Source organism: Danio rerio, chromosome 16, assembly GCF_049306965.1.
Source record: "Danio rerio strain Tuebingen ecotype United States chromosome 16, GRCz12tu, whole genome shotgun sequence".
Taxonomy (NCBI): domain Eukaryota; kingdom Metazoa; phylum Chordata; class Actinopteri; order Cypriniformes; family Danionidae; genus Danio; species Danio rerio.
Window position 1 is genome coordinate 4,701,159 of NC_133191.1, and position 144,179 is coordinate 4,845,337.

Sequence of the window (144,179 nt, forward strand, 5' to 3'; positions counted from 1 at the left end):
TTTTTCTCTTAAAGGTCTACTCTGATAGCAGAGCTTTTGAACCTTATCTTCCATGTATAAGTGATGCGGGCCGAGTCTTCAGCAGACAGTAGCCTTCTTGCTTCACCGCACAGCTTGCATAACTGTTTCGTGCAACCCAGACTTATTGGAAATACATGCCTTAACCAACATTTTTAAAATGTAAAATGCATTGCTTAGGGTAAGTTTTATTGAACGTTTCAGATGACAAAACCACTAGCGTTCCACTAGTCTGCATATTCTGAATCTGAAATTTTTTACTCAGGGTACGTTTTGTTGTACATTTTCAACACACGTCCATCTTGTACACATCCATAAGAAGGCAGAGCTTGTCTTACAGATCAGCTAGCAAACCACTGAGCTAAACCCTTCCATAAACCCAACCAATAGTGTTTTCAAAAGTACACGTAAGAGAAAAGTGCATAGATTTACCATTGCTTTTTTTTTGTTAGTTAAAGAGCGCTAGGCTAGCGTCAAATAAATGAATAAATAAATGAAAAAAAGTGCGACTGCTAAAAGCTGATTTATACTTCTGCGTCAAACGCCGGCGTATGCTACGCATAGCCCTTCGCCGTGGCCGTCGGCGTTGCTGACGTGCACCTCTCAAAAATTGTAACTACACGTCACAACGACGCGTAGCGCAAGCTCTGTGATTGGTCGGCTTGGTAGCGCTGACGAGTCTGGGCGGGACCGAGAGCCGTACGTGAGCCCAATGGAGCGATTGTTTACAAGTGTGCAGTCCCTTGAAGGAGCTCCGGATGGAAAGTTTTGTTTTGTGTTTACCTCATAGTTAAAGTTGTTGCACGTCCGCCGGTTCCTGCCTCAAAATGAGCGAGTTTGAGCCTATTGTACATCCAGGAAGTGTTCAGGAAAAGCAAAACAACAGAGAAGAAACTCAACACAGAGCAACATTAACACCTCACTGCCCACTAGGGTTTCGGAAGTGTTATTGCAGACCAACAGAGACATAAGTAAAGTATAAATGCACAGCTGCGCGTGTTGCATGCGCCATGGGTTACGCCGGTCACTTGACGCAGAAGTATAAACCAGGCTTAAGAGTGCATGCAGCTAGGGACACCAGCCCTCATGGCCAAAAAAATGGACCGGCCCACTGGGAATTCTCTCGGTCCTCCCGATTAGCTAATCCGGGCCTGTTAGTGCACCAGTGCTGTAAAGTGTTAGGCAACTTTGCCATATGCATATGCTTCAGATGCAGCTTTTGCTCTGTATAGGTGAAAACTGGAGCCGTTTTCTTGTCTCTGGGAGTGCGAGGTGTTCCTGGAGCACCGCCAGAGCTTGTGTTTTCTCCTCCCCAGGACTGAACATCACATCTGCTTCCAAGAAGTACAAGTTGACCCCGTTTCAATGAGTCGAGGGCCGAGAGGTGCGGACACACACTGCAGGGACTCATCCATTACACACAGTCATTCTGCTGGTCTCTGATGATGAAGGTGGGAGAGCAGGCGCATCACTGATGTCTTTGATTTGTGGTGCACAGAGGTGCATTTCACCATGCAAATGAAGAGGTGTACACCAGGGCAAACAATCACCGTTTTTCTAAACCGCCTTTCTACAATACAGCCGCCTGATTAGTAAATGCTGTTGTTTTTGTGGCGCACATGATTCAAGTGAATTAGATTTGTATTTGCTTCTTTTGTTTCACCCGGGGCACATTGGTGGCGCAAAGGGTAGCACGATCAGCTTACAGCAAGAAGGTCACTGGTTTGAGTCCTGGCTGAGTCAGTTGTCATTTCTGTGAGGAGTCTGCACATTCTCAGCGTGTTGGTATGGTACATCTCCAGAAATGTATATAGCAATACGCTTTCAAAATGAGCCCGAGTTTACTTTTTTATATATATTTTCTGCTAGTTTATCAGGAAGTGACACTTTTTTGTTCTCTTGGACTCATAGGAAAATATTTTATATAATATTGGATTGAAGCATAGCTACTGTTCTAGTGGTTTTGGGATATTTTAATGAAAATAAATCTTATATATTGTGCTTTAAGCCAGGGGTGTCCAAACTCATTCCTGGAGGGCCGGTGTCCTGAAGATTTAGCTCCAACTTGCCTCAACACACCTGCATAGATGATTCTAGAAAGCCTAGTAAGAGCTTGATTAGCTAGCCCAGGTGTGTCTGATTGTGGTTGGAACTTAACTTTGCAGGACACCGGCCCTCCAGGACCGAGTGTGGACACCCCTGCTTTAAATCATTCCTTTTTTATAATTAATTACAGGCCACTAGCAAGTAAAGCAAAAGCCAGCGTTTACTCACGCTTGACAAAATTACCATTCTCATATTATCTGAACATCAGCAGCTTTTTAATGTTTACACGAGAGCCATACAAAAAACATCAAGCCCTTCAGAACATCAGCAAAACAATCCTTTAATTACCCCACTGTGTGCATTCATCCCTCGTCTTCAAAACATCTCGGTGATGACAGCGTTTTGGACGACGCAGAGACGGTGACGCAACACTGCTGAGGGTGCAGGAGGCATCTCACAATCTCTGAATGATGGACACAGTTTCATGAGAACACGGCCCACTGGCTGTTGCTCAACCTTCACAACATGTGTTCATTGTTTCAGGCCAAAACCCATTGTGCAAGCAAACCCCTTGAAGATGTCAATCGCAACAGACAGACCAATCAGCAGCCGCATGCAGATCACACCCCTGACAAGCATTCATGATTTGCTGAAATGAGTTTGCTGTGCAGTGGGATGTATGCACAGCTAGCGTTTTTCAGCAATCAAAAAACATCCTGTGAAAGGTTTGCGACTGCTTTATAAGGTTACTTTTACAGCATCGATGTTGTAACATCATTAAAATACATTCAGTTAAATAGAGCATTCATTTAGTTGCTCAAGCATAAAACGAGATGAAAGAAAGTGTAAACACTTGCGGCGTCAGGAGCAGCAGTCAAGCGCTGAAACTCCATTAAAAATACTGGGGTACAATTATTTTTTTAAAGACATGCTAATAATCATTCCTTACATTTATATAACGCTTTTCTGGACACTCAAAACGCTCTACACATATGGGGAATCTCCTCTTCCACCACCAGTGTGCAGCCTCCACCTGGATGATGCGACGGCAGCCATATTGCGCCAGACCGCACACCACACTCCAGCTGATTGGTGGAGAGGAGACATGAAAGTGCTGAAGCCTATTATGATATGGGAATGATTAGGAGGCCATGATGGACACCAGTGGGCAGATTTGGCCAAGATGTCGGGGTTAAACCCCTACTATTTTTTCGAAGGACAACCTGGGATTTTTAATGACCACAGAGAGTCGGGACCTCAGTCTAACATCTCACCTGAAAGACGGCGCTTACTGAACAGTATAGAGCAGTGGTTTTCAAAGTGGGGGGTCAGGACCCCTTGGGAGGTCACGGGACAATTAGGAGGGGTCGCTTGCTGATTTCCAAGAAGCTAATTCATCAAACAATTAGAATGTAATTTCCCTCACGCATACGGTTTCTGTGATACTGGTTTATTTAATGGCTTTTCCCCCAAATCCGCCGTGAAAACTCATTGGCTGCATGATATATGAAAGAAATTGTCCTGAATGCTCTTTAAATCACTTGTTGAAGTCCTTTGCAATCAATACATCCATTGACGAGCACATGCAAACAATTCATGTTAGCCTGATCGCTTGCTAACAAGATGTGAGAACCTCATGGACAGTCAGTCATTTTATACAACCGAAGAGATTTCAAAATAAAAGTCCCAAACCAAATAACAGGAGTTTACAAATAATACTTATTAAGAACTTATTTTCTCAACAACAAAATATTTTAGAAAACATAAACAACTTATATACATAATATACAAAGTAACAGCAAACAGTGACACTCCCACCAAATCGCACAATGTGAGATTTCTCAGGCTGCAATACTGTGAATGATTTACACTTTTCACTTCAAGATGTTCAAGAAGTTCAACATACTATAGAACAAAATAGTAGTTAATAGTAACATAGTTAACATGTTGATAATAAACATTAAAAAACAACAAAAAAAAAACCTGATGCTTTTCAAAAAAAATTTTGCAACCCCATGAGATCATTACTATTATATTATTATTATAGACACAGCAATAGTGTCAGATGCAGCACATTGCTTTTATGGCATCAGGTTACACTTTAACACCTTAACGCATAGTCCACATTTCATAACAGTGCCACACAAAAAACTCACATAGTGACAACAATAACTGGACATAAAGACATAAAACCTAGAGATACAAAACCCTGTTTTCCAAAAAAAATAATAATAATAATATATATATATATATATATATATATATATATATATATATATATATATATATATAATTTTTTTTATTTTATTTATTTATTTATTTTAAGAATAATCTCCCAATCATTATATGAAGAATGAAGTCACATGCAGGTGTGTGTTTTTCACAGACTTCAAAAGAGTGTCAAAATCTTGATGGTTCTGTGGGTCTCGTCTATCAAATCGGAGCTTTATTTAGTATTTTCTATTGGATTCAAATCAGGTGATTGTCTGGGCCATTCTACAGCTTGATTTTCGCTCTCTGAAAGCATTAAGTTTATTTAGTTTCCTTGGCTGTGTTTTGGATGATTGTCTTACTAAAATGTCCACCCTGGTTTCATCTTCATCCTCCTGCTAATGCAGATGTTGGACTGAAGCAGCTGATATTCATTTACACTGAGGAAGGGCAGAGAATTGCTAAAGAACTACTGAGAGATTTCAGCTGCTGTCTGGGCTTTCACTGCCTTTCTACACCTGCCTTTTTTCATGTGTTCAATAATTTTTCCTTGCATCATTTTATTTTATCACACATAACTTCATTTGTAAACTAATTACATTAGTTTGCTTTGCATATATGGATTTCTTTTGATGTTACCTGTAACATACCAACATGTTTACTAAGTATAATGGTAATGTGTTCAATACTTAATTTCTTTGCTGTACATATAAAAACACTTATTACATGTTCTGTTCAAAATAATAAAAAATACAAGTTTTTTTTATAAATTTAACTAAACAAAACCTGTATATCATTCATTTATTCATTTTCTTTTCAGCCTGGTCCCTTTATTAATCCGGGGTCACCACAGCGGAATGAACTGCCAACTTATCCAGCAGGTTTTTACGCAGCGGATGCCCTTCCAGCCGCAACCCATCTCTGGGAAACATCCATCCACAATCATTTACACTCATACACTATGGACAATTTAGCTTACCCAATTCACCTGTACTGCATGTCTTTGGACTTGGAAACCGGAGCACCTGGAGAAAACCCACGTGAACGCAGGGAGAACATGCAAACTCCACACAGAAACGCCAACTGAGCCAGCCGAGGCTTGAACCAGCGACCTTCTTGCTGTGAGGTGACAGCACTACCTACTGCGCCACTGCGTCTGGTAGCCAACCTGTATTTCAGAATAATTTAAAAAACAGCAACCTTCTAACTAGGAACTGCTTCACCATGCAACTGAGCTTGTTTAACCCTCAAGTGAAACACTTGATTTAAAGCCAACCACAAGTGATTCTCATGTAAGTGTGGATTAAGCATCCAGATGTGTCTTGGTGTCGCTGAACAGATAATGTGACCGTATCTGATCCAGTACCGGGGTCTGCACAGGGAAGGGTCAGAGGAGCAGGATTGAGAAACACTAGATCATATTGTTCCTCCGTCACGCTCCACAATGGACAAAACTACATTTATGGTAAAGTCACCAATCTAATTAGCGGAAAAGCAAATTCAATTAGCTTTAAGAGTCAAGTGTAAGCTCGAAAGCGTTGTTATGTCATGCTGACTCAAATAAAACCAAGGCTAAGAGCATATTATACAAATAGAGCACTCTGTGGTCAAATCTGACACACATGTGGACGAGGACGATGCCAGAGTTTGTATTAAAGCAGAACAGCTGTAATGACTCCTGCTCAGCTGGGTGTGAAACATGAAAAAAAAACTGCAGAAAAGACGGATTTAACAACTCTAAGTCGTGTCTTCTGCATATATTGAAACTCACCTGGTTAAAGGGATAGTTCACCCAAGAAAATGAAAATGTGCTCCCTATTTAGGCTACTAACCCTCAAGTGTTCCAAATGTTTATGAGTTTCTTTATTATGTTGAATATATTTCAAAGAAAGCTAAAAACCTTCAGTAGACCATTTTGAAGGATGTAAACAATAATTAAAGCTGCAAGCATCGATGAAAGAGACCTTGCACCCAGGCTCATCATCGCCAGTGGCCTTAGGATGTCAGAGAACAGTGGACAATAATAATTTAAGCTGTTAAATATTAAAAAAACCTGAGAAAATGACCGATTTAAGCCAAACTCCCTTCTGTCAGCAGGTAGCGCTATGACTGTGACTCGATATTGGCAGGTAGATGTCTTCAGGAGAGGAATCTCATCGAACTTGTGAATTTTCAGGCAGACTGGACATTGTGTGGCAGAGTTATAAGTACTTTCGCCCCAGTGGCGTAACAGCTTTGTCAGCCCTTCGACGAAAACTCTAGATCAGGGGTGTCCAAACTTGGCCCTGCAGGGTCAGTGTCCTGCATATTTTAGTTCCAACCCCAATTAAACACACCTGAACCAGCTTATCAAGTTCTTTCTAGGTATACTAGAAACTTTCAAACAGGCGTGTTCAAGAAAGTTGGAGCTAAACTATGCAGGACACCGACCCTCCAGGACCAAGTTTGGACACCCCTGGTCTAGATCTTTACAGTTTAGCACTACAAAGGCCTTCGTATTATACTAACAGAACTTGGATTCGTTTCGAAAAAAATTGTAGGAGGAGTTCGTTACAGTGTAAAACATGTCACTTCCTTTTGACAGGAGGTGGCGCTATAATTTACTACATATTTATTGGCATGTAAATATGTTTAGGTCAGGACTGTTATCAAAAGTGGATTTTAAGGCAGATCAGGCAATTCATGCATGAGTTATAATGCTGTGTTCACACAGGACGCGGAATGCACGTATAAATTGTGATATTTGCGTGTAAATAGCCGTGTGAACATTTGAGTTTACTCGCTTCATTCACACTTAAAATTCACTTCAGAACAGATGTGGATTCGCTTGATGGGCAGGGCTTCTGTCTGCCCGGTGACTAGCTTTGTTGCTAAATGGCTAACATGGATTTTATTGAGAAAATAACAGTGTTTATGTGCTTTATAAAGGCTGAAAAACAGCGTCGATACGTTAAAGTCCACTAGATCCTTTCAGAGGTGCATCCAGCTCTATGAGCTCATAAACTCCTCCAGAAACTTGACCTGGATGATGGAGGCTTTCAGCGGTGCTTCTGACTGAGCCGAGCCCAGTTTGATCAACTGTTGTCGGTTTCGGCTGGAGTATTTCCTCCAGGACACCAACAACAGTCTGTATGTCACAATCACGCCCCCATAACAGCAAGGTCCTGATTGGTTAACACAACGTGAATGTCCGTTTAAGTGAAAACGTGCAAAACGCTCAATTCGCTTAATTCGAGTCATTCACATCACGCCGTTCGCGCATATCGCGCTGCAGGATGTCTATTCGTGCATTTGTATTAGCTTAACATGTAAATCATTCATCCTTCCGCGTCTGGTGCGAACACAGCATTACAACTTCCAGTTTTGTGGTGAAACATCAAAGTTTGTGAGGCCGCCATGGACACGCCCTACGACGAAAACCTTAACATCGCCAAGGCCTTTAGATGACAGAACCCAATTTTGGTGTTGATCTGTTCAAATCCCTAGGAGAGTTCTTTAAAATACAACTCCTGGAAATGCCAAAATCGGCACTTTTTCGACAGAGAAAGTAAAAAATATTGGACTTCCTGTTGGGTTTGAGATTTTGCTTTTTCAGCTGCTGTCTGGGCTTTCACTGCATTTCTACACCTCCCTTTCTTCATGTGTTCAATAATTTTCCCCGTCATCATTTTATTTTATCCCACATACCTTTATTTGTAATCTAATAAGTTTAGTTTGCTTTGCATATATGGATTTCTTTTGATGTTACCAACATCCGGGTAAAATTTCAAGTCAATGGCACCTTTAGAAATATTTTTTGAGAATAATTGTGGCATGTACTTATTATCCTCACTGTACAATTAAAAAACACATTTTTTACATGTTCTGTTCAAAATAATTAAAAAATAAAAATGTTTTATTTATTATTTTGATTGAATAGAATCTTACATTTTAAATTTCTATAGCTTTTGAGAATCCGAAAAGAGTCACATATTGATAATAGTGATTGCTGTTTTAACATTGGGTTATAAGTGAATCGCCTGTTACAGTTATGAAATAGTTTGATAACAAGCATGTTTATGAGCCAACGACATGACCTCATTGAAATGGTCTATAGTAGGAAAAACAACTTCAATACACGTTTCAAACATTCCTCTAAATATCTTCCTTTGTGTTCAACAGAAGAAACTCAAACAAGTAAAGGGTGAGTAAATGATGGCAGAATTTATTTTTTTTGGGTGATCTGTTGCTTTATTGTGCATGTTTAAATCCTTTTTAAAATATAACTATTTAACAAAAACAAAATACCACATAAAAATACTATAGTAATTTATGGTAAATACAAGTGTTTTTGAAGTACTAAGTTCTTTTTTTTTTTGTGGTAATTCTATTGTAGCTATGGTAACTCGACCACTACAGTAATATAAAGAAATGACCTACTACTGTATAGTGTTTTCTATATCAGTAAATTACACTACATCACAGTTTACTGTAGTATAACTAAAACACACACACACACAAAAGATTTTTGCTGCTTGTTTAAACTACTTATTTAAAATTAGCAGATTTTTTTGGGGACAACTTTATTATTTTATTAAGTTTACTTTTTGTTTGTGTTGGGACAACATGAAGGAATTGTCTGTAAGCCAGCTTTTTGACAGTGTATTACAGTTAATTGGTTTGCTATAGTTAATAATACAACATGCTGCAGGATTCTTTAACAAACAGTTGTTAATACTGCAATATATACAGCATAATACACTTTAGTATAGTTCAAAAACACAATGGCATTTAGTATAAATTACTATAATATTTTTCATGTGGGATGAAAAGCATAAACTGACTGGCGTGACATCTAACAAGCTAACGTCTCCCCCTATTGGTCAATAGCATGTATAAAGTGCTAATAAAATTGCATAGACATTGCACTTAATTCTGTACTACTTGTTTAAGGATTTACTGGAACATATGCATATGTGATATAATGTGATATTGTGGTGCAAAAGTCAAAGGGATAATTCACCAAAAATTAAACATCTTATTATCATTTATTCACTTGTTTTAAACCTGTTTCTTTCTTCAGTTGAACCCAAGAGAAGATAATCTGAAGAAAGCTGAAAGCATGTAACCACTGACTTCCATTTGTTTTTCTGACTATGAAAGTCTTTGGTTACAGATTTTCAGCTTTCATCAGAATATTTATTTTGTTGTTGTTGTTGTTCAACAGAAAGAAATTAAAACATATAAAGATTTAGAAACACTTGAGGGAGAGTAAATTTTCATTTTTGGGTGAACTATCCCTTTAAGTCACTTTGGTAACATTTTTAAGGTGTCCTGTTCCTTGTACTTACTATGAATATTAAATAGTAAGAAACAGTACTTAAATAATAGCATTCATGCATAACTTAACCTAACCTGCATTACCATTTGGTAATACAATTAATTAATTAATAGTACTCAGTAGTTAAATGAATAGTTACTCTGTAACATAGACACCTTAAAATATAGTTACAGTCTGAATTATTTTGTTGGTTTGATTGCTTGTGTTATTCTCATTTGAAAGTTGAATGGTTAAATGTCAATGAAATATATATGTAAGCTATGACATTTTTGTAAAATCAATCAATCAAAGAATATACCAACCAATCAATTAACCAATAAATAAATTAACTAACCAAGAAATCAATCAATAAATCTATGAACCAATCAATGAATCAACCAACCAATCATTCAATAAATTAATCAATAAAAAAACCAAACAACCAATAAAACAATCAATCAATTTACCAACCAAATAATCAATAAATCAATCAACTAACAAATCAACCAATCAATTAACCAATCAATCAATTAGTAACCAATCAACGAATTATTTAAGTAATAAATTAACCAATCAATCAATTAGTAACCAATCAACGATTTAACTAATCAATTAACTAATCAATCAACTAACAATTTAACCAATCAATCAATAAATCAACCAACCAATCAACAAACTAATCAATCAAGTAATCAATTAACCAACCAAACAACCAATAAATCAACTAACCAAATAATTACTAATCAATCAACTAACCAATCAAACAATAAATAAATTAAACAGCCAATCAACTAACTAATCAACCAATGAATTAACCAATCAACCAACCAATTATTTAATAATTCAATCAATCAACTAATCAGTAAACCAATCAATTTACAGACCAACCAACTAATCAATCAACTAACAAATCAATTAACCAACCAAACAATCAATAAGTAAATCAACCAACCAAATAACTAATCAATTTACCAACCAATCAATCAATAAATCAACCAACCAATCAATGAACTAACAAATCAAACAATCAATCAATAAATCAACCTACCAATCAATTAACCAACCAAACAATTAATCAGTAAATCAACCAACCAATAAACTAATTAATTTACAAACCAACCAATAAATCTACCAAAAAATCAATTACCAACCAATCAACTAACAAATCAATCAATGTATTAACCAATCAATCAATTAACCAATCAATAAATCAGTTAACCAATCGATTACTAAATCAACCAATCAATCAATAAATCAATGAACTAACCAATCAGCCAATCAATTAACCAACCAACTAATTAATCAATCAACCATTTATTCTCCCTTTCCAACCTTTTATGACGTTCTTCTGTTCAAAACTAATTTATATATATATATATATATATATATATATATTTTTTTTTTTTTCTTAAAACCTGACTTCCATAGTAGGAAAGTCAAATATGCTAGTCAATGGTGACAGGTTTTCAACATTTTTCAAAATATCTTCTTTTTTAGTTAACAAAGGAAAGAAACTCATAAAGGTTTGGAAGAAGTAAAGGGCTTTTTTGGGGCGAACTATCCCTTCACACTCTGTGAATTGCTCGATTATTTAAACCCAAATTGGGTATTGGGTTAAATAAATTCTCTCCTATTAATTTAATAATAATAAAAAATAAAGTTTGTTACACACAAAACTGGGTTGAAATAACCCAGCATTGTTTAGAGTTAAAGCAGTGCAAGTATTAAGATTTTCTCAATAGTACACACTCAAAAAATTAATTTTGCTGCTTGTTCGAATTACTTATTAGAAATGAGCTGAATATTTTATGTTCAATCCACTTCAATTTGTAAAAACAATTCAGTTAACTTAATCATTTGTGCTGGGACATCATGAAGGAATTGCGTGGAACCCAGCATCTTTTACAGTGCATTTATGCATAAACATTTTTTTATTTGGACCTCTTGATTTTGAATAATCTGAAAGTGAAACGTCTCCATGTGACTCTCCCCTCCACGGCCTCATAAATCCTGCTTTGTATTGAGCCCCATGCTCTGTGGTCAGCTGCCTATGGAAATCTACCCGCTCTTCTTGGCACACACTGGAAACCCCTCAACAAAAGGAGCACCCAGGAACACTGGCATAATACATGTGCCTCTGTGCGTGTGGTTATACGTGAGCAATAAAGCACTGATCTGGTGTGAGGTCTGGCAAAACAAATATTTCACACAGGGCACTAATAAATAAACTTTTAAGTGTTTTAAAAAAATATTTTACACAGGATTTTACACATTATTTTCTTATTATATGTTTGTTCTAGAGAAAGGATGATCCTTTACAGTTGAAGTTATTTGCCCTCCTGTGATTTTTCTTTTTATATTTCCCAAATGCAAGGAAATTTTCACAGTAATTCCTATAATATTTTTTCTTCTGGAGAAAGTCTTATTTGTTTTATTTCGACTAGAATGAAAGCAGTTTTTAATTTTTTTAATAATATTTTTAAGCCAATATTATAAGCCCCCTAAGCTAAACTTTTTTCGATTGTCTACAGAACAAACCATCTAATTAACCTAGTCAAGCCTTTAAATGTCACTTTAAGCTGAATACTAGTATCTTGAAAATTATCTAGTCAAATATTATGTAGTGTACAGTTAGGTCCATAAATATTTGGACATCACCATCACAATAGATTTGAAATGAAACGAAGATGTGCGTCAACTACAGACTGTCAGCTTTAATTTGAGGTCAACTCTGTAGGAATTACAACTGTTTGCAAATGTGCTTCCCACTTGTTAAGGGACCAAAAGTAATTTAACAATTAGCTTATATGCTGCATTTATATGCTGTGTGTTATTCCCACATTATTCCAATTACAGTGAGCAGATAAACGGTCCAGAGTTTATCTCAAGTGTGCTATTTGCATTTGGAATATGTTACTGTCAACTCCCAAGATGAGATCCAAAGAGCTGTCACTATCAGTCAAGCAAGCCATCATTAGGCTAAAAAAACAGAACAAACCCATCAGAGAGATAGCAGAAACATCAAACATGGCTAAAACAACCGTGTGGAACATTCTTAAACAGAAAGAGCGCACCAGTGAGCTCAAAAACACCAAAAGACCCGGAAGACCACTGAAAACAGTTGTGGTGGATGACCAAAGAATTCTTTCCCTGGTGAAGAAAACACCCTTCACAACAGTCGGCCAGATCAAGAACACACTCCAGGAGGTGTATGTGTGTCAGAGTCAACAATCAAGAGAAGACTACACCAAAGTGAATACAAAGGGTTCACCACAAGATGTAAACCATTGATGAGCCTCAAAAACAGGAAGGCCAGATTAGAGTTCTAAAAAAGTGTTTACAGTGCTGGAACAACATCCTGTGGACAGATGAGATCAAGATCAACGTATACCAGAGTGATGGGAAGAGAAGAGCATGAAGAAGGAAAGGACTTGCTCATGATCCTAAGCAGTAAAGCATGGGGGTAGTGACATGACGTGGGCATGTATGGCTGTCAATACAGCTGGTATTCTTGTATTTATTAATTATGTAATGCTGAGAAAAGCAGCAGGATGAATTCTGAAGTGTTTCAGGGAAAATTTTCTGCTCATATTGAGCCAAATGCTTCAGAACTCATTGGATGATGCTTCACAGTGCAGATGGAGAATGACCCAAAGCAAACTGCAAAAGCAACCAAAGTTTTTGAAGGGAAAAAAGTGGAATGTTTTGCAATGGCCAAGCCAATCAATTGACCTGAATTCAATTGAGCATGCATTTTACATGCTTTAGACAAAACTGAAGGAAATGCCCCAAGAACAAGCAGGAACTGAAGACAGTTGCTGTAGAGGCCTGGCAGAGCATGACCAGGGATGAAACCCAGCGTCTGGTGATGTCTATGCGTTCCAGACTTTAGTCTGTAATTTACGGCAAAGGACCTGCAACCATGCATTAAAAAGCGAAAGTTTGATTTATGATTATTATTCTGTCCAATTACTTTTGGACCCTTAACAAGTGGGAGGCGCATATGCAAACTGTTGTACTTCCTACAGCGTTTACCTGATTTGGATGTAAATACCCTCAAATTAAAGCTGACAATCTGCAGTTAAAGCACATCTTGTTCGCTTTATTTGTTAATTTTAAGTTCATAGTGTTGGTGTATAGAGATAAAAATGTTAGAATTATGTCAATATTTATGGACCTAACTGTATATTTATGATACACATTATTTTTAAATACATATTTCAAATACAAAATGGTATTTTGTAATTTGTATTTGATAGGTGGTATGATGATGGCAGCCTGATCTCACAAAAAAAACGTAAGTATTTTACGTTTTGTCAGTCGAACGAAATTGTACGAGTTTAAAAAGGAGGTGTGGCGCCTAACCTCACCCCTAAACCCAACCGACATTGGGGGGTGAGCAAATAGTACTAAACTGTACGAATTAGATTGTACGAATTCATACGAATTAGCCACTAAATCAAAAAGTTACGAATTCCCGTGAGATTGTGTTGGATAATGGCTTTATATTTTGTATCAAAACACTTTAGTGTCTTGTATTTTTAAAATACAGTAAAATACTTCATAAGAAGTCTACATGATGACATCATAAAAATGCGGCCTCAGATTGATGCTTTCTCAGTTATTTGCTCGGGTTTAAGATCAGAATCGAAACCTGATAATTATTGAAGATGGTAGATAAAATTCATTAATGAACAATTTTGTGAAGAAATAATAAACACTTCATATATAACCCTTTTAATATATAATACTGTTTGTTAAGAGCTTGAATAATCATTGTACGGAGATTATATAAATTTTACTGGAAACATAATCAACAGATATATTACTCTAACTCATTATCTGCCTATTATAGGCATATTCATGAAAGGTTTGCAAAGAAGATTCATGCTAACTGGTAAAAGTATGTTGTAGTATTTTTTAAATATATTTGTGGCTGATGTATTATGATACACCTAAGCGGAGGTTTTTAGTATTTCATTTTTAAATACATTTCAATGTATTTTGCCTATCACGGCATAGTTATTAAATGATTATGTTAAGGAATGTGCTGAAAAACCCCTCCGCTATTCAGTAATTGGGAAAAGGTGGGGGGGGGGGCTAATAACTATTACTTTTTTTTTTACCCCAAAAAAAATCGAGTTAACATTTTCTTTTAAGTAAAATGTTCTGTAAAACATTTTTTTTTCATTACAGTATTTACCCTTTGCCTTAACATGGAAACCTTTTGCGTGGACTGGATGTAGTGATGCTCATCTCTGCATTCACGTCTTTACAAACTTTTTACAACCAAAACGGTGCACATTCAGCGACGATAATCCTTTTTCTGGGCACATTATTCAGCCGTCAGACCGCTGAATGGCTGAAGCGCTCATGCACTGAAAGGCCTTCTAGGGTGGCTCGATGGGCGGAGCTTCTGAAAGTGGTCATATAGTGGCTTCACTAATGTACAGCCAATCAACGGCCAACCTTTATGTGCTCACCCTGGGCTTTCTCCACAGGTGACCAGAGGGGTGAAATCGCCTTTGCCCTTAACCCACAGACACACACACACACACACACACACACCAAACTGCTCAAATCCTTTAGTTCTTTAAACCATTCTTTGAGTTTTTCATGCTGCACTGCTTATGGAAATAAAGCTTATGATGTCATAGAAAGTAAAGCAACCAGCAATTCCCTTTGACGCTCATGATTTCGATAAAATCAAGAGTCTGTAATTTAAAGATTTGAATCAGAAAACATTGTCTAAGAGGATGCATTTTTGTATCTTTAACTCCCCTATGCGCCTTGCTACACTTTCAGAATGAAAGGTACACCGTGGTACAAATAATGTTCCTTAAAGAAATTTTGTACCTTTGTAAAAGTTGAACCTTATATGATACAGAAAAGTCCTCTTATTATACTGTTCTGTACCTTTTATGGTGCAATTAAAATGAAGGTACACAATTGTTCTCATACAAAGGTACAGAAGTGTTGGACAACTCCTTCTTTAATACAATATCTATGAAAATCATCATGACTGGAAAGGCAAAGTGATTTTATGAATAATTTCCATAATAAAACAATGAATCCTCATTTAAAAGTAGGTGTTTAAAGAAACTTATAAACATTCATTCTTAAGTTCTATAAAACAAATCAACTATTAAAACAAAACTCTAGGTATTGTAAACTAAACATTTAAGGCATTTTTTACAAACATTTGGTAATCATTCTCTGATAAATCCAGTTTCATTATTGATATCCGCACCTTTTGGCATTTGCTTTCCACTAAGCAAATTAGCCGGCAAAAGAGTTTGTGAGGAGTTTCACAAGCCATATATGCAATTAGTTTGTCCAAACTACATACAATTGTACTTACTATTTGCACACATGCGCCAAAGCATTTGCAATATGCTTAAATCATTTAGAAATGCCACTCTGAAGTGAACAATAAGCTAACTGTTCAGAGATCTGCACTCATTGTTTTGAAAAATAAAAATTTAGATCAAGAATTGAGCCTAAGCAATTAAGAATAACTGTAATATTTAATAAATAGTCTTTTTACCATTCTTTAATTTACCCTCCTGTCGTGTAATGAATGGTTATCCAGAATATATTCAACCTTTAGACAGAAAACATCCCCATGCACACCACCACAACTCACTAACTCACACATTTTAGATTGAACATTTCTTTTGCAGGTACGCAACTCTTTTACTCGCACATGTGCCGAACCCCCAGCCTGATCTCACAAGGAAACGTAACTATTTACATTTGTCAGTTTAATGGCTAATTCGTACAATTCAGTCGTACAAAATTATATGAATGAGATCGTACAAATTCATATGGATTGGCCACTAAATCAATAAGTTGCCATCAGAGTGTTTGATCCTCTAATGTGAATCAAGTTCCTGATAAATCAATGTATCATTTCTTAGACAGGTATCTGTTACTTTATGTGAACCCATCTCTGTGTGTGTGTGTGTGTGTGTGTGTGTGTGTGTGTGTGTGTGTGTGTGTGTGTGTGTTTCTTTCTTTCTTTCTTATTTTATTATTTTTGTTTATTTATTTCTCTCTCTCTCTCTCTCTGGAAAGAAACACAGAAAGAAACTTGTTCCCTTTCTTTTCTTGATTGTCTTGTTTCTTATTCCTTTTTCTTTCATTTTTTTTAGCTTAGCAACAATTATTTTATTAAATTAGACAGTTATCATCTCGCTCAAAAGTGACCAAAGTATGACTAGTTCTGTGTCCATGCTCACCGTCTATACCAGGGGTCATGAAACCTGTTCCTGGAGGGCCGGTGTCCTGCAGATTTTAGCTCCAACCCTAATCACACACACACACACACACACACACACACACACACACACACACACACACACACACACACACACACACACACACACACACACACACACACACACACATATATAATATAATATAATAATATATATATACTCGATCCAGTTTATCAATAATTTATAAAGTAATAGTAATTACTTTAATATTAAAGTATTATTAATATTAAAGTAATTTATATTTTAGTTATTTATGTTATTAGTAACATTTGTATTTTTGGTTGGCCTGTGTAAATTGTATATGTGCTCTATAAATAAAACTAAAAAAAAAAAAAATCATAAATAACACTACAGCGACCTCGTATGGTCACCAGGGAAGCTCTTCAGCTTTTGTGGACTTGAAGTATCAACAAAGCTTATATAACAGGTTATTTATTACTCGTCACTACATACCATCCCATTACTTTCAGTCATTTAAATTGAGTGGCAAATTTCTATATAAGTTTTGCACGAATTCATCTCACAGTAGTTAGTTGTCAGCTTGGTCGCTATGGCAACATTTTGTTAACGCTGACAAATCTGACAACCAGGTAACGTTAAATCGCATCTTCATACAAAGTAACGTGTCTTGTTATATCTGTCGTTTTTAGCTAAATTATAACTTCTTTTTTGTTATTTAAACTTACTCAGCAGCATGTCTTCGAAAACTCGGTTTTCTATGATCCACAGTCCTCAGAAAACCAACAGGACAACACCGACATCCAAGTAAACTCGTATTTTTCTCTCATACTGAACGTTTTGCCTTCAAACAAAATGCGTGAATGTTTTTTTTTTTTTTGTTTTTTTTTTTTTTTTTTGTATGTTTAGGTCTTTCCCTCGGTGTAATAAGAAGAATTCCGGCAGTCCTGTTGGAGAGGAACCAAACAAAATGACTGAGACCGAAATAGCACAGTAAGACAGATACAGTTGATTATCTATTGTTTATTTTGATCGTCATTAGCCTCTATCAGTGTAGTAGCTATTCTTCCTGGGGTCCAACGAATTAAAATAATGATAAAAATAATAATAATTAAGCTCAACAGTCAAGACTAGAAGACAAATTTACATTGTATTAAAACATTTGAAAGCTATAACCAAATTTCATACAAAACATAACAAAAGACAATGACGCTAAAACCATTTTAAAAGACAAATTTAAACCATAATAATAAAAAAACTAACACCAAACATATGATACTTAAACATCAAACATATGACTTTACTGATTACTCATTCATTCATTTTCTTTTCAGCTTAGTTCCTTTATTAATCATTGATCGGCACAGCGGAATGAACCGCCAACTTATCCAGTATATGTTTAACGCAGTAGATGCCCTTCCAGCTGCAGCCTATCACTGGGAAACCCCCATACACACTCATTCACACAGACTACAGAGAATTTACCCTACACAATTGCCCTATAGCGCATGTGTTTGGACTGTGGGGGAAATCGGAGCACCCGGAGGAAACCCACGCCAACACGGGGAGAACATGCAAACTCCACACAGAAATGCCAACTGACCCAACCAGGGCTCGAACCAGCGATCTTCTTGCTTTGAGGTGACAGTGCTAACCACTGAGCCATCGTGCTTGGCATATAAATGTAATTTAATCACAGATGTCTGCGATGTGTATATTGTACTATTAATTCTACAATAAATACCGTCTTAATATTCCGTACCCATTTTACCAATAGTTGTGACTCCTCGTTTACATTAGAAGTTAATGTTTTTCAATTTATAAAAGATAAATAGATAGCTATAATGCCTTTTCCCTGTCTGTCTCTGCAGAATAGGGAAGCCTTTGCGTCAGAATATTTGCGTAGAGATGCTTCGAGACGGCTTTCCACACTCATTTAAGGAGCTGTTCGCACTTCTGCAGCGCTGGGATGAAGCGGACGACGATCCGCACAAACTGCAGACTCTACAGCTTCACCTCACTCGGGCTGAGGCGGCAGAGAGAGCTGGTAATTGTTCTACCCTTTTTTTTTTAACCCTTGTGTTCTGATCAAATTGACTAACTTTTCTTTATACTCATGACTCCCGTTATAATTACAAATTTTGAAGAAGCCATGAGACCATTCATTTGTTTTCTTTTTGGCTTAGTCCCTTTATTAATCTGGCGTTGACACACAGAATGAACCGCCGTGGCTCTATAAATTTAGACTTCTCCAATATGTTGTTTACTAATAATGTTTATCAATAATCTCTAATAATGTTAATCATCTCTCTTCCCCTTGAGAATATATATAGTTCAAGTCAAAATTATTCACTCTCCTGTGATTTTTTATTTTGCTTATATTTCCCTTAACAGAGCAAGGAATTTTTCACAGTATTTTCTATCATTTTTTTCTTCTGGAAAACATCTTATTGGTTTTATTTCGGCTAGAATAAAAGCATTTTTTTTCTTTTTAAACCATTTTAAGGTCAATATTATTAGCCCCCTTAAATATTTTATTCTCGATTGTCTACAGAACAAACAACTGTTATACAATAACTTGCCTAATTAACCTAGTTAAGCCTTTAAATTGCACTTTAGGATGAATACTAGTGTCTTATGGGCTATTAAAACTATTATGTTTAGAAAAACTTCTCTCCGTTGAATAAATTGTGGGGAAAAAATATAGAGGTGGGCTAATAATTCTGACTTCAACTGTACTACATTAAATCCTCTGGATCTGTGTTTTGTGCTGTAGGAAAGTATGATGAGGCGTATGAGAACCACATGCTTCTGGCCAGGTTTTTCACAGAGGACAAATGGATGAAGCATCATTTCCTTGAGCTGGCACTCCGTTCAGCTCGCAAGGTCATAATGGACTCTGGCAAAAGAGAAGCTGAGGCCAGGTCACTTGTGGGACAAGCTTATTTAGAGAAAGGTAACGCACACACATACGCAGGTTTTTGATTTTAAAATTAAATGTAGAGTCATAGTGCCAAATGGTCCCCATAAATATAGTAATACCAGTAAATTTTGACCTTAAGGGGGCTTTTTTTGGTGGTTCCCTTAAGGAAAAGTATTTTGACACTGTAAAACTGCAGAATGTGTGCTTTGAGGGAAGTAGTTTTTGGTTGGGGTTAGGGGGTAAGTGATAGGGTAGGGCAGTGTTTCTCAACCACATTCTTGGAGAACCACCAACACTGCATGTTTTGGATGTCTCCTTTGTCTGTCTCACCCATTACAGGTCTTTCAGTCTCTGCTCATGAGCTGATGATCTGAATCAGAGGTATTTGGTTAGGGAGACAACGAAAATGTGAGAGCTGGTGGTCCTCCAGGAACATGGTTGAGAAACACTGGGGTAGGGTATGGTTAGGTTGGGGTAGAAGATAGGGTAGGGTAAGGTAGGGTTGAGCTGAGTTGGAGTTGGGGCTGGGGTAGGGTAGGGGATGGTTGGGTTGAGTTGGGGTAGGGGATAGAGTAGGGTAGGGTTGAGGTAAATTGAAGGGAGTTGAGTTGGGGTAGGGAATAGAGTAGGGTTGGGTTGGGTTGAGTTGGGGTAGGGGATAGCAGGGTTCAACGCTAAGGATTTTTTTCTGCTGGCCCAATCGGACTAATGGTTCAGATTTTTACTTGCCCTGCCAATATTTTCACTGGCCCCTCCAAAAAAAGTTAATAGCTATTTCTTAGCCACAAATATAACAAAAAGTGTCAAAATGTTTGTAAATATAGAATTTAAATATTTTTTAAAAATTATAAATGTGTAATGAGCAAAATTCAAAGTGTTTTGAAACAAAAGATGGCTAAAGACCAGCCAAACTGACGGCAAACTGTACAAAAGATCACTTCATTTTTTTTAGTCGTGGTGTACCCTGGTATATGTCTGCTTCCAAGACGTTAGAAACAAACGTTTTCCTTTAACATCATCATTTGATGTTACCGCCATGTTGCTGTCTCTTCCCTGTACTAATAATGTGCTCACATCATCCAATCAGATAAGAAGAACCGAGAAGGTAGCATTTGAAGGCTTGAAAATACAAACTGTTTCTCAATTCTAAAACTGTATTTGCACGCAATTGACAAATAGTCACAGGCAAATTAAACTTTAGTAACAAGGCAACAGTGGCCCGATCGGGCCAGTAACGATCCTGTCTACTGTCCCGAGCATCTCACACGCTGGCCCCGGGCCATCAGGCAGTCCTTATTGTTGAGCCCTGGATAGAATATAGTTTGTACAGTATAACAATTATTATGTCTATGCGAAGTCCCCATAAAGATTGCTGTAAAAGTGTCTGTGTGTGTCTGCATGTTTTACAGGTGATCTTGAGCTTGCACAAGAGCATTTGGAGGTGTTTTATCAGCTAACCGCAGGCCGAACTTGGCAGGACAGCAACGGCCGGATGCAGCACTCTCGCTCATGTGAAGAGCTCCAGACGGTCTACACGCTGATGGCACAGAGATCTCTGCAGGATCAACAATATGAGCAGGCCATTAAGATGTCTAGAAAGGCCTATACTATTGCTAAAGAGTGTATGCACACACTGTTCACTCTTAAGGCTGATTTATACTTCTGCGTCAAGAGCACGCGTATGCTATGGCGCAACCTACACATAGACTCATAGCCCTCTCCGTGGCCGTCGCGACATTGACGCACACCTCAAAAGAATGTAACTACGCATTGCAACAACGCATAGCGCAAGTTCTGTGATTGGTCGGCTTGGTAGCACTGACGAGTGTGAGCGGGACCTCACTGCTAGCTAGTGTTTAGGAAGTGTTATTACAGAGGAACACAAACAGTGCTCAGAGTTATAAATGCACGGCAACGAGCAAGGCTTGTGCCGTGGGTCACGCCGATCTTTTGACGCAGAAGTATAAACCAGACTTGACAGTGATTTACATTAGCTATAGGTTCACAGTTGGCCATGCACCCTAACTCAACTACACTGTAAAAAAATTCTGTATTCCACTCAATCGATGTGTGTTAGAGCAACATGAAGGAATTAAGTAATCTTATTAGGTTTTACAAATTTAAATGGATTGAACATAAAACAATGAACTCAATTGTGTTGTTTTAGCTCATCTCAAATAAGCAGTTTAAACAAAAAACAAACACAATTGTTTTGAGTGTACATGAAAAAAAGTTGACCTCTCTGTGAACACTTGATCTGTGTAAACTGACCGAAATCTGTTTAACCTAAGGGAAAAGTAAATCCAGTGATATCTACTGTTATATGCTTAAATTATACACTTTGAACACTGACTAACATGCTATGAGTAGGCCCACACGGAATCTGTGCGCGCAGAATTCTGCAGATATGTAGCACATCATTAATTCTGTTTATTTTCTTAAGTAAATGTGTGTAAATCTATATCTAATTAGTTTTTAAAATATTTACAGTAATATTATTGACTAATGTGGAAATGTTCATCTGATTTATGTACAATGCAGTCTGTACAGTAATATTTTCTGTCTTTTAGTAGATATATTATAAGTGAATTTCATTTTAAACATTAAATAAAAGTTAAAAAGGTATTATTTTTTTATTTTACATATTAAGATTTTAGTTATGATACTCCCAAAATAATTCTGCAGAAATCCGCATATTTTTACTAAAATTCTCAGCAGAAATAGCAAGAACGTCCGCAGATTCCTTCTGGCCCTAGCTATGAGTGTCCAGCAGGCAGCGCCCCAAACGAAGATCCTGCAGCATTGATAGAAAACATGCCATCTGTTAATGATTTATAAAACGTAACATTCTGTAGTACATTTAGTTATTAAGGCCATTTAGCAATTTTTCTATGCATGATTTAATTGGACGGGTATCACGGAACAGATTACTCTACTTAGCCAATCACTGTAGACAATTTAAAAAAGTAGTTACTGCAGGTGGGTGAGGCAGTGGCGCAGTAGGTAGTGCTGTTGCCTCACAGCAAGAAGGTCGCTGGTTTGAACTTCAGCTCAGTTGGCGTTTCTGTGTGGAGTTTGCATGTTCTCCCTGCCTTCGCATGGGTTTCCTCCGGGTGCTCCGGTTTCCCCCACAGTCCAAAGACATGCGGTACAGGTGAATTGGGTTGGCTAAATTGTCCGTAGTGTGTGAGTGTGTGTGTGAATATGTGTGTGGATGTTTCCCAGAGATGGGTTGCGGCTGGAAGGGCATCTGCTGCGTAAAAACTTGCTGGATAAGTTGGCGGTTTATTCCGCTGTGGCGACCCCGGATTAATAAAGAGACTAAGCCGACAAGAACATGAATGAATGAGTTACTGCAGGTTAGAGGAAAAAGGCACAGTAAATGCACCGATACAGCATTAAGTATGTACACATTTTTTTAACTACTAACAATTACGTGACGATCACAGTCATTTAAGTACATGTAATTAGTTTCTTTGCACCTCTGGACGTACTACTATCTCATGACCTACACGCGTCACTGCATAAATTCTCTCGCATGGCCTCATGGGATAATAAAGTATCCATTGAAAGCACACTTCAGAATATCATCAGTAGTAATAAGCCATTCGGGTACTTGATTGTTTTTAAAATACTATGAATTCGGATATTCTTACATGGTTCCCATACTGATCGCACACTACATAGTAGGGAAGTATGTGATTTCAGATGCAGTCATAGTTTTAGTATAGTTTCGATTTTCAAAAGCTTGGTTGCTTATGCAAATCAAACTAACACCTCAATACATTTTCTCTTGTAGCGGGAGATCGAGCGCTGGAAGGAGAGGCCGCCTATAGACTGGGTCTAGCCTATCAGAGCACAGGAGACCAGAAGATTGCTATGAAGGTGTGTTCGGACTCACTAATTCTGTTTGTTCATTCCGCTTATCGAAGCTAATGTTGCTTTCGACAGTTTTTAAGCTCATATATGGAGATCGCCTTGACACTTGAAGACACAGACAGTCTGGGAAGAGCACATGAAGCCATGGCCAAATGTCTGGAGAGGTACAGGAGATACAAACAGATACACACATACACACTTTCAGACATTAAATTTAAGAGTCGACATGAAACTGAAGTAAGGGCGAGGCAGTGGCGCAGTAGGTTGTGCTGTCGCCTCACAGCAAGAAGGTTGCTGGTTGGAACCTCGGCTCAGTTGGTGTTTCTGTGTGGAGTTTGCATGTTCTCCCTGCCTTTGCGTGGGTTTCCTCCGGGTGCTCCGGTTTCCCCCACAGTCCAAAGACATGTGGTACAGGTGAATTTGGTTGGGTAAATTGTCCGTAGTGTGTGAATGTGTGTGTGGATGTTTCCCAGAGATGGGTTGCGGCTGGAAGGGCATCTGCTGCGTAAAAACTTGCTGGATAAGTTGGCGGTTCATTCTGCTGTGGCGACCCTGGATTAATAAAGGGACTAAGTTGACAAGAAAATGAATGAATGAATGAACTGAAGTTAAGATTGTCTTTTTTTCTGTCTATCCACTTGAAATGGTCTTGAAATAAGAAAAATATATAGGACAGTGAAAAAATCCTGATGAAATCATGTTCTTTACGAACCCATCGGATTGTCAGAAGATGAGGGTTGCTAACAAAATGTAAGAAGTGTGATGCACTAGTATATACAGTTGAAACCAGCAAGTTTTTTTTTTTTTTTTTTTGAGAAATTGTTATAACTTGAAAGTCAAAAGTTTACATACAATAAGTTTATTCTGCATCTGAAAAAGCTCAAATGATGGTGTAAAAGTTTTGGAAGTTTCTGATTGGCTAATTGACAACATTTGAGTAAATTGGAGGCACAACTGTAGAACAGTATTTAAGGAAAAGCTCAAACACACTGCTTCCTTGTGTGACAACATGGGAAAATCAACAAGCAAGAATCAACAACAAAGCAAGAATACAATTTGCTAAATTACACTGGGAAAAAAACACATTTTTGGAGACATTTCCTGTGGTCTGATGGAGCTAACATTGAACTGTTTGGTCATAATGACCAGTGTTACATTTGGAGGACAAAGGGGAAAGCGCACAAGCCTAGGAACACCATCCCAACTGTGAAGTATGGGAGCATCAGTTGTGGGGCTGTTTTGCTGCAGGAGGGACTGGTCCACTTCACAGCATAGATGGCATCATGAAGAAAGAACATTATGTAGAAATACTGAAGCAGCATCTCAAGACATCAGCCAGGAAATTAAAACTTGGCCACAAAAGGGTCTTCATAACAGACCATGACCGTAAGCATACTGCCAAATTAGTTAAAATGTGCTGTAAGGACAACAGAGGGAATGTTTTGGAATGGCCATCACAAAGCCCTGATCTCAATCCTATAGAAAATTTGTGGGCAGAGTTGAAAAAGCTTGTACGAGCAAGACTGACTCAGTTACACCAATTCTGTCAGGAGGAATGGGCCAAATTTCCTTCAAACTATTGTGAGAAGCTAGAGGAAGGATATCCAAAACATTTGACCAAAGTTATACAGTTTAAAAGCAAAGCTAAAAAATACCAAGGAAATGTGTGTAAACTTTTGACTGTCTAGAAATTAATAAAAAAAAATTCTCAAAAAAAAAAATTCTCACATTATTCTGGCATTTAGCAAATGTAAATCATTTAGGTAATCTTAACGGACCTAAAATAGTAAATGTTTAGTATGGTTTACCATCAGACATTTAAAAAAAAAAACAATGGTTATGTTCATTTTTTAGAGTGTATGTAAACTTCTGATTTAAACTGTACATATAAAAATAAAGCCCTGGTCAGATCACACAAATTTGTCACGATTTCGGCACAATTTCTTTGATGTAGGGGGTCGTGGGGATTTGTAAACGACAAATGAGCATTGTGACACAAGATTTAATTGTTTCTTTTTGTGTAATGTGGCATGGTTCAAGACAACCGATACCATGCCTGCGAAGCCTCATGACACCATCAGAGAAAGTCTAGCATGTTTAATTTTTTTCTCGTTCATCACGACGAGTTCTCGTTCTTCAGACACTGTGCAATAGGAGCATGTCATTTCTCGGTTATCTCAGCAGATACAGCCGGTCAGGTAATCAAAAAAATAGACCTCATATTTACGTATGGGTGGGTCACGGGTGGATAAGATCAATCATTGGTTATGCAAACTGTAACTATGTTTTCTAAAATATTAAAGTGGTTTAACCAATTTTATCTGACAGACTAGCACAAATATGCAGACATCTCCATTCTCATGAAGAGTTTCTGAGTTCTCTCATCCTTCCGACAGAGTTTGTTCTCCCGAATTAATCTGGGAACATGTTCAGTGCTGCGAATACACTGCAATAGCAATTCCTGCTTAATAAATGTGTCCTTAATAGTGAAAACAGCTTAATATCAGCTTCTCTGAAACTGAATATTTCACTTCATTTTATTTAGGCTAGATTATTATTTCATTTAACAAACCAACACAATCTCATGGCAATTCATGTTTCAGCCTATATAGACTTGTTTTGAAGTGCTTCACCTCAAATGTTATTTGTTATTTTTGTTTATAGATCACTGAGACCAATATATATTAGAATTAAGATCAAAATTATAGCAATTTTTCCAAAGACACGTGGTACAGGTGAATTGGGTAAGATAAATTCTGTAAGATAAAGTCTGTAGTGTATGTGTGTGAATGAGTGTGTATGGGTGTTCCCCAGTGATGGGTTGCAGCTTTAAGGGCATCCGCTGCATAAAACACATGCTGGATAAGTTGGCGATTCATTCCACTGTGGCGATCCCTGAATAATACAGGGACTAAGCCGAAATACGAATTGTATTTTTGTTTGTGCCCCTCCACTACTCAACTATACGGGTGGACGATTTGTTTCGCTCTGAGGAAAATAAGGATTAAATGAATGCTTTAGTGTGATTGCATTACAAACCTCAGTTATATATTCGCTATTTTTTTATGTCATTACTTCAAAGATTATGTCTTGGGCCTTTGATTTTTCCTCGGTGCTTATGTGCTTTCATTTTCTCCTTCTCACTCGCAGCAAGTTTAACCGAGGGAGTGTTTAATAAGCAACCCTGACAGGAAAATATACATTTTGATTTCAAAGAAAATATCTTAATATTACAAAGGAATCCTAAGTTTGATCCTATCTATGTCTTTACGAATGCCCTTAAATAATGTAGTTATTAGTTGTCTGCAAGCATCAGTGTTTATTGAGACTGAAATAAGATTTTAAAAAATTAGAAATATCGTTATAGCAACACTTGTGGGAAATAACGTTTATCGTAGACGTCACGGGATGACTGATCGTGAATGAACGTGTAGTCTGGCATACTTGTTACCCACGAGCACCCGGGGGAAACCCATACCAACACGGGGAGAACATGCAAACTCCTCAAAGAAATGCCAACTGACCCAGCCTGCACTCGAACCAGCGACCTTCTTGCTGTGAGGCGACAGTGCTAACCACTAAGCCACCCCTGTATTATATTATATATTTTTTAATCATTAACATTGAAGATACAGATAATAGAAACCTATTTTTCACTGTAAAAGGGCTGACCCCTCAATACATCTTGTTTTGATGCCCTTCAGGGGGATCAAGCATTGTTTAGAGGGGTCAATCCCCCCATACCCCCCTGTAATTCCTACCCTGCTTGCGATCCCCTTGTACAACATTATTAAATAAACCTCTCAGGATGTTTAATACTATAAAATTTGTCCAGGAGGTAGCAGTATAACTGATAAACAGTGCCAAGAGAGCAACCACATCTCTGAATGCTAATCGGCTAGTTTTAATACAATGAATTCGGATATTATGGTTTAAGCTGAGAACACTGATAACGGCAGTGTTTATATTTTTGGTTTGCTAAATGTGTATAGCTATGATGTCTTTTTTCCTCAGTACTTGTGTGTTTGTGTTACAGTGAAGGCAAAATAACCGAGGCAATTGAATTATGGGAGAAGTATGTTGAGACTTGTAAAAGCAGCAAACAGGACCAAAACCTGGAGAGAGCCTATATGAGCCTCGGACACATCCTCAAATCTCAGGTAAGAGAGAAACTCGGTTTGATATTAGAATTTGTTGCAGATTATAATGACTTGGAAGTTGTATATTCTAGTCAAACTCTGAAGACTGATGGAGGATTTGTTGGGAATAGATTGGATTGATGTGGTTTAGCGTCAGTGGATCTCATGTGATTGGCATGTTGATCCCGCCCTTATACCAGTGAACACCAATCAGAGAAGATCAGAGATGTCATTGAAGTGGGAGGGGAAACGATTAAGACCCAATCCCAATTGTATTTTTGTACCCCTACTCCTTCCCCTTGGCTCTTGAAACAGAGTGTGAAGGGGAAGGGCTTCAAATTTTACCCCTGACCGTGCGTTCACACCGAAAGCGGCGATGGTGTTAAAGTAGCCGGAAGTCATTTATTTTTAATAGCGGCGCGGCATGTTTTCGCCGGTGTGGGTGTCAAGCAGTGTTGCCAGATGTAACCGACTGTTTACAGCCAATCTAAAACCTGCTGAAAGCCTTAAAAGCACCGCCAAACAATCTGTAGACTATAATAACCTGCTGAGGAGCAGGGTTGGGGGTGGGGGGGGATGGGGAGAGGGTGTGTCTCGTTGGGAGATTACAACTGTTGTAAGCGTTTGTATGTGGAGAACCGGGGCTATGGCACCTGTTTGGGAGATCAGAACAGGTTTATAAGTGAAGATGGGCTGGCGGGCATGCCGTTACAAAACGCCCAATTTTACACTACCCGCCTATGTCATTTTTACCCGCAAAAATAAATTCAGACCCGCCCAATCTGGCAACACTGGCGTCAAGGAGAGTTGAAATCAAGCTTTATGGTAATGAGCTATGACACGGTTCAGCGGCAACCAATTGGAATGTAGAAGTCCACCGCTTGAGAGGAGTCCAGAGAACACAGCCCTGTGAACTTTGGTTCCGACCAGTTGTTCCCAAGGGTTTGATTACAGTTCATGGACCAGTTTCTTCCTCCATTTCACAAGTGGAAGTAACTTTAGTGCGATTAAAATGGCTGCCTCCTTGTTTTCTCTAGCTTGCAAATTATGTATTTAATTGTGTTTTGTTACTTGGAACTGCTTGTACTGTATCAGGCTAACTCTTTATATTGTCATATCGCGTCTAAAACCACGTTGAAAACGCGACGCATGCAGCTTTGTTTAGATTTAAATGCGTTTGTGAGCTCACGATCCTCTGCCGTTTGTCATCACAATGGCCACCATCAGCTGTTCCTACACATGTGCGGTGGTCAAGTTTCAAATGAGTTCAGCTTTTGCCGCTGTGTACTGAATTTCCATGAAATTACGGGAGGGCCGGGTTTCCAGGTGGCTGCTACGATCCGATCTTATACCAATGTTGGCGATCTGGGGCTTTCACTGACCGTACCAAAGTGCTGAGGACCAGCGAGTGGTATCCCCCACACCATTACACCACCAGCAGCCTGAACTGTTGATACAAGGCAGAACGGATCAATGCTTTTATGTTGTTGTTGGCAAATTCTGACCCGACCCTCCGAATGTCACAGCAGAAATGGAGACTCATCAAACCAGGCAACGTTTCTCCAATCTTCTATTGTCCAGTTTTGGTGAGCCTGTGTGAATTGTAGCCTCAGTTTCCTGTTCTTAGCTGACAGGAGCGGCACCCGGTGTGGTCTTCTGCTGCTGTAGCCCATCCGCCTCAAGGTTGGATGTGTTGTGTGTTCAGAGATGCTCTTCTGCAGACCTCGGTTGTATCGAGTGCTTATTTGAGTTACTGTTGCCTTTCTGTCAGCTGAAGCCAGTCTGGCCATTCTCCTCTGACATTAACAAGGCATTTGCGCCCAAAGAACTGCCGCTCACTGGATATTTGTCTCCCATACTTCACTCTGGATATATGGTTGTGCATGAAAATCCCAGTAGATCAGCAGCTTCTGAAATACTCAGACCAGCTCGGATTGCACTAACCATGCCACGTTCGGTCACTTAAATCGCCTTTGTTCTCCATTCTGATGCTCGAACTGCAGCAGATCATATTGACCACGTCTACATGCCTAAATGCATTGAGCTGCAGCCATGTGATTGGCTGATCAGAAATTTCCTTTAGAGCAGTTGGACAGGTGTACCTAATAAAGTAGCCAGTGGCTGTAGACATGTTTTTTATTGATATGAAGCAAAAGTGTTAATTTGTACACGATTAATGTACATTACTTCGCTACAGCAATGCACATGTAAAATCATGAAACGTATTTTAATTTTACAACATTTGACATCAATATTATGTGTGTGTGTTTGTCCAGAAGCGGTACGGCGAAGCTCGTGTGTATTTTGAGCGCGCGCTTGAGCTTGCCTGTCTTGAGGGTTGTCCGAGGAGAGTGCAGGAAGCTCAGGTGTATGTGGGCATTACTCGTGCGCTCAGCACTTTTCCCGCATATATGAAACTCATACAAGACCAGAACTTAGACGCACTACTCGCCTGGAAGGACAGGCGAGAGGACCGCTTCAGTTCGGCAGCATCAAGTGAGCCAGAGTCAACAGCTCAGTCTAACACTGTCGTTCCATGACTCGCACTCTCTACTGGAAATGAAGAGTGGACTGATGAAATGTCTAAATAAAGTATTGGGTTAATGAGCCCTTTTGGTTTAAAGGGCTCTAATTTTAGTCTTTTAACAAGATGTTAAATAAGTCTGACATTTCGTTCCACTGTATGTCCACGCTTAAACTTAAACTGTATTGTCAACAATATCGTTATCGCAATAAACGCCAAAACATATGGCTCTTACATTCAGTGTTGTGTTCTTATTTATGATTCGTTCCACCGTGGCCCAGCGAGACACGACGTTTCGTTCCACTGTATGTCCACACATGTAGTGAAATGACATGACAGCTCAACTTCATTTAAATAGTCAATAATATCGTTATCGCAATAAATATAAAAAATATCGGTTTTTCATCCATATTCTCCATCTTTAAATCCAGTGGTCTGCAGGCTGTATAACCCCATCTGTTTTAAGCTGCATCTCTGAAGCATTAGCCTGATCTTGCGAGGAAACCTGACTATTTACCGCACAGGTGTCAAACTCAGTTCCAAAAGGGTCGCAGCTCTGCACAGTTTAGTTCCAACCCTAATTAAACACACCTGATCAAACTAATTGAGTCCTTCAGGCTTGTTTGAAACCTACAGGTAAGTGTGTTGAAGCAGGTTTGGAACAAAACTGTGCAGGGCTTCGGCCCTCTAAAAATTGAGTTTGACACCCCTGATTTAACGTTTTGTCAGTTTAGTGCAGTGGTGCTCAACCCTGTTCCTGGAGATCGACCTTCCTGCATAGTTCAGCTCCAACCCTGATCAAACACACCTGAACCAATTAATTAGCACCTGAACAGCACTTGATAATTACAGACAGGTGTGTTTGATATGGGTTGCAACTGAAATCTGCAGGAAGGTCGATCTCCAGGAACAGGGTTGGTCACACCTGGTTTAGTGGCTTATCATAAGATTTCAGTCATAAGAAAATGTATGATTTTTTTTTAAAAATGGCGTGAGAAAAACCCTCTATAATGTTTTTTTTCCACTCAATAAATATATAAAAATACACTGGCTTTTATTGTGTCATGTACAAAAACACAAGTGTACCAAAAGAAAAACACAAGAGTACAAAACAGGTCTTCCCCTCTTCTCAGTGAACACAGTCTATAATAAGAGACCTGATGAACTGCATTTCCATACACAGAGTTCATCTGAAATGCTGGAGAGTCACTCGGTGTGCATATTAATGATATGAAAATATGAAAGCGGTGGGGCTACAGAAAGAGGAATAACAACAAGTCTTACAGTAATGTAGAATTTCACTAGATTTGATGACTAGTACAGGATTGTGAACAACCCATCTTGTTTCAAAGGGACAGTTCACCCAATAAATGAAAATTCGGCCGCGTTCAAAACAGTTTCTTTCTTCTGCTGAACACTTATTTTGAAGAACGCTGTGACTTTTTTGTTCTTATATAAATATATCAATGGCTGACAGTCTTCACAATATCTTATTCTGTTTAACAAGTAAACGTTTTGCATGAGTGTATTGATTTTCTGAGGGGGTGAATGATCTCTTTAAATGACACTAATGTACATGTGAAGGTAAAACCGAATGAAAATAGTGCAGGGATGTCAAACTCAGTTCCTGGAGGGCTGCAGGCCTGCATAGTTTAGTTCCAAACCTAATTAAACACACCTGATCAAACTAATTAAGTTCTTCAGGCTTGTTTGAAACCTCCAGGTAAGTGTGTTGAAGCAGGGTTGGAACTAAACTGTGCAGGGGTGTTGCCCTCCAGGAATTGAGTTTGACATCCCGGCAATAGTGGTTTGACCTATAATTAGGATGTGCTCGTGAATATCTGATCATTGGCAGCACTGTAAACATTTTACATAAACAGTCATCTAAAAAGAGAGAATGTACACTTTAAAAAGAGAAGCCCCTTTAATCTCAGGCTACACATTTTAAAATCCGGGTCATCGTAGTACTTTCATCATGTTCTCAACATCTCCAAACCAGCATAGTATAAAACAAACAGATCAACCAATAATAAAAGTCATTTAGTCTCTTACATTGCTGCAACTTCCCTGTGAAACACAACAGGTCTAAAAGGCATAACGTTCACGCATTTCAATTTAGATTGAAAGACCAGATCAAATTATTACACACTATAATGCAGTGTTTCCCAACCCTGTTCCTGAAGGCACACCAACAGTACACATTTTCAACCTCTTCCTAATCAAACACTCCTGAATCAACTCAGCAGAACATTAGAAGACTCCAAAACCTGAAATGAATGGGTCAGATAAGGGAGACATCTAAATGATGCATTGTTGGAATGCCTTCAGGAACAGGGTTGGGAAACACTGCTTTAGACTCATATATGCATCAAAGGGTTAATGTAACTCCATAGTTGAAAAGAAACTCAACGGTCAAGTAAGATACAGTAAGTCAGAAGTCAGTCGGTTACTTTAGAGCAGTGTTTCCCAACCCTGTTCCTAAAGACACACTAACAATACACATTTTCAACCTCTTCCTAATCAAACACTCGTGAATCAACTCAGCAGAACATTAAAAGACTCCAAAACCTGAAATGAATAAGTCAGATAAGGAAGACATCTAAATTATGTACTGTTGGTGTACCTTCGGGAACAGGGTTGGGAAACACTGCTTTACCCCCATATACGCATCAAAGGGTTAATGTAAATCCAGAGTTAAAAAGAAACTCATCGGTCAAGATACAGAAAGTCAGAAGTATCACTTTAGAGCAGTGTTTCCCAACCCTGTTCCTGAAGGCACACCAACAGAACACATTTTCAACCTCTCCCTAATTGAACACACTTTAATCAACTCAGCAGAACATTAGAAGACTCCAAAACCTGAAGTTAATGGATCAGATAAGGGAGACATCTAAATTATGTTTGTGTGCCTTCAGGAACAGGGTTGGGAAACACTGCTATATTGTACAGTGTGCAATAAACAACATCTTTTTAAAGTTCATTCAGAAATGAATATTCTGTCATCATTTACTCGCCAAATTTAAATGTTTATTTTATCAATCCTTTTTGAGTTTCTTTCTTCTGTCGAACACTAATGACGTACTGAAGAACGCTTGAAAAAAGCAGCCATTGACTTCTATAGCATCTTCAACTACTTTTTTCTAATGTTACTCAGAATATCTGGCTTTCTGTTCAACAAGAAAAAAAATCATAAAAATTCACAACAATTTGAATGAGAATTGAAATTTTTGGGTGAACTTCCCCTTAATTTAAACTGAATTGTGCGACATTGCAAAAAGGCCTTTCTTATTTAGGTTTTTTGACTTTCTAGTCCAAATACCTTAAAAAAAGCCTAAATACAGAAGCATTTTAGACGAGTAAAAATATTGTTTTGATAATCTATCAAAATTAAGATACAATTTCCTTAAAACACATGCTAATGGTAAAAACGAGAACAAGATTATTGTACTGAGCCCTCTGGCACATTATTTAGCTTGTTTTAAGAAAAAAAACTCTTATACTTATATTTCTGAAAACTCATTTTTGACCTTTGATTTAAGATTTTTAGATATCTGGACTAGAAACGAGACAAAAACTTCAGAATATCTTGTTTTGTGTTCAACAGAAGAGGAAAAAAAAAAATCATAAAACCTTTCTTACTTGATAAACTACGAGGAGTTTGTCTCGTTTTTAGTCCAAATACCTATAAAGTCTCTAATCAAGAAGCAGTTAGAAATACTGTCTTGTTTTAAGGAAAATTTATCCTAATTTCGATTTATTAATTCTGAAAACCAGCTAACTTACATGCAAGTGGTGAAAAATGAAAAGATTGTTGTACTGAGCCCACTGGCAGATTATTCAGCTTGTTTTAAGAAAAAAACTCACTTATTTCTGAAAACTCCATTTTTGACCTTCGAGTTGAGAATTTTTAGATATTTGGACTAGAAACGAGAATATCTTGTTTTGTGTTTAACAGAAGAAAAACAAAATTATAAAACCTCTCTTACTTGATAAACTATGAGGAGTTTGTCTCGTTTATAGTCTTGTTTTCAGAAATACTCAATCAAAATCAAGATCGATTTCATTAAAGGAAACTAACTTATGTGCTAACTTACTAACTTAAAAAAACCCAGAAAAGTTTAGAACCATTTAAAAGCGAGACTATTAGGGTGAACCACCCCTTTAATTAAACCGAATTGTTCGACACTGCAAAAATGTTTCTCTTATTTAGGTTTTCACTTGTTTCTTGTCCAAATAAAAAAAAAATTCTTAAATCAAGAAATAAAAATATTGTTTTTTTCAGAAATAATAATAGAAATTAAAATTAATATAAGCTTTCCTTAAAACAAGCTAAATTATGTGCCAAAAAACTATTATTTAGCCTGTTTTAGGAAAAAAAAACTCTATTAATTAGACAAATTATAACATATATAAAATATAACATTACATTTCTGAAAACATTTTCAACTTGCAACCAAAATGCCTGTCAATTTAGGATTTGTGGATATTTGTACTACAAACGAGATAAAAAAACGAATTTAGAAAATCTTTTCGTTAGTAAATTGTGGACAATTCGCCTTGTGTTTCACTGAACTCAGACACTAAACCCCAAAAGTCTGGGATTCTTGCAGCTCCAGATGTGGTTGATGAGGGAGTTAAATGAGCAGAGACGGGGTGGGCTTCTTCCCAGGCCATGCCTCTTTGGCGTACTTCTTCTTGCGGGGTTCGTTGAGGACGTCAGATACGTATGGGCCGGTCATCGGTGTGGGATTGAGCATGAGCGGCGGCGGTGGCAGCGCCTCATGGGTCGGGTCTACATCCGGGGCTGGGTTCGGCATTGGTAACATCATTCCACCCAGGATCGTGGCTCCGCCGGGACCTGCTGTAGACTGAGCTTCATGTCCGGCAGGAGGAAGGTCTCTGTACAGGCCGCCTTGCAATGGGAATGTGTGCATGTGTCGCGTTACCGTTTCCTCAATTCCCAGCGCGTTACTGCCGCCTGCTTTCTTTTTCTGTCGATTAAACAAACTCGCATGTAGTTCACCCTCTGTTTTAGCATACGGCTGAATGATTCAAGATTAGATGTTTTACCTTAATAGGAACGACAGCGGTTGAGACCATGTTTCTGAAGCGGCCAACAGAGGGGTCGACATCCTCTGAAAGAGTTCACAACACAAACGCTGTTCAAGCTCACATGAAATCAAAACTAGCCATGTTGATATTGTTAGCTCACATTGCTAGTTTTGTGGTGAACAATTCATCTGCGCGTGTCATTAAGAAAATAACAATAGTTTGCCTCTTGTAATCTGAAAATGCACTTCCTCTTTGTTTTAGGGTAAATTCTTAGATTAGGCCTGTCTGAGGTACTGGGTGTGGCTAACATACTTAACCACGCCCCTTCAGCTGTCAGTTACGACAACAAACAGAAATGGTGAGCAGGGGTCTGTTTAATTAGCTGGATTTGGTTAATGTTAATTTGACGATTTGATTTCGTTCTTCAAAATTCATCCAAGAGCTGTTGTCATTGCAACGATTCTGGTAGCTCAAACTAGAGGTCTGCATTTACCCGACCAGATTTCTTTCGCCGCGGAAATAATTTTCAGAATAAATCGCGAGAGCGGCTGGTAACTGGTGTATTTTTGGACGGGAGCGGGTGGTCTAGCAATATCGCTTCCGACTCCCAAGCAAGCAAGCACATGTATGTATGAGTATGAATGAGACAGCATGATGCTGCGTTAAGCTTGTTGCTGTCTGTGTGTATGTGTGTGTGTGTGTGTGTGTGAATGAGAGAGTGTGATGTTGCGGTCTGTGTGTGTTACTTGCTTGGTGCTGTGTTATGTGTGTGTGTTTATACAGTGTGTTATAGGCTGCCTGGACTCTGTATAGCTGGGTGGTTTTCGGTTTTGTTCTCCCCCCCTCCCATTAGCGGGAACAGGCGCGGCGGGTAGAAAATGGAGCGGGTCGGGCAGCGGGACTACAAATGCTGAATATAAGAGGGAGCGGACAAAAACCTGTTGGGTGCGGGCTGAAGCGGGATTCAAAATTTAGTCCCACACAGATCTCTAGCTCAAACCTGCCCGGGAGCAGGTTTATTTCTTATATTGGATTAGATCGGGTCATTTCAAGCAAAGGTAATACTGAAAGTATATACAGAATGCTGATATTTTCTTAAAGAAGTAACCTATAGATATTATACACTTGAGGGAAAAAAGTTAAAAAGTTTTTAAAAAGTTTGATGTTTATATACATATCAATTGAAATTTTATATATATATATATATATATATATATATATATATATATATATATATATATATATATATATAAAACTTAGTAATTAGAAGTAGAAAAACAAATTGGTTCTCCCCAACAATCACATTTATTAATATGGAATTTTTTTTTAGATACAAATGCGTACTATTTAAAGGTTCTAATTCAGCTTTAGTACAATTTCTGAAAGATTGAAGACATAAACAATATTCAACTGTTTTTTGTTTGTTTTTATAAAGAAATAATAATTGTTGCAGTCATGCACGCGTTTTGACAGCTAATATGACGGTGATTTGATGCTTTGCAAAAGTTGCAGACGCCTATACTGATATCAAAATGCTTTTTTGATGCAAAATTTATTTAAACTCCCTACACTGATTAAGAAACTAAAGTTGGCCAAGGCTACTATAATAAAGAAAATCTAAAATGTAAAACTAAATAAATTGCTAAATACTCTTGACGCATAAAAGTGTAAAGCCTGCAGCCCACAACAAATGTTTACAGTTAATGCGCATCATATTTAACAAACTTTGATGCAATTGTTTTCACCTGGATAATTGAATATTAATCAGACGATGTCATCACTCTGCTGCACTGTCAGCCAATCATTGCATTGTTGATCATGGTTTTCGAGGATCGATAGACAGATAGCGTGTTCATAAACACACAGATCTCCGATAACTTCAAGCAGACAAATTTAATCTGATTTGCAAACTTGTTTAAACAACCAAATTAACGAGAGATCAGTTATTAAGATTAAAATCCTTAAAATATCTGAGCTATAAACTGTTCTCCCAGTATCGCGGTGTTATTTAATTGTTTGTAACAAACTGAAAAAGTGTAAAAACTGAATCTCTCCAGATCAATCACAGATTTTAATGCAGCGCTACGAAGGATTAATAAACATTTGCAAATCACCATCAGTTATCATTTATGTTGCGTGGGTTTGAATTGAGATCCCGATCTTTTAATGTTTAATTGTGCAGCTTTACACTGAATGCATTAATGCAGGCTAAACAATCAGTCACAGAAAACACTACCCAAGACACTAATACTAACTTGAAGCATTAAGGTCCTGCCACAACTTTTTCCGTCATCATATTTTACAGGGAAGCCAAAATGCTTTCATACACATGATTTGAATGGCGCGGGAGGCGATCTCTCTGCAATCATTATAAATGTTGGATTAACCTACAAAGTACAAAAAAGTTATTAATCCACGGGTCACATTAGTTCCAAACTGTGTTGTGATCTGTACGGACCGCGGATCAACCGTCATCTGTTACACCCCATGAAATAAGCAGCTGCTCCTGAGCAGGTTTGAGCTACTAGACCTGTTGTTATCGACAATAACCAAATCCAGCTAATTGAGTAATCCACATAAGAAGAACAGATAGCATAATGGAACAAAACAAAAAGGTTTACATGGGTCAGTTTAAGGTCAGTTTACCTGGGTTTATGATCTCATCATCTTCATTGAAGGACACTCTGGAGCTCCTCCTCTTCCTCTTGGGCCTCTGGATATCCAGGTTGCCCTCCTCTATGGTGAGGGTGGAGATGCGCTTGTTATGAGCCGTGTTGAACTCAGTGAGGTTCTGCCAAACAGAGAGAGAGATTTGTTTGTTATTTACAGCCACATAAGCAACTTATGGTGTATATTTCATGGCAAGATCAATATAGATAAAAAATATTACATATGAGGCTGAATAGAGCCAGGCAGGTTTATCGGTAGCCCAATGCACTTTTAAATAATAAGACTAAAGGTGAAAACAACCTCCTGGATGTACTTTATCCCGCTTATTACAATCCTACTTGCCACAAAATTTAACAATTTGACAGAAACAATGTTCCAAGCTGTAATAGTTTATTAATTCTTAAACGCGAAGCTGACAAAAACAAAAAAGCTGATGGAGTGAACACTAACCTGCGCATTAAGCCTGGTTTAGGTCGAGTGATCGGCGTGACCCACGGTGCCTGCCTTGTGCATAGTCATGCACTTTTATAGTTCTGCGTGCCGTTTGTGTTGCGCTGCAATAACACTTCCGAAACACTAGCTGGCAGGAGGTGTTTATGTTTGTCGAGTTTCTTGATTTTTTGGACACTACAAGTAGCTAAAACTCGCTCATTCTGAGGCGGGAACCAGCAGACGTGCAACAACTTTAGTTAATGAGGTAAACACAAAACAAAATTCTCAAACTGGACTCGACACTTGTAAACACTCGCTCCATCGTGCTCGTGGCTCTCAGCACTGCCCACACTTGTTACCGCTATCAAGCCGACCAATTACAGAACTTGTGCTACGTGTTGTTGCAACGTGTAGTTACATTTTTTGAGAGGTGCATGTCAGCGTCAGGGCTATGTAACCACGTGAAGGCTGCACCGGACCATACGTGTGCGCTTGACGCAGAAAGAGAGAGAGAGTTTTAATTTTATTGCCATTTCAGCTTCTATGGCTATGTCATGGCAAAAAGAAAATAGATCAAGTTTATCACATTTTATGAATATCAATTTTCTATAATTATAAAAATATTCTAACAATTAAAAGTCATCAACAGCAATAATGTCCCAGGTAAAATACATAAATAACAATAATAATGATAATATATAAGATAAAAATCTAAAACAGTTTTTTAAGGTTTCCTTTTGATAAAAATTTCACAATTTTAGATGGAAAAATTCACATTTTAAAATATTTCCTTTAAAGTCTCTCCAGATAAATATTGTTGTCTGATAACATTAAAATGGGGCATTCCACAAGATTATGCTTTACAGTTTGGTTTCTGTTGCAATAAAGACATTTTGGTGGTCCTTCTCCTTTAAGTAAATGTTCATGCGTGAGTCTCGTGTGTCTTCTATAAACAATCTCATCGTGTCTTGACTTAAAAAATAAATTAGATTTTTTCCCTATTTCAGGCTGAATTTCAAAAAGTTTACTTTCCTGGCACTGATCCCATTCTGTTTGCCATTTGTTAAGAATATAGCCTTTTATTAATGGCTTTGGATCAGAAGGTGGGATTTTTACACTCCTTCAGCTTTCCTCTTGACGCAAAAATATAAATCAGCTTTAATTCAGTCACAAAATGGAGCCAAACTGTCAAAAAGCATGGCATAACAGATGAGCAGGTACATATGAATATGAATGCAAGTACATAGATGTGAATGTATTCACTGGTATTCACTAATTCAGCAGTTTTAATTTAATGGAAAGTAATTGTAAAAAAAAATTTAAACAGCCGTTTAAAACTGGAGGCCCACAGGCCAATTGCTTTTCCCCCCCAGCCTGCAACCGACTTAAAAAATATAACGAGATTGGGCCCAACAAAACAAATATTTTTGAATCACTATCATTGTTGTGCAGTCGCATATAGTCACTTGTGGTTTTGACCCTTTGCCTCTACTGGCCATTTAAAGTACTGTACTATATATCCAGGTTACTTTGGGTTTCTCTCAGCGTGCGGTCAAGAGTAACTCACATGCAGATTACTTCTGGGGATGACTTAAACGTTGAAATACATGTCCGTAAGTGCTCTATTTTTTACTAAAGCTGTGTTCTTGTAAATATTCAAGGGCTATTTGATTATTATCAGTTATATACCACTTGTGTTTTGTTGTGCAAATGCTTCTCCGTATCTCACACGTTATGTTGGTGGTGTAAATATGATAATTTTCCTAATATTTGATTCAGATGGTCTCATTAATGGCTTTTCCTTATATGCATGTTAAGATTTGTATAAAAAAATGTGCATTAGTAAAGTTTTACTGCTGGCTGAATTGAACATGTTAAAGTAAATGTGAATATGTAAATAGATTACCCCTCTTTGTTACAGTTTTACAAATAAGATGCATATTGAGAAGAATAAGTGCCAGTGAAGTAAACAAAGTTACCCAACCTACTTTCTACAGTCTTACGCTATCTGTTAAACTCTTGGTTAAGCAACAATTGATTGGGACATAATAAAAATTATTATTATTATGCCTATTATTAAATTGTAGTATTTTCATACCAATTTAAACTACCGCTTCAATATGTACAACAAGAGACAGAAAGGAGTGTTGACTGCATATACTGGGGAAGAATGTCTGAGTGCATCAATTATATCAGGTTTCCACTTGTGCTTGAATGTTAATTCCTATGGATTGTCAGTCACTGAGAAGGTCCCTTGCCAATTTCAGTTTGAGACCCCTGACTTAAAGCCAACATGCTGCTTAAATGCCAACTTACTTAAAATTACCATTAGCATTTATAATTCATTCACATTCATTAAGAATAAAAAGAAATTGTTCAACCAACTTTGCCGTGGAGCAGAAAAAAAACTGCTGGTCTGTTTATGAGCTGACTTATGAGTGATCCCCTGATGAATCGACTGGTCTTCACGGCTTTAAAATGCTCCAGTGTCCCTGTATCTGTAGTTATACTCAGTAAACAGTGGTGAGTTTGGTGAACTGACCACCTTCATGGCCATTCACAGTCAGTTGAGCATGTGTGAACGATGACAGATCAGCGCTGTTTAAGAACGCACTCAAATGTATGTTGACGTTAATAAAATTTCAGTACCGATTGGTATCTAATTCCAGGATTGTGAGGACATAATCTTAAAGTAAGGGTAAAGAATAATTAGATATAAACTCATATTAAAGCAGACATGCACCTCCAGTTCGGTTTCTTCTTCTGGAAGTCCCAGAAGTCCCTTCAGCTCCTCGTCATCACCGGTTTTAATGTCCCCAACGCCAGCGCCTGGTTGAGCCTGAGGTTTCTCCCGAATGGTGTAAACACGCGTAGAAGCGCCAAACGACATGGTGGAGTCAATGGGAACCTGCTGGGGCTTGTGGGGCTCCAGCCGAATGTGTCCAAGAAATGTGCCATGTGCTACAGGAAGACAACATTGAAGATTGCTTAGAATGCTGTGTGAAAGTATTCCTGAAATCAAAACTTACCATATTAATCTTCTTAGCTCACATTGCTAGTTTGGTGGTGAACAATTCATCTGTGCATTTCATTAAAAAAAAATAATAATAATAGTTTGCCCTTCTAATCTTTAATTAAAAATCTGAAAATGAACTTCCTGTTTGTTTTCAGTTAAACACTCAGATTAGGTCCGTCTAAGGTTTGGGTGTGGCTAACATACTTAACCACGCCCCCTCCAGCTGTCAACAAAAATAAATGGAGAGCAGGAACCCTTTTCACGATCTTTCTGAATAAAATGCCTACTTTACTACATCCAATCAGCTCACTGCTTTCTCTATGAATCTCTACGAACTGGATGGATGGATGGATGGATGGATGGATAGAGATACAGTTGACAATGGATGGATGGATGGATGGATGGATAGATAGATAGATAAATAGATAGATACAGTTGACGATGGATGGATGGATGGATAGATAGATAGATAGATAGATAGATAGATAGATAGATAGATAGATAGATAGATAGATAGATAGATAGATAGATAGATAGATACAGTTGATGATGGATGGATGGATGGATGGATAGATAGATAGATACAGTAGACGATGGATGGATGGATGGATAGATAGATAAATAGATAGATATAGTTGACGATAGATGGATGGATGGATGGATAGATAGAGATACAGTTGACGATGGATGGATGGATGGATGGATGGATGGATGGATAGATAGATAAATAGATAAATAGATAGATACAGTTGACAATGGATGGATGGATGGATAGATAGATATACATTTGCCGATGGATGGATGGATGGATGGATGGATGGATGGATGGATGGATGGATGGATGGATGGATGGATGGATGGATGGATGGATGGATGGATAAATAGATAGATACAGTTGACGATGGATGGATGGATGGATAGATAGAGATACAGTTGACGATGGATGGATGGATGGATGGATGGATGGATAGATGGATAGAGATACAGTTGACAATGGATGGATGGACAGACAGACAGACAGACAGACAGACAGACAGACAGACAGACAGACAGACAGATAGATAGATAGATAGATAGATAGATAGATAGATAGATAGATAGATAGATAGATAGATAGATAGATAGATAGATAGATAGATAGATAGATAGACATTCACTGACAGTGGGACAGGCTCATGCAGTTCAAACTCTGTCCTTTAAAATCGAAAATCGATACCGGAATAAAACACTCTCCTCATAAGTTGGCTTATCAGCGCGCAGCTACATTGAAAACATGTGATTCGATTCATGCATTCTGATTGGTTTGTGGGAAATAGCTGCTTTTGCTGTCAAAGGCAAGTGGCGTTTAGAGGTTTTTGCAAACAAACTGTTATTTCTGAATGTGTTGATGCTGAGATTTAGATCACTTGAAGCATAAATATTTGTTGAACAGAATATTTGTTGTCAAGAATAGACTCTAGAATAGAACCCTGTGACCTTAGGTAGCTGCTAGAGGGGATAGAGCTGAAGCCAGAAGTTAACAAGAATTTATACTATTTATTAAACTATCCATTAATTGTATTTCATTAAAGTCTACCGCTACCCTAACCTCAACCATCACAGTGAAGTAAAACGGTAATTATACAGAGTATTATTTATATTATTTATTAAATTACCGATTAAATTGTATTTTATTAAACACCTACCCCCAGCCCTCACAGAAATGTAAAAATCTTAGTTATTGTTGTACGGAGTCACAAAAACTATGCTATATCGATGTGCATATCTGCAGCTGTATCCCATCTAGAGTTTACAGTGACTTGATTAAGTCTTGCAGCACTTACTGCTGTTAAGATCGATCAGAAAGAGTCTTTTCAGATGCCTGTGGTAGACGAGCGCCGCATGCACACGGGAGCACGACTGATGGTCGATGGTGAAGTCGCAGATGTCCGGGTTCCTCCCGAATAAATAAAACTTCTTCTCATCGATGATCAGTTTCTGCAGAGAGAAACACTTGAGTCAGCTGTTTGCATTCAAACTTATTTTACACGCGGCTTTAACAACACAATGACATTAAATGGGTAGGACTGGAAAGTATGACACACTATTAAAGTATGACTAGAATACTAAAAATTAGTGATCGATTATTTGGGTATCAGTTTACAATATGGTTCCAACAGTTCAATCCTGAGATTTTCTGAAATAATGTGCTGTGTAATAACTGGCTTCCCAGAGCTCTTCTTTAGGTTTAGAGCAGGGGTCACCAATCTCATTCCTGGAGGTCCGGTGCCCTGCAGGGTTTAGCTCTAACTTGCCTCAACACACCTGCCTGGGTGTTTCAAGTATACCTAGTAAGACCTAGATTAGCTTGTTCAGGTGTGTTTGATTAGAATTGGAGCTGTAATGTAATGCAATGTATTTTTTATTTGGTGCCATGTCAGCAACCAAGGCTATCTTCATGGCAGGAATCTTTCAACAATAAATATACAATTTAAAAATCAACAAACAAAATAAAACATAAATTAAATAAGATTTTTTGTTAATACATGATAAAAATTCTAAAATCTTTTCTGGTTCCACTTTGTCAAAAATGTCCTTAAAAGAGTTAATTTCATAAAAAGTCCTTCTGGAATCAGTAAAAGCAGGACAGTCCAGTAAAATATGTTTTACAGTAATAGGAGTTTAGAATTGGAGCTAAAATATGCAGGAACTAGTTCGGTGATCCCTGGTTTAGAGTGTCATATATTTCTTTTGCTGTCCAGGTGATCTCATACAACCTCAATAGCATTTAGGTCTGGACCCTGTGCAGGCCATTTCATGACTGTCTGTGATTCATCAGTTGCTTCTTTTCCCCAAATAAGACTGCACTGCAATTAGAGGATCATTATCATGCTGAAAATGAAAGTTATTACCACTAGAGTTATTTCCAGAAAGCATTTAATGGATTAAGGCCTATCTGCACTTCATTACATTCACAATTCCCTCAATTCAGACAATATTGCTAACATCACTGGTAGAAATGTAGCTCTCCAACATTGTCTTTCACATGTCTTAACATGTTTCACAATAACTTTCCTAATTACCCTAACCTGCCTAGTTACCCTAATTAAGCCTTTAAATGTCACTAAGCTGTATAAAAGTGTCTTGAAGAATATCTAGTCAAATATTATTTACTGTCAGCATAGCAAAGATAAAATAAATCAGTTATTAGAAATGAGTTATTAAAACTATTATGATTAGAAATGTGTTGAAAAAAATCTCTCCGTTAAACAGAAATTGGGGGAAAAAAACAGGGGGGCTAATAATTCAGGGGGGCTAATATTTCTGACTTCAACTGTACATACTGCAGAGAAACAAATTGAGGTAAAGTTGGTTTTTATTCGCACATTTGTTCAGTGACAGCTGATAGTTTACCATGGAACTTTGAATATTCGGACTGAAATGACATGCAAGTAGGCCTTCAAATCAACATGAGCACTATTTAATTGACTGTGAACAATGTTGCACTTTGACAGTCATTGACTGCTAATGTGAATTCACCATTTAGAATTTGCAATTAATACATGTATGAAACTATATGAATAAGGAGAAAGTCTGAATGTGCAAATATAAAACCAACTTTACCTCAATGAAAAACAAAACATTGCAACACAGTGCAGCCCTAGATGGCAGTCCTGATGTGCCCTTGAGTTATAACACCTGAGGAGTTCCTCTTTCTCAGGGCTTAAATCTCAGGGTCTTGTGTTTTTTGTTGCACCGGTTTGGACCTGACAGCCACAGTCATGCAGGCATCAGTGTGAAAAAAACTGAGCTGCTGGCAGACAGGTCAGTATCTGGTGCATCCAAGTCTCCTGCAGGAAAAGCCATCAATAGCCTTAGATAGGTATAAATTCATATATGGGGACAATTTGGTTACTTTAATTAAAGTTATTTCACAATTGACAATCTCAGTGGTGATGATGTCATTGACCCATGAAAATGTCTTGCTTGTCGTGAAACTAAATTTTAGAACAGTGACAAGATAATCAAGTCATAAGTAACAATAACAAAACCATCTTGGTTTTTGTATCAATATGTGGACTTTTTGCAACATGCTATTGCTGTGTTGTTAATCTAACGTAAACACACAATCCTATGAAAAAGATTATAATAGTTTTGGATTTTTCATTAGTTTTTATTTCGTTTAGACTTTTTGCTTCCAAATTGAGTTAGTTTTAATTTGTTTTTAGAGGCAGATTTACTAGTTTTAATTAGTTTCTATATATTGAAATTATTTAGTTAAATTTTTTTGTTTTATTTTAGATTTTACTAGTTTCAGCATTAGTTTTTTGTTTGTTGTTTTTTTTAAAATAAGATATTTGTTAGGTGCAAGATTCAGAATTAATTCACCCAATTAAATCACCACCATGACCTGAAAAGTTTCTTACAAACAAGTTTTGCAACCTAATTAAAGCCCGATTCACTTATTTAAATTCCATTACGACTTTCTGTTAAGAAATAAGCTTTTGTTTGACCAGATCATCTCATTTAAGTCGTCGGTTTACCCGCGCTGCAGTTGTCTAGTTCAGTCCTAGCAGGCTGCCATGTACTGTTTGTGTTCGGTTCACTGACTCACGCATGCAGAGTATTATCGGTTCACCGGTTCTCAAATCAGTTATCTGTGTTTTCTGTTCTAATAATTGAATAACTCAGTATCTATTGGTTTATTTCGAGTCAGAGTGCGGTATTTGGCATGTAAAAATGAAGTATTTTGTGGATAAGTGCTAAACGTTACTGGAGACGCGAATCGCTTCAAATGATTTGGTTAAAATTGGTGAGTTAGTTCAACCGGTTCACTTAGAAGATCCGGTTAAAAAGAAAGATTTGTGGTCACGGTCACTAATAAAGAAATAAAACCCATTATTGGGCACAAATGTGTTAAATTAACAATTTTAAGTGTCTGCTTGGGTCGTATTTAATGTTTTCACTGTGCTGCTGTCATGCCCAGTCACTGTCTGTCGCGGGAGCAACAGCGAGGCTCACTGGAGGAGAACCGCTTGATCTGGCCAATAGCATCAGGATTATAGACTCTCAGGTGCCGCACGAGTCAAACACCTGGGCCTCATGTATCAACTCTGCGTATGCACAAAAAACTTTGCGTACACCAGGTACGCTCAGACACGCTCACGTTTGGATTTACTAACGATGAAATGAACATGGGAATGTGTGCAGCTCCACGCCAGCTTCATCCCTGGCGTACGCACATTTTTTTGTGCGTGCCTGTTTTATTTCCATTGGCGACTCCTAGAGGCAGTTGTGTTAAATTGCACTCTACAAAGTGTCTTCTTAGCTGTATGAGACGGGTTCATCCGCATGTCTAGTATATAAGGTTTCTGTACCATACAGTTGACCATCCAAAACATTAAAGTGCAATTTGCAGCGGTCGCCGGTTTTCCCAATGTAATCGGAGCGATCTACTGCACACACATTTCTATAAAGGCACCATCTGAGGATGAATTTGCATGCGTGAATCAGAAACAATTCCATTCAATAAATGTGCAAATAATATAAGATGCACAGACTTATTAATGATTCCTACTTGTCTTCCTTGTGAGGAAGAGTATATAGGCAAAATGTGATAAGTAGTGGGGGGAAAAAGAATGAGTTCATCAGACGCTGGATTCGAACCGAGTTCATGCTTGAACGTGTCAAAACAGGTTGCCATGCATTTAACGAGCTGCGCCACTCAGGCTGTTAAAGACACTTCAAAATTTTACACGTATAGATCTCAGTATTTCTTTTTTAATCCACTCAGTGCGATGTTCAGACCCAACTGTGTTAACCGCATCAGCTAAACTCTCTCACTCTATTTGTTTCTTTTGTTATTAATTCCGGAGGACAAACTTGCAAATAACACCGTTTTTCTCCGGTCTACCTCCGAAAGCAGCCCCTCCAATCACATTCTGTTCAAAGTTTCTCTTTTCGCTTGCTTTTGCCGTTGCTTTTTCGTTGGGTTTTGCCAAAATAGAGTCATTAGCATATTCATACGGGGGAGGAGGCAGGGAGGGGTTTTGCGCTCGTGCATGTTGCGCTCAGTTTCACGTTCATTCAGATGTACAAACAGAATATGCGTGGGATTCGGCGTAAGCAGTGTTTCATACATCTGAATTTTTTTCTGCGTACGCACATTTACAGCTTTGTGCGTACGCAATGTTTTAGTATGATTTCCACCCAAGTCTTCGTACATGAGGCCCCTGCAGCATGGAGTAAATATATTCCAAAAGGATTACAGTCTGTATGAAATACATTTACAAAGACAAAAACGAAGGAGGTTTTAGTTATTATTTTAGTTACTATTAATTAGTTTTGTATGTACACAATACACTTTCAGTTCTAGTTTTTTTTTTAATAACTCTCGTTTTTTTTCAGTTAACTAAAATAATTTTTCAATTGTAGTTTTTGTTTTTTGTTCATCTTCGTTAACTATAATAACTTTGATAGGCTGATGGCTGTTTATTTGCATGTTGTTGCTTTTTTGTGTAACTATTAGCTACTATTTTTATCTTCTGTGGGTTATGGATAAAAGACAGTCATTCTAATAGTTTAATCAAATTAATTTCGACTTTTGGAAATCACCAAGTGACCCCCTTGTATTATCATGTCACCCCCACTTTGGAAACCACTGATCTAAATGAATTACCTTCCAAATGGATTCAATTTCATATGGTGAAATCGTATTCGTATCGCAATATAAATCACAGAGAGAAAAAAAATATCACAGTGTCAGATTTTTCCAATATCACGCAGTTCTAGTATAGAGGATAAAAATGTAAAGCTTAATACATCTTTATTTTTTATGAAACTGTCTGAATATCCGAACATAAAACCCACTTTGCCTCTATATCCTTGATAAATAAGTCAACAACATTGTTCCCAGTCAATTAAACAGCACTAATGTTGTTTTGAAGTCATACTTGCACGTGATTTAAAAATACCATGGAAAACAATATAGTAAGATAGAGGTAAAGTTGGTTTTATATTGGGATATTCAGACATTCTCCTTAATAATAAAATGTAAGTAAAGTATTCTTTGCTAATTCTGAATAGAAAAATCATATTAGCAGCAAATGACTATCAAAGTACAGCATTGTTCACAGTGAATTAGATAGTGTTAATGTTGTTTAGAAGTCAGACTAGTATGCTAATTCCGATTGAATGTTCAAAGTAACATGATAAACAATATAGAGACTGCTCAATGAACGAATATAAAACCAACTTTACCCCTATTTTTGAAAAGCAATACAAGACAGATATGTTGATTTGCTTACATTTACTGTTTCACCTTATCTATATAAATACATTTATTACCTCAGACTTTTGACCAGTAACGTTAGTACATTGTATAAATATTAATGCAATACCTCAACAAGTTTATCTCCTTTCACCACGTCCAAATGCAGCCCTGCTGGAGGCTTTCCTGCCCTGAAACAAAATCAAGCCATGACCTCACGTCCAAACAACCCAAACATAATGAAATATGATCATGAATAACGCATTCGACATCCGACTGTTCTCCTTTTAAAAGCAAAACCTCTTTAGTGCACAATGAATGATGTTAAACAAGTTTGAGCTCCAGCAGTTTGGCGGCAGAGCTCTGCTAAAGAGCATTCATGCTAACAGCTCGACTGTTGTTCCTACGCTGGATAAGACCCAAACTTCACCCGAGCACTAACATTAGCATGTATTGTAGTGTTTTTACCATGAAGGACAGTCAAAATATGGATTCTTCTCTGCAGTATTTGTTGCCATTGTCACACATTCTTCTTTACAGCTACACACACGCCGAGCACTCTGGGAAAAAATAAGTGAACGGACGAGGGAACGTCTTCCGGTTCATGAATATTAAACGCGACGTCTCTTCAGATACTATTGACACTCACAGTCCTTGGTTCCTCCAGGCTGTTAGGTGGCGGTAATGAGTTTTCAACCGCCATTAAACCTGACTGCTGAAGAAGAAGGAGTCTGAAAAGATCGAGCTGTTTGAATTGCTTGAAATTAAAACGTAAAGTTTTTATTTATATGTCTACAATATACATGTAAATGCTATATCTGGGATCATTTGTTTAATAGTATATAAACGAAACTGCCGAGTAGTAGCAACGATATATTCGCTAAACCGCCATCATGAGTGATTGTTTACATCTCTGAATCAAGGTGAGTAACGATGACATAAAATTATAGAGGTAAAGTTGGTTTATATTCTTACATCCGGACTTTATCTTTAATAATACAGTTTATAAATAATATTTGCTAATTCTAAACAGAGTATGAAATTAAAACATTGTGCTAATTGTGTCAATAACATAAGTTAGTGCTAATGTTGATTTCAGACCCAATAAAATAGCGTGGTAAACAATATAGGGATGTTAAAATTGATGAATGTGCAAATAAAAAGCCAACTTTATCCCAATTTCTTGGAGTATGGGTGGAAATGATGCACACATAAAGAAGCTAACAGACAAATGGCATGGGTTTATTTGAAAGCAAAAATACAACAGAAAATAGTATACTGCACAATATGGAGGACGAAACCTGCAAAAACAATAAATAAATGAACACACAAATAAGTAAACAAATAAATTAATAAACCCACAAGTTCCTGCCTAAAACAATGATTAAATACCCTAAATAAATAGACAAATCCACAAATTCCTGCATAAACAAAAACAATGAATTAACAAATAAATATATGCACAAACATATAAATATATGTAAAAATTCTTGCATAAATAAATATGTAAGTTATTAATAATGCAGGTAGATAAATCAACTTTCAGTTTAGCATTTACTTATTCCCCAAACATTTATTTCATTATTTATCTGCCCGCACTATTCGTTTTTTATATATTCATGCAGGAATTTGTAGATATTTCTTTATTTGCATATTTATTTATTGTTTTATTTATGCAGGAGCTTTGTGGATTTATTCATTCATTTATTTGTGTATTTATTTTTTTATTTATGCAGGAATTTGTGGATTTATTTATTCATTCATTTATTTGTGTATTTATGTATTTATTGTTTTATTTATGTAGGAGTTTGTGAGTTTGTGGATTTATTCATTTCATTTATTTGTGTATTTATTTATTGTTTTATTTATGCAGAAATTTGTGGATTTATTTATTCATTCACTAATTTGTGTATTTATTGATTTATTGTTATTTATGCAGGGATTTGTGTATTTATTTATTTATTTATTAATTTATTTATTTATTTGTGGATTTATTTATTGTTTTATTTATGCAGAAATTTGTGGATTTATTTATTCATTCATTTACTTATTTGCGTATTTATTTTTATTGTTTAATTTTTGCATAAGTTTGTGGATTTATTCTTTCTTTTATTTGTGTATTTTTTATTGTTTTATTTATGCAGAAATTTGTGGATTTATTTATTCATTCATTTACTTCTTTGCATATTTATTTATTGTTTTTTGCAGATTTCGTCCTCCATAGCACAATGCATAAACCAGTAATATGTAATGGCAGTATAGTGTACAATTCGGCATCATCGGTATCAGCCATGCAAACCGAATGGTCCATGTTAGATCAAGCCCACTCACCAGTGTGACACACACTTCATAAATGTTAAGCAAAGCTTTTTTCTAAGGTTTTCTGTTTTGTGTGTGTGCTTCAGATGATGGAGGATTTCTCGGGTCTGGCTCTGCCACCTCTGTTTGGGGGTCACATTCTGGAAGCGGAGCTGGAGACCGGTGGAGTGGAGCTGGGCCCCGGAGGTACCGAGCTCCTGGAGACCGACGGGGCCCCGAGTGGCTCCGGGGATGAGGAGAGGAGAGAGCTGGACAGAAACAAATACCAGACGCTCAGCAAACGCTGCAAAGAGATCCAACAGGTGAACCCACAAAACATTAGAGAGTTCTCTTTAATAACTGTTCACAAAGATTGCATTTACACGCCATGCTTCAAGTCACCTAATTGAGAGTTTTCAGTTTTTTATATAAATATATGTGTGTGTGTGTGTGTGTGTGTGTGTGTGTGTGTGTGTGTGTGTGTGTGTGTGTGTGTGTGTGTGTGTGTGTGTGTGTGTGTGTGTGTGTGTATACAGGGCTTTACATTAATGATCACCGGCTTTGGCTAGTAGTTTTCCAATGTTACTAGCCACTCTGCATTTTCACAAGCCACAGTTTAGTTGTTGGGAAAATATATTTTATATGCATAAATTTAACATTGACATGCTAAAATTACTTGATTTAAATTTTGTGTTATGTCCACATGCGTCCTCATTCATTTCAATTTTTGTGTGTCGAGTATGAGCTTGCTCAATGAGAATGAGCAAAGGAGTATTGTTATATTGCAATTAGTTTTTATTTTACATGATTTTTTTAGAGCTCAAAATTAACGATTTCCCAAATTTATCTCTAACCACACTAAACAAGAATTATTTCTTAGCCACAAATTTTTTTATGTGTCAAAACAAGCAAAATATAGCTGTATACTATACTTTTTATTTAACAAAACATTTCCTAAAAAAGAATGAAAAGCAATTGACTTTTAAAAAATAACTATTGTCATGTATCAAAAATAAGCACGGTAATCTGTCGTGGCTAAAGATCTCTCGGATCACCAGTTGACTGCACATAAATGGAGAGTTCATCTCCCATTAAAGCAATATTGTAAAAAACAATAATTCACGATTCGGGAGCGCGCACGCGTTTTAAGAACTCGCGCATATCACATCAGCTGTTAGCGCGAGTGATGATCATTCTCTCATTCGGTATTCACTTGCTTTCTTCTGCTCGCGTGATCACAATTATTTTACTTCTCGATTCTAAGATCCCATTTTGATCCACATATTGATCATCATCTTTATATTGACGAACCCTGCTTTTAGGAAAACTACAATTTCAAAATTATTTTCAATCAGCCAAAGTGGCTAGTGGGATTGTCTGTCTAACCCGCCAAAGCTGAAATCTACCCGCATTTGGCGGGTTGACGTGTGTGTGTGTGTGTGTGTGTGTGTGTGTGTGTGTGTGTGTGTGTGTGTGTGTGTGTGTGTGTGTGTGTGTGTGTGTGTGTGTGTGTGTGTGTGTGTGTGTGTGTGTGTGTGTGTGTGTGTGTGTGTGTGTGTGTGTGTGTGTGTGTGATCACGCATACACGCATCATTCCACAGTTCCTGAGTTGACAGTGAAAAAACAGAGTGTAGCATATTTGTTCAGTCCATATGTAGTCATTTAACATGAAAGACTTGGCAACATCCAAAAGAGGGAATATACAAAAGAGGGGCATCTTAATACTATATATATATATATAAATATATATATAAATGATGAATAAAATGAAAAAAACTGAAATTAATTAATTATAATAAATAAAAAGAAGTTGTTTGTTTATACTCTTTGTAACATCCAAAGAGTATAATATAGAAATAACGTGTAAGAGAAAATAAAATATATATATATATTTTTTTTTTCTAAAGGCCAGGGAGTTCTATAAAGTATTTAATAAAGGGGATCATTTGTCTAGGAACTTGGGTTTCGAGCCTCGAATCGTGTATTTAATCTTTTCCAATTGAATGTAAGACATCACTTCCTTTATCCAGCCAGCATGCGTTGAGGGGTCTACTCTTTTCCACTTGAGTAATATTAAACGTCTTGGTAGTAATGTAGTGAAGGCAATAACTGATAGTATGTCTTTACTGAGGTCTATATTCTCAGGCACGACACCAAAAATGCCCATCAATGGATCTGGGTCTATTGGAATGCTAAATATCTGTAATCCTCTTCCAAAACTCTTCTAACTTCAGACAAAATCAGAACATATGAGCAGTGGTAGCGGGTGATTGTGAACGTATATTTGTATTTTACTGAACTCTTTGATTAATCTGTTTTCAGGTAAATGAGAAGATTTTGGGACGCCTTCATCAGGTGCAGAGACTGACCCGCCGCATGAGGAAAGAAAGAAGGTGTGTGTGTGTGTCTGTGTGTTTTATTGACAGGAAAAATTAATTCTTTCATTTTCCTTTGGCTTAGTTCCTTAGTTATAAGGGGTCACCACAGTGGAATGAACCACCAACTTATCCAGCATATGTTTTACGCAGTGGATGCCCTTCCAGCTGCAACCTGGTACTAGGAAACATCCATGCACACTCATTCACAGACACACTCTTATACACTACGGCCAATTTAATTCATCAATTCCCCTATAGCGCATGTGTTTGATTTGGCGTTCACTCTTAGTTTTCGCTTAAAGAGAATATTGTATATGTTTATTTATTTTTCCATTATTATTGTTACATCTTTGTTTAAATCATCGAGTAAAAAGCTTAAATTCAGAATCGATTCGTGCATCATCCTTGATCTGACACACATTACATTTGTCTCGCCTAAATGTTACAGCTTTTCTTTTTAAACATGATCAGCTCATACCAGGCCTGTATAATAAATCAGTTTTCCAGTTTTCCGCTTTAGCAGGTCAAAATAATCAAAATAAAGTCATTTTTACGTTGAAATTATGTCAAGTTTTTTATAGTTGGTTTGAATATCAAAAACAAATATTGAGCTGAAACATCGAGTTGAAAATCAAAATCTGCCAGTTGTTGCTTCAGTTGATGTTTTCGGTAATACACATTAGCATTTATCATGTGGCAGCTCAGTGGGTAGCACAATCACCTCACAGCAAGAAAGTCGCTGGTTCGAGCCCTGGCTGGGCCAGTTGGTATTTCTGTGTGGAGTTTGCATGTTCTCCCCCTGTTTGCGTAGATTTCCCCCACAAGACCAAAGACATGCGCTATAGGTGAATTGGGTAAGTTAAATTGTCCCTAGTGTGTGAGTGGGTTTGTGTGGATGTTTCCCAGCGATGGTTTGCGGCATCCGCTGCGTTAAAAAAACATATGCTAGATAAATTGGTCGTTCATTCCGCTGTGGCGACCCCTTATTAATAAAAGGACTAAGCCGACAAGAAAATGAATGAATGAATGAATGTTTCTAAATATTCAAAACGTAAACAACATGTGTTGAAATATGTATCTATCCTCGGAGCACATTTAAACACAGCCCAGTTTGAGCAAAGTGCTTTACATAGAGTGAAGCTAAATAAAAAGACAATCACTGCCAATCTTATCATGTAGAGTGTTGTCAGGACACAGGGTTACAATGAAACCTGCTCACCTAATGTTTACTCTCATTATATTTATTAGCTAATTAATAACCACCTCATGTGGAACTCTGAATCTGCGTCCCATTTCGGAGTTTGCTAATGTCCACCAGAGGTCGCATTTTTGGTCGCAAAAGCACGCTTTAAGAGCCTAATAAATGTATACACGGCCTTCCACCAAGATGACCTGGGGTGCTGAAATATAGTTGGCTATACGTAATGCGCATAACACACATTTTGTGTTGATGTTCATTTAGCATGCTTCTTAAATATCTGCAAACTTGTGGGATTTTTATGCTTTGGAAGCGTCAAAAACAACAACAAAAAAACACATTTACAGTGTGAAGTTAAAGTTAAAGTCAAAATAAAGTTGCAGTTTTTCCTATTTCTCTTGGATTAATTCTTCATATAACACAAGTGTGTGTGTGTGTGTGTGTGTGTTTAAGGTTTCTGATGAAGACACTGGACTCATTTGGAGATGATTACAGGGCAGCTCAGCTCACCATCACATTAGAGGTCAGGAAGACACACATTTTTCATCCACAACTGCTGCTGGGGCTGTGCAGTGGCGTAGCGGATGGGATAAGGGACCGTAACAAATCCCCCCCCCCCCCCCCCCCCCCCAGCCCCCCACCCCAACCACATCCGCCCTAATGAGTGTGATATGTCCCTAACATGTATCTCAAGATATGTCCTGAAATATTATACATTGCATACCAAGAATGTCCTGAGTGTAACTTTTCTATTTGTACCTAGAGTAAAAGAGATGTAATATTTCTCCATCGTTACCTTCCTTTTTTGATGAAGTGTATAAGACATTAACAAACAAAATAATATTCTCAGGCAAAGATGCATTCATTCATTTTCTTTTCGGCTTAGTCTCTTTATTAATCTGGGATCGCCACAGCGGAATGAACTGCCAACTCATCCAGCACATGTTTTACGCAGCGTATGCCCTTTCAGCTGCAACACATTACTGGGAAACACCCATACACACTCATTCTCACACACACACACACACACACACACACACACACTACGGCCAATTTAGCATATTCAATTTCTCTATAGCGCATGTGTTTGGACTGTGGGGTAAACCGGAGCACCCAGAGTAAACCCATTTGATCACGGGGAGAACATGCAAACTCCACACAGAAACGCCAACTGACCTAGCCGAGGCTCAAACCAGCAACCTTCTTGCTGTGAGGCAGTTTTTCTACCTATTAAGCTACTGCGTTGCCGGCAAAGCTTTATTGTGTGTATATACACTCACTGGCCACTTTATTAGGTACACCACACTAGTACCGGGTTGCATATTCATTTTCAATCATTCTAAATCGCAGTTTTTTTTTTAATATTTTAATTATCTGCAGTTATTCTGACCATATATTAGATTTGCGTATTTAAAACTGACTATTAATCATCACTGCACCAAAACAGACAATTATAACATTATTTTTAGACCATTTTTTGTCAGCCAAATGTAAAAAAACGTGAGATGTTTAAAAGTTCTGGCTTTGTATTGATGATGATGCGCATACATATATATATATATATATATATATATATATATATATATATATATATATATATATATATATATATATATAAATATCATCATCATCACAAACTCTGTATGTAGAAGTGAAGTTATGGTATAAACCTTTCATGTACACACAGACATCACCTATATGTTGTAAATTTGCAGGTTGACTGTGTCTGTATATAATAACTTATATTTAATTGCAATCATGTAATATGAGTCTTTTGTGAAGCTGCTTTGAAACAGTAATTATTGTAAACAGCGCTACACAAATAAACCCGAGTTGAATGTGTGTGTACAGGATGAAGGGAAGGCTGTAGAGTCAGCTCTCGGTGGAGATGAAGACGTCTCTTCTCCAACATTTCCACCTCAGTCCACTGGAGGAGTAAAGAGAAAGAGACACCGGCTCCAGAAAGACAGAGACACGCAGGTACATAAATAAAGACTATTAAAGATTTTACTGCTCCTGAACTCTCCAGGGCTGCATTGATATGGTCAAAAACACAGTGCGGTTGTTAAATATTAAAGGGACAGTTCACCCAAAAATGTCATTTACTCATTTGTTAAAGGGCACCTAGGTTACCCCTGTTTCCAGATTTAATGCAAGTCTTTTGTGTCTACAGAATGTGTCTGTTAAGTTTCAGCTCAAAACACCCATCAGATTATTTATTATAGCTGTCTGAAGTTTCTGTTTTATAGCTCGAAACAGCTTGTTGCTCTCTTTTTTTGTACTGCGCCTTTAAGGCTAGTCCTCCCCTCCCACCGTTCCCACATGCCTGCCAGCATGCATTAATCTCCACCCTCGGCTGCCTCAGACAACAGACAGACATGAAGGAAGCAGATCTCACGTAATGTTTGAGAGACATACTAAAGTAAGAACTTGATCAATTAGTATTTGTTGTGGAGTTGCATCGATGAGTCACACACAATGTAGTTATGTAGCGCTTGTTTAGCTTTGCACTCTTTTTGCATGCATATGTGACAGGACACAGGTGTATCTCCACTGCTGTGTGGATATCTGTTATGTTATTGTACAAAATAATCCTGGTTTAACGTCCACAAACCGGGATTGAAGCGTCTTTTATAATTGTCCTGACACGCGGCTGTGTTGATAAAGTAAAGCTGAAGTAAATCGCTGTAATTCATTACACACATGCTCTGTTTTAAAACATGTTAAACTTGTAAAACTCACTCTTCTTGATCACATTTGATGGTGACTGATGATCCTAGCGAACTGAACAGACCTTTTTTTTCCCGGTTGCTTTGCGCACGTCCTGTCTTGTTGAGATGATTATACACGTTGCTAGAGAGACGTTAATACGCAGCTGTCAATTAATTCGGTGGGCAAGGGGACCACACTCCTACGTCAAGTTGTGGTTGGTCTGAAAACCGCACCAATTGGTCCACCGTTTTTATGTTGTTAAAAAAAAAAAAAAAAAAAAAAAGGACTGGGTGTGTTTATATCACCACAATATGACTGTCTACACACTATACCTACACATATGTTTGTCCAAACAGCTTGAAAAGTTAATTTTTCATCAAAGGTGCCCTTTAACTTGTTTCAAATTAGTTTTGAGTTTGTTTGTTTTTAACACAAAGGAAGATATTTTGAAGAATGTTCTAACCATTGACTTAGTGGGAATTACAAATACTATGGAAGTCAATGGAATGGATTTCCAGCTTTCCTCAAAATATTGTCCTTCGTGTTCAAGAGAAGATTAAAAAAAGAAACGCGTATATGACGAGTAAATAATGGCACAATTAACATTTGTGGGTGAACTATCCCCTGAACACCGAATGAAATAATTGGTTTCAATGTGAATTTATCTTAAAGGAACACTCTAATAAAAATAAAAACTAATAAAAGACACATTTTACAGCCCCACTATTTCCGTCGTCATTATAATTTACAGGAAAGCCTAAGAAGATTTAGGTACCAGTAAAAAATGTATTAATCCACAGGTCACGTGTGTTTCAGACCGTGGGTAAACTACAGTATTTTGTCATTTGTTTAACCCAGGGGTGTCCAAACTCGGTCCTGGAAGGCTGGTGTCATGCTTATTTTAGTTCTAACGTCAATTAAACACACCTCAACCAGTTAATCAAGCTCTTTCTAGGTATACAAAAACTTCCAGGGAGGTGTTGAAAGTTGGAGCTAAAATCTGCAGGACACCGGCCCTCCAGGACAGAGTTTGGATACCCCTGATTTGACCCATTACCCCATAGTTGAGTTTTTCCAGGTCACCTCATACTTCAGTTTTTCATCAAATCTTCTGAGCAATCAAATGCTCTCTAGTGTCTCACATGCCCCGCCCCCTTCTCATTTGATGCGCTTGAGCTCCACCACTTTCACTGGCGCACAGCTGTGAGAAAAACAAATGCTATTGGCTGCTTTTTTATTCTATGTCCCGCCCTCTCTTTCATTTGAGATTACATCAAACTTTGAATTAAAAAAAATGCACATTTCCAAGCACTTCACAGGACCCTCAATGAACGCATGTTACTTAATTCAGACATAGTATAGTTTCAAAACACAACAGTAGTTTGGGCATTTTGGAAACACCTTGGTTTTAATGTGTGTTTGCTTCACACAGATCGAGTCGGAGCAGCCGGTGATGACGGAGGCTCAGTTCAGTGGATTCCCCAGTCCAAACTCACTCTCTCACTGATCAGCAGAAACAACACCTCTGACATGAAGTCAGTCACTGCGGGACTTTTGTTTTGTACAACACAGGATAAAAAAAAAAGTCCTTACATGTCTGAATTTGTTCACATCCTGTATCAGGACTTTCTCCTCACGCTTATGCTGTTCATACGTTGCAATGTTTGTGTGTGTCAGAATTAGGAAATAAAATGATGAGGCTAAATCCTTTTTGCATTTGTGTCAGAAACAGCCTTTGAGGCAGTCATTGACCAATACTTTGACAAACATTTTTAATTCAGCATGCAAAACACGAGCTCAATGTTTTGTAATACAGGCCTCCTGACAGTGCTGTTTAGTGAGCAGGGGTCCGTTCTTCGTACCTCGCTTAAATGATCTAAGATGATTTGGCAGATCCTGGATCTTTTAACCTTGATAACTGATCTCTGGCTAATTTGGTTCTTCAAACAAGTTTGTGCATCAGATTAAAATGTCTGAATGAACTGATCTGAGATCGCTGCGTGTGTTGTGAAAGACAGATCTATCGATCCTCGAAATGATCAGCAATGAAACGATTGGCTGACGGCACAGCAGCGTAATGACATCATCTGATTAATATTCAATTATCCATGTGAGCAAAATTACATCAAATTAATTAGAAACGGTTTGTTAAATATGATACACAATAACTTTACACCTTGTGGGCTGCATGCTTGACCCTTTCATGTGTTAAGAGCAGTTTATTCAGTTCTACAGTTAGAGCGGATTTTCCTTATTATAGTACCCATAGTAGTATTATAGTAGCCGTTTTTTAATTGGTGTAAAGAATAACTGGATGTTTACAAACGCAGTTAGATATCTGCAACTTTTATGAAGCATCAAATCACCGTCATATCTGTCAAAACATGACTGCATAAAAGTATTATTGCTTTTAAAGTCACATTGTGCATTTCTATAACCATACACAAACTGTACTAAAGTGATCTAAAAAGTTCATATCAATAAGTTTTCTCTTTGCACCACCAGGTGGCAGTCTTTGAACTTTCATTTCAGGGGTGCAGATTCCATAAGTTTTATTAATATATAACTTCATTTATTTTATTAATGACTATAACTTTATATAGTTTTTTAAAAAATTGTATTTTCCCAAGTGTATATAACTACTAATTTAAGAAAATATCAGAATTTGGTACATACTTTCAGTATTATCTTTGCTTGAACTGAGCCGATCTAATCCCGTTTCTATGAATTGAACCTGCTTCCTACCAGATTTGAGCTAGCAGAACTGTTGTTATGACAACAACTCTCAGATCAGTTTTGAAGAACGAAACGATCCTGGATCATGTCAAATCGTCAACATCCAAATCCAGCTAACTGAGTAATCCACGTACGAAGAATGGACCCCAGATCTACAACATGAGTGTGTGTTCGATATTAGTGATAAAACACACCACAAACACAGATAGATAGTGACTACATATGTGTTTGTAGTGGATTTTATGACTAATAATTTGATTATTTTAATAAACAATTTAATATACAGAACTCAAGCTCAATATTTTGTAATACACACACAATTTCTACAGTTTAATGAACATTTGTCAACACATGAATGAGTGTGTATCAGTACAGGTGTGGTGGTGTTCAGCGTACAGAACTCAAGCTCAATCTTTTGTAATACAGGCCCCCTGCTGTTTCATATGAACATGTATGTGTGTGTGTATGTATCTCTCTTTATCTGTGTTTGCCGTGTCTGTTGAAGCGGCGGTACAGGTGACTGATCCTCTTCTGCAGGTTGTGTCGGTCCTCCGTCATCATGCGGTCTCCAACCATATTCCTCTTCCTCAACAGCCGCTGAAGCTCGTTTCCTCTGAAGCCGCGCACCCACACCGGACCCCGGATCATGTCTTTAGGGTGAGCTTTAAAGTCGCCTGCAGACCAACACACACAGACAGAGACGCTTCTTAATCATGCAACTCCACTAACATGCTCCCTTTTCTTCCATTTTTCAGCCAGTTTCTTTAACTTTCTTTATAAGCAAAACTTGTGAGTTCTATAAAAGCTGTTCGGCATTTTTTATTTTGGCCTATTTAAACTGTTATAAACAAAATAAAACAGAAACATTTTTGTTCTGATAACAATTCCTATGTAGAAGAATCATTCCCAATGGTGTAGTTCACTACAACTGAGCAATTGACCCTTCCCTAAGCCCCGCCCTCCTTAGTTACTGTTGCTACGCCTGTCAAGCTTTCGTGCCTGGCACGGCTTTTACAATGTGTAAGGGTCAGTGTCAGACATTGCCAGTAATATAATGTCATTTTTGGCGAACAGGTGTGATATCTGAGAAAGCCAGACAAATCAGGACTGCAGTATACATTACAGGATTATATTCACCACATAACAGGCAACCGATTAGAGAATAAATCAATCAAAATTGAAGCTAGCGTAGCCTAGCCGCCTCATACACCGACCATTCAACAGCTTAGCTCATGCACAGCAGGAGAGGTGAAATTTTTTAATAATCTAATAATAACAAATTAAACCGTGATTTCTCATTTTTAGCCAAAGAGCCTGACAGATTAATTGTTGTGCAATGAAAAATAGCATTACTAACCATCAATCGTTTTTATGCACATCTCCAAAATGAGCATTAAAATAAATGGGTGAAAACGCAAGGCTAAGGTGCGCAATACCCCTTCGACTTTAAAAAAGGGGAGGAGACCGACAGAAACTCAGAGTTTAGAGAATAAAACCTGCTCCTGACCAGGTTAGGTTCACAGAGTAAGTGACCACAGTAACTGACTCTGAGTTGAAGCTACCTTTCTTTCAGAAACAGGCTTGGCTTACCCTGTTTTCTACAGTTTGACAAACCTGCCATTTTGAAACGGAAAACCCAGAGTTTCTCACATTTCAGGGTTAAAATACTGAGTTTTCACTTTTTATTTTTATTTATTTATTCTTTTTGTTTATTTATACAGGGACAATGTACAGCATGACATGTTGTGCCAGAGTTAGCTATAAAGCTAATTTACATCTGTAGTCCCTGGGCAGGAAGTAACACATTTAACAGTTATAACAAATACAATATACACTTACAGTACAATAAATACATCATTGTCAATAAAATGAAACTTAACCTCCTTTCTGAAACAGGCCCCAGGTGTAATAGATTTTCTCTCCAGTTGAATGTAAATAAAACAAAAAAGACATGGTGATAGATTACAGGAAGGTGGAGTATTAAATGCTTGGACATTGAAATTGTGGACACATAAATATCTAGGGGTCGATATTAACAATATGTTGACATTTCAACAGGCTGTCTATAAAAAAGTTAATCAATAACTGTTTTTTTCTGAGGAAATTTAGATGGTTTCAGGTTTGTACCTCTATGATAAAGCTGTTTAATAAACAATTTATTGAATCTGTTTTGTCTTTCTGCAGTGTAGCTTGGTACGGTAATCTGACTGTGTTAAACAAGAACGGGTTGAGCAGCCTGATGAAGGTGGCAGGCAAGATCATCAGTTTTAACCAAACTGGTCCAATGCTAATTTACTATAATCATGTCTTAAAGAGAGCTCAGGGTATCCTATGCACCCTGGATCACCCACTGTACTCTGTAGCTATGTTTCCATCCACCTATTTGCAAATGCGCATAAAAAACAGTTGATGGAAACGTCATGATGCGCATAAATTTTGAAAATGCGCATAAAAAACTTATGCGCCTAACTGGGTAGGATAAACTTTTTATTCGATAAGAAAAGATGCGCATAAACTGGGATGGAAACACTTTTACCACACAAACTCCAGCATGCGCATTAAAAAAGGTCATGTGATTTTGTTGAAAGAGATCATGTGATGCTTAAAATGTGTGTGAATGGACAAAACGTCAGGCTGAGCACATTATAAAACATCTGAAATGTTGTTTTGGTCATTATAAAACGCCTTACCGTTTCAGTATTAATGTTATTATATTATTAATGACCTCCAGAATCAAGAGCGCCTGTGCTCCGCGTCTGACACCTTCAAACGCCGCTGCGCGCTCACTGCTTGTCAGGATTGTCTTCTGAGGCGCGTTCATCTAGAAAAGATTGATGCAGCTTCTCCTACTGCAGCAAATGCAGTTTTTACTGTTGATATTTGGCGCCAGTTAATCAGGAAGTGACGATTTTGTTCGCTTTGACTCGTTGGATGGAAACGATGCTTCATTCGCACAACTTTTATGCGATAATACAGTTTTGCGCATAAAGTTTATTCGCATTTTTGGATGGAAACATAGCTAATGTTTCAGCTGCTGCCATCAGCATCATTAGATTTCCTATTTGCAGAACTAGAAATTCTTCTATAATGGTGGTCATTAAATAAGTCCAGCGGGGAGGGAGATGCACCTTAAAGATGCATGTTGTGTGGTAATATTTTGTTAATGTGTACATGGAACTTTCGCCTGTGTTACCGCACCTTGCTGTAAATGAGATCATAAAGTTGAGTTTGAGTCTGATATTATCTCTACAAAATTAGTAATAATCATTTCAAGTGGTTAAACTTACAAGAAGCTATTATTCATACTTAAAGAAGCCATTAACGTGTCATTGAATGTTAAAAATAACATTTGATAAATCCGCAATGCAAAATAAAAGCATGACCATAATGAATACTGATATGATATGTCCTGCTCACCCAGAATACCGATGTTATCGTAAACCCCAAACATGCTCCTCTTCTCCGTCCAGCGGTCCACTTCTTTGAGTTTGGGAATGGCGTGCATTCGTATTCGAGCACAGGAGCCTGACAGACGATGCAAAATAAATGCATTTAATTAGGGCTGCACGATACTGGAAAACAAATCTGACATTGCAATATGGCTGCACAATAGATGATTTCAGCATCGATGTCGCAATGTGCGCATCTGCAATAGTCACATTATCAGAGGGTATGCGATGGAGAGTCTGGATTATAGGTGATCAGGAGCTGCAGAACACATGTGATTTGTAAGTTTGACCATAATAGAGTGAAACTTTATCATTTGCATGTGTTTTTACGGTCTTTGATTGAGGATTTCAAGAGAGTTTGAAAACTTTGGACACAAAAAAAATGATCATTTTGGAAAGTGTAAGAAAGATTATTGTATTTAATTGTTTATTTGGAACTGAATTCAAACTAAAACAAGACTATTTTCCTTATCCCACTGGCAGATAATTCAGCTTGTTTTAAGGGGGAAAAAATTATAATAATAAAAAATCTTTAAAATATAATTTATTATTAATAAAAAAAAATACTTTAGCTTAATTAGCTGGTTATTATAACCTCAACTTAAACTTTGCAGATCTTGCCATGTGACTATTGCAGATATCGATGCTGAAACGACATATTGTGCAGCCCTACATCAAATTATACTATATCATATAAAAATTCTAACCATTCACTCATACTCAACTGGTTCTAAACTCTAAAGAGTTTCTTTCTTATGAACACAAAACAAGATATACTGAAGAACTCCTGGGAAAAAGGCAGCCATTGACTTCCATAGTAGGATTAAAGTCATTGTCTGTTTTCCATATTAAGGTAAAGTAGGTTTGATCTTCACACATTCGATCATTTAATGGCCCATATATTGTTTACCAAGCTATATTGAATCTGAAATAGCATGCAGGGATGACTTTAAAACAATATTAGCACTATGTAATTGACTGTGAACAATGTTGCACTTTGATAGTCATTGACTGCTACTATAATTACACTAATTAGAATTTCCAAAGAATACTTTTCTGACATTATATTATAAAGCAGAAAGTCTGAATGTTCGAATATAAAACCAGCTTTACCTCATACAAGTGGAGCTGGTTCACACTTCCTTCTCATATAAGTTTAACTTACCTCATATTTTAATGTAACGTTAATTTATATGTTATGAATACGGGTGATGTCTGACCTGTGCTGAAGAGTCTCGACGATTGACACAAGTTTACAGCGCTCCTCCACAATCCTCCAAACACAGACATGCTGCACAAACACACACACACACACACATTCAGAAATATTAATATCTGCAATAATGTGTTAATATAACATAATTCATGTTCAGTGGATGATGACCTTCAGTCGCGAGCGCAACCACAGCAAATCCAGCTTAAACAGTCTTTACAACAAGTCTTTACCTTATTATTGTGAATAATAATTCTGAGGAAAGACTTTAATCGACGGTCGGATGATTAATAATTTAAAACTCCTGAAATCCTGCAGATAAATGCAGCAAATTGGCTGTATTTCCCATGTGTACACACTAGTGTAGGAGCCAGGCCGCCATTACACGCTTTTCACAATAGAAGTCCAAACGTTAACGTTTCAAATTAAAAGTCCGTGTTTTAAAGTTTACGTTTTATCTACACCGGTCTTGATGTCGATCTAGTTTACAGGTAAATACATTTTTTTAAGTTTCTAATTAAAAATATAAATTTAAATAAACCTCTATCACCTACTAATGTTCAAGGTCATTTTTAGTGATAAAATACCCAAATAATTGTAGTCATTCTACAGCATACATCATGTCCTTGAATGAGATATTTACAATATTAGAGGTAAAGTTGGTTTTATATTCGCACATTCGTTCATTTAACAGTCTCTATATTGTTTATCATGTTACTTTGAATATTCGATTGGAATTAGCATGCAAGTATGACTTCTAAACAACATCAACACTATCTAATTCACTGTGAACAATGTTGTACTTTGATTGTCATTTGCTGCTAATATGATTTCCCTACTTACATAGAGCCAACTTTACAACTATTTTTTCAATATATATTTATTAATATATATTTTCTTTATTTAAAAAAAAAACTATTTTAAGGGAGTGGATATTTTGTGTTTTTTACTTATGAAACCATTATAATTTCGAGAACTTTTGTTTGTATTTTATTGCTGTTTCCTAATTATGGAACGATTGCTGAAACGTGTCATATTTTATGTACATAATATGAGCACTATTTGTCTTTGGGCGCACTCACACTAGGCTATCCGAACCGTGCCCAGGCCCGTTTCCCGGATCGTTTGAGAAGTGTGAGTGCGCTGAATTGGGCTCAGGCACGGTTCACTTGGCCGGCCCTGGCCCTGTTGGAAGAGGTGGGCCTGAGCGCGGTTCACTTGGGCTTCACTTTTTGGGCCAAAACTGAAAGCGAGACATGACTTTTAAGGGACTGTTTCATATGGATTTATTAATCAATCTTACTGTACAATGAACGCAAACTGCCGTAGTTTATTAAATACGCAAACCCCTTACTGCGCGACAGCTTCACCTTCAGCAGACCTCCTCATTCCTGCAGCACGAGAGCTTTATGACTGTTTATGAGCACCAAAAGTGGCGGATCTGTTCGGCGAAATATCTGACTGCATGTCAGTACTGAAGCCAAAACTGGAGAGTTATCTAAGAAAATAACTTACGATAATGCTCCGAAAACTAGCACAGCCAAATGGATATGTTAGAGAAAAATATTAAATACAAACTTAAAAAGAGGAAAAAATCAAGAGAAGCAAAAAAATAAATAAATAAAAATTTATATTTAGTTGAAATTTTGTAGGTTGTAATTTATTTTTGCAATATTTTGCTTGAATTCAATTGTATCATCTTTAAATTTCATGATATGTTTGGTGATTTATATATATATATATATATATATATATATATATATATATATATATATATGTTTAATAAATCTGTTTTGTTTAAATTCACCAAAATACACTGCATATACTCACTTAAAAATGAAGGAAAGTATTTATTTTCAAAGCAGGTTGTACTGAATTATGCTGAGCACTGTGTGTAATATTTAGCCTTCCTTCAGCAAGCATAAATGAAAGCCTGCACTATATGCATATTAATTAATAATAGATACAGTTTGAACTCTACACACAGCTCGTCTTATGCTACTGTATGTACTGTGTTAGTGCAGAAAGCTCATGTGATCAGCTGGAAAAGTGTAATAAGATCCATCTGCGTGGTTTTGAGTTTCACGGCACTACAGTTAATACAGTTAAAACTCACTGAACCAAAAATAGACGACAGAATATTGAGTGCAGCACTCCATTTACCCTGGTACTCACCTAATAAACAATGGGTGTCAGTTATACACAGTGCTGCTCAGTAGTGCGTGTGCTTCGATCTTCCAGAAACTGCCACTCTGATCCCTTCTCCAGTCCGAGAGATTGGAGATTTATTCTGTGTTCTTGTTTTCTGCTTTAGCAGTCCTCCTTGAACCCACATGAAAAACACCATAGGAGATTTATTATAGTATATAATGATATTATAGTTGAAGTCAGATTTATTCGCCCCTCCTTGATTTTTTGTCTTTTTTAAATATTTCCCAAATGGTGTTTAACAGATTCAGGAAATTTTCACAGTATTTCCTATAATATTTTTTCTTCTGGAGAAAGTCTTATTTATTTTATTTCGGCTAGAATAAAAGCAGTTTTTAATTTTTTAAACACCATTTTAAAGGTGCAGTAGGTGATTGTCTTCAGAAACATTATTTGTTGTTGTGGTTGAAAGTCTCTTCACAGTCCAATAGTACTGATTAAAGTAAATGATCTACATGTGTTTTCATTATCGTTTACCTGTATTTTTGTATTCTGGATAAGGCATAAAACTAAAAAAACTTGGTCCAATGAAATATTGTTGGGCCGATAATTTCGATAAGTAGCTCAAACTGTCTGTCAGCAAATGCAGATTTGGACTTCTGCGCATCTACTTTCACGCAGATCCGCCATTCGCGTGTGCACGCCTGCACAAGCGCCACCGCGCATTCACAAGACAATCACAGACGCGGTGAAATCAAATGCTGAATTGAAACTTTTGAAAATCAATATTGGAGTTACTTTAGCACGCTGGAGGAGGGACGACACCAGGGGCGGACTGGGACAAAAATTCAGCCTTGGCACTGTAGCCACATCAGCCCACATAACCACACCGACATAGCCCCACCCACGGACACGCACATTCACGATTTATTTTGGTGTACAGATGGTGAAATAATATGACATTCTTGCCAGATTTTGATTACGTTAAAAATTGCTAACGTAACGTAATTGGTTTGATTACGGTAACCTCGGATTGGGTCGGCCCATCTTGAAATCAGGCGGCCGTCGCATATTGGTCCAAATGCTTAACATTTATTATTATTACTATTATTATTATTATCATCATCATCATAATATCACATCTAGCAAGAGATAAAAGCTGCCTCCACGTAAAAACAATACATTAAAAAAAAAAAAACTGACCGGCCCACATTTAAAAATTGGTCCGGCCCTTCTGGCATTTGCCAGAATTGCCAGATGGCCAGTCCGCCCCTGGACGACACCGTAGCTGAAGTATTACTGTTAGACAGGTGATGTTCTGTTTTAAAACTATTTTAGTCTGGCTCAGCTGATGTTAGATTGTGTTGTGTTATGAATGGCTTATGCACCTATATTTTACAGGCTATGATATGCACATGTGTGTTGTTCAGCCTCTGAAATCTCCAGGCGAAAGATTGAACTGTTTCCAGTTTCATAAGGGACATTTTACAGCATGGTTAATGTATATTCTTTTTTAGTTTAACGACAAAGCATCAGTGAATAGCGCTATTCTGCCTAGCCTGCTTTACTGAGCTGAAGTTGCTTTTATATTTGCATTGGGTCACTTTTGAACGCTAGCTATGTTTCCATCCAAAAATGCGAATAAACTTTATGCGCAAAACTGTATTATCGCATAAAAGTTGTGCGAATGAAGCATCGTTTCCATTCAACGAGTCAAATTGAACAAAATCGTCACTTCCTGATTAACTAGCGTCAAATATCAACAGTAAAAACTGCATTTGCTGCAGTAGGGGAAGCTGCATCAATCTTTTCTAAATGAACGCGCCTCAGAAGACAATCCTGACAAGCAGTGAGCGCGCAGCGGCGTTTGAAGGTGTCAGACGCGGAGCACAGGCGCTCTTGATTCTGGAGGTCATTAATAATATAATAACATTAATACTGAAACGGTAAGGCGTTTTATAATGATTAAAACAACATTTCAGATGTTTTATAATGTGCTCAGCCTGACGTTTTACCCATTCACACACATTTTAAGCATCACATGATCTCTTTTAACAAAATCACATGACCTTTTTTAATGCGCAAGCTGGAGTTTGTGCGGTAAAAGTGTTTCCATCGCAGTTTATGCGCATCTTTTCTTATCGAATAAAAAGTTTATCCTACCCAGTTAGGCGCATACGTTTTTTATGCGCATTTTCAAAATTGATGCGCATCATGGCGTTTCCATCAACTGTTTTTTATGCGCATTTGCAAAATGTATGCGCATCATGGCGTTTCCATCAACTGGTTTTTATGCGCATTTGCAAAATCAATAGGTGGATGGAAACATAGCTAATGACAGCTCCCCTATACTGTTTACCATGCTACTCTGAATACTCGCTCTGCAATAGCATGTAAGTGTGGCTTAGTAATAAATGTAATTCCTGCACGCCGCCGGCCAAACACTGACTAACTGTTACATTTCTAACTGGCGAATGACATGAACTAGGGGGTTGTCCGCTGTTGTGACGCGGTGCGCGCGTTGGTGATTTCAGGAGGCGTGGCTTTGACAATCTCTACCTCCAGCAATGTTAAAGCTTTAAAATCCGTAACACTATGTGAATCTTACAATATTCTCTCTTTTTTATAATAGATGACTGTATTGTATGTGATCTTGTAAACATCACTGTGACCTTGCTTTAAATTTAAAGTGCTTTTTGTAATTTATATTCCCCCTGGCATATTCTTTAGTTTGTCATTTTGTTTTGTTCTGTTCTCTACCCTTGTTGTTAAAGGTTTTGTACCTTTTCTGTATATTTTTGTATTCTTGTTGAACGCTTTAATAAAAATAAATAAATAAATAAATAAATAAAAAAAAAGGCGTGGCTTTGAATCACAGTCCCTCCCTGCCGTCCAAAGATAATATGCTAAGCGGTTAGCATTTTGGCAGATCACCTACTGCACCTTTAAGGTCAATATTATTAGCCCCTTTAAGCTATATTTTTTCGATTGTCTACAGATCAAACCATTGTTATACAATAACTTGCCTAATTAACATAATTAACCTAGTTATACCTTTAAATGTCACTTTAAGCTGTATAGAAGTGTCTTGAAAAACATCTAGTCAAATATTATTTACTGTCATCATGGCGTAGATAAAATAGATCAGTTATTAGAGATGAGATATTATAGCTGTTATGTTTAAAAATGTGTTGAAAAAATCTCCCTGTTAAACAGAAATTGGGGAAAAAAAATAAACGGGGGCTAAAAATTCATACTTCAACTGTATAATATTTGCTACAGTAAATTTTACAGCATCTCACGGCAGCATACTGTTAAACTCATTGATAAACTGTGGTAAATACTGTAGCAGACCTGCTTCAGATAGAAGATATAATGGTTTTATATTCGTACATTCGTTGATTTTAACTTTCCCTATATCGTTTACCACGCTAATTTAAATATTGAGACTAAAATTGCATTCAAGTATGACTTCAATACAACATTAGCACTAATCAACTGACTGTGGACAATGTTTATGATATCAATTTGCTGCTGCCCAATCTACACCAGACACTGTATCATAGTGTAGTATTTAGTTTGTTATAGTTTTTACACTTTGCTATAAATGTATAAATATTAATGTGACAATATTTTAAAAGAGTCGCTTTATGTAGAACTGTGTGTTCTGTGTGCATCATAACATAGTACAATGATTTAATGTCATTCATCTTTTTAGCAAGCACTCAAATGAGTGAAAACAGAGTTTCTGATTGGCTTAAATCAGGCATGTCCAAACTCTGTCCTGGAGGGCCAATGTGCTGAAGAGTTTTGCTCCAACCCTAATCAAACACACCTAAAGCTCTTACTAGATATATTAGAAACTTCCGGACCGGTGTATTGAGGCAGGTTGGAGCTACACCCTCTAGGAATGAGATTGGACTCCCCTGGCTTAAAATGCCTTTAGAAGTGATGAAGGGTAAAATGACCCTCATATTTGTCCTCATTTTGGGCACAGCAGGAAGTGTAATACAGCTGGAGAAAATGTACTACAGTAATTCATGTAGTTATTTTTCTATAGTGTAGTCAACAAATGACCTCATCACTACAATTTACTCTAGTGAACTTAAATAACTACAGTTATGTGGGCAGCCAAAAGCTGTGATCCCACATGAAACAAATACTATAGTAACTTATAGTAAATATTATAGTGTTTTGAACCATACTATAGTGAAGGACATGAATTATTCTGGTGGGGCAATTCTACAGTTGCTATGGAAATGCAAGAACGATAGTGAAGTACTTGAATTAATCTGCTGTGGCGGTCCTACAGTTGCTATGGTAACAACAACTATAGTAAAGTACTTGAATTAATCTGCTGTGGTGATTGTACAGTTGCTATGGTAACAAGAACTATAGTAAAGTACTTGAATTAATCTGCTGTGGTGATTGTACAGTTGCTATGGTAACAAGAACTATAGTAAAGTACTTGAATTAATCTGCTGTGGTGATTGTACAGTTGCTATGGTGACAAGAACTATAGTATAGTACTTGAATTAATCTGCTGTGGTGATTGTACAGTTGCTATGGTGACAAGAACTATAGTATAGTACTTGAATTAATCTGCTGTGGTGATTGTACAGTTGCTATGGTGACAAGAACTATAGTATAGTACTTGAATTAATCTGCTGTGGTGATTGTACAGTTGCTATGGGGACAAGAACTATTGTATAGTACTTGAATTAATCTGCTGTGGTGATTGTACAGTTGCTATGGTGACAAGAACTATAGTAAAGTACTTGAATTAATCTGCTGTGGCGGTCCTACAGTTGCTATGGTAACAAGAACTATAGTAAAGTACTTGGATTAATCTGCTGTGGAGATTCCACAGTTGCTATGGTAACAAGAACTATAGTAAAGTTCTTGGATTAATCTGCTGTGGTGATTCTACAGTTGCTACGGTGACAAGAACTATAGTAAAGTACTTGGATTAATCTGCTGTGGCGGTACTACAGTTGCTATGGTAACAACGACTATAGTGAAGTACTGGAATTAATCTGCTGTGGTGATTGTACAGTTGCTATGGGGACAAGAACTATTGTATAGTACTTGAATTAATCTGCTGTGGTGATTGTACAGTTGCTATGGTGACAAGAACTATAGTAAAGTACTTGAATTAATCTGCTGTGGCGGTCCTACAGTTGCTATGGTAACAAGAACTATAGTAAAGTTCTTGGATTAATCTGCTGTGGAGATTCTACAGTTGCTACAGTGACAAGAACTATAATGAAGTACTTGGATTAATCTGTTGTGGCGATTCTACAGTTGCTATGGTAACAACAACTATAGTGAAGTACTGGAATTAATCTGCTGTGGTGATTGTACAGTTGCTATGGTAACAAGAACTATAGTAAAGTACTTGGATTAATCTGCTGTGGCGATTGTACGGTTGCTATGGTAACAAGAACTATAGTAAAGTACTTGGATTAATCTGTTGTGGTGATAGTACAGTTGCTATGGTAACAAGAACTATAGTGTAGAACTTAGATTCATCTGCTGTGGCGATTCTACAGTTGCTACGGTGACAAGAACTATTGTGAAGTACTTGAATTAATCTGCTGTGGCGGTCCTACAGTTGCTATGGTAACAAGAACTATAGTGAAGTACTTGAAATAATCTGCTGTGGTGATTCTACAGTTGCTATGGTAACAAGAACTATAGTGAAGAACTTAGATTAATCTGCTGTGGTGATTCTACAGTTGCTACGGTGAAAAGAACTACAGTAAAGTACTTGAATTAATCTCCTGTGGCGATTCTACAGTTGCTATGGCAACAACTATAGAAATATAAACAACTGACCTAACATTGTAGAAAAACTACAGTGTTTATCAGTTCACAAACTTATCCTGGAGCATTAATCAATAAAGTTGTAAATACTACAGCACATACAGTTCAATATGGTTCAAAAACACTACAGCATTTACTATAAACTACCATAGTATTTTTCCACGGAGCTTCATCCCTCCACCTGCTCTTCCTGATAGGTGGACACAGAGATGGCGCTGTACGGATCCAAGACCATCTGAGCGCAGCGGACCATAGTCACCAGTAGAAACAAACACAGCAGCACCAAAAAAAACAGAGCGAAGCCCAGGTCCACATCCACATCCAGCCGGGACACCGGAAGAGGAAGATCCATGATGATGATGATGGAGGAATCAGCTCAAAGCTTTGAAACACATGATCCTCACTCATAAACTCCCGAGACGTGAAGAGTCTGGTCTTACTTTTGTCTTGGCGATGAGAGCAGATCCCATGAATTGACACAGTCCAATGCAACCCAAGCTGGCGGTGTTGTGCTCCTGCTGGTGTAAAACAGATCTATCAGATGAGGCTCACATTCCAGCACACAGAAAATAGCCTGTTTTACTACCCACAGCAGAAATACTACAGGCATTTATTGTGTTCAGAAGGGATGCATCTGCAGCTGGAGGTTAATGATAATTATTTATGACAACAACAACTACTGTTTTTACTGAGAGGGTTAGAGTAAATGCTATTTAATGTGTAATTAAATAAATAATATGAATGACACTCATAATTACATTGAGGGATAGACATTAATATAATAAAATTTAATGGGTAATTTAACCAATAATATGAATAACATTCAATAACTTCCAGTCACTATAATATATTTGCCTATGGTATGGTTCATGGCTCTGTTACTATAGTATTAAACAGGTGAAACTTACTCAAGCATTCATTAACAAAGTGTTGTCACTACTATAATATATACAGTATAATTCATTTAATTTACAGTAAATTACTATAGTATTTTAGGTTTTAAGCCTTTAAAGAAACATTTAGAGATTTAAATACTACAATATATACAAAACATAATATATTTTACTATAGAATGGTTCAAGAACACTGGTATGTACTAGAAATTATGACTATTTTATTTGATTCCTATGGGTACAGTTTAAACAGGTGAAAAAAAATCAAGCCTTCATTAACAGTGTTGTCAATACTATAACATATACAGTATAATACATTTTACTATAGTATGGGTTAAAAACACAGTTTACTGTAAATTACTATAGTACTTTAATGTTGCAAGCCTTTAAAGAAGCATTTATTGATGTAAATACTGCAATATATACAAACTATAATGCATTTGACTATGGTATGAATCAAGAACACTAGTATTTACTCTATTACTATAGTATTAAACAGGTGAAACTTACTCAAGCATTCATTAACAAAGTGTTGTCAATACTATTATATATACAGTATAAATCAGTTAATTTACTGTAAATTACTATGATATTTTTTTACATTTTAAGCCTTTAAAGAAGCATTTAGTGATGTCAATACTACATTATATACAAAACATTGTATATTTTACTATAGTATGTTCAAGAACACCGTTTACTATAAATTACTATAGTATTTGTATGGTTTAAGCATGTGTGAAAGTAAATCAAGAAGCACAGAGAAGAAAGTGTTGTAAATACTATAATATATACAAACTTTGACTATGGTATGGTTCAAAAACTCTAGTATTTACTCTAAATTATTACTATAGTATTTTCCCCCTATGAGTACAGTTTAACATGTGAAACTTAAGCAATGGTTAAAGTGTTGTCAATACTATAATATATACAGTATAATTCATTTAATTTTCTATAAATAACTATATTAATTCTACGTTTTAAGCCTTTAAAGAAGCATTTAGTGATGTCAATACTACAATATATAAAAAACATATTTTACTATGGTATGGATTAAAAAACACTGTTTACTGTAAATTACCATAGTATTTTTATATTGAACGCCTTTAAAGAAGCATTTAGTGATGTAAATGCTACAATATATACAAACTATAATGCATTTGACTATGGTATGATTCAAGAACACTAGTATTTACTCTATTACTATAGTATTAAACAGGTGAAACTTACTCAAGCATTCATTAACAAAGTGTTGTCAATACTATAATATATAGAGTATAAATCAGTTAATTCACAGTAAATTACTATAGTATTTTTACATTTTAAGCATTTGAAGAAGCATTTAGTGATGTAAATACTACATTATAAACAAAACATAATACATTTTACTATAGTATAGATTGAAAAACACTGTTTACTATAAATTACTATAGTATTTGTATGGTTTAAGCATGTGTGAAACTAAATCAAAAAGCACAGAGAAGAAAGTGTTGTAAATACTATAATATATACAAACCTTTAATATGGTATGGTTCAAAAACACTTGGATTTACATAGAAATGATTACTATAGTATTTTATTCCCTGCGAGTACAGCTTTATACTTAAAACTAAATCAAGCTTTCATTAATAAAGAGTTGTCAATACTACGATATATACAATATAATACATTTCACTATAGTATGCATTAATAAACACTATTTACTATAAATAACTATAGTATTTGTATGGTTTTAGCATGTGTGAAACTAAATCAAGAAGCACCGATATACAATATATACAAACTATAGTACATTTGACTATGGTATGGCTTATAAACAGTAGTATTTACTCTAAATCATTACTATAGTATTTTCCCCCTATGGGTACAGTTTAACATGTGAAACTTAAGCAATGGTTAAAGTGTTGTCACTACTGTAATATATACAGTATAATTCATTTAATTTTCTATAAATAACTATATTAATTATACGTTTTAAGCCTTTAAAGAAGCATTTAGTGATGTCAATACTACAATATACACAAAACATAATAAATTTTACTATAGTATGGATTAAAAAACACTGTTTACTGTAAATTACCATAGTATTTTTATATTGAACGCCTTTAAAGAAGCATTTAGTTAAGTAAATACTGCAATATACACAAACTATAATGCATTTGACTATGGTATGGTTCAAGAACACTAGTATTTACTCTATTACTATAGTATTAAACAGGTGAAACTTACTCAAGCATTCATTAACAAAGTGTTGTCAATACTATAATATATACAGTATAAATCAGTTAATTTACTGTAAATTACTATAGTATTTTTTACATTTTAAGCCTTTAAAGAAGCATTTAGTGATGTAAGTACTACAATATATACAAAACATAATACATTTTACTATAGTATAGATTGAAAAACACTGTTTACTATAAATTACTATAGTATTTGTATGGTTTAAGCATGTGTGAAACTAAATCAAAAAGCACAGAGAAGAAAGTGTTGTAAATACTATAACACATACAAACTTTGACTATGGTATGGTTCAAAAACAGTAGTATTTACTCTAAATCATTACTATGGTATTTTCCCCCTATGGGTACAGTTTAACATGTGAAACTTAAGCAATGGTTAAAGTGTTGTCACTACTGTAATATATACAGTATAATTCATTTAATTTTCTGTAAATAACTATAATAATTCTACGTTTTAAGCCTTTAAAGAAGCATTTAGTGTTGTCAATACTACAATATACACAAAACATAATAAATTTTACTATGGTATGGATTAAAATACACTGTTTACTCTAAATTACCATAGTATTTTTATATTGAAAGCCTTTAAAGAAGCATTTAGTTAAGTAAATACTGCAATATATACAAACTATAATGCATTTGACTATGGTATGGTTCAAGAACACTAGTATTTACTCTATTACTATAGTATTAAACAGGTGAAACTTACTCAAGCATTCATTAACAAAGTGTTTTCAATACTATAATATATACAGTATAAATCACTTAATTTACTGTAAATTACTATGGTATTTTTTACATTTTAAGCCTTTAAAGAAGCATTTAGTGATGTAAATACTACAATATATACAAAACATAATACATTTTACTATAGTATGTTCGAGAACAGTAGTAAGTACTAGAAATTATTACTATACTATTTTATTCCCTGTGAGTACAGCTTAAATGTGAAAATAAATCAAGCATTCTTTAACAAAGTGTTGTCAATACTATAACATACAGTATAATACATTTGAAAACATTCAGACTGAAGCCCTGTATTAATGACTATAGTTCACAGGTGAGAGCTGAACTGCATGCAACTGATTGTCTGAATTAGTTTCGCGATCGGCTGAAAATGAAGAGATTTGAAAGCAATACCTGGATGTTTGGGATCCTGTCGGCGGTCAGGGATACGTGTTCTCTTATCTCCGGTATTAGCATGTCTTCCTCTGGCCTGAGAGACACACACACCAACACTTGGCACCTGCGTCCCCAATGAATAGTTAAAGAGGAGTTTGGTAACGATCAGGCCCTATATGGCATTAAAACACCCCTTTGGGCTGCTGGAGAAACACTAGAGTCCCCTTCATGTGTGACCTACGATGGACGGCTGGACACTTCAGCATCACCGCACTGATGTACGTGGGACTGCTTCATCCAGCAACTCACTCGCAGACTAAATATAGACGACGTCCAGGAAGAAGAGGATGACTTCAGATATTGGACTGGAATCACAACAGATAATGCAATCTGATCAATAAGGGACATCTGACCAATCAGAGAGGAGTAAGGCAAGCTGGCCAATCAGAGAAGATTGAGGACATCTGAGCAAGCAGAGTAAGGCCATCTGACTGATCAGAACTAACCAATCAGAGAGGAATAGAGCCATTAGGCTAATCAGGAAACAGAAAGAGCACCTGACCAATCAGAGGACTATCTGGCCAATTAATCAACCAAAACACATTTGTCTAATCAGAGAGAAATAGGGTCATCTGACAAACTGGAGAGAAATATAACCATCTGTCCAACCACTGAAGACCAAAGCCATCTGACCAATCAGAAAAGAACAGGGACGTCTGACCAACTGGTGAAAAGTATGGATGTCAATCAGAGATGAGTGGGGCCATTGGGCCAATCAGAGAAGAGTAGACACATCAGACCATCCAAAGCGGAGTATTGCAATTTGGCCAATCAGAGAAGAGCAAGGTAATCATGCCAATCCCAGAAGAGTAGGACCAATCAGAGCAGAGTATGGTAACCGAGCCAATCAGAGAAGAGTAGGGTCATTGGGTCAATCAGAGAAAAGTAGAGCAAATCAGAGAAGTGTAGGGTAATCAGGTCAATCAGAAAAGACAAGGGCCAATCAGAGAGGAGTCGGTCCACTGGGCCAATCAGAGAAGAGTAGGGTCATTGGGCCATTCAGTGAAGTGTGGGAAATCAGGCCAATCAAAGAAGAGTAGGGACATTGGGTCAATCACAGAAGACACATCAGAACAATCTGAGCAGAGTATGGGAATCGGGTCAGTCATAGAAGATTAGGGCCAATCCGAAAAAAGTAGGGCCATTGGGCCAATTACAGAAGAGTAGGGCAATCGGGCCAATCAGAGAAGAGTAGGGCCATAGGGCTAATCAGAGACCAGTAGGGCAATTTGGGCCAATCAGAGAAGAGTAGGGCCTAATCAGAGCAAAGTATGGTAATCGGGTCAATCGTAGGAAAGTAGGGCCAATCAGAGAAGAGTAGGTCAATTGGGCCAATCAGAGAAGAGTAGGGCCATCAGGCCAATAAAAGAAGATTAGGGCAATCAGGCCAATCAGGGAAGAGTAGGGCCAATAAGAGCAAAGTATGTTTATCGGGTCAATTGTAGAGGAGTAGGGCCATCAGGCCAATCAGAGAAGAGTAGGGCAATCGGGCCAATCAGAGAAGAGTAGGGCAATCGGGCCAATCAGAGAAGAGTAGGGCAATCGGGCCAATCAGAGAAGAGTAAGGCCAATCAGAGCAGAGTATGGTAAATGGGCTAATCAAAGAGGAGTAGGGCCATTGGTCCAATCAGAGAATAGTAGGGTCATCGGGCCAATCAGAGAAGAGTACGGCAATTAGACCAATAAGTGAAGAGTAGGGCAATCGGAGAAGAGTAGGGCCATTGGGCCAATCAGAGAAAAGTAGGGCCATCGGGCCAATCAGAGAACAGAAAGGCATCGGGTGTGGCTATCCTATCTGGCCAATCAGAAAAAAAAAACTGGGAACCGGATCCTTTTCTCTCTAGAACCAAACCATTTCCATCTCTCACTTTCACAGACACAGTCTCTCTCACACACACACACACGCACGTACGTACGCACGCATTCTCAACTGAACTGAATGTTTTTTTACTGATAAAGCTTTCTTTTAAAAATCTCTATTGAGATGAGAAGTGTGACGGAGCTGAATGAATCTGCTAAATAAAGCTGATGAGCAGTGAAACAGCTTTTCCTGAGCTCAGTCTGCGTGCATGACAGCTTCCTCACTGAACACTGCATACACTGAAGTGCTTCTATCTGATTGTAGAGATCATATTCACAGAGACCCGTTAAAGAGAATAAATAAGGCCAGCACAGATCTTTTAGACAACAGCATTTTTAATACAAAACCTCAAACAGCTCTCTTTAATATTTTATTTACACATATATTTATCATTCACCTTTCTAAATGTTGTACACAAACTGCAGATCAAAATGTGGAGAAATTAAAACGCCACAGAGCGTGACACTGTAACACAGAAGGAAGACGCAGACACTCGCACATTCAGACACAAACTTAATTATAAAGATCTCAAGACAAATGAACAGTTGATTAAATCAAACCTGCAATAGAAGTTCTGTGATACTCTCTGTACAAGATTAATTCAGCATAAAGACTCCACAATGAAGAGCTGGAGCTTTACACCTGTCTCTTTATCTAGATTAAAACAAAACATCATGATAACAATACTTAGGATAGCAATAAAATGGATATGAAGGACACACACACACACACACACACACACATCCTCCTGGGTATTGCTGGATTTCAATCTCGATTTGGGGATCGGGGAATCAGCTAAAACAGAACAGACGAGCTTCTGTTCAGAGGAAAGAAAACAGGACAAATGCTGGATCTGAACACTTTTACACACAGGACAGGATGCAGAACTGCCACACGTCACAATAAGGGTTCATCAGTGAACGACGCTGGTAAAGCTGAACTGACAATGCACAATACTTTAGGTTTGGGTCGATAGACGATGATGGCCAATAGACAACACGATGCTGAGCCGGCATCGCCGATCCTCCGCGATGGATAAAACAAAGACCATGCAAGACAGGTAGTTGAAAGGCTACAAATAATTAATTCGTTATGAATTAATTAATTATTCATAAATAATTAATTCACCTTCGTCTATGATGAGGATGCCATCGTCCATTACAATGCTTCACATTAGACATCGTACGATGCCAAAAAGGTTGACATCGCCCAACTCTACAATACTTCAACATTTTACCACAGCAAGCCTTTTACTGCCGCAAGACTAATTAATATCAACATTTAAATAAAATAAGCGTAGCTGTGATTTTTTTTTTTACAAATTGTAGGTTATTACATTCTGAAAAAAGAGTGAGAAATCTTGCTTTATATATAAGTTTGTATGTCAAAGGGAAAGCTGAAAAAAAAAAATAAAAAAAAAATATATATATATATATATATATACAAATATATATATATATATATATATATATATATATATATATATACAAATATATATATACAAATATATATATACAAATATATATATATATATATATATATATATATATATATATATATATATACATATATATACATATATACATACATACATATATTTATATATATACATATATTTATATATATATACATACAGTTGAAGTCAGAATTATTAGCCCCCCTGAATTATTAGCGCCCCTGTTTATTTTTTCCCCAATTTCTGTTTAATGGAAGGAAGATTGTTTAAGCACATTTCTAAGCAATATAGTTTTAAAAACTTATTTTCTAATACCTGATTTATTTTATCTTTGCCATGATGACTGTAGATAATATTTTACTTGATATTTTTCAAGACACTTCTTTACAGCTTAAAGTGACATTTAAAGGCTTAATTAGGTTAATAAGGTGAACTAGGCAGGTTAGGGTAATTAGGCAAGTTATTGTATAATTTTTTTCCCGGTTTGTTCTGTAGATTATCGAAAATAAAATTAGCTTAAAGGGGCTAATAATTTTGTCCTGAAAATAGTTTTTAAAAAATTAATAACTGCTTTTATTCTAGCCAAAATAAAACAAAAAGCCTTTCTCCAGAAGAAAAAAATATTATCAGACATACTGTGAAAATTGTATTGCTCTGTTAAACATCATTTGGGAAATACTTAAAAAAGAAAATCAAAATCAAAAGGGGGCTAATAATTCTGACTTCAACTGTACATACATACATATATATATATATACATATATATATATATATATATATATATATATATATATATATATATATATATATATAAATAACATAATTGAGAGTTATAAATGTTTTTATGGCTTAAAAAAAAAGGGTTTTGTCTTTACACAGCTTTAATTGGTAACATATTATTCCATATATGTATTAATATTATTTTATCTAAAGGTTAATAAAATATCAAGCCTGGTCAATGTATTGTTGTGTCAACATAAATAAGAAATTTAAAAGAATCTAAATAAAATTGGATGATATAAACATACAATTGTAAGATATAAACTCTGACATTAAATGACAAATGTAGAACAGTGGAAACACTGACACAAGCTTAAACATTTGTAAGAGAAATACAAAACAATAGTGAGAATTCCCACAATTTACTTAATGTCAAAAATGCAGGATATAAACAAAAATAAACCCTGATGTAATGAGAAAAACTGAGATTTGCTACATTCAATCTTAGAACTGAAAAAAGGTCATTGTTCTGACTGATGAACGTTCCTGAAGGTTAATAAATGCAGTATTGCTCATTGCTGGATCAGGTTCATCAATGTGTTAAATAAACCTTATCATAAGGTGTTTATCATAAAACCAGTCCAGAAAACTGACGTCGTTTAAAAACATTTCAATTTTTCTGGATGAAATTACACGGAACCACATTATTTCTAGAAACATCAGATGATATTAAGAATAAATGTTTACAGACATCCGTATCAAATATGAAATTGTCCTGTTTTGCAGTTCCACATCCTGCTGAGCTGATTCAATTCCAACTCGAATTCACTCCAAAATTCCAACTTGAATTAAAATTTAAACTCAAACTTAAATTCAAACTTCCATTCCAACTTAAACTTATTAAAATTCTAATTTAAATTCAAATTCAAACTTGAACTCAAACTTAAACTTAAATTCAAACTCAAATTCAATTGTGAATTCAAATTCAAACTTGAATTTAAATTTAAACTCAAACTCAAATTCAAACTTGAATTCAAGTTTAAACTCAAATTCAAACATTAATTTAAATCCAAACTCGAATTTAGATTCCAACTCAAATTCAAAATCAATCTTGAATTTAAATTTAATATCAAATTCAAACTCAAACTTAAAATCAAATTCAAACTTGAATTCAAACTTTAATTAATATTCAAACTCAAACTTAAATTCAAACTCAAATTCCAACTTAAATTCAAATTCTAATTTAAATTGAAATGTAATATAAACTTCAATTTTAAACTTGAATTCAAACTTAAATTCAAACTGAAATTTAAACTCAAATTCCAACTGAAATTTAAACTCAATTTCAAACTTGAATTCAAATTCTAATTTAGATTCAAACTCAAATATAAGCTCAAAATTAGACTCAAACTCAAGTTCAAGCTTAAATTCTTTCAGTTGAAACCGAGAGTGATCAGCTGAGAATGAGTCTCTTCTTTAGCTCTGAACAGAAGCTCTTAAAAAGCAGACATAAAATCAGATAAGCCATGGCTGCTGCTTTACACACACACACACACACACACACACACACACATGCACACACACACACACACACACACACACACACACACACACACACACACACACACACACACACACACACCTGATCTGGACGAGTTCATCTGTCATTTCATCATATGGATCAACCCGACACATGGCTTCAGGAAAGAGGCAGTGCAATACGTTCACAATCACAGTCAGAGACAGACAGACCCACTGCCTGAGTGTGCGTGTGTGTGTGTGTGTGTGTGTGTATGCGTGCAAGTCTGCATGAATGTGTATGCAAAAGTGTGTTTTTCTGTGTGAGTGCATGTGTATGTGTTTCCAGTCTGTGTGAATGTATATCTAGAAATGAGTGTAAGTGCGTTTGTGTGCGTTTGTATGCAACAGTGTGTGTAAGAGTACGTGTGCGTGTGTGAGTGCATGTGTATGCTTGAGTGTGAAAGCATGCGTTTGTGTGTATGCATGAGTGTGTGTCTGTTTAAGTCTGTGCTAGTGTGAGTATGCATAAGTGTGTGAGCATGCTTGCCTTCGTGTGTATGCGTGTGTGAGAGTGTTTGTGTGTGAAAAAGTATATCATAGATGTCTGAGTGCATAAGTGTGTAAGCACGTGTTTGTATGTATGTATGATTGCATAAGTGTGTGTGAGAAAGAAAGTTTGTGCATTGGTGTGTGTGTGTGTGTATGCATTAGAGAGAGTCTGTGCCTCTGTTTGAGTGTGTGTGCATGCATGTGTGTGTGTGTTTGCGAGAGAGTCTGCAGCCGTTTAAGTTTGTGCATGTGCACTTATACGCATATGTGTTTGTGTGAGTTTGTGTTTGCGTGTGTCTGTTGTTTTTGTGTGTCGTTTGAATGCATAAGTGTGGATGTGTGTGTGTGTGTGTGTGAGTGCATGTGTAAGCGAGTGTGTGATGGGTGTGTGTTTGAGTCTGTGCTAGTGTGCGAGTGAGCATGCTTGCATTTGTGTGCATGCTTAAGTGTGTGTGTGTGTGTGTGTGTGAGAGAGTGTATTTGTATATGAGAGTGTATCAAAGATGTGCGAGTGCATGTGTATGAGTGTGTGCGTTTGTGTATGTATGCATAATTGTGTGTTAAGTCTGTGCATCTGTGTGAGTGTATGTGCACTTATGTGAGTATGCATAAGTGTGTGAGCATGCTTGCCTTCGTGTGTATGCGTCTGTGAGAGAGTGTATGTTTGTGAAAATGTATATCATAGATGTCTGAGTGCATGAGTGTGTAAGCACGTGTTTGTATGTATGTATGATTGCATAAGTGTGTGTGAGAAAGAAAGTTTGTGCATTGGTGTGTGTGTGTGCGCGCTCATACTTAAGTGTGTATGCATTAGAGAAAGTCTGTGCCTCTGTTTAAGTGTGTGTGCATGCATGTGTGTGTGTATTTGCGAGAGAGTCTGCAGCCGTTTAAGTTAGTGCATGTGCACTTATGTGCATATGCGAGTGTGTTTGCGTGTGTCTGTTGTTTTTGTGTGCCGTTTGAATGCATTAGTGCGGATGTGTGTGTGTGTGTGTGAGTGCATGTGTAAGCGAGTGTGTGATGAGTGTGTGTTTGAGTCTGTGCTAGTGTGCGAGTGAGCATGCTTGCATTTGTGTGCATGCTTAAGTGTGTGTGTGTGTATGTGTGTGTGTGTGTGTGTGTGTGTGTGTGTGTGTATTTGTATATGAGAAAGTGTATCAAAGATGTGCGAGTGCATGTGTATGAGTGTGTGCGTTTGTGTATGTATGCATAATTGTGTGTTAAGTCTGTGCATCTGTGTGAGTGTGTGTGCACTTATGTGAGTATGCATAAGTGTGTGAGCATGCTTGCCTTCGTGTGTATGCGTCTGTGAGAGAGTGTATGTGTGTGAAAAAGTATATCATAGATGTCTGAGTGCATGAGTGTGTAAGCATGTGTTTGTATGTATGTATGATTGCATAAGTGTGTGTGAAAAAGAAAGTTTGTGCATTGGTGTGTGTGTGTGCGCGCTCATACTTAAGTGTGTATGCATTAGAGAAAGTCTGTGCCTCTGTTTGAGTGTGTGTGCATGCATGTGTGTGTGTGTATTTGCGAGAGAGTCTGCAGCCGTTTAAGTTAGTGCATGTGCACTTATGTGCATATGTGAGTGTGTTTGCGTGTGTCTGTTGTTTTTGTGTGCCGTTTGAATGCATTAGTGCGGATGTGTGTGTGTGTGTGTGTGAGTGCATGTGTAAGCGAGTGTGTGATGAGTGTGTGTTTGAGTCTGTGCTAGTGTGCGAGTGAGCATGCTTGCATTTGTGTGCATGCTTAAGTGTGTGTGTGTGTGTGTGTGTGTGTGTGTGTGTGTGTGTGTGTGTGTGTGTATTTGTATATGAGAAAGTGTATCACAGATGTGCGAGTGCATGTGTATGAGTGTGTGCGTTTGTGTATGTATGCATAATTGTGTGTTAAGTCTGTTCATCTGTGTGAGTGTGTGTGCACTTATGTGAGTATGCATAAGTGTGTGAGCATGCTTGCCTTCGTGTGTATGCGTCTGTGAGAGAGTGTATGTGTGTGAAAAAGTATATCATAGATGTCTGAGTGCATGAGTGTGTAAGCATGTGTTTGTATGTATGTATGATTGCATAAGTGTGTGTGAAAAAGAAAGTTTGTGCATTGGTGTGTGCGTGCGCGCTCATACTTAAGTGTGTATGCATTAGAGAGAGTCTGTGCCTCTGTGAGTGTGTGTGCATGCATGTGTGTGTGTATTTGCGAGAGAGTCTGCAGCCGTTTAAGTTAGTGCATGTGCACTTATGTGCATATGTGAGTGTGTTTGCGTGTGTCTGTTGTTTTTGTGTGCCGTTTGAATGCATTAGTGCGGATGTGTGTGTGTGTGTGTGAGTGCATGTGTAAGCGAGTGTGTGATGAGTGTGTGTTTGAGTCTGTGCTAGTGTGCGAGTGAGCATGCTTGCATTTGTGTGCATGCTTAAGTGTGTGTGTGTGTGTGTGTGAGAGAGTGTATTTGTATATGAGTGTGTATCAAAGATGTGCGAGTGCATGTGTATAAGTGTGTGCGTTTGTGTATGTATGCATAATTGTGTGTTAAGTCTGTGCATCTGTGTGAGTGTGTGTGCACTTATGTGTGTATGCATGAGTGTGTGCGCGTGGCAGACACAGTGTGAGACCGCTTGTGCTGGAAGTGTGCAATTGTGCGTGATTTGAAAGTCAACAAGTTTCACCAACACTTCCATGTCTGTGTGTGTGTGTGTGTGTGTGTGTGTGTGTGTGTGTGTGTGTCTGCTCTGCTGTTTTCTGTTCTCCGTCTCACATTATTATGGCTTACAGCTTCATCCTCGCGCAGCATTCGTCTCTCGGCTGCATTCTGCCGTCCATTTGGTTAAAAGCGTAAGAAAGAGTGAGTGAAGGCGAAGCAGCAGACGGAGGAAAGGCATCACTCAGGAAACGGAGGAAACATGGGCATCTCTGAGAAATCCCCATTACTGAAGCTGCCGCTCTGATCCAACATGGAGAGCACATCCTGAGGAAGACAAACACACACAAGCAGCCTATTAGAGGGATTCTGAAGGATCATGTGACTGGAGTAATGATGTCACAGGGGCACGCTGGCAAAGTGGTTAGCACTGTGGCCTCACAGCAAGAAGGTCACTGATTCGAGTCCCTGCTGGGCCAGTTGGCATTTCTGTGTGTAGTTTGCATGTTCTCCCCGTGTTGGTGTGGGTTTCCTTTGGGTGCTCCTGTTTCCCCCACAGTCCAAACACATGCGCTATAGGGGAATTGAATAAGGTAAATTGGCTGTAATGTATGAGTGTGTGTGTGTGAATGTGAGTGTGTATGGGTGTTTCCCAGAACTGGGTTGCGGCTGGAAGGGCATCTACTGCGTAAAACATATGTCTGAGAATGTCGGATTAGTTCATTCCGCTGTGGCGACACCTAATGAATCAGGGACTAAGCTGAAGGAAAATGAATGAATGCAGTGGTTTAAACACAGTTGTGAGGCAGCAGTGTGTGAATATCTCCAGCCTCTAATGGACAAAGTTAATTAATTGTGTTTATTATAATCACACTTGAGATAAACAGTCTGCAGAAACACTTTGATTGACGTTCTCCCTTTGTACGTGTCATCAGAGGGGGAAAGCCCCGCCCACTAGTGGCCATCTCTCCCTCATTAGCATAAACAGCCCTGAATGAAAAGCAGCCGCCCACCATTACTGTGCATTCACACCAAGAGCTTGATGCAGATGATAAGTAAAAACAGAAAGTGTATTTATATATGAAGATAGATAGGTAAGTAGAATGGACAGAGATAGATTTATCTGTGCAAAAACCACCAATCGGCCTAAAAAGAAAAATGCCTGCACGCTGATTCTGTGCTACCTAGGCGCTGCTTCAGCTCTGCTTGATGGGAAAGAAGTCTCCTCGCATCCATTGCGGTCTGGATTATATCATGTGCGAGCTGTTTTACTGTTTTAAGAAGTATTTTGTCGTCCATTCTTTCTTAAACACACGACAGTCAGTCAAAAACTATTTTTGACTCATTTTCAGTCATTAACGTTCGAGTGCCTTTTAATATCCAAGAGTGTGTTCTAATTCCACTGGTTGTGCTAACTGTACCAAGTGCAATACTGCCATCACATGGCGTTCACTTGTATTGCATCATTAATTTACTATTTCTGAATCAAACCGTTACTCAGAAGCAGCATTTTAAAAACCCTTGCGGGCCAGATGACAGTGTTCAGTGGGCCGCATATGGCCTGAGGGCCGTAGTTTCCCCACCTCTGTCCTAGGGCTTGGTGGCCACCTAAGTGGACAACACATTTTAGCTCTTAAGTGGCTGTTTAAAATACTTTGAATGCTTTATATTTTGTTACAGACATACAGTGTCATCCTGCAACTGTTTTGCAGCATATGACATGTTTTTTAATGTTTTAACACACTTTTTAACGGTCAAAAATGGGCAAAATATTTTGTTTCTGATAGTCAAAACATGTAAAAAAAAAAAAAATGTATATGTTGTATATGCATTAAACCAGTCAGGAAAAAGGGATTTATGTAAATTCGGACCACTAGTGCACATATATGGACATCATTTTTCTCTAAAAGCACATCATATCAAAATATGACACTTAGTTTTATTCTAATTAGGTTCCAATAAGCCCAAATAGGAAAGAGCATTTAAAAATGCATGTAAAAAAGTTAAGTAAAAAAAACACAGATTTTAAACACTCCTCTAAAAACTACAAACTCACAAAAAAACTACAGAAGTACAGTAACATGAGGAAATGTAGCTCGTTACTTTCCACCAATGCAAACGATCAGTGTTTTCAATCACAAGTGACTTATTTTAGGTTTTAAATGGTTAAAACACATTAGTAGTAGCAGAACATCCCTTTACAGTTCATCAAATACACCACGGGTGTCTGTGAAAAGTGCAATAATCATATTAAGCATAATCTGACGACGTGCTTCACACAGTACACACACTGTGTGCATAATCAGACATTTTGTGCTGTCCGTATTGTACTTTTGCGCATGCGGGGCAGTTTGGGAACAGGATCTGTTCACACTGCAAATCTGATATTGGCCACATTTATAAGAGCAGTGTGAACAGCCATGCAGAAACATCAGATCTGAGAAAAAACCTGATTTGAGGACTAACGCCCCATTCACACGGGGCTTCAGCGTCAACGCTTGACTGAAGGCGTGTCTGAAGTTGGAGCTGAAACGATCGTCATAGAAGCGTCAGCCAATGAAATTCAGTCAGCAATAGGCCACTGTTTGAGCTGGTGTATTTGCATACAGCGATCTGATTGGCTGACACTGCCGTCGGCGCTTGAAAATTTGAGCTAGTCCCAACTTCTGCAGCGAGGAACGCTTCTGAAGCGGCGCCGACGGATCCACAATGCAGTTCGGCAACGCCTGACGTCACCCATTCAAAGTGAATGGGAAGCGTTGACGCTGACGCCCCGTGTGAATAGGGCGTAAAGCTCGCAGTGTGAATGCAGCTATATTGGATAAGTGGAGCAAAGCCACAGCACACAAAACAACTTGATCCTCCATTCTTATATGAATTTGATAAAAGTCACGCAACATTTTTTACGCTAGCAAGCTTGTTTTTATGCAGGAATGTAACTGATTTGCTGCAATGTCCCCTTTAAATATGAGTTCAATGTAGTGAATTTTGACCCCCTCGCCTCACACACACACACACTATAGGGACATCAGAAATGTATTTTACATCTTGTACAAAGGGGCAAAATAGGTCCCCTTAAAAAATAAAGGAAAAATCGTACTGTTCTGAAACTATGTAACACTAAACCCTAACCCAGCTCAATTTGACTTTGACGATTGCTCCACTCACCGGAAACATGTCCGTCTGGTTGTTTTGCACTTGTGTGTCTGCGGAGGCTTGTGTGTGTGTCTGACTGGGCCACTGCTGCCAGCCTGTGACGCCCTCTGCTGGCCTGGTGCCAAACGCTGCTGCTATCTGACCAACATCACCTGAACAGAAGAAACACCACTGCTTATTTTATATGCTTAGAACATAAAGTAGCATAACATAGCACAAAACATATGAGACAAAACATGTAACACAAACAACACAAAACATAACACAACCTAAAGCTGCACAATATGTACCGTATCCATTAGTGGAGGGGTTGCTGTGACTGTTTATTTGCTGGTAGCTGGATGTGCTTGCCATTGAAGCCGAGGCTCCGCCCATCTGGCCAAAGGAAGAGGAAGTGGAGGGTGCAGAGGCGGAGCTAAAGCCTCCCATGTTAAACGGAGCAGACTGGTTCTTTCCAATTGGACCTGCAACCTGCTGGACAGAGAGGGGATTTACATATGAGCAGGGCCAGACAGAATATGCGGACATTTTTAGCTATATCTATGCAGAATTTTGTAAAAAAGAAAAATCTGCGCATTTATGCAGAATGATTTTGGGAGTATGGTAATTAAAAACTTAATTTATGAAAAAAAAAAAATGTATATATATGTTTTACATAAAAATATACACGTGTGATATAATATATACTAAAAGACAGAAAATATTACTTTACTAACTGTATTGTTAATAAATCATGAACATTTTCATATTAGTCAATAATATATTAATGCAGTTAATAAACAAATTGAATAAATATGAATTTACAATGACTCAATGATCTAATCACAGTAGGGCTATTGGAAAAAAATTTCTGCGATATATATTTCGATATCACCAGCTTTTTTAAAACATTTGAATAGGTCTATTTGACATTTTTAGGGGAGTCTAACAGTATTCAAAATAATAACAACCCGGCAAAACATGCTTTTAAAGATGGTGCAGAATGTAAGTTTGACACCCAGTGGTTGAACTAGGTATTGCATGCCTGGTTCAAAACACATGCAAGCGCAGGTTGCCTGATTGACAACACCAACAGGAGTGTGCCTGACTATCGACCCTAAAGGCTGATTTAAGGCTGATTTTAATCGTGTTCTAAATAAAAGCAGCGGCACACGATAGAAGGAATATTTCACAACCAACATCGGAAATGTATATTTTAGAAACGCCTTCTATTTCTTGCAGCTGAACAACAGAAAACTACACCTCATGCACACCTCACGTGCTTTATTCAGACGAAATGCTAATAATGTGACTTTGAATGCCATTTGACATGACATGTATTGCCATACTACTGAAAGCAGCAGCAGATAGTTCACCTCAGATCATGAAAACAAAATAAACCGTTTAAGATTGAACTTTAGAACTGTGAAATAATGCAAACTAACACAAATCAGTTATTCAGCATGTACATTTAATAATGTTAAAGTAGTTCAATATGTAATAATTAGATTATAAACCTTACCATTTTGCTGAAGTGCAGTGAGTGCACTATTCTGTGCTTCTGAATGGCTGTATTTACTTTTCTGTGGTGTTTCGTCTGGTGCAAACAGCCAAAATGCTTATCACTAAATATCTCGTCATGTAGCTTGTTGTTAGGACACGGGGTTACAATGTAACCTGCTCACCTAATGTTTACGCTCATAATATTTATATTATTTGCTAATTAATAACCTCACATGTGGAACTCTGAATCTGCGTCTCATTTCAGAGGCTGTTAGTGTCCACCACAGGTTGCATTTCCTTTATTTGTTTTTTAAATTACATTATTGTCCTTACATCACTGGCAGATAATTAAATTTTTTTTTGGGGGGGGGGGGGGGGGGGGGGGTGAGATTCACTTAATTTTGGCAATTTTTTGTTTGTCTAGAAAATGCTTTCTGTTGCATTTAGTGGAGACAGACAAATTGCATGTTGCTAGAATTGTGCGTGTTGTTAGGACATGGTGTAATCAATCCTGCTTACCCTCGTGAAGCTAATACAGATGTAAATGAAACTGCAATTCATCGAAATTCCAGGAGTCTTGGCTCCATAGTAGAGCACATTTCTATTGATTCCAATGATAAAATGGCCAGTTTTACGTAAGAAAAAAAAAAGCAGTTTACAGCCTGCTACAAAAAAACGATTTTGGTAGATATAGGTAATATTACCCTTTATGACAACCGTGGATTATAACTCATCTTTTTCTTTTATATTAAGTCTGCATAATTAAGGGCGTGGCTACCTGAGTGACAGCTAGGTCTGACTGGTTGCCGTCACCTGAGCTGATTCCGGCTGATTAGCTGCTGAACTCGGCATATAAATCGTGTTTTTGTTTTGTTTTACGTGGCTTTACAAGGTCAGTTGCCTTTTGGAATAATTTCCTACAATTATCAAATGATATGGCATGCTGTGTGCACTTTGTCCTCACAAACCATTCAAGTCCCGTCATTTCCCAGCTGAGTGCAATTCTTATATACTTTTATCTATAAATGTATTTGTTTTCTTTAAGATAATTTATAATAATAAATAATTTTCTTTAGACCTGTAATATACTCCAGAATCTGACAGATTGATTAGCTGTAGGCTATAAAACAGCCATCTGAAGCGTTGTTGTACAGTGTTATGCCTGGATTTCATCAATAGTCGTTACTAACACAGACTATATTTGAAGTGTTTGGAAGTAATTAGCATTTTTCTCCTGTAGAAAAACATCATAAGGACAATGCTAAGTGGCTCAATGTATTACAGTAGTGTTTTTAAAAGACAAAACACTTTATTGATATAGTATACGACCATGCACACGTGGTCAGAACACAAGTGAGTCACAGATAATGAAGTAGAAAGCGTTTCTCCCAAAGAAAAGCTCATCTAAGCAAATGCTAGCAGCCATCTGTAGCTCCGTCTCTTTACCCTTTTTTGGTTACCCCAGGTCGGTACGATGATGCACGAACATAATGGCGATGGTTGTCCACGTCTACTTGTAGCCTCATATGCGCTTATCAGCCTATGGGTGACGTCACGGATACTACGTCCATATTTTTTATAGTCTATAGGTGTAATGCGCTTCACATGTGTACCTGTGTGCTGAAGGGTTGCCTTGTGGTATTCCAGAGTCCAGGGGGTGCTGTGGGTCCCGATGGGGCCTGAATGGGGCTGTTGTTGGAGCCGGAGACCCCAGACGGAGTGCTCTGCCGGGACATCTGTGCCAACATCTGACCCGCTGAATGAGCCACGGGCACCATCTGCTGCGGCAGAACAGGGGACCTAACACAGACCACACACACATATACACACCCGTGAGGAAACGCACACATTTGCATACACACACACACAATACTAGTGGTGTAACAGATCACAAATCTCACTGTTCAGATCACATTATGGATTTTGTCATGGATCGGACCATTTTTCGCATCAGCCGAACAGAAGAGGAGACAAATGTAATTTGCTTTCCGTATATTACAGAAACAGACACTTTTGGATTTAACAAACAGAACGGAGAAGTTGTAATTTTATTCAAAATAAAATGGAGAAATAATCAGCTGAATAAAAATAAACTGTAAAATATTCAGAACTGTGAAGTGGTTTTATCTACACTAAACACTGTTATCCTAGTACTTCTGTATTATTTGACTGTAACTTCACAACTAACTCAAAAGACTAAAGACTCTAAAGTCTAGAGACTAGAGTCTCTTTCTACAAGTAAAAAAATGTATTAATTCGCGGGTCATGTGTGTTCCGAACCGCGGGTTGTGATCCGTACGAATCACGGATCAACGGTAATTCCGTTACACTAAACCAATCAGAACCCTCATCTTTCATTCACTTTAAGAGTCAGTTGCGTCGCGCCATGGTCAGGGCCGGAGCAAGCTAAACTGCCGCTGTAGGCATAGGACGGTCACACTGCCCTCACCCCTAAAGTGAAAGCTAAGTGAAGGGGGGGGGGGGTGGGGCTGGGGGAGCTGTCGTGGACGCTGCCTTCTCTATTTTGCCACCCTAGACGCGGATATAACTGAGGGCGCAGGTGGTGAGGGTAGTGTCGTGGACGCTGCCTTCTCTATTCTGCCGCCCTAGACGCGGATATAACTGAGGGCGCAGGTGGTGAGGGTAGTGTCGTGGACGCTGCCTTCTCTATTCTGCCGCCCTAGACGCGGATATAACTGAGGGCGCAGGTGGTGAGGGTAGTGTCGCGGACGCCGCCCTCTTTATTCTGCCGCCCTAGACTTGGATATAACTGAGGGCGCGGGCGGTGAGGGTAGTGTCGCGGATGCCTCTCTTTGTATTTTGCGGTCCTAGACTTGGATATAACTGAGGGCGCAGGTGGTGAGGGTAGTGTCGCGGATGCCTCTCTTTCTATTCTGCGGTCCTAGACTTGGATATAACTGAGGGCGCAGGCGGTGAGGGTAGTGTCGCGGACGCCGCCCTCTTTATTCTGCCGCCCCAGACTTGGATATAACTGAGGGCGCAGGTGGTGAGGGTAGTGTCGCGGATGCCGCTCTCTTTATTCTGCGGTCCTAGACTGCCCTAGACGCGAATGTAACTGAGGGCGCGAGAGGTGAGGGTAGTGTCATGGATGCCGCCGTCTCTATTCTGCTGCCCTAGGCGGCCGCCTAGGTCGCCTCTATGGACGCTCCGGCCCTGGCCATGGTGCATTTGCGATTTACATGGCAGACTTGGGAGGAAACACTGAACGTTTCACTAGCGAGAAAACAGTTAAACAGTGCATCTGCAGCGCGAGAATAAAGAACGAGTAAGGAAACGGTAGAAACTCACTGAAGATATCCTTTAGCCCACATATTTGATTTTTTCTTTGTTAAGCACAAAGATTTGTTTCAAAATTATATCTGAATTCAGTTCTAATTTCCAGCAAAGGAATAAATGAACAATAATAACGAAGTGTGCTCAAAAACTGAGTAATATCCTAACACACATCCTGTTCTTATGCCCCATATGGTGATGCAGACGTCTCCAAAACCACACAGGTGGACACATCTAAACTTGTTTTCATTAAAACAAATATAAATCTGCATTTAATAAATAATACTACTAATAGTAATAACATTATACTAATGCAGATTGTCATGAATAAACTGAAAACGCCTCCGGAGATAAGACATGGAGGCAGTGTTTTTTATATTCATGTAAAAAAAAATAGTAATTTTTCTAACATTTTAATCTTTTAACTGTTTTCATCTGTAAAGGTATTTGTGTATTGCTGTACATCCTGTGTGTATTAAGCAACCTGTAAGTGTTTGGACCCGCATAGGTGCATAAAGAACTCTCTCTGCACTGGACTTTAGAGCAGCTTTTAGTCGGTCAATAGTGTGGTCTATTCAGTTCCACAATATAGCAATGCGCCTTAACACACCTCCTTTATAGACCAGCACACCCATGAGTCCACAAAGTGGAGCAAATAGATTTGCTATTTGAACAATGTAGCACAAAACATGTAAATTACTGTTGCGCTGGTCTGAAAATAGCAAGAAATCACACCAAACACGTCTTGCACTGGATGTATGTGTGTGTGTTTGTGTGAGGTGTGTTTGCAGGTTTGAGTGAGTGAGTGAGTGAGTGAGTGAGAGAGAGTGAGTAAGTGACAGAGTGAGTGTATGAGTGAGTGAGTGAGAGAATGAGAGCGAGCATGTGAAAGAGTTTGTACATGTGTGTGTGTGTGTGTGTGAGAGACAGGTGTGTGTCCAGTGCATGTCGGTGTGAAAGTCTGTGCCTGTAAATCTGTGTGTATGTGTTTGTGAGTGTTTGCATAGCAGTGTGCATCAATGTGTGTTTGTACGTGTGAGCCTGTGTAAAAGTGTGTGTCTGAGTTCGTGCGGTGCATCTCAGTGTGTCCGTTTGAGAGTCTGTGTGTGTGAGAGAGAGCGAGAGAGAATGTGTGTGTGTGTGTGTGTGTACCTGAAAGTTTCAGTGGGTCGTGCAGGGCTAGGGAAAGCTGCTGCTGGTGGGTAAACCTGCTGCCCACTGGATACACTGGAGGAAACAGCCTTAGAGCCTGACACACACAGACACACAACCACATCATCATCATCACAAATGGTTTTAATAGTAGATCTGTGAAAACTGATTTTTTTTTTTGTTGTTGTACATATATCTCAGCTCTACTTAATGAGGGTTGTCTTTAGTGAGAGTGTGTGTATGTGTGAGAGAGGAGTCTTACTGTGATCAGCACTGACTACACCACAGGTCTGCACTGAAACCTGAAAGACACACAAATGGACAAAGACACTCATGGTGTGGTAAACTATTAGAACAGAGCTTATTCACATATAATCAGAACAAACTTTTTTAAAAACTCCATTTGCTTGTTGAAATTTTGACTTATTATTTCTGAAAACAAGAAAAATTAAAACATTTTTCTGCTCATCTACATCAGGGCTTCTCAAAGTCCGACCTCGGGTCCAGATCCGGACTGCGAGGGTATTCAATCCGGATCTGACTCCATTTCGTATTGCAAGACCATTCGAAAAGAGTTCAAATACAGAATTTCCTTCATTGTTAAATGCGTAAACCTTGTAAACCAACTGTTTATTTGTTTGTATTTTAGTGAAATCAAAATGTGAACGACCTATTTCACAAAGAGGTCTATGATCTATGACAAAAGAAATCCGTCAACACACAAGCAACTACTTCTGCTATTCGGTCAAGCAGAACAACAGAGCCTCATTTGAGTTTGACGGCATGCGCTCACACACACATACACACACATTTGTTTTGCCATAGGTCTGTTCTAGAGACAATTTGCTAAAGCTTTACTGGGTGACTTCTATTTTATGTCTGTTTTAGAGACATCCCAGGTAAAAAAAAAAAAAAAAAAGTTTGCACTTTATTTAAGTATACTTAGTACACTCTTCAGTAATGTACTAAAAGTGCTGTATTTTCGCACACTAATTTTGTACTTAATGTACTAAAAGATAGTATTAAGTATATGTTAAGATAAACTTAATACCATCTAAGTGCACTTGACTGTGCTATTTTGAGATGTTTGAGGAAATGTGCTTTTAACATACTACATCTTTATTTTAAAAAATATATTGAGTTACAACGAGAAATACACTTGAACCCAACTTTTAAACATTTAAATATATTTATGACTTATTTAAAGTATAATAGTAATATATTTAAAGAATATACAAATTGTAAAAAAAAAAGTGCGCCAAATACTATATTTAAAGTATTTTGGGAAAATGTACTTCTACTACAATACATTACTAATATATTTTTAATAAAGTCAATTTAATGTAAACTTAAAATGATCACACTCAACATCAATTTAAGTGTTAGTGATAATAATGCATTCATATTAAGTGTACTTAAGTACAACTTTTGGGAAAATGTACTTCTACTACAATACATTACTAATAGATTTTTTATATATTAACTTATTTTAAACTTAGGATTAGTATGTAAACAGTGTACTAAAAATCAACTAATGTTAAAAGCATTTAAAGCACACTTTTGAAAAAAAAAATTTGGATGTTTTTTCTGTAGTGTACTTTATTGTAGTACACTAAAAATTTATTTAAGTATTACTGGTATTTAGTATACTTTTGTCAAATGTACTAAAGTCCTACTGAAGTATAAACATAATTTTAATTAGTATATTTATAGTGTAAAACCATCAAACTTTTATTTAACACAAAAAAATAACAATGTACTAAAAATGTATTTGCGGGTATTTAAGTGTATTTTAAATGCATTTAATCATATTTTTTTAGTTTGTCTTTTGAAATATGTTTCAGATTCACACTGTAAACACAGATTCAGTCTGTCTGTGACAAAATCCTGATTAAAATCGAAATCGCAATATTGTTCAAGAAAATCGTGACAGGTTTCTTTCGCCCATATCGCACAGCCCAAGTATGCAGTGAGCATGTGTAATGTCAGGTGTGTTTACCTGAGGAAGAGCGACCTGGCTGTTTTCATAGGGTGTTTCCTGGCTCATTCCTCCTCCATCCAACTCCACCTGCTGCTGCTGCAACTGCCTGAAGAGCAGAAAACAGCAGAGGAATCTCAACGTTAGCCAATGAAAAAGCTCCAAGTCCCACCACCGACAGCATCACACCACACCCTCAGCTGACCCCAGAGCAGAGCATGCTGGGTAATCCACCACCGACAGCAGACAGATGGAGCGGATGAAGGTGTCCGCTTCTCTCACCTGACCGTGACGCAGCCTGGGCTGGGGGTGGAGGGGCAGTTTGGGCTCTGGCCCAGTGAAGGGGATGACAGAGGGGACACGGAGCCCTCGCTCGACCCTCTACTGCCATGCAGACCGCAGGAGAGAGAGCAGGTTAAACTGAGCTCAATTAAGACACTCAGTCACTCACACACACACACACACACACACACATACACAGTACACATGCATAAACTGAGCTGAATTAACTCGCTCAGTCACACACAAAATAAGTCATGCTCACACACAGACACTTTTACACAGAGACTCTCTCACACACACATATGCGCACACACACAAACTCTGTAATGCACATGAGTCCGTGCACACAAACACAGACAGACAAATTCATAAACACTAATTTATTTATACACACTCACACGCACAGAAAGACACACACAAACACACTTTTACAGAGACTCTCTTACGCACACACACATTTGCGCACAGTCACACACACAAACACACACCACACACAAAGAGAAATGCGCGCGCACGCTCACACATGCTCACACACACCACACACACACACACACACACACACACACACACACACCACACACAAAGAGAAGTGCGTGCGCACGCTCACACATGCTCACACACACACACACACACACACACACACTTTTACACAAAGACTCTCTCCCTCACACACATATGCGCACACAGACACTAACACACACACAAACACAGATGCACACACACACACTTACACTTTAACACAAAGACTCTCTTTACTCACACACATATATGCACACACACACACACACACACTGACACATGACACAATTATAACGGTTCATGACAATCATGTTTATGACAGATTTATGACAAGTCTTGATGTCTTGGTAATGTCAAGTTGTCCTGATGTAGAAGACCAGTAGTGATGTATTTGTCATGTTGTCATAACAAACGATATCATCTTTGCATTTAAAATGACAAAACTGAGCAAAAAACCCTTAATTTCAGCTGTCATATGCATGCATAACACCTCATTCATGATTATAAAGATGTCTTATAAACACCCCTTTAAATAAAGTGTTACCATTCTAATCGTTCACATGACTGTAATGTGTTTGTGTGTGGTGTTAAACAACAGTGTGTGTGTGTGTGTGTACGTGTTTTTGTGACATATCAGGACACAAACCTGTATGACATATGTGTGTGTGTGTATGTGTGTGTGTGTGTGTGTGTGTGTGTGTACGTCTTTTTGTGACATATCAGGACACAAACCTGTATGACATATGTGTGTGTGTATGTGTGTTTGTGTATGTGTGTGTGTGTGTGTGTACGTCTTTTTGTGACATATCAGGACACAAACCTGTATGACATATGTGTGTGTGTGTGTGTGTGTGTGTGTGTGTGTGTGTGATTTGACTCACTTGACGTTGGTGTTGGTGCAGATGATGTACTCGATCTCCTCAGAGAAAGGGTTCTGGAAGGTGAAGGAGCTCGTCCTCATCCAGACCCACTCGCGGCTTTTAGACTGGAAGCGAAACATCACCGACATCACCTGACCTCGCAGCTTCACCACCTGCACATGGGGTCAGAGGTCACAGAGCAATAAACACCAGCCTATTGATTGTATTCTTCATGTACGAGCGGGCGCAGCCTTTAGAATCTTTTTGGCTCAGGACTTATTTCCCGTTTCCCCTGAGTGGTACGGTACGGGTCAGTACACGTTTATGGCCGTTTCCACTGTAAAAAGATACCAAAAAAGCGAAACATACCGCACCACTTTTTGAGTGCGCTTTGCAAAGGGTCCCAGCACAAGAAAAGGCTATCAAAAGCCATTTTTAAATACACAGCCGAGACATTACACCGTAATAATATATACATATAATAACAAGCCATGGTCAAACCGAGCTTAAATAAACCTTGTTGTTGTCTTGATGAACAGCAACAAATCCAAGAAAAGCAGAATCTACCCTTTGCCTTCTTGTTTACAAGGCCGTCTAAAGCGAAAGTGGTTTCACTTTCTCCAGAGAGCTTGCATGCGCTCACCGCGCATCTATATTTAAAAAATAACAAACTTCTTGAGCTGATAATAATAACGTGCGCATGGTTATTGAAGTGCTTCTGACATCGGATCCTTTCAGAAACCAAAAAACAGGAGCAAATGATTCTTTCTGCAGCCTAAAAGATGAGCAAACTGCCTTGTTAAACTATTGTCATCACCTTTTGGACTATTATGAACCCGCAATTATGGAGTTACTTTCTAACAAGGGGCTACATGTGCTGCTGAAGATGACACACACAGATTAGACTGTGGCCTATATGTTGTGTGTTGTTTTTGAACCCAAATAAGGACTAAATGTCTGTTGTGTGTAGTTTTTCTGTGATTGGTAACACATCAGAGACTGTAAGGGGCTGTATGTGTTCATATATGTTGCATTGATTTATTTCATATAATTGCAGACGTTACAGGCTATTTCGCAGATCATTGATCTGCAGTTATAATCAACTCATGTTCATAGAAAGGTTATGAACATTTATACACAAGCATATATGTGTATAAAGCATCTGTTTTGTGAGAAGTGCTTCTCGTATGAAACGTGAACGCCCTGTACAGCTTTACTGTGACGTTTCCTCGAGTGAGAATGACGTCGACTGAAACTCTTTATGCGTTTTTTATTTTATTTGAAATACTCATATGCTTTACATGTTTGTTTCTATGTCTGTTTATATAATTAATATTTTCATTTACAGCACTTCATTTTTACATCTTGTGTTTAAAAACACTATGAACAGCAGCTACGCTAATTATTTTCTTTATTCTCTATTTCCACCTGGGGATACACATCCCGAGGCCTCTATAGATTATGCAGCGCCATTGATGCGATCTAAGACCTGTGAAGAATTGATGCCAAGGCATCCATAATCCTGGACCAGGCCGTATCCTGAGCAGATGCTGTGGCAGTCATAGAGGAGTGGACAGCATGAGACTGGCTCCTGAAAGACCCCTGTGCCAGACGAGTCTCTATTGATTCTGTAGGCCAGCTAAACACCCACCGGTGACCTACTCACACCTGCAGTTCTCCATGATGGACGTCCAGCGTTCTCCAGCCTCCAGCGCCTAGAGTGTAGCTCTGCGCATGAAGTTTGGCCAGAGAAGGTCATGCCCAACTGAGCCTGGTTTCTCTTAAGGTTTTTTTTTTCACTTTGGTCAATTGGTGAAGCTTGTTCCTCGCCACTGGCTTGCTTGGTCTGGGTCTTGTTGAGTTAACACCGATGGATTTGCTCCTCAGTGTTTAGACTTTCAGCAGTGAAAATAAACCACACTGAACTGATCTTCAACTCTGAACACTGGACTGACGCAGTTTCAATTGAACTTCTATGTTAGGCTGCTTTGACACAATCTACATTGTAAAAGCGCTAGAAAAATAAAGATGAATTGAATTGTTGTTCTGCTGCAACGTCATGGAAAAGAATTTCTAAATTAGAAATTTCCCACATCGCTGGCACAGATGGCCAGGACAAAAACTCATTTTCAATATTTCATCTATATTTCTATAGCGCCTTTGCAATGAAGAGTGTCAAAGGAGCTTAATATAGCAGTTCTAATAAACTGAAACTGTATCAGTCCAGTGTTCAGAGTTCAGTTCAGAGTAGTTTAATATGAGAAAGATGGCTTTTATCACGCTTTGGCACATACAGTACTAGGACACGGTGTAAGACTACACAGTGAAAAGACTAGTTCACGTGTAAACATAACAAAATAAATAGCTAAGAAATGGCTAGATGGAGATAGTGATTGTATTTGGATAGACAGACCTGCTGAAGGCTGTCTCGCAGTAAACCCTGGTCTTCTGGGTGTGCGAAATCCAGTATATTCTTCCCCAGCAGCTCCTGCATCACACAAGAAGAACAGTCACATGCGTTTGATAATGTAAACTCAATGATTAACTACACATAAACACTTAAAATTCAAACAAACTTATTACAGGTTTTGTGCATGTATAAAAAAAACACAGACACGTACAAAATACATCAAGTTAAAAATAATAACTTTTTTATTTTTATTTAAGGCTTACGATCCAAATTCAATTCCTCCTAGGGATGTAACGATTCACGATACTAATCTCACGATTCACAATTTAGTCACGATTTAAAATAAAAATATTTTAAAAGAATTTAAGGTGAAGAGCCCTTTCATTTCTTTCTTAAATGCTGCACATTTTTTGCAAAATAACACATCTGCCATACCTAAATTGCTATTTTAAAAACAAATAAATAAAAATTAATAAATGAATAATACAAATAAATAAAAATAAATGAATAAATAATACAAACTAAAGACTCATTAATATTATCAAAGTAAAACTGTGACTGTGCAGGGATTTAAATCGGGGAAAATCAAATAAAAATTTATTTTCCCTTGGTTTTGAGTGTGGGCCTGAAAAATCTTTATTCGAAGGGGTATTCACTCCCTCCCCTTAGCCCTACGCCTTCAAGCTAAAGAGAATTGGAACACCCCTACCCCTTGGTGTGGGAAAGGGAAAGGGCTAAGAGGTAGAATTGGGATTGGGCCTAAGCCTGAATGCTTTTTTCGTGACCCACCTGAGTCTGGAAGCCCACCGTGGCCGTACAGCGGTGATCCACAAACGTGTAGACACCCTGAGAATTGTGGCGGGAGATGAACTCCACTGGAACGCTGATGTTGTTTATGCTTGTGTCGCTCGGGCAACAGGTGACCTGCAGGTCAAACAAAGGTCACAAGGTCAGAGAGAACGATGAAGGGTCAGTTCACCCACAAATATTGAACCACCACTAATATTGAACTCTGCCCCTCACTGACTCCTCTGCCCACCCCTTACAACTTACACTGCCCATAACCATTGCACTATTTCATACTGCACACTTGACATTGCATTTAATCATTGCACTACACTGTACATACCCATTTGTAAATGCACATATCCACTGAACATATACATTTGTATGATATACATATCAATTTGTAATTCCTGTTACAGCAAAACCTATACAGTGAAAACAAATATTCAAAGATGATTCCTTGGATTTACCAAATTGTTTTAATTTAAGTGGTTGTAAACTATTTATTTGGTCTGAATCTAAACAAAGAAATTAAGTTGAACAGTACCAAATTTAATTTGTTTGTTTAATTTCAACCCGTATAAATTGTTTGCAACAATTTTGCAGGAATAATTTTTTTTTGTGCATCTTATGCTGATATGTATTTGCATATCCCTGATTATTAATAGCAGCCTTTACAATATGTTCATCTATTTGTAAATATCTGATTCTAGTTAATATGACTTGTATATTATGTTCACAGTACATCCATCTGTAAACATTTCCAATAGTTTTCTATAATTGCACTTTTTACTTATACCTGTAGCTATATCCTGCACTTGCTGCTATATGTGGAAGTATGCTAAAGGACTTTTAATTTGTCAGTAACCTAAGTTAAACGCTTCCGGTGAACTGTATGCCATTACAAAATCAGTGCGTTTAAGGTCTGTTTTCTTTAAAAAAAACAGAGAACTACTCTGGCTTAGTGATATCCAATATAAAGTGGGTCTCAGATTGTACAAGAAGCACTGCATTAAATTACATTTTCCCCCGCCATGTCTTCAAAATATAGACATTTATTTTACCCTAGTATATTCAATGGAGCATCTGTGCTAGCCTGTCGATTCTGCAAGTAAATGGCTTTTTGTCTCGTTTAACGCTTGAGCAACTAAATGAATGCCAAAATCTATTTAACTGCTTGTATTTTAATTACATTACAACATCGACGCTGTAAAAGGAACCGCATAAAATGGTTAAAAGTCACATTAACCGTTCACCAGAACTTTCAGTATGGGAAGAAACACTAGCTCCGCATATACCATAATGCACTCCTGGCTAGACTTAAACTGCATTTCCTGCCTTTAACATGTGTAATGAGAATCTAATCTAAAATAAATTCTTCAAAATTAAGATAATTTTCAATGAAACTTGAGCGATTTTCTCCATCCATTAAAAGAAATTCATAAAGACTTTGTAAAATGTAAGATTTGTTTATTTTTAAGATCACTTTCAATGTACCTGTTCTCCAATGCCTCATAATGCTTTGCATAAATTAACATAAAATAACTTCAGTTAAACTGTAAACAATCAGTGAAGCGTTTTAAAGGTCACATGAACTGCTTTGAAATATGCATTTTTATTTGATGTTTGACGTAATCTCAACCAAAACACAAAGAGAGGGTGGGAACGTGTACCCCCTGCCCTTTCTTAAAAACAGCCAATAGCATTTTGTTTTTATCCCATCTCAGCCAATAAGGTTGGTTGAGCTCAAGCGCATGAAATGAAAAGCAAATGAGAAGCTTATTGAAGGGGGCTGGGCATGTCAGGTATTTGATTGGTGCATATGATTGGTGTGATTTGATAAGAAACTGTAGTTTTTTTAAAAAGATTTATTTTTGGCCTTTTTGCCTTTTTTTTAGATAGGACAGTAATCAGACAGAAAATGAAGTAGGAGAGAGTAAGAAGGGGCAAGGTCGGGAAATGTCCTCGAGCCGGGATTCGAACTCGGGATGCCCTAGGTGGAAGTGACAAACTACAAGCTTTACATGTTTAGATCAGTTTTATATCTTCCAAGCGCAAGTTTTGACACTGTTCTGGAGCACACTAGCCTGTGGATATCTTAAAATCTAACAATACTTGTACTAACATCTAAAAACTTTATTTTAATTTCATGGGACCTTTAAAAAACTGAATACAGTGAGTTTTAAACTGAGGAGAATATCAACTCATTGTTGATTGTGTGTGTAGGGGTCGGACAACCACATACATGCCCAACACTGGTTATAAATAACATATTATTAAAAAGTTTAAACAAAGTTGACAATTAATTTTTCACAACAAAGCCATAAGAGAAAGATAATGAAGCAAAACCATGACTCAGTGCAGATTTGTTTTAAAGATGAATACATGAACAAAAAAGCAGTACCTGTAGCCTTCCGATGGCAACTAGACAGAAACGATTTCCCTGATTATTATCAGCCTCCTCCTCAGACAGGTTCATTCCTGAGAGGATAAAGCCAGATATTATTCCCAGCTCCACTCTGTGTAAACAATAGCCACTTCCGGTGTATTGTGTGCGTGTATACTGTACCTGCAGGAGGCCAAGATCTGATGTAGCCTGTGCAGTGGACAACCACATACTGCTGCTCGCCGTCTTTAGCAGAACCCAATCCGTTCCTGCAGAACAACAGGAGATGAGAGAAGGGTTAGTTCACGCACAAATTATAATTATTCCATGATTTACTCAGCTTTAGGACATCTTAGGTATAGCTGACTTTCTTCTTTCAGTCAAAGCTACTTAAATATATTTGAAGAGTTCACACTTAGCTGATGATTGATTATAAAGCTTGTTTGGCATGCTGTCCCAGAAGAGAGCCCTGAGCTCATAAGATCCTCGAGCCCAAGGCTCCTTCCCGTTTGTAAGGCGAGAGGGGAGTTTGAGCTCAGGTAGATCTCAGAAGTCCCCTGCTGTAGTAACTAATAAACATTTCGTGATTGCTCTTTAGAGATAACTACTTACTAGGAGCATGTCTATGGTGCCGATTTGGATTAGTCAATTAATTTAAGTTGCATGTTTTGGACGGTGAGAGGAAACCAGGGAACCCGGGGGGAACCACATGAGCATGGGGAGGACGTGTAAACTCTGCACAGAAACGTCAGCTGGCTTGGTAAAGACTAGAACCAGTGACGTTCTTGCTGTGAGGCAACAGTGCTAACCACTAGGCCACCTTGCCACCCATCTAGGAAAGGAGGAGGAGTAGGGGTGGAAGGGGGGATTCTTTAAATTGATGATGGCTGTTATATGGGACTGAGGATATTTATAGTACCTTAGGAATCGTCCGATATGATGAATCATAAATTGAATAATGCAGGACAACTGCAAGCAATCATAAGCAGCGATCCTCTTGACATTAGTTTATAAATAAACTTCACATCATTTTAGCCTCATTTAGCTCCACAATTACTTTTTTTCTCCAAACAGTTCAATACAAGTCCACGAAAGTGTACCCATTCATAATAAAGAAACGTTTCAAATGTGAATAAAGGTCTTCTGTGGTGATCTTGTTAGTTTTTTGTAAGACATACGACCACATAAACCTTTATAAACAGTTCTGTGCAATTTGTTAAAAGCACTGATTTGCTAAAGGAGACTTTTATTGATCATTGGAGCTGTGTGAGGCACTTTTTGTTATGAATGGATGAGCTTAATTATTTTGGACGGCTGATAAAAGCTTTCCAATGTAGAGCTGGAAACTTCTTTTTAAATAACTCTGACTGAAAGTAGAAAGTGATATTCACCTAGGATGCCTTGAGGTGGGTAAATGATGGGTTTTCTTTCACTTTTAGGTGAACTAACGCTTTATATCTATTTATGAACTGAGATTGTCTCACATACAGACAAAGAGAGACGCTTTACCTGTTTCTGGTCCTCAGGAAGTTCAGTCTGTTAAGAGACACAGGCTCTACTGGACACACTCCACACCTACAACACACACACATCATTTCACTTGAATAAGTAGATATTGTGAATAAATCTGTAAAATTATAAAAGCCCTGCAAGAGGGCAAATAATTTTGTCTTGAACTGTATATAAGAATTCAACACTTTTTTACATGACCTTTAAAATAAAGGGTTATTAAGGCCTGACATGTATAACATTATAAAAATGTTTTATCGGTTTAAAGACCCCAGTATACTGAAAATAAGTTATTTTTCGTAATTCGTTTGAGTTCAAAAAGAAGTTTGAAAAGTGCCAACATACTGTTTTCAAAAACTCTCAACACCCCCTCGCTGCAGTAGGCAGGGTTGTAAACGTTTCTGCTTATGTGTATCCCTAAACACAAACGGCCAATTCACATGCTTGACGGAGGGCATGTCTGAAGCTTGGTTCTGACACAATCATCATAGCAGCATCAGCCAATAAAATTAGGGCTCTATTTTGACGGTACATGAGCAGAGCGCAAAACGCAGGGCGCAAATGCTTTCAGGGCGTGTCAGAACGCGTTTTTGCTAATTTACGGATGGGAAAACCTGCCTTGCGTCGTGGTGCATGGGCTAAAAGGCTTGAGTTTATTTTCTTAATGAGTTATAGGTGTGTTTTGAGAATAAACCAATTAGAGTCTCATCTCCCATTCCCTTTAAGAGCCAGCTGCGTCGCGCCAAGAGCGCATTCGCTATTTACAGGACGCAAAGTAAGTCTAAGTGGAAAAAATGAGCATTTCACTAGCAAACAGTTAACAGTTTTTTAACAGAAAACTGTTAAACAGAGCATCTACTGCGTGAGAATGAGAGATAACGGATCTACTTTCACATTCGCTCTTGGATAGGGAAACCTTTACACACAGACATCAATTAATAAATAAATAATTTTGTTTGTTAAGTGCAAATATTCGTTTCAAAACTATTTCTAAATTCAGTTCTAATTTCCAGCAAACGAATAAATGAACAACAATAACAAAATGTGCTCAAAAACCTGAGTTATATCCTAAAACACATGCTGTGCCCCATATGGTCTAAAACCTGACAGGTGGGCAAATCTAAGCTTGTTTTTAATAAAACAAATATAAATATGGATATAATAAATAATACTGCTAATAATAATAACATTATACAAAAGCAAATTGTTATGAATGAACTGAAAAAGCCTCCCGAGATGAAGAAGACAAAAAAGCAGTGATTTTTCATATTTATGTAGGCTAGAAAATAATATGTTTTGTAATATTTTAATCCTTTATATTTATATCCTATATCTATTCTTATTATATCCTATATATATCCTTAATATTTAAATTTTTTCATATGAAAAGATATTTGCCTTTTGCTCTCTTGTGTGTATTAAGCAGTGTGTAAGCGAGGCGCAACTCTGCGCTGGAGTTTAGACCGGGTTTGTTTTGGTCTAATGAAAAATCTATTATAGTTTCTCAAAATAGCAACGCGCCAGCGGTCCGCCTCAGAACGCCTCCCTTTTTAGACCAGAACGCCTATGGGCGCACAAATGAGCGCTAATGCATTTGCTATTTAAACAGCGTAGCGCAACGCCTCAAAACGACTCTTGCGCCAAGCTGAAACTACCAAAAGACTATTGCGCCGCGCCTTGCGCCACACTGCGCCGGGTGTATGATAGGGCCCCTAGTCTGCAATTGGCTACTGTCTCAGCTAAGGTATTTACATAAAGCGATCTGATTGGCTGACAATTCTCTTTGCGCTTAAAAAGTTGAGAAATTCCCGAAGCAGTGCAGACGGATCCACAGTTCAGTTCGGCAGCACTTGGCGTCACCCATTCAAAGTGAATGGGAAGTGTTGACGCTGATGCCTGGCGTGAAGCAATCTAACCATATTGGCTGAGAGAGCAAGACGGTTTTGCAAACATCGGGAAAACTGTAAACTTCTCCAGGTTGTCACACACTGGAAGAGAAGAGCCACATCTTTACATTGTTTTCTATTTGCCACAGACACCGATCATAAAGGCAAATTTAAGACTTTTTAAGACCTTTATTAATGAAATTTCAGACTTGTATATGGGGCGTATATGGGTGTATATATGGGGAGATTTTTTTCTAATGTAAAAGGAAAAGATTTTCACTTTCCTCATCAAAAAAAATATATAATATAGTTATTTCTTAGCCACATATAATAAGTGTGTAAAAATAAGCAAACTGGTTTCATAGATGCGCTTTTTTTTAACACAACATAAAGCTAAATATATGCACTACTGTCTCTCCAGGTCAGTGTCCTCACCATAAATAAATGGAGAATGAAGAAACAAATGTTATTGTAAGGAAGGTAATTAAACTATGTTAAATAGAGGTAAATAAAATTAATAGTGAAACTGTAAATGTAAGACTTTTTAAGGCCTGAAATTTATTTCTAGCCCTTAACACCATGAAATAGGAGCAGCTTGTTTGTGTGTGCACATCTAAATATGACCATGCATTCAGTCTGTAGTGAAAAACAGCAAAAAGCGAACATTAAAAAAAAGTTAGATCCTGTAAAAACCTTTAGTTAACATTGCAATGAGATGATCTATAGGAGTAAAGCAGTGTGCTTTGTGTCTCACCTCATTCTGCAGATGAAGGAGCGCCTGGCACCCATACTCATCCTCACAGTCGCCTGACCACCCTCCTTCTTCACCGTGCCCGTTTTCATATCCAACATCCGGCCTAGAGTCAGAAAAGGGGAGCAGGATTCAAAGGTTTTGTTTATGTAAAAAGGGTTAACAGAAGAAAGTCATGCATAGCTGAAGTCAAAATTAGTAGCCCACCTGTACATTTATTTCTTTTCCAATATTTTTCAAATGATGTTTAACAGAGCAAGAAATGTTTCACAGTATGTCTGATAATATTTTTTCTTTTGGAGAAAGTCTTATTTGTTTTATTTTGGCTAGAATAAAAGCAATTTATAATTAAAAAAACATTTTAAGGTCAATACTATTGGCCCCCTTGAGATATATTTGTTTTTGATAGTCTACAGAACAAACCACTGTTATACAATGACTTGCCTAATTACCCTAAATTGCCAAGTTAACCCTTAAAATGTCACTTAAAGCTGATAACATTAATACTAGTATCTTGAGAAATATTATGTACTGTCATCAAGGCAAAGATAAAAGAAATCAGTTGTTCAATTAAATAAAATGAATGATTTGAACTAGGGATTTTCAGCAGAAAGTATGGCAGTGGTTTCTCACCGCTGTTGTTATTGTTCTCGGTGGTGGAAAGCTGCTCTCTGAGCTTCTCCACATCGTCTGGATGAAGCTGATCATATAGTGAAGATCCCAGCCAGTCTGACTGAGCCTGGTTTAAAACCGGCGTTACAGAATCCGACACGTAAACAACGCGACCAGTCTCGCACGACACGACAAAGAGAAAACCATCAGCCGCCTCCAGAATCAGATGCTTCAGCTCCTACACAGAGACAGAGACAGTGAAAACATTTACAGAACCATCATCATCATCAAAATCATTCAGTACAGGGTTCTGTACTGGGTCCATTCCTGTTTATCATATATCTACTGCCTCTTGGTCACATTTTCAGAAAATACAACATACAATTTCACTGTTATGCTGACGACAGTCAACTCTACCTGTCCATCAAGCCATCCTGTTCTTTTCCTCCTTCTGCTTTGTGCAGATGTTTAGCTGAAATAAAAATCTGGCTTTCAGCTAACATTATAAAATTAAATAGTGACAAAACTAAAGCCCTTCTCATCGGCACTGAAAGTGTTTTGGATAAAGCTGATAATTTCACTATAGATATTGATAACAGCACCATTTTTCCCTCTGTGCAGGTAAAGAGTTTGGGTGTCATCTTGGATAGCACACTCTCATTTGAAGGTCACATTAATAATATCACACGTACTGCATATTTCCACCTGCGTAAAATCACTCATCTCCGCTCTTCTCTCACAACCAATAACACAGCAATTCTTATCCACGCATTAGTTACTTCACGTCTTGACTACTGTAATGCACTTCTTTCTGGACTTCCTTCCTAACTTCTCCTTAAACTCCAACTGGTTCAGAACCATGCAGCTCGTGTCATCTCTAGGCCTCCATCTCACAAGCATGTCACACCACTCCACAATCAACTTCACTGGCTTCCAGTAAAGTATCGCATTGACTTTAAAATATTACGTCTATCTTTCAAGGCACTTCATAATCTTGCTCCTCAATATCTTACCAAACCTCTCCATATCTACACCCCTTCTCGTACCCTTAGATCAGCCAACAACTCCACCCTGGCACCACCTCGCACTCGATTGAGCACAATGGGAGACAGATCCTTTAGCTCTATGGCTCCTCGGATATGGAACTCGCTTCCCCAAGATCTAAGAAGCAGTGATAGTCTTCACACTTTTAAATCCTATCTAAAGACCCATCTTTTTAAGCAGGCTTTTCTTTAACAATTTTATATCATGTTTTTTTATAATGTTCTTTTATATTCGCTATTGTGTTTTAACCTGTTTGGTCAATGATTGTTTTAGTAATGTTTAATTTGTTTTAGAATGGCTGTTGATGCGACCTTGGGTGTCTTGAAAGGCGCCATTTACAAATAAAATGAATTATTATTGATTAATTAATTAATTATTAATGTTTGACATAATTTTTAAAATCTGGTAGGGAGTCAGTGGTAATCTGCAGATTTCTCTGTGGGCCCAATTATAACTAATGCTCGCCATCTGATTTGGTCTGTGAGAAAGGACGCTTTATAGGTGCCATCAGTGCTAATGTTTCCAGTTCCTCTGAGAAACTTCATGTGTGATACGGCCATGTGCAGGATGGTGAGTTTGTCTTGTTTTCGTGTTTATTAGATAATTTAATTAAAACATTTTGAATTTAAAAACTGGTAGTGAGTTGAATTCTTGAAAAAACCTTAAAGGTGCACTAAGCAATATTTAAAAGATGCTTTTGACCACAACGAAGCACCCAAAACCCTCTCAGCCAATCAGCAGTAGGTGTGACTAGTAACTATAGTGACAGAGCACAGTAAAAATCACAAGTTTTACCTCTTCTCAGCAGGGAAAACCATTAACAATCAAGAATACAAAATAACATGGTGTCATGGCTTATCAATTAAAAAATGTGATTATAATAATGGAAGTCAATGGGGCAAAAACAGCCCCCAACATAACGAAAGGGAAGTCAATTTATCTACAGTGCATTGTTGATTTTTTAAAAGCATTTTCCCAAAATATGTGTCAAAATAAGATTTGTCATTAACAATCATTCCATTTGCTGAAACAGAAAGCTGTGGCCAAATTAAGCCTCAAAATCACTCCAAAGTGCATGAAAACATGCCAAACAGCACACAAGGGTTAAGTAAATAAACAGACTCAATGAATCGATGGGAATCTGCAGATTTCTCTGTGGGCCATATTATAACTAATGCTTGATACCTGACCTGGTCTGTGAGAAAGGACAGTTTATAGGTGCCATCAGTGCTGGTGTTTCCAGTTCCTCTGACAAACTTCATGTGTGATACGGCCATGCGCAGGATGGTGAGTTTGTCTGGTTTTAGTGTTTTTTGGATAATTTAAAAATATATATTTTGAATTTAAAAACTGGTAGTGAGTTGAGTTCTTGAAAAAAACTTAAAGGTGCACTAAGCAATATTTAAAAGATGCTTTTGACCACAACGAAGCACCCAAAACCCTCTCAGCCAATCAGCAGTAAAAGGTGTGTCTAGTATTTATAGAGACAGAGCACAGTATAAAAAAAAAAATAAAAAAAATATGAAAACAAATTCACAAATTTTACCTCTTCTCAACAGGGAAAACCATTAACAATCAAAAACACATAATAACATGGTGTCATGGCTTATCAATTAAAAAATGTGATTATAATGGAAGTCAATCGGGCAAAAACAGCCCCCAACATAACGAAAGAGAAGTCAATTTGCCTACAGTGCATTGTTGATTTTTTGAAAGCATTTTTCCAAAATATGCGTCAAAATAAGATTTGTCATCAACAATCATTCCATTTCCTGAACCACAGAGGAAGCTGTGGCCAAACTAAACCTCAAAATCACTCTAGAGTGGACGAAAACATCCCTAATAGCACACAAGGGTTAAGTAAATAAATAGACTCAATGATGAAGGGCTAACTAATGCTTGATATCAGACCTGGTCTGTGAGAAAGGATGGTTTATAGGTGCCATCGGTGCTGGTGTTTCCAGTTCCTCTTAGAGACTTCATGTGTGATACGGCCATGCGCAGGATAGTGAGTTTGTCTGGTTTTCGTGCCAGAGCGCTGCAGGCGGGCACCATATCCGACAGCTCTGTGATGTAGGCGGTCATTTTATTCCTCCGCCGGCGCTCGATCTCGCTGTGGTTCTCCCTGCGGTCAGGAGCATGAGGGATGAGCGGCGCGTGAAATTCAGGAGAGAAGAGAGAGAGAGAAAAAAAGCACAGGAGGAGGCGACAACGAAAAAAAATCAAGGGAGGAGAGAGAGAGAGAGAGATTGATGAATAAGCAAATAAAGACACCGTCCGATGATCTGTCTATGAAAAAACAAATGTGTATGAACGATCTTATGAGCGCTGAAAGAAAATAAGCCTGAGAAAAGAAGGACAGAAAAACACCTGTAGGAAAAATGTGACACTGAAAGACATTTTCTGCAAACTGCACTGACCACTGTGTTTAAAAATTATTATTTACAGGGCTCTTTAATGTTTTCCAAAGTGAAATTAAAGCACTTAACAAGCATTTTCAAGATGCATTTTTTAGTTCTCAAAGACTTGGGTAGTACATACTCTGAATGCCTTCTTCAGAATTCAAACGAGCCATTTTAATCTAGATATAGACTTTAAAAAAATTATCTATGCCCACCTATTATATATATATATATATATATATATATATATATATATATATATATATATATATATATATATATATATATATATTATATTATATATTTGTCTGGCAATATTTTTCCTCTAAAGAAAGTCTTATTTGTGTTATTTCGACCAGAATAAAAGTTTTAAATTTTTTAAACATTATTTTAAGGTCAAAATTATTAGCCTCTTTCAGCTACATTTCTATACTATGTAGCTTAGCTATATTTAAAACGCTTCCGGTTTGTGGACGTTAGATCAGGTTTATTTTGTACATTACATAACGGACATCTATACAGCAGTGGATATTAATTTGTATCCTGTCACATTTGCCATGCAAAACAGTGCAAAGTCAAACGCTGCGCTGTGTGTGTGTGTGTGTGTGTGTGTGTGTGTGTGTGTGTGTGTGTGTGTGTGTGTGTGTGTGTATGCGTAAACTTTGTACCGTCAATGTGTGCGACTAATTGTGCAACTCCACTAAACAAACATCAAATACTCATTGAGAATGTTCATACTGTAGTATTTGTCACAAAAGTAACTAGACATCTGCTTCCTTCATGTCTGTCACTGTGCTGATTATCTGACGCAGCCGAGGTGGAGATTGAGGCACACCGTGACAGGTACGTGCGAACGGTAAGCGGGAATAACTAGCATTAAAGGCACAGATAACATAAACAGCTGCATGGTGTCCAGAGCAGAAAATCCCAATATTCTTAAAGCTATAATAAATAATCTGATGGGTGATTTGAGCTGAAACTTTACAGACACATTCTGGAGACACCAAAGACTTATTTTCAACTTCGAAAAAGAAGTAAAATAGGTGCCCTTTAAAGGTTCAGGACACCCCGGAGAACTTTTTCTTTTATATTAACAGATGTGTGTGTGTTGAGCTTCAGTTAAGACAATGTTAGCACCTGTCAGCTTTAATTGTGGGGAAAACTGGATAATTTTGAGCTTTTGTCAGCTAATTTCAGCTTCCGGGTTTAAAATGATTTTTGGGGCGGGATCAAAATCGGCGACGTAGCGCAGTACTGCAAGTGCAATGATGACGCGTCGGTTTCTCATTATTATTCATAGCGGAGTTTTCTTATCCTATGAGAAGAGCCGTCTGCTTAATTATTCATGAGACCTGCCAGACCTGCCAGTGTCAAGCCCGAGCTGAGAGACACGGAAACCACGGCACAGTCATGAATGCTCGTATGTGTTTGTTTCCATGATCCACGGGGTTTGTTGCATGTTTTCCCCCGCGATCTTGTCAGGACCGATCATACAGCAAAGCTGTGTGTGTGCTGCTAGCATTTTTGTCGGGAGAGCAGCACGAGAATTAGAGAATGGCGGACGCTGTGTTTTATCAGGAGTTCGTTCACATTCAGACACATCACTGTGCTGCTGTGTTTGCCTAAATCCTCCAGATTACCAGCAGGGTTAATGGTTAAAATAGACGGGTCAGGAGACCTGCTGCACTGAGTCTGCTGGATACGGGGATTGAGGGAGAAGTCCTCATTTATAGTGTTTACATGAACACACATCTTTATAATGATAGAAATTGTGGTTGTCTGTATATGAAATTACGAATAACAAATGTAGCAGGGCATTAAATCACTGTTCATTTCTTTGCGTTTTAACTTTGTAAACTATAAACTCATGCGTCTCCTCTTTGTGTCTCATTTTGTGAGCTAACTGACAACAACAGTTGTTCGCTCCCCTTCTCCCCTGCTGGCCACGCCCACTCCTGCCCGATGCTCGCGGAGCTCCACGCCCATTAATCATGCATCTTTTGAAAAAATTCTGAAGTAGACTTTAACCGAAAGTGGGGGGTGTCATGGCCCTTTAAATAAAAAAAATATATGAAATAAAAACTCCAGTGGGTGGCGCCAAGACGATCTTTGTCACTGAATCATTCTTTAAGAATTCTTCTAAATGGCTCATTCAGTCATGACTTTGGTAAGTGATACTATGAACAACTCGCTGGAATAGGTTACAAATTATTATATTACTATTAGTTATTAAAGTGAAACTCTATTTATTAGACTAGTTCGGAAGGGAGATCCAAAGCGTCTCAGCAGTGACTTTGTTGGGATTTATTTTCATGAGAAGCTGCACTGACAGCATTTACCCTTTTAAAAGGGTTTCCAAAGCATCACCATAGGATAGTCAAAGCTTAAATATTAGCAGATGATATTTCTGATTTTTTCATTTCAATAAACTGAAAGAATACAGGCAATGAAAGCCAAAGCTTGCTGTTTTCTGTCAGTCAGTACCTGGCAAATCTCTCCTTGTCATTTGATCCGCCTCCATCATCGTCACACCTGAGAAATAGATAATAAATTAAATTGCCAAATACAGTCATAAGACACAAGTCTTCAGATTCAAGTTACAGATCATGACTAACCTGAATAATTTGCCTCCTTCATCGTCCTCATAGTCGGATCTGGAAGCCAGGGAAATTCACATAATTAGTGATGTTGCACAACTGCTCATTACACAACTCCAACATTGCAAAGAAACGGCATTCAAATGATCCCGCATTTCTCCACCCGACAGGCAGACGGATCAACAAGCCCAGCAATGAATCAAATCAACCACAGACACTCAATAAACAACGCTACTATTGTTTGGACGAAGCCATAATGTCATTCCCGGGAATTTGAAAAGCCGCCGCCAAACAAAACATCTTCGCACACGATGCAAATTAAGAGACCGTTCACCGACAAACGAACATCCCGTCAAAAAATTAAACCCGTATGACATTCTGTAGAACATCAAAGGAGACGTTAGGAGGAATGTTCAGGCTGCTAATGCAAGACAACCATGAAATTCTCAAAAAATGACAAAAAGAACAATAAAACACCATGTAATTTGTATTCCTGTTATGTGGTCAGGATCATGACGTCCTTATGACTCAATCCAGAAATGCGGGAATATTTTCCATTCTTTTACCCTTCAACTGAGAGGCTCTACATCACATGTAGTATTTACAGCAAAATGAATGCATTATTAGCGTGAAATAATGTATTTATAATGGTAAATGCATTTAGAATGATGAAAAATGTCAGCTCTGTTTTTGGTTTAAAAATAAGTCATTACAAAAATAAGTTTAACAATAAGTTAATAAGAATTAAATGTTCCCTATCACGCATAACTTATTATTAACAGTTTTAAACCACTAATAGCAATATTAGCAATATTTAGCTCTAGATCAGGGGTGTCAAACTCAATTCCTGGAGGGCCGAAGCCCTGCACAGTTTAGTTCCAACCCTGCTCCAACACACTTACCTGTAGGTTTCAAACAAGCCTGAAGGACTCAATTAGTTTGATCAGGTGTGTTTAATTAGGGTTGGAACTAAACTGTGCAGAGCTGCGGCCCTTTTGGAACTGAGTTTGACACCTGTGCTGTAGATGCTTACCTCAAAGCAGACTCCACATGGCATGTCTAAAACACTATTATATGCATTCTCATTATATTATTGTTTTTAAAAATTGAGAATTTCACTGAAATATCACAGTTGACATAATTAATTTACTATTAGTGTATCCTAAATATTCTCCACTAATTAATTACAGAAGAATAACTACACGCCTTAATGCATCGTAAACTAGTGCTTTACAGATTATTTTGCCTTTTGATAACCGATGTAAAGGAATTGACCGGATTGTAGAAACGAACACAAAATGTTTTTTTTTTTTTTTTTTGTCACTGAAATTACAAATAATACAGAAAATCTGTGTTTCGTGCAAATGTTTACTTGTTTACTTAAAAGGGATTAAATGTAGGCTTGATAATAGATTCTGAATGTATGGTTCCAGGGTCAGAGACGGTCAAAAATAGGTTATGTTGGAGTTAAGTACATATTAACACAGATAAATATTCACAAAATATTTTGTCTAGAGATGAATTGAAACTGTATATTGGTTTTTGAAGTTTATCTAGGAGATGCAAAATGTCCCTCCAATCCAGGAATCACCATTCTGTGTATTTATAAGTGCTGTCCAAAATAAAAGATCATATTTACTAAAAATATTTCTGCATTACTTCAGTACATTTATGCATACTGTGTATATTCATGTTTACAAACATATGCATGGCTATAATGCATAAAATGCTTGTTTATACACACACACACACACACACACACACAACCAATATGTGCATATAATCCAATACACCCTTTGCACAGTTTTCAGTCAGAAATTCATGAAGAAACCATGAAGCTCTGTAGCCTTTCAGTTCTCGTAAATCTTCAATCAAACTCTTATTTGAAAACACCATTTTATTTAAGCCTTACACAGCTAAAAATAAATACAACATTACGCCATCATGTCACCACCAAGGAAAGTAAATAAAAGGATTTTTTTAATGCACAGATTGTACTTTTATTCCTGTACGAATTGTCTTTCTTATTCCTGTAGTACGATAGCAGTCTTATTTTTGTATGATATATTATTTCTTGTATATGTGTGTGTGTGTGTGTGTGTGTGTGTATACACACACATACTGTACACACATAAATATACACAGTACACACGTGTATATTATGTAAATTAGTGATGGGAAGTTCGGATAATTTTTCTGACTCTGATCTTTGAGTCTCGTTCATCGAGGACTCGAGAGATGAACGGATCAATTATTTTTCCGGCTCTAAACACATATGATTGGCTTCTGCCTTTCCGCGATGAACGACTCAAAAGACTTGAAATGAACAATACCACCTGCACAAATGTGCGCACGCGCAGATAAACGAATCACTGCCTGTGAGAACTCGCAGTTCCCGAATGATTTTGAAGATTCGTTCAAAATGAACGAATCGTTCAAGAACGACCCATCACTAATGTAAATACAAACTTTTATTTTGGAAGCAATAATCGTTCAACAGCAGTAATATTCATGATGTTTTTTGTCATTTTTGAAGACACATTTCCCAAAGCATCTCCTTCTAAGGTCAACAGATTAAAAAGGGTCAAAACGACGTCAGAACTCTCCTTTTTCAACTAAACAGTGTTTCAGCAGGATTAATGAGACGCTGAGTGTTCACACATCAGACTTACGTGGCTTGCCGTTTGTTGGCTTTTTGCACACCGTTGGAATGAGATCCATTAGAGGAGGTCATGGCCAGAGACGGGACCTCAGACATATCTAAAACAAAACACAAAGACCAGAATGATAACCAGGGCCGGGTGATATGACAGAAATCTCATCTCACAATTTAAGTCAACTGATAACTATAATCAAGTTAACTATACGGTGCTCAGCCTGAATAAACGTACACCTCTCACAGATCTCTATTTGAAATTCATACTTTCTACAGGATTATATTTATGCATATACAGCTGCACATATACCTTTGTATATAGTAATATACCTGTACATACACTTGTTAATTTCTATATTTGCATTAACTGCTTACTTCTTTTTAAAATATATTTATTATCTGTTTTTTTTTGTCCGGTCTCTGTAATTCTGTTGCACTGTAGAAGCTCTGTCTGTGCTGATACATTTGATTAGTCAGTACCAAAGCCAAAACTGGAAATAATCTCACAAAAAATAATGAATTTATTATACAGTAGTCTTGATGCTTACTGCACACCTCTTTTCCACTTATTGTCTTTTTAATAATAAAAAAAAATAATAAAATTAATATATATTATTTCTCAATTGATTCAAAACTTCAAGGAAAATGTTAATTATGAATGTAGAAAAATAAAATAAATATAAATGAAACATAAAACTTTCAAGAACTGATGATCACTAATTGCAAGCACAATAATCTAAGAATGGGGTAAGCAAAATAATCTTGTTTTTCCTTTTGACACAAGATTACATAGCTCACCCGACTGGCAGATTATTTTGCTTGTTTATGGAAAAACCCACTAAAGTTGACATATTAGTTCCTAAAACAAGACAGTTTGCTTGTCTAGAAAAGTTTTAGATATTTGGGTTAGAAACAAGACAAAATAAATCTAAGTTTAAAAAGCATTTCTTGCACTGTAACTAATCTTAACATACACAATCAGTGTCTTAGTGTTGTCCTAAGATGCACACCAAAATTTTAAAGAGCAGTAATAACATTGTTAAAACATAACGATAATGAAAAATTGTTTTACATTTATCCAGAATGTGAAAAATATATACCTTTTTAAGCTGCTTTAAAAAGAGACTATTATGAGAACAAAACCAGCTTAATGCCTTACGTTATATCTTTAAAAATTGTACTAAGTAATTTCAATAGTTAATAAGAAATTTAATGCTTTAATACTAAAACACTTATAAATCTCACTGCTTAGACAACAGAAACTACACATTTATTCTTTAAATCGAAACCAAACAAGGAGGTTTAGCTTTACTTAAAAATCAAACACTGAAGAAAAGTTGATATGTATTATCAAATCATAAATTAAATAATGCAAGACTAGCAGCAAGCCATCATAAGCACGTGATCCTCCAGAAATTAGTTAATAAATAAACCTCACTTATTTAAAGCATAACAAGCTACTGTAAATAATATATGCCCTAAAATTAGCATTACTTTTCTAGCTTAATAAGTGATTCAATTACAGTAAGCGGTTATTTTGTAACTAATTACACCTGACACTACCTGTACATTAATAAATGAATATTCTAGAACAAATCTAGGTAGCAGGGTTGTAAAAAAATAAAAACAACCGCTCACATAATAATATCCAAGTTAGCTTGACATTCAACATTTTCCAAAGGTGAATGAGCTCTGACCAGCTGCTGAGGTTTACTGAATAGTTTCAGCTCAGTTTGAGTTAATAATGATCAAGCTTATTCACATATCAGAGTAAATATTATCATTAATTCTGCTGTGTGTCACAGAAAAACATGGCAAAGTAAGTCCAAACATAACCCTTGATGACAGCTTGTTTTGAACATGTAGCATTAGCATATGGGAAGCCTCTGTCGTTGTTTAAAACAAAGTTTAAACAAGTTTATTGCGCATATAAACCTGCTTATTTATATCAAAAACAAACACAATACACAGCACCAAAAAATAAAACATGTTTACTCCTGACATACATGAGAAAGACGCAGAAAATAGAGCAACGAGTGTGTACTGTATACTGAAGTACAGTTCTTGATAAGCACAGCTAACGTTAAATGGTTAAATCTGATAGATCTGACTGTTGTTTTGAGTCTTTGTGTGTGACAGTGTGTGTAAATGACAGCTAAACATCAGACTGTCATCGCTCCTTACTGACCGAAGAAACAAAACACAAACCCTGACGTCTGCTAGCAAAGCGCTAATGTTCGGTGTTTTTATTATCAGCTCCATCAGAACAGCTGCTCGAGCTAGCCTACACCGAAAAACTCGACCAAAAAACACCACGACCCAGACATTCAACTGCATAATATGTAATATCATACGTTACCCGGATTAGCTGATGTCATGTCCGACAGGCAAAGGTGTTTAGATTAACAAACATATACGAAACTAGTTTCCCAGCAGCTGAGGGAAAACCTCCGCTCCCGCTCTGATGTTAGCTTCTCTTCACTCCGATAGTCTCTTTGAAAGTGCTTTTAAACCGATGTCATGACCTTAAACATGCTGTCATTTTCTCGTTCAGCTTGTGCGGTATCCTCGAGACGTTTGATAGTTGTTTCTTTCTTGGTGCTCTTTTGACTTTTTTCCAGATTAAAAACCTGCCCTGATCCAAGATGGCGCGTGTAATCTTCCAGTAAGCAGTAAATGTACGTCAGAGGAGGAAACTAGAGGCTCTACAGGAGCCAGCAGCGCCACTCAGAGCGCGCGAAGGGTGTCGCAAAAACAAAACACTTTTAATATAATATACTTTTTTTTTTTCATAAGTGTATTTTTCTGGAAAAGATTTTTCCTAATTGACTATAATGACTATATTTTATCAATCTATATTTTATATTTTGGTCTGGTCAATATGGCTTAATCCACACAATCTATTTGGGGTTGAACAACATGAAGGAATTAAGTTAATTTATTAGATTTTACGATTTTAAGTGGGTTGAACCTAAAACATTTAACTCCCCCCCCCAAAAAAAAATCAAGAATTGTGTTGTTTTGGCTTATTTTGAATAAGTAGTTAAATATGTAGCAGGTAACATGATTTTGTGTGTACGGTATATGTGACCTTATATAATTTTCTCTTATTATTATAATTTTTTTATTTAGTTTAATTTTTTCTGTGTTTTTTTCTAATGTTTAAAATTTCAGTTGTTGCGGTCTTATAGTTTGTGGGCAAAAAAAAACACTTCCTCAATTTTATTACAATTAAATTAATGCTGTTTTGTTTTTATTTTTATTTGTGTTACTGATACTTTTATTATTATCATTATTATTTATTTATAATTTATTATTAATTTGTATTTGTTTTGTGAACATTGCTAGTAAACTACTTAAAACTGAATTTAATAGGTGTAAAACACATTAAAATATCTTTAATAGGACATATGTAAGCAACCATATGCAAATATTACATTTATTTTAAAACTGATTGATCACTTCCTCAATTTTATTTTTATTTTTACAATTAAAATTATTTTTGTTTTTATTTGTGTTACTGGTAGCCTACTTATATTATTATTTATTTATTTATTTGAAAACATTGCTTCTAAACTTCCATACTTAAAACTGAATTTAAGCAGAATAGTGGAAGTAATAAACGTAAATACACAAAAATATGCTTAATAAGTAAATATTTAAGCAACCATATGCGTATATATCAAATTTATTTTTTATATAATTCATTATAATTCATTTTCAAAAGGTTCCTACAATGTACACGATCCCAACAAAATAACAACAAAACTAAATTAACATTACACCCTTCAGCAACAAACAACAAAACACAAACATAAATTGAACGGGAGAAAGAAAGGAAAGAATAAAATTATATATATATATATATATATATATATATATATAAATAACTGATCGCTCAGAGAATGGGTGGGTTACATGTGGGGGCTCGTCCGGGATGGAAGTGAGGTTTAGGAGGGTGAGTGTAACAGAGGCCAGCTCGCGAAGTGCTATGCAGGTAAACCTCCTCTGACCTCTAAAGGTGCTCCAGCGACAGATGCTAGAGGCCATGGTCTTTAGCCCACTTGTTAGAGCAACCGACTCCCATACAAAGAATCACTGGGTCAATCCCAGCTCAGACCGGGCTGGGTTCAGTAGGAACGGTGGGTTACATATAAAATAAATAAAATAATAATAAATAATAAAATATTGAGGCGGCGCTGTGGCAAAGTGAGTAGTGCTGTGACTTCTGATGAATAAAGGGACTAAGCCGATAAGAAAATGAATTAATAATAAGTAATAATAATAATAAAAAGTAATAATAAATCAAATAAACTATATATATATATATATATATATATATATATATATATATATATATATATATATATATATATATATATATATATATATATATATATACATACACACACACACACACGCCTGGCCAATTTTATATAAAATTTTGATTTTCTTATAAACTAATTGTAAACTCGCTGAGTTATGTTTTGTATTGGAAAGTAACGTTTATATTTTAAACAATATTGTCGTAACTCATGTATAATCTGCAGTGGGAATTATCTTGAATAAGTGACATTTTGACGAAGGGAAGGCTTAAAAAAAAAAAAATAAATAAAATTCTGATGGAAATGAAATTCAGGCAGAAGCGAGACAAATGATAATGTTTTCATAACAGATAAATATTTATAATGATTATTAGCATTATTTGTTTAACATTCGCCAGTTAGTCGTGTAAAAAAAGACAAGATTGTGCTTTTTAAAAAGTAAACATTATCGCATAGTCCTTTACATTCTTTCTAGTAGCTTGCAGCCAATTAAAATGGCAGCTGAAGGTCACGTGACTCCCACGGAAAAGAGTTTAGAGTGGCGTTTCTTCTTGTCCTCCTTAAGGTCTTTGCAGAGCTGCATTCCGATCCGCGTGTTCCCTTCACAGTGTTCACTATACCCTGTTCCCTATACACTGCGCTGGAAAAAACTTCGGAATTTCGCATAGAGTTCTTTTAAAAGGGCACCCACACCACTCATTTATATTAGAGATCAGTGACCTACTCCTACATAGCTTTATGCAGATGTTTTTTTCGCGTACACTTCATTGAATGTCATTCTATTTATCTATTTATTTGTTTGTTGATTTTTTTAAATGAAAATGTATTGCAGTTTGAGCATTTGAATTAAATGCAATTAGTTAAACAGGGTTTCTGCAAGTTTCACCAGGCTACATTTAAGACTTTTAAAGACATTTTAAGACCATTATGAAGTACATTTTAGACGTATACATGAGAAAAACTCAGGATTTTAAAAATAAATATATATCCCAGTTGGAAAAGATTTTTACCTGCCCTATCAAAAAAGAATAATTTAATACATTTAATGATACAAAAATAGAAATAAAAATAATTGAATAAAAAAAATATATAGGCACAAATTGGACGGAATATTTTTGAGTCTTATGTGCCTTACCCAGAATATAAAAATATATATGAATACACTTAAATCATTTACTTTAATCATTACTAGTGGAATGTAAAGAGACTTTCAACCAGCACAACAAAACATGTGTCTAATGAAAATAACCTACTGCAGGGGTTCCCAAACTTTTCAGCCCGCAACCCCCAAAATAACAATGCCAGAGACTCGTGACCCCAATATCCCCTGAGGGAGTTATAAATACAGAAATCTTGCATGCAATGCACACACCAACAGACCCAAGTCTATTCTTGGTTTAATTTTTCAGTGCTATAAATTGGAGAAAAAGTTTAACCTGGTGTTATAAAATCAATCTTGTGCGTCGGACACTATTGCTGTCTTTATTTATTCATTCATTTTCTTGTCGGATTAGTCTCTATATTAATCTGGGGTCGCTACAGCGGAATGAACCGCCAACTTATCCAGCAAGTCTTTACGCAGCGGATGCCCTTCCAGCCGCAACCCATCTCTGGGAAACATCCACACACAGTCATTCACACACACACACTACGGACAATTTTGTCTACCCAATTCACCTGTACCGCATGTCTTTGGACTGTGGGGGAAACCGGAGCACCCGGAGGAAACCCACGCGAACGCAGGGAGAACATGCAAACTCCACACAGAAACACCAACTGAGCCGAGGCTCGAACCAGCGACCTTCTTGCTGTGAGGCGAACGTGCTACCCACTGCGTCGCCATTGCTGTCTTTAATATAATGTAATTGGTCACAATCCAATAGAACTAGTAACTATAAGCTACTATAGTAACTTTGTAGTATATAGTAACCATAAGCGACTATTTTCTCTTTAGTAGGTTATGGATACAATATGGTAATTCTTATGGTTTAATAAAAATAATTCGATTTTTGGAAATCACCAGGCTACCCCCCTTATTGTCCCACGACCCCTCAGGGGGTCCCGACCCCCACTTGCAGAACCACTGACCTACTGCACCTTTAAGTTAACTTAATTGTTTTATTGTTTTAACAAATTTTAGTATATTCAACATAAAAAAATTAAGTTGCCCCCCCCCCCCAAATGTTTTGTTTCAACTCATTTTAAATAAGTAATTTGAACAAGCAGCAAAATATGTTTTGAGTGTACCTTAAAATATGAAAATGACCTATCAAATTAAAAAGACTTTAAAATTAATGTCTAATTTGGGCAAAGCTTTATTTGTTAGCATTAAACCAGTGAACAAATGAATGTGTGAAACTGTCTAACTGCCTGAACGTGATCAAGTTTTTTAATGATGAGATTGCAGAAAATGAGTCTAGACCAGGTGTGTCAAACTCAATTCCTGGAGGGCCGAAGCCCTGCACAGTTTAGTTCCAACCCTGCTCCAACACACTTACCTGTAGGTTTCAAACAAGCCTGAAGGACTCAATTAGTTTGATCAGGTGTGTTTAATTAGGGTTGGAACTAAACTGTGCAGAGCTGCGGCCCTTTTGGAGCTGAGTTTGACACCTGTCCTGTAGACCATTGCAGATTTAGTTCAGAGGATGAGCTGTAGTGTTTTAGCAGTTGTGAACATTAAATCATGGCTTTTATTACAAACATTTATTCCTTTCCTTCGGCTTAGTCTCAAATTTTTTTTGAGGTCGCCACAGCGGAATGAACCGACAACTATCCCAGCATATATATTACACACATACACATTTATTACACACATACACACTCATTCACACACTCATACACTACGGCCAATTTAATTAATCAATTCACCTAAAGCGCATGTGTTTGGTCTGTGGGGGGAAACTAAAGCACCCAGAGGAAACCCACACCAACACGTGGAGAACATGCAAACTCTTCACAGAAACCCTTAGTGACCCAGTTGGGATTTGAACCAGCGACCTTCTTGCTGCGAGGCAACAGTGCTAACCAGTGAGCCACCATGCAGCCTCTTTATTCCAAACAGTTGAGTATAATGTTGTTGATGTCTGAAGGGGCCAGTAGAGGGTGATCTTGGACCGTTTTCCAAAAACTACAGCGAATCTCATCATTATATGGGCAAATCCCTGCTGAAACAACTGCTTAAACCAGCCTAGCCTGGTTAGCAGGTTTTAGCTGGTTGACCTGCCTGATTTTAGAGGGGTTTTCAATAGTATCTGGATGCAGCCTTTATGATGCAAGCTGAGATTGCATCACTCAGCGATGCAATGTCAGACACAATGCACTCAAATGGAGCGAGTGACATCACTGTGACGGGTGGGGTTAGGTGAGCTTATTAAAAAGCATTGGATGCAGCTCAAATTGCACTGCACCAGGTCTGCATCCAGACCCTCTTGGGGTTTTAGTCATTAACAGGCTGGTGTCCAGCCATTTCCAGCCTGGTCTTAGCTGGTCAGGCTGGAAAATGACCAGCTAAATCCAGCTAAAACCAGATTGCAGCCTGGTTTAAGCTGGACATAGCTGGTTCTGGCTGCACTCCCAGCTTGACTAAGCTGATAAAGCCAAGACCAGGCTGGAAATGGCTGAACACCAGCCTGTAAATGGCCAAAACCCCTCTTAAATCAGGCTGGTTGACCAGCTAAAAACCAGCCAACCAGCCTAGGCTGGTTTGAGCTGTTCTTCAGTAGGGAAAACAGACATTGTTCTTAATTTCTGAACATCGACATAAGTTTAGAGCTTTGAAAACACACAAGGATGAGGAAACAACATCATTTTTTATTATATTGTGGTGAGACAAAGCCTCAAAATCTCCAAAAACAACCACTAAAATAGTTTACACTCGTCACAAGAGAAAAAAAACAAACAAAAAAAAACATTAAAAATGTAGTTTAGCACTGGTTACAAAACTATGTGTTATTGTCTAACCTTTCCGTTTCCATGTGCTTATTGAATAATGCTACGCAGCATTTTAATGGTGGTCAAAGACGCCTCCTAGAAATGTCCAGCAGGCTCAGTGTACTCACTAGCATTTCATCAATCGTTTTCTACAGGTTTGATTTTGATGTGAATCCCATTGAGAGATCGGAGAACGACTTGAGGGATCATCTTCGGGGTGTGATCGGGGTCTTTAATGAGGTAATATCTCTTCAGCGTCAGCGCCACTGCTACTTTCATCTCATTCATGGCGAAGTTCTGCCCAATGCAGTTTCTGCAATCAAACACACATCAGAGCTCTATGGAAACAAAGCTGCATCCCAAATCGCATACTTATGCACTATTCTACGCCATTTTGTAGTATAAATAGTGTAAGTAGTGTGTTCACACTGAAAACTATAAAAATAATAAGTGCACTTTAATTACCCGGATGATGCACTCATTCAGCCGCTAAAATGAAGTGTGTAATGATGGACACTTCACGCACTCAACGACCGCAGGTTTGCTTACATAGTGGAAGGGGCGGAGCTATCGGACGCACATGTTGGATAACTTTATTTATTTTGGATGGTGAAAGCAAAATTCTCCTACCAGAGTGATTATAGCGCCTCCCGATGGTGAATGCGGTTATACTCACGGCAGGTATTATTTGATAATTCGGTCGTTTATTTCACTGATTTGGCGACCGTCAAACGTCATCAGGGAAACGGTTTAAATTTCCGCTTAGTAAAAAAACATTAGTGTGCCATTTGGGACGACACCACATACATATACTATCCTGTTGAGTGTGTAAGTGCATAAGTACATAGTGCATGAGTGCATAGTGTATAGTGTGCCATTTGGGACGCAGCTGAAGTGTGTAATGATGGACATTCACGCACTCAACGATTCAAAGATTATATAATACATGTATAAATAAATACATTAAATGTACATACATTAAAAAAAATCTAAATAATAAAAACTTTCAAGGATTCAAGATGCTGATGACCCTTAAACGCCTCACTAGAGTCAGCTGTGCACATTTTGCTGATTAAATGAAAAACGAAAGTCGGGGAGAAGCCGAATTCTGCCGCCGTTTTCATATCAAATGTAAAGAGGACAGAATTTGGTTTACAGTTTATGAGCTAATCAGAAAAGTTTTAGGGGGGCTGAGTAGAAATATTGGGGGCTACAGCCCCCCTAAAATAGGCCTAGCGATGCCCATGGTGCCAAATATGTTCTAGGAGGTACTTTTTTTGCAGTTTTTGTTTTCACGGATCCATCAGAGGCCACTTTGTACGCTTTTTGAAATCTCACATTTCTCTTGTAAGTGCCAATCGTGCCTGCTGTTCTCACGTAAATCCACCAGAGGCTGCTATTGACTGAGGCCCCATTTACACCTGTGCGTTTTAAAACGGCTTTTTAGATCAAAAACGATCCGCGTCCACACTAGCGTTTCACCTAGTGTTTTTGAACTTATCTCCGTCCACACTACACCACCAAAAACGTTTATCACGTGACCATTCGCACACTTTGGGCATGTATAAACAGGAAGCATGTGTCTTACTCAGCATTTGGTTATTGTTTGTCAACAAACGCCGGTTGAACATTAAACGCGATGGCAAAGAAAGCAAGAGAGGTATTTTTGTGGACAGACGACGAGGTCGAGTTGTTACTAAACGTAACAAATGAATAACTGCACAATGGCGCCTAAAACAGACAATAGTGCAAACAACGCTCCCATTTCTGTGTCCATGTTGTTGTCTACAGTGAAGGCTGGTCTGCTGTCTTCTGGTAGCGTTAAAGCCATGTGTTATAGTCATGTGATAGGGGCTTGACCAATAAGGGAAGGATACGCAATGACACAAAAGCCCCAATCAGGTAGCGAATCTCAGCATCCCCACCTCCATTTTCAGATGTCTCCGTTTTCCCCCATCCACATTGAGACGGAGCAGCAGCGTTTTAGAATGAAAACAGGCTCTCCAGCGTTTTCAAAACGCTCCGTTTTCGGCACTCAAAACTCCGGCGTAGTGTGGACGGATGGCGTAACCGTAGCAAAACTTATTCGTTTTCAAACTAAAACGCATTAGTGTAAACAGGGCCTGACTGACTGACTGACTGACCAATCGACTAACCCACCACCCTCCTCCTTCCCCGAACCCAACCGAAAACAATCCATAAAAAGAAAAGCCCTCGTGACCGCCTGATTTTTACCAGGTTTTCAGATTTTACCATGTTCTCACTCTGTTATTTACTTGTTTAAGCCACTGGACAAATTGGTAACCACGGTAAAGGCGTCCATACAGTCATACCTCCCATAGCGTTCGTTCTATACGTTCCTCTGCCTACATAATTCGCTATTTTAGAAATATATATAGGGCTACGTTTTTTAGGGCTTCGAATGAGCCTATGCTTCACTTACTCTCAAGTAGTTCCAAACATATTTAGGTTTCTTTTTTTCTGTTAAACTAAAGAAAAAAAAGATATTTCGAAGAATGTTAGAAACCGGTAACCATTGACATCCATTGTGCACTGTAAAAAATATTTGTTAATTAACAGTTTCTGTATTTTGCGATTAATTTGCAGATAATTTACAGTTGTGAATTGCATTATGGGATGTTGATCTCTGCTCTGTTGGGTTTTGATGTTAAAAATTCAACTCTACAGTTTAACAAAGTGACTTTTATTCGTTGACATTTTAGTAGTTTGAAATAATATCATGTATAAGAAATAATGGGAAATAAGCGTTTAAAATAACAGAACTTGTGCTGCAGTTTATTTCAAGGTGTTTGTAGTGTAATAAACAACACCAACCCAGACAATATAGCACTTTAAACTACTAAAAATGTTCATAAAAGTCACTTTTTTTTTTACTTTTCAAGGTTAAAGGGTGTTAGAAGAAAGATCAAGCTCCTATAATGCAATTCGAAAGCAGAAATATACTGAGACAATAAAAACATGAATCACAAAATGCAGAGAACTGCTAATTTAGGGAGATTTTTTACAGTCAATGGTTACACGTTTTCAACATTCTTCAAAATATCTTCTTTTAAGTTCAAGAAATAAAATATATTTGGAACAAGTGAAGGGTGAGTAAATAATGCCAGAATGTTCTCTTTTGGGGGAACTATCTCTTTCAATACGATATTTTCAGGTGTATTGACTACTCAGCATTTCTTTCCTAAAGTTTACGCTCTCGTGTGGGTTGAAATAAGGTCAGAGCAACAGACACTCCAAACCAAACAACAGCTCTATTCTGCGTGCGCTGAAATCGGAGTGAATGACCCACTTGCTAAAACGTTCATGTCTTAAACACTCCGGGTTACAAACCTGGGTCCAGCAGAGAAGGGCACAAAGGCATGTGGAGACCTGTTAGCGACGTTCTCAGGCAAAAACCTCAGGGGATCAAATTTCTGCAAAACATTTGCGAATAAAGCACATTAAAGAAACATATTTTAATGCACATAAGACTTTTAAAATGTATTAATATGATTATATCTACTTTTTTTAGTTCCTATAGCAAACACAGAGACTTTCCACACACACATAAACAAACAAACATGACTCTTCACCACAAAATCAGTCAGAAATTGAGATTTATATCTGAAAGCTGAATAAATTTGCATTTAGTGCGGTAATAATGAGTTCTCAATCTCTTTATTAAAATACATCCAGAAAATACAGGTTCTAGTTTTTTTTTTTTTTTTTTTGAGGGGGGGGGGGGGTCTATTTGTTTGATATGAAAGAACGAGTTTGAGAAAGATGGAAGGATGAATAAAAGACACTGGAGTTTCTGTCTTGGTTTGATCTGCATTTCTGCCAGAGCTGTTGTATTCAATATTGCCAGACAAGCTTAAAATCGTCATGTAATTCCTACTGGAAAGCAGCTCATTTGTAATAGTTTTATTTTTCAGCAGGATAATGATCCCAAACACACTGCTAATGTAATGAAATCATATTTGGAGCCGTTAAAACAAAGAGAGTGATAAAATGGCCTGCACAGAGTCCACACCTGAATATTATATAGTATGTATAGGCATTATTATTGGCAGTATATGAGATTCACTTGGAGAGAAATAGAAAGATAGAAGATGCTAAATCTAAGGAAGAACTCTTAGAAATGCTGAATATTAAATAGCACATTTCAGAAAAGGCACAACACAAAAGTTCAATCTGTTGGTTGGTGCTAAAGAGTCACGTTTAACAGACTTTTATTCTTGAGAAAATCACCTTTAAAGTTGTATAAATGAAGTTCTTAGCCATGCACATTACCAAGTATATTATTATTATGTGTATATATGCTGAGTATTTTATTAAATATATTGTTATTAATGTTTCCCAGTACTGGGTTGCAGCTGGAAAGGCATCTGCTTGGTAAAGCATATGCTGGAATAGTTGGTGGTTCATTCTGCTGTGGCAACGCTTGATGTGTACGGGACTAAGCCGAAGAAAAATGAATGAATGAATATATATTTTTAATATATTTTTAGGGGTTTTCAGCTTTAATGACAGGACAATGAAGATTAACAGACAGGAAATTGTGGGGAGCAGAGAGAGGGGAAGGATCAGCAAAGGACCTCATGCCAAGAATCGAACTCGGGTCGCCGAGCACCTGGGTGCTATATGTCGACGCACTAACCACTAGGCTATTGGCACCAACAATGAATGAATATTGTTATTACGTTATTATCATTCACTTAATCTGACTGTGGGGCGACACAGTGGCTCAGTGGTTAGCACTTGCCTCACGGCAAGAAGGTCGCTGGTTCGAGTCTCGACTGGGTCAGTTGGCATTTCTGTGTATGTAGGTGAACTGAATAAACTAAATTGGCCGTAGTGTATGAGTGTGTGTGAATGAGTGTATATGAGTGTTTTCCAATACTGGGCTGCAGCTAGAAGGGCATTAAAGAAACATATTTTAATGCACATAAGACTTTTAAAATGTATTAATATGCAAACACACTGCTAATGTAATGAAATCATATTTGGAGAAAAAAACTGCCGTTAAAACAAAGAGAGTGATACAGAGTCCACACCTGAATATTATATAGTATGTATAGGCATTATTATTGGCAGTATATGAGATTCACTTGGAGAGAAATAGAAAGATAGAAGATGCTAAATCTAAGGAAGAACTCTTAGAAATGCTGAATATTAAATAGCACATTTCAGAAAAGGCACAACACAAAAGTTCAATCTGTTGGTTGGTGCTAAAGAGTCATGTTTAACAGACTTTTGATTCTTGAGAAAATCACCTTTAAAGTTGTATAAATGAAGTTCATATGGTTCACTGTGTAAACCATATGCGGGATAAGTTGGCGGTTCATTCTGCTGTGGCGACCCTTGATGAATAAAGGGACTTATCCAAGGGAAAATGAATGAATGTTCTGGTTGTGCGAATTTTGGTTATTATATCACAGAGGGGTCAAAACTTTTACTTGTAAATAAGTACCGCCTGTACAAGAAATTGCTGTGGTTATATAAATTGCTGATTTCATGACGTCTAGATTTTCAGCATTTCTATCTCTAACTCATCAAATATGAGTAAATGATTGACTGTTTTCAGACGAAGCTTCTCATATCACGTCAGAGAACATGATCGTCATGCGGATCCAGTACTGCCGCCATTAAAATGAAATATTATGTAATTAAAAATGTATTTAAAATGCAACTTTAGAGCCTTTTCACAACTTGTTATTTGTTACAGTTGTCATGTGCAGTGAGTGATGCATTGCATATTGGAGATGTAAAGAAAATACTCATACATATGGATTCTCCCACACTGTGGAATTCATGTGGATCCCATAAATGCTGACTCCAATGGTGCAACCTGTGGAAGAGTAAAAGAGTTGTTTTAGGTGTGCAGTTACAGTATGTATTCAGCAGTGGTGAAAAGAGTATCGGAACAAGGTAAAAGTACCTAAAAATGTAGTGCAAGAAGAGTAAAAAAATATCTGTGCTGTTCTAAACACTACTCAAAGTATGAGTAAAAAGTAGCCCATATTTCACCTTATACCTGCCAATTGAAAGTATACACTGTGAAAAATATCTGTTAATGACCGGTTTCCATGCGTAGTGACTCACAAACAAGTGTTTTTCAATTATTTGCAGTTGTGAATTGCATTATGGGATGTTGATCTCTGCTCTGTCCACTTTTGATGTTGAAAATTCAACTCTACAGTTATCACGATCATCAGCGACCTCTAACCACCAGAGGTCGCTGAAAAACATTATCACTCATACAAACTACAAATCTGCCAGTTTATTGACTACAACAGGGGTCTCAAACTCGCGGCCCGCGGGCCATTTGCGGCCCTCAGTGCAATATTTTGTGGCCCGCGCTGACCGCTGTACACTTACAGAATCAGCGGAGCGGGGAGAGAGAGCGCTCCCCGCTCCGCTGATTCTATCCGTACACAGCGCGCTTGTCACTCAATGCACGTTGTCGCGCGCGTTCTGATCAGCTGTGTTGTCGCGCGTACTCAAGAGCGGTGTTATCGCACGCCTACTGAAGGGCGGGACCGAGGGTGTGTCGCGTCGCGGAGGCACTTTTCATCATTTTGGAAGGGCACTTTCTATGCAAGACTAAAAAGGGCATGTGCACTGCACAGGTTGAGCCCTATGTGTGCACGTGCCTGCCCTGCATCTTATATATATTGATATTATAGGTAGATACAGACTGGTACAGACTGATGTGACTGGAGTGGGGTGGGGATGTTTTATTTATACATATATACACCTTTTTTTAGGTGAGGGAATGGAAGTTTTGAGTGAGTTCCCCCACTTTTTTCCCTAGGACTTCAATAAGTCAAAGTACAGGTCTAGACTTAATGATGATCATCTTCAAGCCATACTGAGGGTCTCAACTGCTTCCGCTCTAAAGCCAAATGTGGTTCAGATTTGTGAGAAGAAGCGCTGTCAAGTCTCTGGCAGCAAGGAGTAGGCAAAAGATGCCATGTTCAGAAGAACTGTTCATAATCTTCACTCAATGTTCTATTAATGTTCAGGACACTTCATGTTCAGAAGAAATAATTAAAACTGTTAATAATGACATTTGAGGACTTTTTTTTGTGAAATCCCTTATGCGGCCCAGCCTCACCCAGACTTTGCCTCCTGCGGCCCCCAGGTAAATTGAGTTTGAGACCCCTGGACTACAACTTCATACATACTCTTCGTACACACACACCTGCTTCCTCATTTAGACTGATCACACTCGCACCACCTGAGCATTGTCAAAGACTGATTACACACACTATTTAAGCAGCACACACACTCATTCACATGCAGAGTCTTGTTAACTGTAAAGTAACACTACAACGCGTTTTCCTTTTCTTGTTTCTCTGTGTTTTGACCTTAGCCTAGTTTATCCTTTTGTCCTTGTTTGCCGCCTGCCTTCTGACCTCTTGCCTGTTATTTGACTACGATTCTGAACTGCCTCCATATACCTGTTTACACCTGTATTGACCATTGCTTGCCTGACCACTGATTAAACCTGCATGTGGATCTTACTTCTGTTCTTGGATTGGCTAATCGGGAGGACCGGGCCCGGTGGGCCGGTCCGTTTTTTGGCCGTGAGGGCTGGTGTCCCTAGCTCCAGAATTTGTTGCTCTCAGCAGTCACACTTTTTAAATTTATTTATTTATTTACTTGACCACAGCCTTCTTATTCATTATTTTACCGCAGCTCTGCTCTTTTTATATATAACCAGCCTGCAGGTTAATGATGATATAACTCAGATGAGTCACCTCCCAATATTCAACTGTTGTGGTACAGTGGTTAGCACATTAGATTACGACGCTACTGACCCGGGTTTGATCCTCGTCTGAGTATGTTTTTTTTTTTTTTCATTTTTATTGTTAAGACATATAATACTGTAAGGGTTGTTGAACATTTGAAGTTCTAAAGCAGCTGTTTTCTCAAAAAAAAGACGTGATTGTGTAATTAGAAACTGAATTGGAAATGACCTTATTTTAATATAGTCAGCCGTGAACTGATGTGGGCCGGTTTGAGGCTTGAAACTCCAAGGCTGAAAAGGAGTCCCACTCCGGCCCTGCTTGAGGCTGTAATCGTTGCCAGATGTGCATCAACAAAGTATTGAGCAAAGGCTGAGAATGCTGATGTACATGTGATTTTACAGCTTTTTATTTGTAATAAATTTGCAACAATTTCAAAAACTCTTTGTTCACGTTTTCATTATGGGGGATTGTGTGTAGAATGCTGAGGAAATAAATTAATTTAATCCATTTTTGAATAAGGCTGTAACAAACAAATGTGGAAAAAGTGAAGCGCTATCAATACTTTCCAGATGCACTGTATAAGAAATAATGAGAAATAAGTGTGTGAAATAACAGAAAATGTACTGGCATTTTATTTAGCGCAGGTTTTTGTTGTGTAATAAACAACACCAACCCAGACAATAAATCACTTTTTAACTATTAAAAACTTTTCACAGTTTAAAATTGTTGGAAGAAAGATCAAGGTCCCATAACAAGCAATCCAAAAGCATGAATAAACATTAAAAAAACAATAAAATTTGAATCACAAAATACAGAAAACTGCTAATTTAAGCACTGTAGCAGCAGTTTACATCAGTGCATTTCAATTTAAGGGTCTTTCGTGTGTAAATTAAATTATTATTAATTAAACTTATTATTCTACTAGTGTTTAGCACTGTCGCCTCACAGCAAGAAGGTCGCTTGTTTGAGTCCCGGCTGGGTCATTTGGCATTTCTGTGTGGAGTTTGCATGTTCTCCCCGTGTTGGCGTGGGTTTCCTCCGGGTGCTCTGGTTTCCCCCACAGTCCAAACACATGTGCTATAGAGAAATTGAATGAACTAAATTGTCCATAGTGTATGAGTGTGAATGTGAGTGTGTATGGGTGTTTACTGGGTTGCAGCTGGAAGGGCATCCGCTGTGTAAAACATATGACGGAATAGTTAGTGGTTCATTCCGCTGTGGGGACCTCTGATAAATAAAGGACTAAGCCGAAGGAAAATAAATGAATGTAGAAAAAAATGAACATATTAAGTATTAACTGCAGGTTGAAGTATAAAAGTGTCAATAAAGCACTAATAATTTCCTCAAGTAAAATGGTTTTAAAACTTCTTATTAAAGCACAAACTGAAGTGAAAACTACTTAATTACAGTCATTTGAGTATTTGTAATTCATCACATTACATCACTGGTACACTGTGAAAAATGCTGGGTTCAACACAATCAATTTGTGTTGTGACAACATGAAGGAATTAAGTTAGCTAATTAAAGTGGATTGAACATAAAAAGTCGTCCCAAAAAACCCTCAAGATTGTGTTGTTTCATCTCATTTTAAATAAATAGCTTGAATAAACAGCAAACTTTCTTTTCTGAGTGTACTCACTCAGCCTACGTTGGTGTTTTGTGACGAACTGATAATGCTCCGTGTCATGTTGCGTATGCCAAGTAACTGAACAACAAGCCACTGAGTTAATGTTCAGTCAGATGTTCTCTGAGTTAGAGGTCACCATGTCTGTTTATAAGTCAAGAGGGTATAAAACAGGCTGTCAAACTTCATTCGGCGGTGAAAACATAGCAATTACATTGGATGGTGACCAGAGATGTTGTCAAGCTGTATAAAATACCAATTTAACAGTCATACAATATAGCATTGTGTAAGGAAAATATCAGAATGCCATGACTGAAATATTAGAAATAAGAAAATTAGTGTATTAGTGTATAAATGCATGGGAACAGCACTAGCTCGGCATATACCCCATGTTTCCCTGATAAACTTCCGGTGACCTGTTATTGTGAATTTTTTTCCATTTTATATGGTTCCTTTTACAGCATTAATGTTGTAATGTCATTCAAATACCATCAGTTAAACAGACATTGCCATTCATTTAGTTAATCAAGCGTAAAACGAGACAAAAAGCCGTTTACTCGCACACACCCGTCAGAATCAGCAGGCTAGCGCGGAAGCTCCATTGAATATACCGGGGTAAAATAAATGCTCATATTATAAAGACTTGGTGGGGGAAATGTCATTTAATGCAGTGCTTCTTGGACAACCTGAGACCCACTTTATATCGGATATCACTCAGCTATTGGAGATCGCTGATTTTTAAAGAAAACACCGATTTTGCATAGGTTTACAGTTTACCGGAAACGACTAACCCAAGTTTCTGGCAAATTAAAAGTCCTGTTAGTATGCTTCAGCATATTCCCTATTTGATATTACCCTTAAGGTACATCGATAGATTAAGCTGTATTAATAATATTGTGGCTCAAAAAAGAAAAATGGATCAATAATATTATTATGGTCTCTATAGTGAGTGTGTGTGTTTATAGTAATGCATTTTGTTTATTTGTTTGTTTTATTAATTCATTAATCTTTATTCATTTTAGACAGGGCATATACCATGTGCTATACAATAAAAGTATGTGAAAATAACTGAAAATATATTTATATGAAAAGGGTTTTTAAACTAAATATAGATTTTTTTTATCAATTTTCAATTTTTTTTATTTATTGATTTTTATTTTTATTTTTTTGGAATAAATTGCGATAATTTAAAAGTAATTAATTAAATAAATTAAAGCCACATTATTTAGTCTGATTCCAGCGACGCTCCAGGGACAGACAAGTCTTTGCTGAGGCCATCTTCCAGCCTAAACCACGACGAATGAAGTTCTGCACAAGACTTTTGGCCAGCGGAGAAATTAAAATGGTCGTGCCCAAGTCTGGTTCTGGTCTGGAGTCTGGTTCTCTCAAGGTTTTTTTTCTTCACTCCCATCAGGTGAAGTTTTTTTTCCCTCTCCGCTGTCGCCACTGCCTCGCATGGTTCAGGATTGGTAGAGCTACGCATCGATGAATTTGCTCTTCAGTGTTGAACTCTCAGTAATGATTAAATCACACTGAACTGAGCTAAACTGAACTGAACTGAACTTAAACACTAAAACCTGAACCACACTGTTCCAGTTACTGAACCACACTGTTCCAGTTACTATGACCATTTATGTGAAGCTGCTTTGACACAATCTACATTGTAAAAGCACTATACAAATAAAAAAAGCTGAACTATTTCATTTACCAGAAACAAAAATATATTATTACACTGAATTCATACTGTAGCTGACGCTGATTGGTCAGCTTGTAATTTTGTTTATTGTTTTGAATGTCATTATTTGAATGTGTATTCGTTTGTTACTAATTTCTTTGTTTCCGGTTGGCCTGAGTGGGAAGTCTCATTGATTCTCATTGATTGATTTAACCTGCGAGAGTTTGTATGCCAGAGGATAGTGAGATCTCAATGCACCTGTTAAGTGCTTTTGCTAAATCTATAGCTGGTTATCAGGCCAACACGGTAAACTAAAATTGTTTTATATATTATTTGTTTATTTGATTTCCTTTTGATTGTGTTTTGTGAAACATTTGGTTTGTTTATTTGTTTATCTTTAGTTTTCACGATGTTCAATAAAGAGAATCCATATGGACATCAGTATTTGGAAGCGTGGACTGTTTTAATAACCGGCGGGTAGCTATACATACATTTTTTTGTGTGCCACCCTAAGATTTGATGTGGCTGCTTCTGGCCACCCCTAAGAAAATGTTCGGGGGCACCACTGGCTACTTTACTTTGCATTCAGGCCAGTGCAGTAAGAGACTGCATTATCATCAATAACGTTACCCGTTTAGCACAAAAGTTTGTAACATACAAAAACGTAAAAAACTAAATCTTACCTATGAAATGTTCTGCCTTTGTGCTTTGTTTTCTTAGTTTGCTCGTTACTACACCCGTACACAGCGCTAAAGTCCAGCATCTTCACATTGGCTTTGGTCTTGACTAGTGCGGTTGCATGACTTTTGTCCTAGGAGCACTGTACAAATGTGGCTATTGACGCATGCTCCCCTACTAGCAAAGAACTCTGGCCCAGATTTGGCATAAAGCTGGCACAGCATGCATTTATCCGGCACTGGCATACTGCATGTGGGCCAAACATGGCCCGGGTTTGGCAGAGGTGGCACAGTCTTTAAGGCGGCTCACAAGATTTGGACCAGATGTAAAACGTAGTATTTGGCCCAGATTTAAAAAATTGACATGTGGGCCACGTGAGTTTGGCCAGTCTTGACCCACATTTAAAATAATTTTTTGAGTAAAGAAAAAAATTCTACCAATCAGGTCACTTTGAGGAAAAAACACACCTATAGTGTGCCTAAAGCGCAACGCTTCATTGATTTATCAATTTTATTGCAATCGTGACCACCACCCTATCTGGCCCAGTTCAGGCCCAGTTATGAGTTATTAAAGACTTGGCTCAGATATGGTCCGTGTTTGGCCCTTGTCCTGAAGCCAGATTTGGTCCAGCATGTACCGTAGTTCACTGCAGCATGTGGGCCAAGCAAAACCTGATTGTTTGGGCCAGAGCTGGGCCAGAGAAATTTTGCTATGTGGGTCAGGGGCTGTATGCGATATCCAGTGTATATATCTATGCAATCAAGGAACTTTGCAAGTATTGATATCATTACTCCTGGTAAAAACAAATCCTTCATTAATATAGTTCCTATTCATATCAGCCCAGAAAAAAGCAACTTTCGACATAACTACAGAAGATTCAAGCTTTAAATAGGTTAATTATCAAAACTTTTTGGTCATTTTTGAGCAAGATGCTAATGGTCTAATCCGATTCAATGATCTATGCTAAGCTAAGCTAAAAGTGCTTCCCCAAGACCCGGAGATTGGCTGAACGGATTCAAGAATGGTCGTATTGTTGTAATTGTTGTAAAATGAGCCTTTTTTCCCTTAAAGGGCCATGACACCCCCCTCTTTCGGTTAAAGTCTACTTCAGAATTTTTTCAAAAGATGCATGATTAATGGGCGTGGAGCTCCACGAGCATCGGGCAGGAGTGGGCGTGGCCAGCAGGGGAGAAGGAGAGCGAATAACTGTTGTTGTCAGTTAGCTCACAAAATGAGACACAAAGAGGAGACGCATGAGTTTATAGTTTACAAAGTTAAAATGCAAAGAAATGAACAGTGATTTAATGCCCTGCTACATTTGTTATTCGTAATTCATATACAGACAACCACAATTTATATCATTATAAAGATGTGTGTTCATGTAAACACTATAAATGAGGACTTCTCCCTCAATCCCCGTATCCAGCAGACTCAGTGCAGCAGGTCTCCTGACCTGTCTATTTTAACCAATAACCCTGCTGGTAATTTGGAGGATTTAGGCAAACACAGCAGCACGGCGATGTGTCTGAATGTGAACGAACTCCTGATAAAACACAGCGTCCGCCATTCTCTAATTCTCGTGCTGCTCTCCCGACAAAAATGCTAGCAGCACGCACACAGCTTTGCTGTATGATCGGCCCTGACAAGATCGCGGGGGAAAACATGCAACAAACCCCGTGGATGATGGAAACAAACGCATATGAGCCTTCATGAACGGCTAAATACTGTGCCGTGGTTTCCGTGTCTCTCAGCTCGGGCTTGACACTGGCAGGTCTGGCAGGTCTCATGAATAATAAAGCAGCCGGCGCTTCTCATAGGATAAGAAAACTCCGCTATGAATAATAATGAGAAACCGACGCGTCATCATTGCACTTGCAGTACTGCGCTACGTCGCCGATTTTGATCCCGCCCCAAAAATCATTTTAAACCCGGAAGCTGAAATTAGCTGACAAAAGCTCAAAATTATCGAGTTTTCCCCACAATTAAAGCTGACAGGTGCTAACATTGTCTTAACTGAAGCTCAACACACACACATCTGTTAATATAAAAGAAAAAAGTTCTCCGGGGTGTCCTGAACCTTTAAAGACTAATGATATGCGCTAAATGTTAATTTCATGCAGACTTTAACAACTTTAAATCAGAAATTGCTGTAGATTTCCTATATAATTACACAAGACGTTAAGCTACGCTGAATTAGACGTGAGACTATCTTGCAAATCATACTCCGACTGTCTTGATTTACACCCATCACACCTTCCAGAACATATCTTTTAACACGTAGGAGAGCCTTCTGGAGATATTTTATGGCATTATTTGGTATTTTTAACTTACCTTCAGGTACAGTTCGTCCATCAAAGAAAGTCAAGGGTTTGGTCAGCTTCCGTGATATTCCTGGCACAGGAGGATGAAGCCGCAGTGATTCTTTAATGCACATTGTGGTGTATGGAATTTTATTCAGGTCTTCCCTAAAACAGGAGTAGAGAGGCAACATGTCAGATAAATATATTGTAATTGCAGTGTTACCAAGTGAAGCATTTAGTAGTAGTGTCATCTAGAGCTCAGCACATGGCTAAGTGCACTTAGAGTGTGTCTAAATACACTTTCGCTATTTTAAGGAGGGGAAAAATGGTTGCTAGTTCGAGCCTCGGCTGAGTCAGTTGGCATTTCTGTGAGGAGTTTGCATGTTCTCCATGTGTTGGCAAGGGTTTCCTCCGGGTGCTCCGGTTTCCTGCACAAGTCAAAACACATGCGGTACAGGTGAATTGGGTAGGCTAAATTGTCCGTAGTGTATGAGTGTGAATGAGTGTGTATGGGTGTTTCCCAGTGATGGGTTGCAGCTGGAAGAGCATCCGCTGTGTAAAACATTTCTTGGATAAGTTGGCTGTTCATTCCGTTGTGGCGACCCCTGATTAATAAAGGGACTCAGCCGACAAGAAAATGAATGAATGAATATGAGTTATGACAGTACCACTCCAGCGTGTCTTTTCCATCCAGAGCTTGCTGGATCTCCTGCCTGCATTTCTCCTGGTGCTCGGGATTACAAGCCAGATTATAGAAGATCCAGGATATTCCACTAGCCGTGGTGTCGTGGCCCTCAAACATGAACGTGTCCACTTCAGCTCTGATGTCCTCGTCTGACAAACCCTGCTGATGCTCGTCCTGTGGGCGGCACACAAAAATCAGTCCATGCCATCGCATGCATTACGTAAAAAAATGTCAGATGTTTATTTTGTGTGAGTGTTTGAGAATCTCATACTCGAGCAGACAGAAGAATATCCAGAAAGTCTAAATATCGTCTGTTTTTAACAATGCCCTGCTCCTCCTCCATCTTCAAGACTTCTTTCCTCTTTCTGATAACTTCCGCTAAAAAACAGATGAAGGAATTGAAATGACATGATAGGTTTGAGTCCTACACCATTTAAACATTTGGGGTCAGTCAGATTTCTTTCTTTTTACTGCTTTTATTTGATTAAAAATATATACAGTTGACCCACCTGAATATTAGCCCCCCTGTTTATTTTTTCCCCAATTTCTGTTAAACGGAGAGAAAATTTCTTCAATTGGTAACACTTTACAATAAGGTTCATTAGTTAATGCATTTACTAACATGAACTAATCATGAACAACACATGAACAGCATTTATTAATAATAATTGAACATTTACTAATGCATTATTAACATCCAAGTCCGTGCTTGTTAACATTAGTTAATGCACCATGAGTTAACATGAACTAACAATGAACTACTGTATTTTCATTAACTAACTTTTACTGACATGAACAAATACAGTAGTAGATGTACTGTTTATTGTTTGTTCATGTTAGTCAATGCATTAGTTAACATTACCTTATGAACCTTATTGGAAAGTGTGACCCTTCAAAATATTTTTAAATTTATTTTATCTTTTCCATGATGACAGTAAATAATACTTGACTAGATATTCTTCAAGACACTTCTATACAGCTTAAAGACATGTAGGGCTTTATTTTGACGGTCCATGCGCAAAGTGCAAAGCGCAGACAGGGTTCAACGCCAAGGATTTTTTCTACTGGCCCGATCGGACCAGTGGTTCAGATTTTTACTTGCCCTGCCAATATTTTCACTGTCCTTACCAAAAAAATAAAAAATAAAGTGAATAGCTATTTCTTAGCCACAAATTAAAAAAAAAAGAAAAATGTGTCAAAATGTTTGTAAATCAAGAATTTAAATATTTAAAATGTTAATAAATGTATAATGAGCAAAATTCAAAGGGCTCTATTTTAACGGTCCATGCGCAGAGCGCAAAACGCAGGGCGCAAACGCTTTCAGGGCGTGTCAGAACGCGTTTTTGCTAGTTTAAGGACGGGAAAATCTGCTTTGCGTCATGGCGCATGATCTAAAAGGGTTGAGTTTATTTTCTTAATGAGTTATAGGTGTGTTTTGAGAATAAACCAATTAGAGTCTCATCTCCCATTCCCTTTAAGAGCCAGCTGCGTCACACCAAGAGCGCATTCGCTATTTACAGGACGCAAAGTAAGTCTAAGTGAAAAAAATTAGCATTTCACAAGGAAACAGTTAAGAGTTTTTTAACAGAAAACTGTTAAACAGAGCATCTACTGCGTGAGAATGAGAGATAATGGAACTACTTTCACATTCGCTCTTGGATAGGGAAACCTTTACGCACAGACATCAATTAGCCTGTAAATAATTAATTTAATCTGTTAAGCGCAAATATTCATTTCAAAACTATTTCTAAATTCTGTTCTAATTTCCAGCAAACGAATAAATGAACAATAATAACAAAATGTGCTCAAAAACCTGAGTTATATCCTAAAACACATGCTGTGCCCCATATGGTCTAAAACCTGAAAGGTGGGCAAATCTAAGCTTGTTTTTAATAAAACAAATATACATATGGATATAATAAATAATACTGCTAATAATAATAATAACATTATACAAAAGCAAATTGTTATGAATGAACTGAAAAAGCCTCCCGAGATGAAGAAGACATAAAAGCAGTGATTTTTCATATTTATGTAGGCTAGAAAATAATATGTTTTGTAATATTTTTATCCTTTATATTTATATTCTATATCTATTCTTATTATATCCTATATATATCCTTAATATTTACATTTTTTCATATGTAAAGATATTTGCCTATTGCTCTCTTGTGCGTATTAAGCAGTGCGTAAGCGAGGCGCAACTCTGCGCCGGAGTTTAGACCGTTACAATTGTTTTGGCAAATAACAAACTTGCCAGCATATTTCCTAAAAGTCTGAGGAGTAACAAAAATCTGAATAATATATATCTTTTTACATAATAATTATTTTAATAATGATAACAATAATAATAATGAGATGCGGGTGGTCAGCACTGTGGCCTCACAGCAAGAAGGTCGCTGTCTGAAGGTGGATCCAGGTAGATGCTGCACACTGGTGGTGGATGAGGAGATTCACCCTTAAAGGGCACATAGGTTACCCCTTTTTTCATATTTATTATAAGTATTTTGTCTCCCCAGAATGTGTCTGTAAAGTTTCAGCTCAAAACACCCATCAGAGTATTTATTAGAGCTGTTTGAAGTGTCTGTATTATAGCTGGGAAAAGGTTGTTGCTGTTTTTTTGCACTGGGCCTTTAAGGCGAGTCATCCCCCCCACCGTTCCCACGTGCCTGTCAGCAACATGCCTCAACACGCCCTCGGCTGCCTCAGGAAGCAGATCTCACGTAAAGTTTGTGAGAAATACTACAGTAAGAACTTTACCAATCAGTATTTGATGCATTTTTTGTGGAGTTGCAACAATGAGTTCACGCACACACAGCGCAGACACGCAGACACACACACACACATACCACAGACACATAGCGCAGACACAAACGCACATACATAGCGTAGACAGTCAGACACACAGACACCCACATATATAGCGCAAACACACACACACAGAGACAGTGAGAGAGACACAAGGCTATGCTGATGAAGTGAATCTGAAGTGAATCGCTGTACTTCATTACACACGTGTACACGTTTTAAAAACATGTTAAACTTGTAAAACTCACTCTTGATCACGTCTGATGATGATTGATGATCCTAGCAAACTGAACAGACCTTTTATTCCCGGTTGCTTTGCACTCGTCCTGTTTTGTCGATATGAGTATATGCATTACTACGGAGACATGTTAATGCGCGCAGCTGTCAATCAATATTGGTGGGCGGGGGGACCGCGCTCATACGTAAAGTTGCAGTCGATCTGAAAACCGCTCCAATTGGTCCAACGTTTTTATATTGTTAAATTTGAAAAAAAAAAAGGACTGGGTTTTTTTATCACCCCAATATGACAGTATATACACTATACCTACACACATGTCTGTCCAAACAGCTTGAAAAGTAGATTTTTCACCATATGTGCCCTTTAAAAAAAATGCGTGAAGCACGTTGTCCAGAAAAGCGCTATATAAATGTATGAATATATTAAAAATTATTATAAAATAAGGATCTTTGGGGAAACTTTAAATAAAATGTCCAGCACAGAATCCCAAAAATGTTGCACCCCTGGACATTCCCACATCATATGTAAAAAGGTATCAGGATGCTCTGGTAAGCGGATACATTGTTTTACAGATTACATTTGCAGTTTCTGTGAAAATCTGAGGGTTTGAGCCTCCTCATGTGGTGGATTGTCAAAGAAACGTCACCTGTGTGATTGTGTGCAATGCTGGCTGCCTTCCTGAACCGATATCC

At 37.6% G+C, this 144,179-nt stretch overlaps 6 protein-coding genes, 1 long non-coding RNA gene and 1 other non-coding gene across 62 annotated transcripts in view; 3 read left to right on the forward strand and 5 right to left on the reverse strand.

Annotated features, from left to right (window-relative positions):
• Nucleotides 1–17,092: 17,092 nt before the first annotated feature.
• ttc29 (tetratricopeptide repeat domain 29) lies at nucleotides 17,093–30,511 on the forward strand. Of its 2 annotated transcripts, none has more exons than XM_017351381.4 (10): nucleotides 17,093–17,444; nucleotides 17,548–17,619; nucleotides 17,722–17,805; nucleotides 18,684–18,859; nucleotides 19,589–19,768; nucleotides 21,145–21,357; nucleotides 23,535–23,620; nucleotides 23,687–23,778; nucleotides 27,651–27,774; nucleotides 30,030–30,511. In XM_017351381.4, exons 2-10 carry the CDS (start codon nucleotides 17,549–17,551, stop codon nucleotides 30,291–30,293), a joined length of 1,290 nt encoding a protein of 429 aa, XP_017206870.2. In that variant the 5' UTR covers nucleotides 17,093–17,444; nucleotide 17,548; the 3' UTR covers nucleotides 30,294–30,511.
• Nucleotides 30,512–31,312: 801 nt separating this feature from the next.
• ppp1r8b (protein phosphatase 1, regulatory subunit 8b) lies at nucleotides 31,313–49,280 on the reverse strand. 27 transcript variants are annotated; one of them, XR_012391629.1, is made up of 9 exons: nucleotides 49,165–49,280; nucleotides 48,827–48,887; nucleotides 43,271–43,424; nucleotides 41,175–41,392; nucleotides 37,976–38,120; nucleotides 35,348–35,412; nucleotides 34,740–35,268; nucleotides 32,944–33,040; nucleotides 31,313–32,448 (listed from the first exon to the last, which is right to left on the reverse strand). XR_012391629.1 is itself a non-coding variant. In NM_201200.1 (8 exon segments), coding segments are annotated over 7 exon segments (1,050 nt in total). In that variant the 5' UTR covers nucleotides 49,215–49,280; the 3' UTR covers nucleotides 32,178–32,465; nucleotides 33,742–34,911.
• Nucleotides 45,102–45,268, reverse strand: LOC137488015 (small Cajal body-specific RNA 1). Its single transcript, XR_011010071.1, has one exon.
• A 72-nt stretch (nucleotides 49,281–49,352) lies between the features above and the next one.
• tfpt (TCF3 (E2A) fusion partner) lies at nucleotides 49,353–58,987 on the forward strand. Its single transcript, NM_001160707.1, is given in 6 exon segments — nucleotides 49,353–49,619; nucleotides 51,102–51,317; nucleotides 53,317–53,387; nucleotides 55,024–55,093; nucleotides 56,422–56,550; nucleotides 58,715–58,987. Coding segments are annotated over 5 exon segments (561 nt in total). The 5' UTR covers nucleotides 49,353–49,619; the 3' UTR covers nucleotides 58,790–58,987.
• Nucleotides 58,672–77,282, reverse strand: mrpl51 (mitochondrial ribosomal protein L51). Of its 6 annotated transcripts, none has more exons than XM_073925363.1 (6): nucleotides 76,928–77,282; nucleotides 73,095–73,172; nucleotides 66,856–67,002; nucleotides 64,688–64,758; nucleotides 63,436–63,543; nucleotides 58,672–60,692 (listed from the first exon to the last, which is right to left on the reverse strand). In XM_073925363.1, exons 4-6 carry the CDS (start codon nucleotides 64,755–64,757, stop codon nucleotides 60,496–60,498), a joined length of 375 nt encoding a protein of 124 aa, XP_073781464.1. In that variant the 5' UTR covers nucleotide 64,758; nucleotides 66,856–67,002; nucleotides 73,095–73,172; nucleotides 76,928–77,282; the 3' UTR covers nucleotides 58,672–60,495.
• Nucleotides 77,283–79,147: 1,865 nt separating this feature from the next.
• Nucleotides 79,148–120,134, reverse strand: arnt (aryl hydrocarbon receptor nuclear translocator). 19 transcript variants are annotated; one of them, XR_012391431.1, is made up of 22 exons: nucleotides 119,827–120,134; nucleotides 117,484–117,571; nucleotides 114,830–114,868; nucleotides 114,699–114,746; nucleotides 111,724–111,937; nucleotides 108,790–109,006; nucleotides 108,160–108,262; nucleotides 105,520–105,585; nucleotides 104,194–104,279; nucleotides 104,029–104,105; nucleotides 101,628–101,762; nucleotides 100,842–100,916; nucleotides 98,450–98,601; nucleotides 96,789–96,876; nucleotides 95,052–95,091; nucleotides 94,790–94,886; nucleotides 91,957–92,143; nucleotides 89,152–89,332; nucleotides 88,874–89,013; nucleotides 85,838–86,032; nucleotides 79,391–79,484; nucleotides 79,148–79,295 (listed from the first exon to the last, which is right to left on the reverse strand). XR_012391431.1 is itself a non-coding variant. In XM_005157853.6 (21 exons), the coding sequence occupies exons 1-21, from the start codon at nucleotides 119,843–119,845 to the stop codon at nucleotides 85,946–85,948; spliced, it is 2,241 nt and encodes a 746-aa protein (XP_005157910.2). In that variant the 5' UTR covers nucleotides 119,846–120,134; the 3' UTR covers nucleotides 83,380–85,945.
• Nucleotides 120,135–124,088: 3,954 nt separating this feature from the next.
• Nucleotides 124,089–125,709, forward strand: LOC141378144 (uncharacterized). The gene is made up of 2 exons (XR_012391913.1): nucleotides 124,089–124,217; nucleotides 124,414–125,709. It is a non-coding gene; the product is annotated as an uncharacterized lncRNA (long non-coding RNA).
• cyp4t8 (cytochrome P450, family 4, subfamily T, polypeptide 8) overlaps nucleotides 125,583–144,179 on the reverse strand; it is a 26,113-nt gene continuing 7,516 nt past the window's right edge. For 2 of the 5 annotated variants that reach the window (XM_073924697.1, XM_073924699.1), the window contains exons 6-13: nucleotides 144,134–144,179; nucleotides 140,713–140,819; nucleotides 140,425–140,615; nucleotides 139,788–139,921; nucleotides 131,509–131,573; nucleotides 129,074–129,156; nucleotides 125,814–126,035; nucleotides 125,583–125,747 (exon numbers count right to left, since the gene is read on the reverse strand). The exon at nucleotides 144,134–144,179 is cut by the window's right edge and continues 109 nt beyond it. In XM_073924697.1, the coding sequence (XP_073780798.1) occupies nucleotides 125,861–126,035; nucleotides 129,074–129,156; nucleotides 131,509–131,573; nucleotides 139,788–139,921; nucleotides 140,425–140,615; nucleotides 140,713–140,819; nucleotides 144,134–144,179 (801 nt within the window). In that variant the 3' untranslated portion in view covers nucleotides 125,583–125,747; nucleotides 125,814–125,860. 5 annotated transcript variants of the gene reach the window in all.

Excerpts from the sequence above, each read along its gene's own strand:
- ppp1r8b (XM_068214039.2), bottom strand. The coding sequence starts at position 49,214 with ATGGCAACAAATACTGCAGAGAAGAATCCATATTTTGACTGTCCTTCA. Across the intron at positions 43,425-48,826 it reads AAGGAGATAAACTTGTTGAG|AAACTGATCATCGATGAGAA; the intron begins GTATTGCATTAA and ends TTCTCTCTGCAG. Across the intron at positions 41,393-43,270 it reads TCTGATCGATCTTAACAGCA|CACATGGCACATTTCTTGGA; the intron begins GTAAGTGCTGCA and ends GTCTTCCTGTAG.
- ttc29 (XM_017351381.4), top strand. The coding sequence starts at position 17,549 with ATGTCTTCGAAAACTCGGTTTTCTATGATCCACAGTCCTCAGAAAACC. Across the intron at positions 18,860-19,588 it reads TGAGGCGGCAGAGAGAGCTG|GAAAGTATGATGAGGCGTAT; the intron begins GTAATTGTTCTA and ends TTTGTGCTGTAG. Across the intron at positions 21,358-23,534 it reads CTATACTATTGCTAAAGAGT|CGGGAGATCGAGCGCTGGAA; the intron begins GTATGCACACAC and ends TTTCTCTTGTAG.
- mrpl51 (XM_073925363.1), bottom strand. The coding sequence starts at position 64,757 with ATGTCTGTGTTTGGAGGATTGTGGAGGAGCGCTGTAAACTTGTGTCAA. Across the intron at positions 63,544-64,687 it reads GTCGAGACTCTTCAGCACAG|GCTCCTGTGCTCGAATACGA; the intron begins GTCAGACATCAC and ends ATCGTCTGTCAG. Across the intron at positions 60,693-63,435 it reads CGATAACATCGGTATTCTGG|GCGACTTTAAAGCTCACCCT; the intron begins GTGAGCAGGACA and ends GTTGGTCTGCAG.
- arnt (XM_005157852.6), bottom strand. Across the intron at positions 101,763-104,028 it reads TTGCCATCGGAAGGCTACAG|GTCACCTGTTGCCCGAGCGA; the intron begins GTACTGCTTTTT and ends TTTGACCTGCAG. Across the intron at positions 94,887-95,051 it reads TGTAGTCAGTGCTGATCACA|GCTCTAAGGCTGTTTCCTCC; the intron begins GTAAGACTCCTC and ends TGTGTGTGTCAG.